The sequence below is a fragment of the Bos mutus genome, chromosome 2 (assembly GCF_027580195.1).
Source record: "Bos mutus isolate GX-2022 chromosome 2, NWIPB_WYAK_1.1, whole genome shotgun sequence".
NCBI classification, from domain to species: Eukaryota; Metazoa; Chordata; class Mammalia; order Artiodactyla; family Bovidae; genus Bos; species Bos mutus.
In genome coordinates, this window is record NC_091618.1 from 104,599,157 (window position 1) to 104,705,213 (window position 106,057).

At 37.8% G+C, this 106,057-nt stretch overlaps 1 protein-coding gene across 2 annotated transcripts; it reads right to left on the bottom strand.

The window, feature by feature from the left end:
* Nucleotides 1–8,912: 8,912 nt before the first annotated feature.
* SLC38A11 (solute carrier family 38 member 11) lies at nucleotides 8,913–64,639 on the bottom strand. Of its 2 annotated transcripts, XM_005896157.3 has the most exons (12): nucleotides 64,426–64,639; nucleotides 63,630–63,747; nucleotides 61,394–61,468; nucleotides 55,080–55,214; nucleotides 53,792–53,857; nucleotides 52,365–52,471; nucleotides 50,148–50,227; nucleotides 29,373–29,443; nucleotides 28,546–28,707; nucleotides 25,552–25,664; nucleotides 18,846–18,977; nucleotides 8,913–9,646 (listed from the first exon to the last, which is right to left on the bottom strand). In XM_005896157.3, exons 1-12 carry the CDS (start codon nucleotides 64,462–64,464, stop codon nucleotides 9,353–9,355), a joined length of 1,392 nt encoding a protein of 463 aa, XP_005896219.2. In that variant the 5' UTR covers nucleotides 64,465–64,639; the 3' UTR covers nucleotides 8,913–9,352. The 2 variants fall into 2 exon arrangements, with proteins under 2 accessions (XP_005896219.2, XP_070236979.1); XM_070380878.1 differs by lacking the exons at nucleotides 61,394–61,468; nucleotides 63,630–63,747; nucleotides 64,426–64,639 and adding an exon at nucleotides 56,488–56,582.
* Nucleotides 64,640–106,057: the final 41,418 nt, after the last annotated feature.

Consider the following 106,057-nt stretch of genomic DNA (forward strand, 5'->3'; position numbering starts at 1 on the left):
ATGACAGATAAAATCATAAACTCAAGACATGTTTCCATGCTAAAAACTTTCTGGTTTATTCATTTGGGCTCTTTACATACAAACTAGAAATCAACAGGAAATCTTGTTTTCCTCATTTGTACCATGCTTCTACCACAGTTACGAAAAAACAAAAAAACAACTGCCATTATGATCCAAAGAAAATATATGGTCAATGTGTTTCAATTTTAGACCATGTTGGAAAAAATCATTTTTTAAATGCATAATTGTTCCAGAAAGAAAAACACAATAGACAGAAATGGACTTCATTGTTATTGCCATAAATCAATGATTTACAGTTGTTTTTCCTCCCTTAATTCCCAGGAATGTGTTATCACACATTCTCATCAGTAACAGAAGCCCTTTATGTGGATGTAATAGACTCTCCAGGAGGTGGTTTCTTATTTAACTAAGATTCCTAGCGGATTCTGGGAAGCCCCTTCCCAAAGAACAGGGCCACCTGCACACTGGTGCTTTTCAAATTTGAAGGTGAACAACCTGGGGCTCTTGTTTTTATGCAGATTCTGGCTCATTAGATTTGGAGTGGGGCCTTGAAATCTGCATTTCCAAAGAGCTCCCGAGGTGATGCCGGTGCTATTGGGCCATGGACTCTACTTTTCGGGTAGGCAGTATAACCACCTCCCAGCTCCTAATTACCAATAGATGCTGCACGTTTGTGAACCCAGTTATGGGTTTGATGCATTTGTCTTTATTTGGTCTGTGCTTGGGTTCTGTTCGGCTTTTAGAAAATTTCCTCTAGTCAAAGCGGGGAATTAAATAATTTATGGATCTATTTGACACAATTATTAAAAAATTATCTTAGTGTTTCCTGCAAATACCTTCCCAGTAAATAGAAAATCAGATATGATGATGAGAATGAGCACTGGTCTCACATGTGGGTCACCAATGGCAGCGATGACTCCTGCACAGATGAAATGGTAGAACAAATGAACTTGTTGAAGGATTCCTCAAGCTCCATGTGAGCTCTTATTCTTCTATGGGACCTAATCCCTAGACACTTGGTACTTGGTGATGCTGCTTTATTTTCTCCAGGTTGTTCTCCCCTCCCTTTCTTAATCTCTCTCCCAAATCAACTTTCATGGCTCAATCCTTCCTTTTTTTGATCACTTACTCTGTGCAAGGCAGTCTAAACACTGAAAAAATATGAATGACTATGGGTTTTAAGCTGTTTAATATTTATTTAGGGAAAAAAAAAGGCATGCAAAAATAAGTGATTAAGGATTTCCATAACAGCTGGGCTTGCTCTAATCTAATTCTGAAAGGCCAGTTTTATCCGGTGTGCAGAGGAAGTAGGCAAACACACAGCTGTTGTTTGGAGAATAGTACACGTGTTGAGGTGAGAAACTACACTGGCTGGAGACACACAGGAGGGGCCTGTGGGAACACAGCTTTAAGCCATGCGGGTTCACTGTGTTGGGAAACCACAGTGGGAGCTGGTCAACCTTCTGCTACCCATTTAAATGGAACTGTTTCTGTTTAATGCCATAAACCCAAATTTAATTTTTTTTCCAAGTTTTAATTTTTTTTGCAAGCAGAAGTCTTCTGGGCCTCTCTTTTTATAGACAGTGAAGCCACCAGAAGTGCAATTCAGAATATAAATGATGGTTTACATGTTTGTCAGGAAATGGAAAAACATGAAGGTGCTGACACAGCTTCCACCTGAGCTCTTCCTAGGAAGAGAATGGAATTTGTGTTGACAAAATACAATGACAAGGTACGGAGTGAAGTGGAATTGGGGTCTTCTAAAGGCTTGGAGGTGCTGGGACCTCACCGAGGAAGTCACAGTGAAAGAGGCGCTGGTTAATCTGAAGGAGATGGAAAATGAGAAGAGGAGGAGCTTAGGAGGTGAAGCCTATGTGACCCTTCCTCCTAAGCACTCTAAAGTTTCAAAAGGTGCAACAACAACACAGAATATACACAATGCATGCAGAGCCAACTCTTTAGAAAAGACCCTGGTGCTGGGGAAGACTGAAGGCAAAAGGAGAAGGGAGCGTCAAAGAATGAGATGGTTGGATAGCATCACCGACTCAGTGGACATGAATTTGAGCCAACTCTGGGAGATAGGACAGGGAAGCCTGGCAAGCTGGAGCCCAAGGGGTTGCAAAGACTCAGACAGGATTTAGCAACTGAACAACAAAAACAAATGATGTGAATAGGTTTTTATGGAAATTGTTGAAGGGACTGTGTTTTGCATCTGGAGTGTCATGGACTTTTACAGGTACGGAGCAAAAGAACATTGGTTTATGGTGTCAGAGAGAAGCGTAAGAATGTAAGCCAGGATAATTTACCAAAATTAAGGAGTAGGCTCCTGAGTGTGGGATGGGGTTTAGGATCAGGTTTAACCAGTTCACTTGGGGGTGAGGAGTCCTCAGCTGGCATTTAGATTATACATTTAAAATCATTTGTTCTGAGAAAAATTTCCACCTGAAGCTAATATTTTAAAATTTCTTAGTCTTGTTTAAAATATCTACTTTGAAAGGTCAGAATGTCTTCTAGCATCTCCCATTAGGTTTGTGCAATCAACTACCCCCTTCTACAAAATCCAGGGGTTTTCTAAGCCCTATTAAAAAAATATTTTTACTGTTAACTCCTTCCCTGTCTATTCTTATAGTTTTTTTAAACAAATTTAAATTTATTATGAAATGCTTTGAAACACAGAGCACATAAAACCCAAGGTCCTATCACTCAACTTCCAGTTCGTCTATGTCTTGCAAACAGAGAAACAATAGTTAAAAGGGTTAAGGTAACTTAGAAAATTCTTTTTAAGACTTTACAAGAATGCAGAGTTGTGTAAGAAATGTCAGAAGTCACCCAAAGGCTGTCATTCTGGGGTACAATAATTTTGCTTTTTCTCTTAGAAGATGTTTTCTCCCAGAACCTAAAGAGCTAACGAACACTACTGAGATGAGAGGGACCTGACTGTAAGAAGCCTGGAGTGGATTTGTTTTTCTGGAACTAGCCCTGTTGTCCTCTGGCAAAACAAAATTAAAAGATAATAAACACACAGCTGCCACTGTGCCTTGGAAATAAAAATTTTCAAAGCCTTTCAAATTTTAAACTGCAAAATCTTTTGTTGCCTCAGGTGTTTTCCTTAAATTGTTGCCTGCATGTTCCTAAACCACCTCTTCTTTTTAGTGTTCTGTCAAGTTACTAAGCTGTCAGATAAGATTAAACAAGGTGGTAATTGTATGCTTTAAAGTTTTGACTGTTTGTTTCTTTAGGAACAATAATAAATGAAAGAATTAAGGTAAGTTTTTCTTGCAAATTATAAATTTTACTTAAATACCTTTGAATTAGGTAAATTCAAGTTATTCAGTGTTTATCCAAGCATCTTGAATGAGTAAGATATATGAGTATATATTGGCAAAAAATACTAAGTATGACATGGTCTTAGGCCCGAGCAGCTTGCAAATAAGAAAGAGGCAAGAAAATTTTTATTTAGCAGTCAAAATGAACAAAAAGATATGTGTTGATTGGTATGCACTTGAAGAATTCTTTAAAGAATATTCTAAACAGTTTCTGTGAAGCTTCTGTGCTTCATGAAGCAAAACAAGAACCTCAATTTAATTTCCTAAACCAACTTGTTAGATGAATGACTGCATCACATTAACTTGCTACTTCACTGAATGACAATCATTATAGTTGGAAAAGCGCAATTAAACTAATAGGTTTGGCTATAAGTACAATCAACCATTTTCCCTTTTTATACTATCAATCTCACTTCTAATACTTAGGTGTTTACTACGTTCAAGACACCATGTTATGGACTATGAAGAATAAAAGACTGTAAAACACACTGTCCTCAACTTTTGGTCTGGTTGGCTGGACATGGTTTCTTCATATAACTTCAAGACATACATACAACTTCATACAAGTGCAAGACAAAGAACTCCAAAGGAGGTAGAATTACCTTGCAGCAGAGCTGTCGGGGATGGCACGGGGAGAAGACTGGAGGACTAACAGAATGTGCTGAGGATGGGAAGGAGGGCTTGGATATTTCAGATGAGAAAACGGCAAGAATTCAAGAGCAATGGCAATAGCAGCAGAAAGCAATTTTGATATAAAGCAATGCTTTAGTTCATCCAGAAAAAAAGGTTCCTTCCTGCTGTCATGGAAGATGAGGCCAGAATGACAGGTTGAGGCCATACTATAAAAGCTTTGAATACAAGCTTCAGAGTTTGTACCTTATCCTGTAAGCAGAAGAGTTTATCATGGAAAGCTTTTGAACAAGCATTTGGTGTTATTAAAGCATTCATTTATAAAGTGAAATGATTTGGAGTGATGCACAAATAATCTTGAAGGGAGGGGAGCCTGGAAGCAGAATGCTCAGGTAAGAGGCTGTGGTATTAGTCTGGGTGTGAGTTGGTAAGAACCATATCAGGTAGGTGTTAGGAATGAAGGACAGGCTAAATCTCTACGTGCCTTTTTAAAAAAACGAAACATTTAGCATAGCACTATAAAGGAACAATATAGTAAAAAATTCCAAAATTAAATTTATTGATAATCTTCATTTTCAATGAGCAGACTTTAGTGGAATGATCTTTTAAAGATAGTTGCATGCATTCTTTATCTGCATGATGTTATTATGAGTACAACCCAGTTTTACTCATGTTCCAAATAAGATTTTTTTTCCAAGTAAGACATTTGGTTTAGTCCTAGGAAAACTTGGTGTATTTTTGAGGAAACCGTATATTTTCTTCCTTCTCATAATAAGAATTATGGAGCTCACACAATTTTCCCTGAATGCCTGTAGGTTCCAAACCAGGCTTTCTGCTTAGCACAGCAGCTGTGTTGTCTTTAGACCGTAATCTGTTTCCTTCTTTGTTCGCTGTCCTCCTCTCCCTTGTCATTACTCTTCACTAATCTTCCTGTCTGGGTTTCTCCTCTCCCCTCCTTGAGTTTCTTCAAATGAGTTTTCAAAGAGACAAAGGAAAAGTACAGTTACTCTGCCAAGAGCTCTCTCTCCTGTCTCCACTCTCCGTTCCTTCTGAACTCCAGCCTGGCATTTCTACACGCTGCTTGTTTTCTGCTCAGCCTCTGAAACAATGGCCCCATCTTTTGTCCAATCTCCATCCTTATTCAAATATGGTTGTTGAATCAACAGCAGTCAGATCACCTGGGAACTTTGAACAAATGCAAATTCTCGGGCCTCATCCCAGAACCAGAAACTCTGTTGGTGGGGCCCAGCAACCTGTATTTTAACAAGCCCTCCCATGATTCTGGGCCTCCCCTAGTGGCTAAGATTGTAAAGAATCTGCCTGCAATGCAGGAGACCTGGGTTGCATCCCTGGAATGGGAAGAGCCCCTAGGGAAAGGAATGGCTTACCCACTCCAGTATTCCTGCCTGGAGAATTCCATGGACAGAGGAGCCAGGTGGACTACAGTCCATAAGGTTGCAAAGAATCAGACGTGACTGAGCAACTAACACTTTCACTTTCTTTTCAATGATTCTGACCCGTGTTGACGTTTGTGAACCACGGCTCTAGAGGATGACGGTACTGTTTTCTTTCTCTCCCAGTCTTATGTTCTCCTGCTCATGGTACCTCTCATTCACTCTGCATGTCTACTCTGTTATCTGGGCAAATCCTTTCTACACTTTTTAGAATAATTACAAATTCTTCAAGGAGCTTATGTGATTCAGTTCAGTTCAGTCACTCAGTCGTGTCTGACTCTTTGTGACCCCATGAACCACAGCACGCCAGGCCTCCCTGTCCATCACCAACTCCCAGAGTCTACCCAAACCCATGTCCATTGAGTCGGTGATACCATCCAACCATCTCATCCTCTGTCGTCCCCTTCTCCTCCTGCCCTCAATCTTTCCCAGCATCAGGGTCTTTTCAAATGAGTCAGCTCTTCACATCAGGTGGTCAAAGTATTGGAGTTTCAGCTTCAACATCAGTCCTTCTAATGAACACCCAGGACTGATCTCCTTTAGGCTTATTTGATTGGTGCAGCTAATTATTACCTCCATCAATGTCACTTAAGCATTTATGGGTCCCTCATCTCATGGTCACCTGCTGATCCATGCTTGAGAATAACTGCCAACACCTGGCCCTGTCACTGGCCAGCTCTACTAAAAAACAGACGAGCACTGCTTCCCTGAGAAGATCACAGCAGATAAACCAGAAGGAAGCCTGCTCCTTTCCAATAAATTAATCTTTCATTAAGGTGATGTGTGCTGCACAGTATGACTCCAGAGGAGGACTAGTTGAGATTTTCCTGGTTGGATAACCTGGATTTCAGAGTCCTTTTAGGAAAGACAAGAGACAACAATTATTGCTTGATACCACTGTAGCCGGTCAGAGGCAAAGCAATCTCCCTGTTTTGATATTGGAAGTTAGCGTTGAGATTAGAGATCCTATTATAAGTGACAGGTACAAGGACCCAATTAGTAAGTTTTACAGATGCCATCCAATCTATATCCTTTAAAGGAAATGTAGTGCTCTGTGTTTGCCTTAGCGTGTAATGATACTATTCCCTCTCCTCCTTTTTTAAATTAAGAAGAACTTTGTAAGGTCAAATAAGCCACGGTGCAAAACTGGGTTAAATATTCAAGTTGTTTTGTTAGGGGTAAAATGTAGCTTGGAATAAGTTTCAGTGGAAACATCATGAATTTAAGGCAGAACATAGAAGGGGTGGTTCTCAAAGTTCTGAACGTTGGCAAAATATTAGTAAGTATTCTTGTGAAATAGATGTGTTTCTAACACTTATTCGACCATAATTTGAAAGATGTTGGTAAACTTTGTAGCTAATAACTGGGTCCAGGGTAGTCTTTTTTTACAGTTGATTTAGAAAACACAAAACCAGAACAAATATTTGTTAGGCATTAATGCAGGACTCAGTTCCTATCTGGAACTTTTCACGAACTTGAGCCAAGGTTAATGTATCTGAAGCAATAGCAAAAGTACAAGATAATAGAAGGTTAAGCACTAAATTACGTTATCCTTGACGTACTTTTCTTTGTACACCCTTGGAAACCTCGTCTCCTATGACTTTATCTAATAACTATGTAGGTCAGTGTTTCTCAGTCCTGAGTAATGTAGGGATGAACTGCTGCAAAATTTTCTCACATTCTCTCAGTTAGGAATGAAAGCATTTTGATTAGTATTTCACCAAAACACATATCAATATAAAAATGGATATAAATCACCTACCTTTATGATTCTTAACCAACTACAAAAACCAACTGTATAAATGAAATGCAGAAAAGCTATATAGCCAAAAGAATTTGTATTAATTTAGTGGCATGGATGATGTTTTGTTGAAGTGAATGCTACCACTCAAAGCCTGAGCATGGCCCTGCTGGCTAAGGGGCAGTTTTTTTTTTGCTTTCAATAGGCCTTTCTTATTATAAGTCACATGACAACTCAGCTTTCACCACTTCTGTATTCAAACTGCTGTGAAATATTCATTATATACTTCTTATGGTTTTTTTTTTTTTTGGCTGTGATTTGTTCAAACACATCAGGTATGTATTAACTCTGTCATATTTTCTCACTATTTGACAGTAATTAATATAATACTATAGACGGTCAACTTGATAACTTGACTGAAACACAAATGAAAAGGTGAGAAATGAAATCATGGGTGATACATGACTTAAGCTAGCCATCCAAATGGGCCCAAATTTTCTTGTTTTTTTAAAAGATTGTCATGGGTATTAAAACATGAAATATTCATTGAGATATAAAAAAATTCTTATTAAAAACTGAGGCCAGTTGTGATGAACACAGGATCCCCACCGCCCCCCACCCACCCACAAGGAAGCATTGGTGACCCAGCCATCAGCCAACCGCCTCCAGCTCTCAGTTCCTTTAGGGTCTGCTCAGCCGCAAAGAGCTGCCCACGTGCAAGGACTATTGGAGGCAGGGGTGTTCAGACTTGGCTACTTCATTTGAATTGAGACGACTCTGAAGGGCCATATATGCCCCATACTCCTTGCAGACCTGGCTGAGGTTCTGCCAGCCTGCACTACAGGCCCTTTTAGCCCACCAGCCTGCACTACAGGCCCTTTTAGCCCACCAGCCTGCACTACAGGCCCTTTTAGCCCACCAGCCTGCACTACAGGCCCTTTTAGCCCACCAGCCTGCACTACAGGCCCTTTTAGCCCACCAGCCTGCACTACAGGCCCTTTTAGCCCACCAGCCTGCACTACAGGCCCTTTTAGCCCACCTGATCTTGCTTCCCCTCTCTTCCATTAGTCATGTGCGTTAGTCACTCACTCACGTCGGACTCTCTGGGACCCCTATGGACTGTAGCCCCCCAGACTCCTCTGTCCATGGGATTCTCCAGGCAGGAATACTGAAGTGGGTTGGCATTTCCTTCTCCAGGGAATCTTTCTACTCAGGGATAGAATCCGAGTCTCCTGCATCTCAGGCAAATTCTTTACTGTCTGAGCCACCATGAAAGAGAATAAATACCTGACATGGCACACTCCATCTTTCTGTCTCCTTCTGGAGAATCTAGTCAACAAGAGCATCCAAGAGTCTCTCCAAGGACCCCCAGAGTAATGAGAATACCTCTTGTGTAGCCCTGATTCTTCTCTTGAGGTTCTAGTCTGAAAATTCAGCTTCCACCTGCTCTTCACATTCAACAGCTCCAAAGCTGACGCAGAACTGATCCCTTGAGCTTGTGCCTTAGAAGAACTTGTGGTTTTCCCCCATTTTACACTTTATTTAATGGCACTACCATTATATTCTCACAGGATCAAAACTTTCGAGGTAATTTTGATTCCTCACAGACCTTGCTCTGTACGCCCAGTCTATGAGTTATGCTTCCTAACATGGGCAGGACTTTACTCATTACTCCAGGGAGTCACTTCCCTCTCAACAAGGCACGCGACTGAAATGACAATGGAGAGCTTCACTTGGTCTTGGGATATCTAGCCTCTTTAATCGTCTTGAGTTTTCCTTAAACTTCAAAAAAACAAAAAGCCCTCTACGTTTTTCTTAAAGGACACACAGAAAATTTAAACCCACAATCATCTACTCATTTTAGAGCACAATATATTGGTTTAAAAAGAGAAAAGTTCTTTGAGAGGATGGCAGCAAATGTCAAAGACCTTACTTTTCCTTCTGCCTTTAAGATTTGTGCAGTACAGTCATTAAAACATTTATATTTTCCCTGGTTTAAGATAGAATACATTCAACTTTCTTTTCCTTTTTATCTTTTACATTGGACTAAAGAGTAAAGAAACCAAATCTTGATAAATGCCAAAGTAATAATTTTATAATATGGAGATTAAAACATGTGTGAATGTTATTATGCAATTTAGAAGTCTATAAAAATGAATTTTTTTTTTAAAGGAGGCAAATCACTGAAAGATACTGACGTTTAAAATTGAAAGTTGTGTTGTCAGTTGAAAATGAGAAATTGAAATGTTTGTGAGGGAGAAATTGTCCGGGGAGCAATAGAACATTTCCTGCCCGTGGCTGCAGTCTTGAGGGCTGGTGACTGCCATGACGAATCCAACAGCCATCACCACAGCACCAATGGGAAGCATGACGCAGGACATAATCTTATCTGAGTGTGTCCTGGGTTCTTCAGACAGCTTCAGATAACATGCCGATGGAATGATAAAAATTAAGGGAGCTGCACAGAGCACGCCCTGCATATTGAAAACAAGAAATAAGATAATGTTACTGAGTGGAGCCTTTCTGGGACAGTTTGGAAAAAAAACACCTAAAAAATCTATCTATCATCATGCATGTGACAAGTATGACAGCTTCAGTTAAATCAAACAGAGGAAAGAAAAATAATTCCAAGAAAGACTTTCCTTTTCTGACAGTATATTTACAGATGAGAAAAGTAAAAGAATATAATAGTATATCAAGCTAAAGAAATAATAATCAAAAAATAATAAAAAAATAAAGCAGATGGTATGGCTGATTCCTGGCAAACTCTTCAAAGTTCGCTTATTTTCAGTCACATCATATTTCCTTATACTCTTCATCTCAAATTGCTGTGTACCTACTTTGCCTTTTAAAACTGAGAGGTCTGTTTGTCAACTGTGTACAAAACAGGAATATTCGGAGGTATACATAGGGCATGCGTCTTATCTCTTCTCTTTTCTTGACCTTGTAAGAAAGTAGGTGCCTATCTATATGAGAAAGGAAAACTGTACCCCTCAGGGTACTTAGCATGAAATAGCATTTCTAAATCCTCTTTCAAGTAAAACTACTCACATTAATTACCCTAGAAAATTGACAGCAGAACTAAATAGCTATGACTCATCCTCCCTCTCCCACATTAGTTTATGGATAAGTCCAACCTGAGGGGGAATGTCAGATTGAAAATTACAGGGAGTATTGCTATCTAATATAAATAGACCACAAGTTACTGACTTCAAAGGAAAGAGACTTTCCATTTGAGGAGGCTAAATCTGTAAGGAATTCTGCAAATGAAATAATGTTAAAATTAAATGTATTTTAGATAATATATTTTTGATTATATTAAACATTATTTATATATCAAATAAAAGAAGCATATGATTAAAATATATTAAATATAATCATATGATAAATGGTACTTTCTTAAGTCATAAAACACAAGCTGTTTTTTTTAAATAGGCACTCAGTAAATATGGTAAGGTTAAGAATGAAAAAGAAGCATTCCACAAAATATATATTTTCCAAACTTGAAAAGTTATTATGGAAATTTGTAAAATATACAGAAAAGTAGAAAGAATCATATAACAAAACCCTATACACCTATCACCTACAGTTTGAAAACTTTTTCACATTATTTTGGTAAAGTAACCCCAGGGGAAAATCATAGAAAACTGATTTTGAAATTGGGTGATGTAAAAGAACAGATTATACCTTAAAATATTTTTAAAAGAAAGATTTTTTCAGTATCACCATTTACTGAATTTACTTTGCTTTATACTAAGTACTACTCTCCTACCAAAAATATACAACATCATATGATTTCAAAAATACAAGTTTTTAACAAAAAACAGCAAGTCAGGAGAAATATCAATTAAGAGGAGCACATGAAGTCAGACTGGCCAGGCAGCAGCTAAAAATTTGGGGAAAAATAGGAGGAACCATACTTCATGGAAAATATTTCTATAGTCACAGACATAAGCATGGGAAAATACTAAGAAGTGTCATCTTCTTATTTGAAATATATGAACAATATAACTTTGCTATTCATAGTACCTGAATACAGATGAATACCTACAAAAGTACACGGCATATAAAGGATTAATTTTCATATGGCTACAAAGTCGGACACGACTGAAGTGACTTAGCAACAGAAGCAGCAGCAGAGTTAAATGAATTATGTATTTCTTAGGCTCCATTATGACATTTGAAACTGATGTTTTTTGAATTATAAAAAATACTTAATCTATGCTTATAATAATTATCCTTTGATTTCAATGAAATAATTTTTGAAAATAAAAAATACAAACACAGGAGGAGTCCCCTAGCGGCTCAGTAGTAGAGAGTCTGCCTGCAAGTGCAAGAGACCCAGGTTCAATCCCTGGCTTGGATAGATCCCTTGAAGAAGGGAATGGCTACCCACTCCAGTATTCTTGCCTGGAGAATCCCATGGACAGAGAGGCACCTGGCAGGCTATAGTTTATGGAGTCACAAAAGAGTCGGACACAACTTAGTGACTAAACAACACGTTTGTGAGTGCATGCATGTGTGAGTACGTGCATGTGTGTGTGTCTGTGTTAAAGAGTGATAAAAGGCCGTTCATAGGAACACATGAAGCAACTTCATCAGGAACTGTGGAGTGTGAAAGTGCTATCCGGATGGAAACTGCAACCAGCTGCTGCTCAGAAGCTGACATCAGTCAGCATTTTGGGACTCTTCCAAACCTAACTTGCTGGGCAGCGCAAAGCAATGGGTGTTCTGTTTATGTCATAATTCTTAAAGGTTGAGAAAGTAGCAATTAGTGGGAAAAGTTTATAGCTGATGTTTGTACTGGAAGAAGTCCAGTTGAGTATCTTGTCTAGATAGCAGTTCCTTCCCTAATATTTGAAAGCTCCGTCTTGGTAGAGATTGTTGCTAGGACCCAAGATTATCAGTAAAATGATAAAAACATCTGCTCTATTCCCTACAAGTTGTGTGTATGTGTGTGCTCAGTTGCTCAGTCGTGTCTGATTCCTCGTGACCCCATGGACTGTAGACCGCCAAGCTCCTCTGTCCATGGGATTTTCTAGGCAAGAATACTGGACTGGGTAGCCATTTCCCTCCTCCAGGGGATCTTCCCTACCCAGGGATCAAACCTACATCTTCTGTGTCTCCTGTATTGGCAGAAGGATTCTTTACCACTGAGCCACCTGGGAAGTCCATTCCCTATAAATTAGTCCAACTAATTTCATCTATCTAATATAGCCTTGTCAGAGGATACACCACTGGCTTAGTAATAATTTTCAAAATTTCCTGACAGCACATAAATGCCATAACTGTTTATCAAGAGACAAGAAAGTATATAGCCTATTTATAAAAGGGGAAAGCACTATCCTTTGATAAAAAACACTACTGATACCAGGGCATTTTGCAGTTTGCAGGCGGGAAATAACAGAAGGTGTTGAATATTTTTACTGGCAGTACAGATGGGAAAAGTATTTGAATTGTCCTACCTGAACAGAAACCTCTCATCTGATGCAAGAGGCTGAAAACTAAAGAAAAGAGTGCTTAAACATCCTTAAAATTTCTATTTTGTAATCAATCTGGACTCGTGAAATGTGTTCCTATACCTTAAAGAGAAACTCTAGCTCAGAGGTCTTTGGTGGCTTGCACTACGGCTCGCCTACTCTGTGTGCTCTTGCTGGGTAACAGGTTTGCTTTCTTCCCTCCGCTGTATGCCGCACACCGTGCTTGTTGGGCTGGTTAGCCTGGCCACAGGCACCAGCTGCTTCATCTTTTCTCTTTGTTCTGCTGCAAGTGGAAACCCAAAGGACCCAATTACTGCAGATGCCTCCTTTCTCTAACAGCGACACTAGCGCCAAGATGCTGGATTGTTATTAACAAGAAGGGAACTTACTTTGTTTCTAAAATGAATCCTTTAAAATTGAGGGTGCATTTGCCTTGGAAAATAAGTCATTTTGTTCTACTGCCATGAAAACAATAAAATAAAAAGGAAGATAAGTTCTAAATGGGGTTTTGCTTTTTTATTAAATAACTAATATAAGTCTGAATAATTTTATTCTATATTATTTTAGTTAAACTGAATAATATCATTTCCTTAACTTTGCAAATTGAAGGTCTGATTCTATTATATCATCACCTGTGAAGATCTTTACTCTACTTAATGATGATTCAGAAGTCATAATAGGAAAAGAATTTCTAAGGTACTACCTTATTAACTAAGGTAAAGGCTATTAGCTAAACAGTATCAGCTTAGATGAAAAACTTTTAATTTCATTTTTTTGTATTTAACCCTTTTTTAAAGTCTATCTACGTATATTCTGAATTACTGTTAACCTCACTTACAGGTAAACTCAATGCATAGATTTTTAACTTAAAAAATGGAAGGAGACATGAATACATTTATTTTGCATGATTTAAAGCCTTATACTTAGGAAATTTCTGACTAGCATAATGATTAAAAACATGGGCAACAGGGTTTGAAAGCTTGTGTTCACTCTCTACCACTTAAAACTAGTGTGAGCTATTTAAGTGTCTATTGACAGATGGATGAATAAAGAAGGTGTGGTATATGTACACACACACACATATGCACTCGAGTACTACTCAGTCAAAACAGAATGAAACTCTGCCATCTCCAGCAATGTGGATGGACCAAGAGAACATCATGATTAGTGAAGTAAGTCAGACAGACAAATACTGTATCATCACTTATAAGTAGAATCTAAAAAATAAAACAAACAAGTGAATATAACAAAAAAGAAACAAACTCACGGATATAGAGAACAAACTAGTGGCTACAGTGGAGAGGGAGTAAGGTAGGAGGGACAGGATAAGGGAAGGAGATTAAGAGATACGAACTACTATGTATAAGATAGATGGGCTACAAGGATGTATTATATAGCATAGGCAAATATAGCCATTGCTTCATATTAGTAATAACTTTAAATGGAGTATAATCTATAAAAATATTGAATCACTAAGTTGTACACCTGAAAGTAATATAATGTTATAAATCAACTCTGCATGAGTGGGTGCTAAGTCGCTTCAGTCATGTCCAACTCTTTGAGACTCCATGGACTGTAACCCTCCAGGTTCCTCTGTCCATGGGATTCTCCACACAAGAATACTGGAGTGGGTTTCCATGCCCTCCTCCAGGGGATCTTCCCGACCCAGGAATCGGACTCATGCCTCTTCTGTCTCCTGCACTGGCAGGTGGGCTCTTTACTCCTAAGGCCACCTGAGAAGCCCACAGAGATCAACTATACTTCAATTAAAAAAACCCATTGTGACCTGTTAATGGCGCCAATCGCTCTGTGTCTCTATATCTTCATATGTGAAATTTATATAGATTAAGGATGATAATATATGCAAAACACTTGACTCAGAGTAAATGCTCCCTACGTGTCAGCTCACACTGTTGTTTGGAGGGGAAACATCACATGCTTTAGTTGCTTCTAAAGGGCTGTGTGACCTGCTGCTTGATCTGATGTTAAAAACATAACAAATACCCACACAAAACAGAGTTGAACAAAGACCTGACTGTGACATTGCACTTACAAAAAGACTTTCACTGATTAAAAAAATACACACTCAGATGGTCTGGAAGTGAATGAACATCTCAGATTTCTTAAAACTAGTGTAATTGGAGTTCTTAGATCATGACAATTGGGCACTCTTCTTAAATGTCTATATAGTCAGGTTTTTCTTTTTTTTTTTTTTAATCTAAGGATCTAGAATCATGTTTTAAAATTTTAAAATAGTCCTCAAATTCAGCTCAGATCTTGACTTCATAACAGATTTTCATGAAATATCATTATTTTATTACAACACCAGAATTTTGTCTTAACCACAAAAAAATTTCAACTTAGGCACAACTGGGAATATTTAATGTGATTGTGCTCAGTTGCTCAGTCATTTCTAACTCTTTGCAACCCCATGGACTGTAGCCCACCCTTATGCGCTTATAATTTTGTTAAGTAAAGTGTCAGGGAGATTTGGAATTAACAGAAAGTAATGGTCAAATATACATAAATATATCATTTCTGAAAAATAAGCAATATGGGTATGCTTGGTTAACTTAAAGGGAACAAAAACTGTTAGGCTATCAAAATAGTGAGTAGTAAGGCAGTTGATAAACATATGTTCTCTCATATCACAATCCTACAGTATTCAAACAAACATGCGCCCTCAAATGAGACATTTCACAAAACAAGAAATAACAGAGTTGGGAATTGTGCTGGTCATCTCCTCAGTATAATTAAAGGATTACTATTACTGTCAGCCCCAACAATTTTTTCTAAGACTTAATTGCTTGATGCCACAACTAGAGAATGGGCTTCCCAGGTGGCTCAGTGGTAAAGAATCCACCTGCCAATGCAAGAGATGAAGGAGATGTGGGCTCAGTCCCTGGGTTGGGAAGATCCCCTGGAGTAGGAAATGGCAACCCAATCCAGTATTCTTCACTGGGAAATCCCATGGACAGAGGAGCCTGGTGGGCTATAGCCTGTAGGTCACAAAGAGTCAGACAGGACTGATCATGCCTACTAAAGAATGCCATCTGTGTCCAGGAACATTTGTAGACAGAAGTCCTTCACTGTGCTCCCAATGGACAGTGGCCCATGCAGTAATTTGAAAACTGTGTTCTTAGCACTCTGCTATATGTACTGTGGGGGATGGAGAAGGCAATTAAGCTCCATTCTTGTCTCTAAAGAACTTGTACTTTGATAGCAAAGGCAAGCTTTGGACAGTCCAGACCATACATGATATAAGGTAGTACTTAAATCAAGTTACATTTAGGTTGCAGTCATCCATTTACATAGATCGAGGTTGGAACGTGAAATGACTTTCAGTGAACCTACTAGCCTTTAGCCTATGCAAAATGAGGAAGTAGGTAAAAGTTACCTCGGATAATTTTCCATGTTTCCTATGAACTTTCTTTCCATTGCTGGTGGAACAGATGTTTCCCTAGTCATACGAAGGTTGGGGGAGTTGCCTACTCTCTACTTTCCACATGATCTGATACAGGAAAACTCCCAACAGTGTGTTCCTGACTGAATCTTCTACTACCTTTGTCTGGGATTTCAAATCCAAATGGCACCTGGAAGGAATAATACCTTCACCTCCCCTTTAACTCTCAATGGAGTGAGTAAAAGATAACTTGATATTCTATCTATAAAAGCCCACCCTCCCTGTGGGACATGATTGATCAATGCTAAGTGGTGTGGTTTTGAGTAGAAATTCCAGAAGGATTGTAGAAGGGGAAGAGGAAAGGCTCTAAAGCAGTATAATCACTTCTATTCATGTTTCACCAAATGATCTCATTATCCTATTTCCACAAAGTAGAATCAAGGAGTCACTTTTTTGGGGTCACTTTTAAAAATTCAAATACAGTTGACATATGATATTATGTGAGTTTTAGGTGCACTAAATGGTGATTTGACATTTACATACATTATGAAATGATCATCAGAACAACCCTAGTAACAATCTGTCCCCATACAAATTATTACAATATTATAGATATTCCTTATGCTGTGTATTACATACACGTGACTTATTTATCATATATCTGGAAATTTGTATCTCAGTTTCCTTGATCAATTTTACCCCTGCCCCTCCTCTCTGGCAACTACTCATTTGGTCTCTGTATCTATGAGTCTGTTTCCATTTTGTTCTGTTTAATCTTTTTTTAGATTCCATACGTTGATATAAGTAGGATAATACAGTATTTGTCTTTCTCTGTGTGACTTATTTCACTTTAGCATAATATCCTCAATATCCAACCATGATGCTGCAAATGGAAAGATTTTATTTTTTATGCCCGAGTAGTATTTTATTGTATATACATACCACATATTATTTATTCATCTCTTGATGGACACTTAGGTTGCTTCAATATCTTGGCTGTTGAAATCATGTTGTCAAGAACTTCACAGTACATACACATTTTCAAATTAGTGTTTTTGTTTTCTTTGGATAAATACCCAGAAGAGGAATTGCTGGGTCCCAAGAAGTCATTCTTGATGTGCCCATCTATCCCCCTGACCTCACAATTGAATTGGTTACCAAATTCTGTCAATCTTTTCTAAAAAGTGTCTTTTAGGAGTACACCCACATCCTTTTCTCTTCTTCACTGCCTCTATAGTAGCTGAACTTTTAAATTTCCCTGTGCGATTGTAAGCTCCACAAAAGCACAGATCCTTTCTGATTTCCTCCCATCCTGTATGTCTGCTTCTGTGGCATAGTGTATCACTGACCCTTGAATACCGTGGGAGTGAGGGGGTTACTGAGCCGCTGGAAGCTCATATATAACACATATGATTCTGCATACTCTGTTTCTCCATGTCTGCAGGTTCAACCAACTGAGGTTCACGTAGTGCATATTTATTGAAAAGTATCTGTGTAAAAGTAGACTCCGTATTTCAAATCCAAGTTGTTCAAAGCTCAATTGTAATTATTTAATATATATCTGATCAACAAATAAACATATTAAAGCTGCACTAGACTTTAAATCTTTGTAAGATTTGGAGAGAAATGAAAGAAAAAAATAATTACAGGAAAGAGTAAACATAAACCAAAGGATAAAAGAAAGAATTAATATGGATTACTCATAGGTCTAAAACAAGATCGACTAGAGCTGTGGGTAGATTTTGGGAAGTTAATGGTAAATAACTTTCCACAGATAGCTTGGGGTCAGATGATAAAGGCAACAGATTTTGTGCTTGTTGAGAGAAAAGTAGAGTTTTTAAGCAGGACGGTGATAAATTGGAAGCAGAACTTAAATATGTGCTAGTTGAAACAAAACCCCAATATTAATTCAAATGTGATATGATGAAGACATCGATTTGGAAATCAGCAGTAGAGATTACAAAGGAAATGAGAGAGAGAGAGAAATACTTAATAAGGTAAGTGAATGGGTAAGTGGATATAACTTCCTTCATTACATATTATAATGAGTCTCTCTAGACCTGTCTTTTTTAGGACTTCCCTGGTGGCTCAGACAGTAAAGTGTCTGCCTATAATGTGGGAGACCTGGGCTCAATCCCTGGGTTGGGAAGATTCCCTGGAGAAGGAAATGGCAACCCACTCGAGTACTCTTGCCTGGAAAATCCTATGGATGGAGAATCTTGGTAGGCTACAGTCCATGGGCTTGCAAAGAGTCAGAAACGACTGAGTGACTTCACTTCACTTCACTTCAGACATGTCTTTACTCTGCAAAGGAATTTCCCCTAGATTTGTTTAATTTATACTTATTTTCAATTATATCTATGCACTATAGAAAATAAAATATGGAAAAACTACTTAAACCAGTATTTCAGTTCCAGCACTACTGACATTTTGGATTGCATAATTCTCTGTGTAAGGGCTACCCTGCACATGATGAGATGTTTAGCCACATTCCTGTCCTCTACCCACTAGATACCACCAGCGTCAGCCTACCCAGTTGTGGCAACTCAAAACGTCTATAGACACTGCTAAGTGTCCACTGGGGGTGGGGACAGAAGGGCATTTCCCCCATTGAAGAACCACTGCTCTAAAAATATAAACCACATAATATCATCTATGCAAATATTTACTATAACAAGCACATTTTCATTCCAGTTCAGAAAATGACACCTTTATTAAGGAAAAATATATCTCATGTTAAATGCAAACATAACTTTAAAAGAGATTTTTAGAATCTTCAAATGTACTTACATTGAGCTCTAAAACTATTCCAAGGCAATCAATCAGCAGTGACACAAGTGTGGCCACGGTAATGATAACCACAGTTATGATAATGTGGCAAACTGATGAAAGATTCCCACCAAAAAACACATTGGCAATTACCTGCCAAATAGAAACAGATTATTTAGAAAGGGACTCTCAGAGTTGTGCAGGAGTTTTAAAAGAGAATTTTATATTATAGTAGTTGGGACTATATAAAATACAGTAAGGCAATCAATCAAATCTTAAGTCATATGAATGAATGTTGTATCTTTTCCAAACTATTTACACATAGACACACACACATCAATAACAAGTATTCTTTGTTGAACTATTAGACAGGCATTGGCTTACATTCCAGACTCAGAACATGGCATACTACTGAGTGAACAAAAATATTTCTGAAGTGTAGGAGAGACCTTGAGAAGTTACCTTATTCTTTTTCCCTGAGTCCAATAAGGTTATTATTAACACAAACTACAGATGTTATTTATATTATCTGAAGGACTTCTAAGGAAAGAGTTATCACAATATCTTTTAATAATAATGCATGTTTAATATTCTTTACTAATAGGAAACTAACTTCATATAATCTAAATCCTATCTGGTACAAGCTAAGTCTATTTTATCTTGCCTTTCCTTAACAAAAATGGAGAAGAGTTGATTACCATTTTCCACTGACACTCAGGTTAGGAAATCACTCAACAGTTACCTATTTTGTGTGTGTGCTAAGTCTCTTTAGTCATGTCCAACTCTTTGAGACCCCATGGACTGTAGCCCACCATGCTCCTCTGTCCATGGGATTCTCCAGACAAGAAAGCTGGAGTGGGTTCTCATGCCCTCCTCCAGAGGATATTCCTGACCTGAGGATCAAACCTGTGTCTCTTACATCTCCTGCATTGGCATGCAAGTTCTTTACTGCTAGCACCATCTGGTAAGCCCAGTTACCTATTTAATACCTACTTAATATGTCCTACACTGTATTATGTTAAGAGAAAATGTCTAGGAGATGATTCCTATTCTTAGGAATTAACATCCTGATTAGAGAGATTCAAACAATCCAATAAAACAAACAGTTATTAATTTTTGACAAGATAGAAAAGATCAAAGACAATTTAGAACTAGACAGTGCCACCCAAGACGGGCGGGTCATGGTGGAGAGGTCTGACGGAATGTGGTCCACTGGAGAAGGGAATGGCAAACCACTTCAGTATTCTTGCCTTGAGAACCCCATGAACAGGATGAAAAGGCAAAAAGATAGGACACTGAAAGATGAACTCCCCAGGTCGGTAGGTGCCCAATATGTTAATGGAGATTAGTGCAGAAATAACTCCAGAAAGAATGAAGGGTTGGAGCCAATGCAAAAACAACACCCAGTTGTGGATGTGACTGGTGACAGAAGCAAGGTCCGATGCTGTAAAGAGCAATATTGCATAGGAACCTGGAATGTCAGGTCCATGAATCAAGGCAAATTGGAAGTGGTCAAACAGGAGATGGCAAGAGTGAATGTCAACATTCTAGGAATCAGCGAACTAAGATGGACTGGAATGGGTGAATTTAACTCAGATGACCATTATATGTACTACTGTGGGCAGGAATCCCTTAGAAGAAGTAGAGTAGCCATCATAGTCAACAGAAGAGTCTGAAATGCAGTACTTGGATGCAATCTCAAAAACGACAGAATGATCTTTGTTTTTAAGGCAAACCATTCAATATCATGGTAATCCAAGTCTATGCCCTGACCAGTAATGCTAAAGAAGCTGAAGTTGAACAGTTCTGTGAAGACTTACAAGACCTTTTAGAAGGTCTTGTACCTTCTAAATACCCAAGAAGATGTCCTTTTCATTATAGGGGACTGGAATGCAAAAGTAGGAAAACAGGAAATACCTGGAGTAACAGGCAAATTTGGCCTTAGAGTACAGAATGAAGTAGGGCAAAGGCTAATAGAGTTTTGCCAAGAGAACGCACTGGTCATAGCAAACACCCTCTTCCAACAACATAAGAGAAGACTCTACACATGGACATCACCAGATGGTCAACACTGAAATCAGATTGATTATATTCTTTGCAGCCATATATGGAGAAGCTCTATACAGTCAGCAAAAACAAGACCAGGAGCTGACTGTGGCTCAGATCATGAACTCCTTATTGCCAAATTCAGACTTAAATTGAAGAAAGTGGGGAAAACCACTAGACCATTCAGGTATGACTTAAATCAAATCCCTTATGATTATACAGTGGAAGTGAGAAATAGATTTAAGGGACTAGATCTGATAGACAGAGTGCCTGATGAACTATGGACCAAGGTTTGTGACATTGTACAGGAGACAGGGATCAAGACCATCCCCAAGAAAAAGAAATGCAAAAAAGCAAAATGGCTGTCTGAGGAGGCCTTACAAATAGCTGTGAAAAGAAGACAAGTGAGAAGCAAAGGAGAAAAGGAAAGATATACCCATTTGAATGCTGAGTTCCACAGAATAACAAGGAGAAATAAAAAAGCCTTCCTCAGTGATCAATGCAAAGAAATAGAGGAAAACAATAGAATAGGAAAGGCGAGTGATCTCTTCAAGAAAATTAGAGATACCAAGGGAACATTTCATGCAGAGATGGGCTCAATAAAGGACAGAAATGGTATGGACCTAACAGAAGCAGAAGATATTAAGAACAGGTGGCAAAAAAACATAGAAGAACTATACAAAAAAGATCTTCACTACCCAGATAAACAGGATGGTGTGAAAACCCACCTAGAGTCAGACATCTGGAATGTGAAATCAAGTGGGCCTGAGGAAGCATCACTACAAACAAAGCTAGTGGAGGTGATGGAATTCCAGTTGAGCTATTTCAAATCCTAAAAGGTGATGCTATGAAAATGCTGCACTCAATATGTCAGCAAATCTGGAAAACTCAGCAGTGGCCACAGGACTGGAAAAGGTCAGTTTTCATTCCAATTCCAAAGAAAGCCAATGCCAAAGAATGCTCAAACTACCGCACAATTGCACTCATCTCACACGCTAGTAAAATAATGTTCAAAATTCTCCAAGCCAGGCTTCAGCAGTATGTAAACCGTGAACTTCCAGATGTTCAAGTTGGTTTTAGAAAAGGCAGAGGAACCAGAGATCAAATTGCCAATATCCGCTGGCTCATCGAAAAAGCAAGAGAGTTCCAGAAAAACATCTATTTCTGCTTTATTGACTATGCTAAAGCCTTTGACTGTGTGGATCACAATAAACTGTGGAAAATTCTGAAAGAGATGGGAATACCAGACCACCTGACCTGCCTCTTGAGAAACCTGTATGCAGGTCAGGAAGCAACAGTTAGAACTGGACATGGAACAACAGACTGGTTCAAAATAGCAAAAGGAGTACGTCAAGGCTGTATATTGCCACCCTGCTTATTTAACTTCTATGCAGAGTACATCATGAGAAACACTGGGCTGCAAGAAGCACAAGCTTCACACAAGATTGCCGGGAGAAATACCAATAACCTCAGATATGCAGATGACACCACCCTTATGGCAGAAAGTGAAGAGAAAATAAAGAGCCTTTTGGTGAAAGTGAAAACGGAGAGTGAAAATGTTGGCTTAACATTTAGAAAACTAAGATCATGGCATCTGGGCCCATCACTTCATGGGAAATAGATGGGGAAACAGTGGAAACAGTGGCTGACTTTATTTTTTGGGGCTCCAAAATCACTGCAGATGGTGACTGCAGCCATGAATTAAAAGACGCTTACTCCTTGGAAAGAAAGTTATGACCAACTTAGACAGCATATTAAAAAGCAGAGACATTACTTTGTCAACAAAGGTCTGTCTAGTCAAAGCTATGGTTTTATCTGTAGTCATACATGGATGTGAGAGTTGGACTATAAGGAAAGCTGAGCGCAGAAGAATTGATGCTTTTGAACTGTGGTGGAGAAGACTCTTGAGTCCCTTGGACTGCAAGGAGATCCAACCAGTCCATCCTAAAGGAGATCAGTCCTGGGTGTTCATTGGAACGACTGATGTTGAAGCTGAAACTCTAATATTTTGGCCTCCTGATGCAAAGAGCTGACTCATTTGAAAAGATCCTGATGTTGGGAAAGATTGAAGGCAGGAGGAGAAGGGGATGACAGAGGATGAGGTGGTTGGATGGCATCACCGACTCAATGGACATGAGTTTGGGTAAACTGCAGGAGTTGGTGATGGACAGGGAGGCCTGACGTGCTGCGGTTCATGGGGTCGCAAAGAGTTGGACACGAATGAGCGAATAACTGAACTGAACTTAGCTATCTAGTTCTGTGTCCATGAGATTAACTGGCTTTATTGTATTCCTGAAATGTCCTTGTCTTACTTTGTCTTGAGGAAGAGCTTGAAACACAGATGGGATTTATAGCAGAATTATAGACCAAGACAATGTCAAAAAGAGCAAAGAGAACAGGAAAGATACATATGGGGGACAAGGAGGAGACAGTAAATAGGGTGTTAACTGTGCAAAAGAACCATGAGAAAAGAGCTGGAAATGGTAGGACAGGATCAGATGCTGGGGACCTTAAGGAAGTCAATTCCCCAAGCTATTATAAGTAACATTTCTAGTTAAGTAACAGTGCCCCATTGAGTGGATACTGTCATAACTCTGCTAATAATTAAATGGGGATATTAATCACTGGGCTTCCCTGATAGCTCAGTTGGTAAAGAATCTGCCCGCAATGCAGGAGACCCTGGTTTCATTCCTAGGTCAGGACGATCCGTTGGAGAAGGGATAGGCTACCTACTTCAGTATTCTTGGACTTCCCTTGTGGCTCAGCTGGTAAAGAATCTGCCTGCAGTGTGGGAGACCTGGGTTCAATCTCTGGGTTGGGAAGATCTCCTGAAGAAGGGAAAGGCTACCCACTCCAGTATTCTGGCCTGGAGAATTCCACGGACTCTGTAGTCCATGGGGTCACACAGAGCTGGACACGACTGAGTGACTTTCACTTTCACTAATCACTTTTACTCATTTTGGTTTTTGGTAATTGGTAATGTCCTTCCAAATATTTTCTCATTTCGAGTGCATTCTTAATGAGGAAGTTTACTCAGTGGGGCAAACTAGTGTAGATATTTATTAGGGGGTAGACTGGTATTGTGGCACCCTTGGACATGGCCAGCTACTTTACCTGTGAGTAGAAATCACTTTGATTATATTATTGCCAATCATATATTTGTGTGTGTGCGCACGTGTGTGTGTGTGTGTGTGTGTGCAGAAAGGAGAGAAAGAAAAAGGAAGTGAATGGGTGAGGAATATACAAAGTTCCTCTGCCTACTATTTGCTACCACGGCAGAGATCTTGATTTAGTTCTGTCTTCCTGTCATGGCAGCTAGAAAGGAAACACAAGTCTCAAGTACTGAAGACACAAGCTGTGCAGGTGGAGTGACTCAGAAGTCCACGAGCAGCTCACCAGAAACCACATGAGAATAAGCCATCTGTCACTGCTGATCAAGAGATCAGATGTGAACCTAAAGTATTGGGTAGAAACTAAAATAAAACCATTTCCTGCATCCAACAATAGTTAGCTCTTTGATTTAAATTTATTCAAGTTCAATCTACTGTTCCCTGTATTCAAGGAGGTGAGCTGGCCTGTGGGTTATATATTTGTAAGTGAGGACAAATGCTAACTGTAAGGGACATACGTAGCACTGACCGTGTCTTCATTCCTTTCCCGTGTGCTGTTCCTTACCCAGAATCAGCATAAGGCAAGCACTGGTCTGCCTCTAGAAGCCTGCCCATTAGTTAGTGTATTTGAAGCTTTGCAGGCATTTCACTTCACACATTAGATCCATTGACAGTGTTCTGTGTAAACAGTCTCTAGGAATAGATCCTAAGACTAAGCCTTTTCAGTGTGATTCCTGAAAGAACCTCTATGAAACAGGATCATGTTTTTCTGCTAAATGATACAGTGGATTCTTAGCTTACTGTATAAGGGATTCCTGACAAAGCCACATTATCCAACTTTCTGCAAAAGGATTTAGTTCTCTTTTACCTAATCTTCCTCTATGAATCCAGATAGATGATATAATATAACTTGGAGATGACTTTATAAGTGAAATATATCAATATACAGGTATAGATAAAAATTCATAATAAACATATTTATAAATATGCATAAATAAATGTTTATTTATATTTATATAAAATAAATATTTATAAACTTAGTAAATATATAAATAAAATTATCTCTAAAACTAATGATTTAAAATACATTTTAAGTTTTCATGTAAGACAAAATATTTTAGTCTTTTAAAAGATAATACAATTGATCATATCTGTCCTATGGTGCCTTTTATACATGTTGACTTATAAAACATTTTAGCCAAAAGACAATTTTGTAAAACATGTTTTAAACCTTACTGCTTAATTTGTTTGTAAGAATGAGTAAAAGAAAATCTTGGTTTGACTCTATTAAAGGCTGACATTCATTTTGGAATGCAGTTGTATAAATATTTATACTTATGCTAATATAAACTAAACCACCAAACATGATTTTCAAAACCAACTTTTGAAAAAACAACTCGTAAACATTTGAATATGAATTATCTTTAAACTGGGTAAAAGAGAAAATTTCATGAATTATGTTTCTTGTCATGCACTTGGGAATTTGCAGAATCAAATGATTTATAAATTGTACTAAATTAATGTAGTAGAGAAATGACCTAGTTAAAAGTGTCGAAAGAGACTGTGCTTACCTCTCTAGTCACAAAGCATTCAATGGGGTATGTCAAAATGACAGTGACTCCATAGCAAAACCTTCCAAATGTTACCAAGTCATCATTTCTGCAATAATTTTCAAACAAGTCTCCTAGAGAACAATATAAAATAGATTTACTTAATAGATACTGGATATTTGAGATAAATATGTAATAAATGAGATATTGTATATTTATTATATGAGTAAAGGTACATAAACATCATTTAATTTAATTAATACAACAGACAGCTAAGTCTAAATATAAATTTTGCATTCAAAAGCTACATAATTACTGCTGGGTATTAAAACTAGCACATGCTCCACTTGAAAGCAAATTTATCACTAATGGTTTTTCTCTTACTCTCATTGTTTGTTTTTAGAAGATTAGCCTTAAATTTGTATCAACATCTGAAAAATACTTTTATCCATTGTCTTCTTATACCAGAATCAACTCCCTAAATTCTTGTGCACTGGTTTTATAAACTTGCTTCTGGTCTTTGTTTCTAGTAAGTAAGTGACTTCATTATTAAAAAAAAAAAAAAAAAGTCTGTTAAAATAAACAAATTTCCTTTTGAAATGTTATTCTTAGATCAAGGACAATCCTGAAAGGAACAGTAGACTAGTACATGTAAGGAGCTGAATTTCCTGTATATCACTCTATGGAGTTTAATCACAAACTCAGGGCTACAGCAAGGAATTCCAAACATACACTATCTTTCATGGTATCTGATGAACCCAAGTATAAATGCACTGATTGAAAATGGTGAAAATATGGTTAGTTCCCAGGCAAAGTATTATATTTAATTAGTTCCAAACTAAATGATGGACCATATATACCTTGAACCAATTCTTATTTAGAGACTATTTTCTTAGACACATGTGAAGAAATACAGGATCTAGTGAGAGCACAGATCATGTCAACAAAAAGTTTCCCAATATAGAAACAAATATTTGGGGCTGTTTATTTCCTAAATAAAATACTTACATTTTAAAATGTTGGTCACAGTTTTCAATTAAACTGAATAGAAAATTAGATAAAAGTCACACACTGCCACACTGTTTATATATAAAAAAAATTAATAATAATCCTCTGTATACTTATTTTTTCATTAAAAGACTAAATGACTTGCTTCTTCCCAAGACTTATTTAAGTGACTCTTTTCCCCTCCTTCCTTTTAACTGGAGTAAACGTACATTATTTTCTAGTGTCCCTTTTGGGCAGAAGGAGATTAAATCACAAAGCAAGGGTCACAGTAGTGGTTGGTTCAAGGTTGACAGAAAAGATTCTAACACTCTAGGAAAAAGGACTCAAACTCCCTGTTCTCTAACTTCCACTAAAATACGGGCCCTGCATCTTTTCAAAAGTCACTGGAAAATTCAAGAACAATGGAGAGTTGTCACTGCCTCACAAGCTGGAGTTTGTGAAATGAAAGAGAAAAGAAGCCTGCAGTGTGCACAAACAAGACTGGGTTTGCCTAAGCCAAAATGGCCTAAAGAAACAACGTCAGCTTATTCAAGCTTGACTGTAAGTGTGTTTTAGGGAATTATAGCTAGAAAAGGAAAAAAAAAATCAAAATCAACCTGTCAGCTTTGTTATGTAAAGACTTAATTATACCTGAACAATTATTACTGATAAAAACCACCAGGAAGGTGTGACTAAGAGAAAGGGTTTCTGTCTTAGAGAAAAGGCATTTTGAAGCCAAGATTCTGTGGAGATTGGAGCCTAAAGGCCATTTGTCTTTCAAACTGTGCAGCTTTAGTGACATATGGCAATGTTTTGAAACAATTTTTATCAAGACTTTCAAGGTCGCTTCATTATTATACTCTAATGGCACACACAGGTATTATATTTTTGATAGCATTGTGATTATGGTATTAATCACTGTTTTTTTTTAAGTCATCTTTCTTTGTTTCTTGAGAACTCTCTCCTTATAATCATAGTCACCTGTAACCTAAATTTAGAACAAGGCACCATTCACCCAAGGATACCTCAATGTCATCTGAAAAGTGAGCCAAGAAGAACTAGAGGTTAAGAGACAGCTATTAGTGGGTCATATGTGACCAAAACAGGGTAGACAGCAAGCCGGAATGAGGAGAAAATGGGACTGAAAGTCAGGAGCCGTGTTTCCACTTTGTCACCAGCCAGCTTGGGCAAGTTACTCTGCTTCTTTGTGTTCTAGGCAGGGGGTAAAACTAGTTATTCCACTTACCTTCCTAGGGTTGTCTGAAGGTCAAATGCAATAATAGACCTGCAGAAGCCATGGAATGCATGAATCACGGCATTTAGCAGGCTGTCAGACTACCCTAACTAGCACACATAGATGAGGCAATGCAAGAGGCAAGGACATAGAAGAGATGACCACTCAGCTGTTGGATGGAGAAGAAAGAAGTGAATTCAGTGTCCTGGGGTGAGAGTGGAGGTGGGGAGGAAATGGGCTGGTTTTGTAGGAAAGGTGATATTTTGCATTTAAAGCAAAAGTAGAACAACTAAGTAGAAATGTCCTTGGTTGTTGGATGAACAGAAGAAAAGGAGAGGAGATAGGATTTGAAAGCAAAGTGGAAGCACTCAGAGGAAAAAAAAAATACATGAGGGAGTGAATGATGATATGGCTGGGCTCTTTTCTCTACGGGGAGTCCTCAGAACTGTTGAGTAATTCAGAGAGGTCCATGAGAATCAGAACCAAGAAGACTGTTAGCCTTGATGAGAGGATACTGTTGTCTTTGAAGGTGAAACTGCAGTGGACTAGTAGAGAGGAAAGCCAGAATTCATGTGCTTTGAAGTGAAACCATCAAAGGAGGGAGAACGGACTACAGAAAAAGTTTAGCAGTTTAAAAAGGAGAAGATGAGGAAAATTAGGAAAGGGAGGAAGGTAGAGGAGAGAATGTGTTCTACTTTGAAGTAGGGCATTGGGTATAATAATACTTAAAATGAGAAGTGATAGCACCACTCCATATGAACCAAAACATGTTAAGATAGAATTTCTCTTTTTACCTTGGGTGTAGCCAGTAAATGTCAAGTATCCACACGTAGCAAAGAGAATACTGATAAATACAGAAATCAAGGTAGACACATGGATGATGTGAGACCACTTAGCTACTGTAGGTTCTTCCAAAGAACCATAAACTAAGAAGCAGTTATGGTGGCAAATAAATGCTGCAATACAAGGGGGGGAAAAAAGCATTATTAAAGCAAATCACATAGTTGTCCTTTTCCCTTGGAAAATTCAGAGACATATGCTACTTTGAAATACTAATGAATTGAAGTTCAAATATACTAATTTACTAGAGATGCCAGAAATAATCTTTCTAACAGCTGTAGGAATGAGAAATTTCATTTGTATTAGGCTTATGTGATCTTTTCATGTCACTCTTGATATAAACCAGGCCTATCCAACTTTCTCTCCCACTTCCTACTGGCCTTTCCAATCTTAAAGGAAATCTAAACAACACCATATTTTCAGCCCAGGGCTTCCTTTCCCATCTGGGATATAACAGAGTCACTCTAGACTCCTGGCCAATTCACAATACTTTGTGTGCAAGGAATAAGTCTGTTAACACTTGCTAGATTTTCAAGTTAAGAAACAAGACTTTAATGAGTTTTCTGCATGAGGAAAAGACTTGTTAAAATTGAAGCAAATTTTAGTGATGAGTGAGAATGGTTTGTGCCTAATTTTATGCTGGCACAAACTGGATCATACGCTGCTAATAGGAAGTCTAAAACAGGACATCTGCTTTCCAGACACAAATACGAGGCAAAGCACTTTTTCATGGTACAGAAGACCCCACATTGAGAAAGGACCTTGGAAACCATGTACTCACCAAATGACATCACACCAACAGCCTGAACGGCGTTGGGCTTTGCAAATATCCAAGCATCTTCTGTTTTTGGTCTAGAAGAGAATCGGTTAATTTAAAGAATGATTAAACAAACACAGGCATAAGCATACAAGAAAACAAGAAATGATGTCATGCTATAAGCTGAACATCTTTAAGTCAGAAATTTATAAGGAGTCCTCATTCATCTTTTTAAATTGTAAATAAATTCCCCAGGAATATTGATGTAATCTGTTAACCTTGCTCCTTGAAAATGTATGTCAAATATACTTGGAAAGAATCTAGTTTCACATATTTAAAATAGATTACTTAATACTGTCACTTTATTTGCTTGTCAATTTAATAAAATATTTGTTATGTATATTTGAGATACTCAATGAGGAAGATATTAATAAAGCAAAATTCTTCCTCAATTAATCAATGCAGCCCTTCATTTCCTTCTAACCCATTCTTCCAGGCTCATCCTACCCAAAGGAAATTCACAGCTGGCACTACACTTTATCGAGAAAGGTGGACTGAACTAATATTAATTGAAAAGGTCTTTAACGATGTTCCAGGAACTATCCTATGCTATCTCAATCCTCACAGTAACACTGATGTGTTCTTATCACCATTTAAAGCATTAGGAAGGTCAAGCTCTGGATGGTGACACATCTGGTCAAGCTTCCACAGTCAGTAAAGAAGCTGAGCTTTGTCTCTTTGGTCTGTCCATCTCTTCCTTACTGAGCTGTCAGTCACCTCCAATTCCCACCTGTGTATACACTTCTCAAAGAGGGTTTAGAAATATATGCACTTGAAACTGCCTGAATAACCCTCTTTCCCGGTGTCATTAAAGTATCTGCCAATCTGTCTATAGTCACAGATTGGTCTCCCTGAAGAACAGTCAAGAACACAGGCTCCGGTCTGTGTTGATCTTCTGGCCCTATCTACTTATTAGTGACCTTAGACAAAGTACTTAACCTTTCTGTGGTTCAGTTTTTTTTTTTCAAATTTAGTTACTAATTTATTTATTTGCCTGTGTCAGCGCTTAGTCGCAGCACGTGGAATCTTCCGTTGCGGTGGGGGCTCTTTGCGGGGGTACCTGAGCTCAGTAGTTGTGGTGCTTGGGCTCAGCCACTCTGCAGCATGTGGGATCTTAGCTCCTCAACCAGGGATCGAACCCACATCCTCTGCATTGCAAGGTGGATTCTTAACCACTGGACCACCAGGGAAGTCCCTGTGCTTCAGTTTTGATATATATAAAATGCGGATAACATTAATAATGCCTAATTCACTGAGTTATTACATTAAATGAGAAAAATATGTAAAATCTGGGAGAGAACCTAGCATATGGTAAGTATTCCATAAATGGTTAATAGTATTATCAGCTTATGTCTCAACATTGTTATTATTATACAGTGTCATTTAATAGAAGGTAGCAAAGGTCCAAAAGTATGGCCAGCTTCCCTGAAAAGGAAAGCCTTGAGTGAGACCCCAAAATGCATAAAGATGGAAGAGGAGGAGAGGAAAGAAGGGTCCTTGAAAGTAGAAAGGCACCAGGTGTAAAACCATCTATTTCATAAGTTTGTGATTCATTCTCAACGTAGACACAAAAAAATGTCTCATTTGTTTGGTCAGAGTTAGTGCGATTCATGCATTATGTCACTGCTTTGCATATTTGAAATGAGCAGTTACAAACTCCAAAGAACTAAGTGGCATACAAGGGAGGCCTCCTGCTGTTACAAGGCTTGCTGACTCTCAGAGATTTTTGAGTGGGAGCTGCTGCCACCTGCTGCCTCCACTGCTCTTATTGCAGTGACCATCACCCACAGCAGCACACCTGTCAAATTCCCACGTTAATGTGGAAAAATATAAACTTGGCCCAGAGTCCTTAAATTTTTTTTTTTTTTTTTTTAGAAAAGGCAGCATTAATAATTGTAGAAGCTTGAAAATTTTTAACTTTCTAATATTTTAAATGATCTACTTCTGTTAGGGTTTTTGCATGTTAGTAACATTAATTTTTCCTTTCAGTACAGATTGTGGTGGTACCCTATTTTTTGACTCTTATATGAGTAATAAAAAAGCACGAGTTTTATGTTTCTTCATTCAAGTTTAAAATGCTTTTCCTAGTCCATATGGTTCCTTGAAATTCCTAGATAAGATGGAGAAATAGTAACTACAATAATTTTGGATTCTCTGTGTTCATCTTAACGATGTTGATTTCATAAGAGGAAAAATACCAAAAATACGTTACATATAGGGAAAAACATGCCCAAATCTAGAAAGAGAAGGAGACACTGAATATGGTTTTCCAGTCTTTTATAAATCAGCCTGGGATTGAGTTCCAGAAAAATGTGTGTGTGAGTTGCTCAGTCATGTCTGACTCTTTGTGACCCCATGGACTGTAGCCCAGCAGGCTTCTCTGTCCATAGGATTCTCCAGGCAAGAAGACTGGAGTGGATTGCCATCCCCTTCTCAAGAGGATCTTCCCAACCGAGGTATCGAACCCTGGTCTCCTGCACTGCAGGCAGATTCTTTACTGTTTGAGCCACAGGAAGTCCAGAAAAATGGTTCCACAAAAAAAAAAAAAGAGAAAGTTTCTTGATATATTTTGTGATATCTTGATACCCAGTGTGGATAAGTATGTAAAGCATAGATGGCTCTGATTTTAGAAGCTTAAAATGGAAGACGAAATATTATCAAATGCAATCAAGCAATGTATAAGAGAAAGAATCATGTCTAAGAGTAGTTTTTCCAATAAGTGCAAGACTAGTAGTAGTGCAATAGAAAAATCTATTAGTATAATTCATCACATTAACAGATTAATGGAGAATAAAAAGCTTATCATTGACCATTTCAAAACATGTAGAAAAGCCCACAATCTAGTATTTATTCCGACAGTATATTTAGCAAGCTATTATTAAAGCAGAACTTTCTTGACCTAATAAAGAATGTATACCAAAACCCATAGCAAATGACATATTTAAAAGTGAAAAGTTAAAAAAAAAAATGAAAAGTTAGAAATATTACAATTAAAGGCAGGCACTAGATGATGTTCACTATCACTGCTTCCAGAATATACTACTGGATTTCCTAGCTTATGTAATAAAATAACACATAGTGATAAGATACGTAATCACTGGAAAGTGATAAATTATTTGGACATAATATAATTATGCAAACAGAATATTTAGGGGAATCTACTGACAAGCAATTGGAATTAATAAAAACATTCAGCAATTTTACTGGACACAAGCTCAATACACAAAAATCATTAGGATTGATGTACACAAAAACTAGTTAAAATGTTTTTTTAAATGGCAATGATAAAGAAAACTAAAAAATATGCATAATATTAATAGTATGATATAATTTTATTGAAAGACAAACAAATGGAGAGATATACCATATTTATGAAGGAAGACTCAACTGACATCATGTCATGTCAATTCTCTCCAAACTAATATTTAATTTCAAAGAATAAAACATAATATTGATGGAACAGAAATTGTTTTAAATCTATAAAAGCAAAAACCATAAAGATAAAAATTGATAAACCTGGTTAAATTAATAGAAGGTAAATATAAAATGTGTCAGAGAAGGCAATGGCACCCCACTCCAGTACTCTTGCCTGGAAAATCACATGGGCGGAGGAGCCTGGTAGGCTGCAGTCCATGGGGTCGTTAAGAGTCAGACACGACTGAGCGACTTCACTTTCACGTTTCACTTTCATGCATTGGAGAAGGAAATGGCACCCCACTCCAGTACTCTTGGCTGGAAAATCCCATGGATGGAGGAGCCTGATAGACTGCAGTCCATGGGGTCGCTAAGAGTCGGACATGACTGAGCAACTTGACTTTCATGTTTCACTTTCATGCATTGGAGAAGGAAATGGCAACCCACTCCAGTGTTCTTGCCTGGAGAATCCCAGGGACGGGGGAGCCTGGTGGGCTGCCATCTATGGGGTCACACAGAGTCGGACACGACTGAAGCGACTTAGCAGCAGCAGCAGCAGCAGCATACATAGGAGAGACTCAGGGGAAATTGCCCAAATGGCCAAAAACCTTACCTTAAATACCATCTTTAGTTAAAGATAAAAGAGGCTGCTGGGGGCAGTGGTTTGGGACTTCAAAAGTGAGGAAGGCAATTCACATGGAGATGGAAAAGTAAATGTTTGGTAAACAAATGTTTGCTGGGCCTCGAGGAGACAGGGCCCACGTAGTGGACTCTGAACTCTGGCCCTGCCCCGTTTCTCCTGCACACCTAGTGCATACTCTTTGCTGGTATCTGGCGATAGCTCTATTTCAGGAATGTCCCTCTATCTAATTCTCTTAAGCAGTGAGGAAGAAGGTCAAAGGTGCTTCCTGAGTCTTTCAGGTCTTGATTGTTTTCAGTTTGAAATAATCCGCTGGCCAAAGAAACGTATTTTGGGGTGGCAAATTTTGCTCCCTTACAATTGCTTTCTATGCTGATGGAAATGTTCTACATCTGTGCTGTCCAACATGATGACCCCTAGACACATGTGGCTGCTGAATATTTAAAATTATGGCTAGGGCAAATTAATTTTTAATTTTATTTAATTTTATCTAAATAGTCACACGTAAAGGAAGATAAATTAGGAGATTGGGATTAACATATACGCTTCTATATATGAAATAGTAAACAATAAGGACCCACTGTATAGCACAGAGAAGTCTACTCTGTATCTTATAATAACCTACCATGGAAAAGAGTCTTAAGGAGGATACACACACACACACATATATATACACAGACATTTATATGTAAAACTGAATCACTTTGCTGTACACCTGTACCTAACACATCACTGTAAATTAATTATATTTCAATAAAAAATTGTAAAATAAAAAAAATAGTCACGTGGCCGTTTGCTACTGTGTTGGACAACAGAGATCTAAATGGAGTTCTATAGGTATTTTCTGTTGCAAAAAACATAATTACCTTCTAATGGTCTAAAACAGTTAAAGAAATTACTTCAAGAAGGGTCATTTTTCCTGTAGTGTAGCTTACATCATAAGTTTCAGCCACTTGAGCTTTCTGAGAGGCAAGTAGAAGAATGGAACAATAAACAAGAATATCTTGTGAACTTATAAAGAACCATGGCTACTAAAAAATTTGAAAAAAAGAACAAAAAAGCAAAAAAAATACTGAGAACTAAATCAAAATTGTCATGAATAGAAATAGAGGGAAAACACAGTACATAGTAGTCATATTGAAATATTATTATGAATCAAGTGAAGACAATCTGGTTTTACAAAGTGATTAGATTATAGGATGAGCACTTCTCTTTTTTTAATTTTAAAGAATAACTCACAATAAGTTACCTGTGAAGTAGAAATGGTTTTCAAATGATTTTTCAAAATCAAATTAACATTAATTAACATACAACTCTTCAGGAGTATTTCTTTTGCACAAAGAGAGGCTAATTTTGTTCTGAAGAAACCTCCAAATAGAACTGCTCTCTAGTTTCTTTTCGGTTTAGATTCTTCTGTTGGTGCCGTAAAGGTTCATTTCCTTGAGAGCTGAAACCAACCACATTTATTGGTGTGTTTCTAGAGTCTGCAATGGAAGCCAACAGCTTTGAAATTAGTCCACTGACATCAGCAGTGTCTTTTCAGCAAGTGTCAGTGTTACCTAATGATGAATCAACCGGCTTTTAATCCCCATTTGGCTCCTGCCTGCTTCTTTCATTTAATGTGATTCCTGCTGACTATAGATAAAACTGTGGTTAATATTACGAATAAGGGACAAGTAGAACAATAGTGAACTTAATTCCCATTGTGAAAGAACTTTGTCTTGACTAAGAAAAAACATAATTACAGCAAGCTGAAATGGAAAAAAAAAAAAAATAATGAGCTTTGGGGTCAGACAGACTTGGATTTAAATTTTACCTTTATGATATACTAGCAGGCTGACTCTCAGCAGATTACTTACTGACACTGGTCTCAGTTTTCTCTGCTGTAGAACAGAGACAGTATTAATTCTATTTACATATCTGACTTCTCCAGTGGTCCAGTGGTTAAGAATCCATCTTCCAACGCAGGGGACTTGGGTTTAATCCCTGGTTGGGGACCTAAGATTTCATGCCACAGGGCAACTAGGCCCATGCACCACAACTAAGACCTCATGCAGCACACTAAGTAAGTGTTTTTTAAAAGGGCTATGAGAAAATGAATAGAAGTGTAGTATATAGTGGACAAGCACTGTTAGATGGGGCTCCTTCCGCTCTTTTTCCCTTTGTTCATGTTCTTGCCACTAAAGTAATAATACATGTCTTAGTCTGGGTGTAAGGACCTGCAAGTACATGAAATGTAATGTTTGCCATGGTATTCATACTCTTGCAGAAAATGAAGGGACTGTGAGAAAGGTAAGTGATTCTTATTTTAAATAAGTGAATGATTAATCTTGATAACAGATGATATTTCTGTAACTGGTTTTGATAATGATGAAAAAGATGAAAGGTTCATTTATGCTTTGGATATTCACAGTAAATATTCGGTATTCTCTCCCACCCACCATACCCCAAACAATTTTCTGCACAACCCGGTCTGCCAAATTAGTGCAACTTCCAGCTGCAGAAAGCCACTCAAGTTCAGGGTACTCAGAGTTGCTCACCTCATGCCAGGGTTTATACCTTAGCTCCAGTGTCAGTTTCCCAAGCTAAGTTGAGGAGCTGCTCTGTAGTGATATAAATTTTGCTACAGTGGTATGCAGACTACCACCAGTGGAAGATAATTAAACATTTGAATAAAAGAGGGCACTCATTGAACCTTAAGATATTTTACATCTAAAATAGACAGAGAGGCAAATTGCCTGACTATTTAATCACCACTTGGATAACATCTTAGACTAATCACTTGAGAGGAAAAAAAGTATAACATTAACTTAAAAATTTTTAAGATTCTATCTATCTATCTATATATGCACACATAAATTGAGGGTTATTCTTATTTTTTTGTTATATAATTTTCTGATTATAGAAAGCATTTTATTCTGTCCATGTCCCCAAAGTAAAAGGTTTTTCTTTTGTATTTCACCATGGGGAAACACTATGAAAGAATATTTATGGATTTCATCATCAGCATCATTAAACATATAAATAAGTACAGGGACATTAAAGTTCATTTCTTGAACTCTTAACACTACCTTTTCATAGAGAGATAGAAGCTATCTTATCTTGCTACATTAGGAAACTGAAAGTTTCACTTTCAGGAATTATTTGGAGGTCCTATGGGCTTCCCTAGTGGCTCAGACAGTAAAGCATTCGTCTGCAATGCAGGAGACCCGGGTTTGATCCCTGGGTTGGGTAGATCCCCTGGAGAAGGAAATGGCAGCCCACTCCAGTATTCTTGCCTGGAAAATCCCATGGACCACAGAGCCTGGTAGGCTACAGTCCATGGGGTCGCAAAGAGTCGGACATGACTGAAGGACTTCACTTTCACTTTCATGTTTTATTTCAATAAGGTGATATGGCCTTGCACATATTATAAAATCTTCAGGTGTGTGTATGTGTGTGTGTGTTGAACAGTCTTTGGAAGCAATGGAAAATTAATCTTTACCAAATTGAAGATGCAGTAACTTCACTGAATGCACAAATAACAGGCAGAGGTAACTGATTCCCAGTTTTGTGGGGGGTTGGGGGGGCTAAAGAAATATTTAGCAAAGTAATATAAAATCTTATTTTAGTCCTTTTTTTACACAGAAATCTCTTCCCAAAACTTTCAATTAAGTGCTAATACAGGTAGTTTTTCTTTTTCCCCCAACCTCTCTGCTGTTTTTCATGGCACAGTGCAAGCCTCACAAACAATGGAATAGCTTTCCTAAAGAGGAAAAGGTATTTTAAATAAAATGCTTGGATTTGTACTTAAATCTGCAGGCAAATTAATAATCAAGTGTTAAACTTGGACATCCAGTTAAACTCAGTGGATGGGACACATGAACCTAACTTCTTGTCTCAGCCTCACAAGAATGATACTAAAGGGATTTAAATGGAAGACAAATGCCCAGGGGAGGGGGTGGTAGAAGAAGAGACATCACTAAGAGAAGGTATTTTGAAAAAAGGGAAGTGGATGCTTACAACGTCACTTATAACTGCTGAGAATGGAAGAAGGTACAGCAACATAGAGGGAGCTAATGATGTGAGAGAGCTGATTCTCTTTGCTAAAGCCCTGTGTGTGCAGGACTCAGACACACCAGGAAGCGACTCAGGATGTTCTAGCAAAAGGACAAAACGAAGAAAAAAGAAAGATTTGAGAAACTGAATGTAGGGTGTCTAACACAAAATAGAGGTGAAAGGAAGCCCTAGCAAGACAGTGGGACAGCAAACTGAGAAATTACTCTATCTAGTAAAGAAAGAGGACAGAGGTTCTGAAAGGGGGTCTCTAGTGAAAATAACAAGACTGGCAGACGATCTTATACGTTTGAGCATTTGAAAAGGAATAACAAAATTAAGCAAAATCAAAAGCTAGACGAGGAAAAAACATCTTTAAAAGACATCTCACAAAAGACTCATTACCTCCAAAATATACAAAGAACACATAAAACTCAACAATAAGATCACAAACAACCCAATTTAAAAATGGCCAAAGATCCCTTAATCCTCTAACAGACACCTCATCAAAGAAGATATCTTGAGAGCAAACAGGTGTATGCAAAGATGCTCCAAATCATATGTCACCAGGGAAATGACAATTAAAACAACACTGAGATACCACCGTACCTCTTACAAGAAAAAAAAAAAAAAGTACATCTATTAGTCTGGCCAGAATCTAGAACACTGACAACTCCAAATGTTGGAGAGAATATGGAGCAATAGGAACTCTCATTCATTGTCAGTGGAAATGCAAACTGGTACAGCTACTTTGGGAGACAGTTTGATGATATCTAACAAAACTAAACACATTCTTATCATAGGATCCAGCAATCACATCGCTTAGTATTTACCCAAAGAATTTGAAAACATATTCCACACACAAACCTGCCACACCAATACAATACAGCTTTATTCCTAATTGCCAAACATGGAAACAACCAAGATAGTCCTTCAGTAGGTTGATGGACAAACTCTGGTATATCCAGATGATAGAATATTACTCAGTACGAGAAAGAGATGAGCTATCAAGCCATGAATAAACATGAACAAACCTTACATACATATTACTTGAACAAGAAGCCATTTTGAAAAGGCTACTTAGTCTATGACTTCAACTGTAGTTGAAAAGTCAACTGGAAAAGGCAAAACAATAGAGACAGTAAAAAGATCAGCAGTTTCCAGTGGTTAGGGTGGAGGAAAGGGGTGAATAGAGGAAACACACAGGAATTTGAGGGAAGTGAAATACACTGCATGTTTATATAATGATGACTGCATGTCATCATACATTAGTCCAGACCTACAGATGTGCAATACCAAGAGTGAACTCTAATGTAAACTACAGATTTGGGGTAATGATGATGTACTAACCTAGATTCATCAGTTGTAACCCATGTACCATCCTATTAGAGGATGTTGATAATGGTCGAAGCTATGCATGTGTGAGAGTAGAGGGTTTGTGAGAAATCTCTGTACCTTCCTCTTAACTTTGTTGTAACCTAAAACTGCTTAAAAAAAAAAAAAAAAATTTTTAAAGCTAAACTGAACACCCAATGAAACATGATTCAAAACAGAACCAAAAGCAAGTCTTGATTCTAGAAAAAAAAATACAAATCAGTTCAGTTCAGTCGCTCAGCTGTGTCCGACTCTTTGCGACCCCATGAACAACAGCACACCAGGCCTCCCTGTCCATCACTAACTCCTGGAGTTCACCCAAAATCATGTCCATCAAGTCTGTGATGCCATCCAGCCATCTCATCCTCTGTCATCCCCTTCTCCTCCTGCCCCCAATCCCTCCCAGCATCAGGGTCTTTTCCAATGAGTCAACTCTTCGCATGAGGTGGCCAAAGTACTGGAGTTTCAGCTTTAGCATCAGTCCTTTCAATGAACACGCAGGACTGATCTCCTATAGAATGGACTGGTTGGATCTCCTTGCAGTCCAAGGGACTCAAGAGTCTTCTCCAATACCACAGCTCAAAAGTATCAATTCTTCAGCACTCAGCTTTCTTCACAGTCCAACTCTCACATCCATATATGACCACTGGAAAAACCATAGCCTTGACTAGATGGACCTTTGTTGGCAAAGTAATGTCTCTGCTTTTGAATATGCTATCTAGGTTGGTCATAACTTTCCTTCCAAGGAGTAAGCGTTTTTTAATTTCATGGCTCAATGATTTTGGAGCCCCCCAAAATAAAGTCAGCCACTGTTTCCACTGTTTCCCCATCTATTTCCCATGAAGTGATGGGACCAGATGCCATGATCTTTGTTTTCTGAATGTTGAGCTTTAAGCCAACTTTTTCACTCTCCTCTTTCAACAGAAGGCTTTTTAGTTCCTCTTCATTTTCTGCCATAAGGGTGGTGTCATCTGCATATCTGAGGTTACTGATATTTCTCCCAGCAATCTTGATTCCAGCTTGTGCTTCTTGCAGCCCAGCATTTCTCATGATGTACTCTGCATATAAGTTAAATAAGCAGGGTGACAGTATACAGACTTGATGTACTCTTTTTCCTATTTGGAACCAATCTGTTGTTCCATGTCCAGTTCTAACTGTTGCTTCCTGACCTGCATGTAGGTTTCTCAAGAGGCAGGTCAGGTGGTCTGGTATTCCCATCTCTTTCAGAATTTTCCACAGTTTCCTGTGATCCACGCAGTCTCCTGTGATCCACACAGTCAAAGACTTTGGCATAGTCAATAAAGCAGAAGTAGATGTTTTTCTGGAACTCTCCTGCTTTTTCGATGATCCAGCAAATGTTGGCAATCTGATCTCTGGTTCCTCTGCCTTTTCTAAAACCAGCTTGAACATCTGGAAGTTCACGGTTCATGTATTGCTGAAGCCTGGCTTGGAGAATTTTGAGCATTACTTTACTAGCGTGTGAGATGAGTGCAATTGTGCGGTAGTTAGAGCATTCTTTGGCATTGCCTTTCTTTGGGATTGGAATGAAAACTGAGCTTTTCCAGTCCTGTGGCCACCTTTGAGTTTTCCAAATTTGCTGGCATATTGAGTGCAGCACTTTCACAACATCATCTTTCAGGATTTGAAATAGCTCCATTGGAATTCCATCACCTCCACTAGCTTTGTTCGTAGTGATGCTTTCTAAGGCCCACTTAACTTCACATTCCAGGATGTATGGCTCTAGGTCAGTGATCACACCATCGTGATTATCTGGGGCGTGAAGATTTTTTTTGTACAGTCCTTCTGTGTATCCTTGCCACCTCTTCTTAATATCTTCTGCTTCTGTTAGGTCCATACCATTTCTGTCCTTTATCGAGCCCATCTTTGCATGAAATATTCCCTTGGTATCTCTAATTTTCTTGAAGAGATCTCTCGCCTTTCCTATTCTGTTGTTTTCCTCTATTTCTTTGCATTGATCGCTGAGGAAGGCTTTCTTATCTCTCCTTGCTATTCTTTGTAACTCTGCATTTATATGCTTAAATCTTTCCTTTTCTCCTTTGCTTTTTGCTTGTCTTCTTTTCACAGCTATTTGTAAGGCCTCCTCAGACAGCCATTTTGCTTTTCTGCATTTCTTTTCCATGGGGATAGTCTTGATCCCTGTCTCCTGTACAATGTCACGAACCTCTGTCCATAGTTCATCTTACAAAGCTTCAAATACATGATGGCAACATAATGAAGGCTTATTATAAGGTTCAGATGGTTTAAGGAGCAGTGCTTCTAGTGTTGTAACATATTTTAATACTAATGGAAATGGAGACTCGCTTGTAGCAGTTTGTAAATACTTTTACAAGAATGACTGTTTCTCTTAGTCTGAAAAATCCAGACAGATGTTATAAAATTTTCAGAAACCTTTTCTTTCTGTTTGCCATGTGGGGTGGTTTGGGGGTGGGGGGGGTAAATTCATTTTGCAAAATTATCTCAGTTTGGATTCTTGGATTCAAGCTTTGCACCCTATTTTAAAAGACATACTTGTCCTTATCTTTATAGCAGCTGAGGAATAATAATGTAAAGCAGTAGAGAGCAAGCCCTACCAAATGCATCTCTAGTCTTCAAAGGCTGGAGAAAACAAGCTGCAGAGGGACTGCTTCAGATCACCAGAACATCAGACCTCCAGTCAGGAGGGTGGGACATCACATGTTGTACCTGCAAAAACCCTTTTCAGCTAAACGCAGGCACCTTCCAAATCATACAATCTCAGCAGAGCCTGCGTTTTTAAGAGAGCCTTACATATTAACCTCTTCAACCAGGCACATCCGGGAGTTAAGTGCTCTGGCTGGCACACAAACAGAGGCTCCATGTTTCCTGTCACACCACGAGCTATTAGTGACATAAACAGTTCTGCCCACTTCCCCAGCTCTGCATCAGCTGACAGCACTTTGCCATTTCCTCGCTTCCAAGCTTACTTTTCTTCTGAGTCAGTCCTACAGACAACTGCAGTCTGTGTGAACACATATGCTATTCAGGAACATTCTTCCTGGGTATCACCTGAAACCTCAAAACTTATTCTTTTGTTTTTAAATGCAAGTGCTCAAGATTTCCATTAAAATAAATGTAATTTCAGATGTGTGAGCTCCAGAGTATGACACCTGACCTTTGAACAACGCAAAGCTTGGGGGCACTGACCCTCCGAACAGTCAAAAATCCAGGTATAACTTATAGGTAGTTGATCCTCCCTATCTGAGTTCTGTATTCTTGGATTCAACCAATTGTGATCCTGTAGTAGTATTTCCTACTGAGAGAACTTTGTATATAAATGGACTCAAGCAATTCAAACCTATGTTGTTCAAGGGTCAACTGTGTTTCCCTCTGGGGTTCTACCTGGGGTTCTACATGGGTCATACCTCTCTTCACCTTATTGTTATGTGCTGTCTCTATACAATCTTGTCTCTATACAATCTCCCTAAACTCCAGACTTGCATTTCCAAAACTTCTTCTTCCTTCCTCTCCACCTCAACGGTTACTCAAAATTGATATTAAAAAACAAACAAAAAACTTCTGTGTTTTTCCAGACTTGTTTCCTTTTTTATCCTGGTTAACAACTTAAAAGAAGCTGGGGTTTTTCTTCCATGTTCCCATCGGCACCTGCTCTTAATTCTGTCAGTCTATTGAGGTTATCTTTTACATGTTTATCCACCCCACCGCACCACCAAAGTTATAAGAGGCTTGCAGAAAGGGACTGGGCAATACTGATCTTCACATCCCCAGCACCTAGAAAAGTGACTGACCCAGCAAGCACTTAGTAAGTGGTTACTGACTGAACAGACTCTTCCATTTTCTTCTTTTGCTAGTGAGTTCTGGACCATCTGCCATTCCCGTTGTCCAAATTGAAAACCTTGGCAATACCCTCCTCTTTTTCCTCCTCTTTTCTATCAGCCTTGCCTCTTATCCTGTTCCAGATGCCTTTTGCCTGAATGCCTTTGCTATAGATAGCCTCCTCTCAGGTCTTTATACCCGCATCTATCCTCACTTCTGCTGCCAGAGAAGTTCAGCATGGAGTCTTGCTCTGGTTACTGCCCTGCTGAAGAACTTTAACTGACCCATCATTAAAGAACAAATCCTACCTTCTCAGCACTACATGTAAAGCTTTCCTTCCATGTTGGTCGCTATGATCATTTCTTTGTACACTCTAGCCAGACTTTCAGAATCACCAAATACAGAAGCTGTACAGTGGCTGGGGATGGGAGAACAGAGGTCAGTAGATTGAGAAAGTACCATACTTGGTAGTTTTTCAAAAGAGATGATATGGAGACATGACCATTGTTAAACCTATGATAAAATACAGGAAAAACATAAAATAAAGATAGAGTTTTTGAGAAAATTCTCAAGAGGGGCAACTTTATTTCATTTGATTGCTCCCCTAACCAATGGCAGTGTCCTTCCAATGTATCTCCTAATGTTAGAACTTTAGGTCACAAACCTAGAGGAGTGGGAGATGGGGGGAGGTTCCTGAGGGAGTGACCATATGTGTACCTATGGATGATTCATGTTGCTGTATGGCACAAACCAACACAACACTTTAAAGCAATTATGCTCCAATTAAAAATAAATAAATTAAAAAAAAAATTTAGGTGACTATATACACCTCTGGGCTGCACTCACTTCTGCCAGCATTAGCTTCCTACCCCCCCTCCTCTCCTTTTTTGACCCAAATAATTGTTTTAAAGGCAGATGATCACATATTGCCTTATCTTGACATATTTCCTGCCTGCTCAGGTTGGGCTAAGGGCACTTCTTCCTGTTTCCATTGCACTGTGTAATAATTCTATTAAATATTATATTAAGATTAAATGTCTGTTCTCCCCATCCACAAACTATAAATATCTGGGGTCAGGGACAGTGCTTTCTCATCTTTGTAGCCTCAATACCTAGAAGAGTGACTGGTATCAGTTACGATATTTAATAAATGTTTATTAAGTGAAAGAACAGGCTATTCTTTTTTTGCTCTCTGGTTGTTGATCTATACCAGAGACCAGTCTGGGTCCTAACTGGAAATAACACAGGGGGCAAGCTTCACTAAGTCAGCCATTTATACAAAACAATTGATAGTGGATAGAATGAGTTCATAATATTGACCAGCCTAGACTGCTCCTCCAGCTCCACTGTGACAGGGACTAGCCTCATCTTCTCTGAGAATATATAGCCTTGCAGCTGTCTTTTTTCTATTTTCATGCAAACTCAAGTCAAATGATGGTTCTGTTTGTTGCTTCATGTTGGCATTTGGTCTGAGAACACTTAACACTAGTGCTCCAGAACTTGGAGTCAAATGGTATTTTAACAAATGAGTGAGCACATTTGACTACTACGCAAGTAGCCTTAGGAAAATTTTCTTGGCCAGAAAGTGTTTTCATATGAAATTTTTATTGTCCCAAGATCATTTTTATTATCCCATCACTTCCCTCTTCTCCAAGGATCACTTTATATTATGAGTTCCAATTTTTCAAGATCTCCTGGGGATCTCTGGCTCCATCTTTTGGCTTGATCTATAACATGTTCAATATCTCCTATGGTAAAAAGATATTTTTTAGACATCTTAATAACTTAAGCCGCTGGTTTGTCAGCAGATTTTCATACATTGATGTTTTTAAAAGACAAAAGGTTTTGTTTTTTGACAAATTAACTTATATCTTAATTTTCTCCAAGTTAGCTTCCACTTATATCGTTTGATTGAAACTCCTACCACTTAAAGTGAACATCTATAGTTTGCACTACGCAAAGGCTACTCTTTCTTAAGAAAATGATTTATGTATTTATCTGGCTGCCTTGAGTCTCACTGCAGCATGTGGGATCTTTCACTGTGGCGTGGACTCTAGTTATGGTGCTTGAGCCTAGTTGCTCTGCAGCATGTGGGATCTTAACTCCCCAGCCAGGGATCCAGCCCACAGATTTTTAACCACTGGACCACCAGAGAAGTCCCCAGACTAGTCTTTTCCTGGCATCACTGCCTTTATTTCCTTTGGGGTACCTTTTCCTCGACCCATAGCCTACGTGCTTTAGTTGAGCTGATCCTATCCTTAGTTTCAAGGGTAGGTACGTAACATAAACATAAGCAACTCAATACAGGGCATGATCATCATGGGTTCTTATTAGAACCAATTCACACTAATACTTGAAGTGAGGTTTGAGGTTAAAAAAAAAAAAGAGAAAGCTCCTTTTCTTTTTATGGGATAGGACTTGAATAGATGTAGGCTAAGACTGCCATTGCTGTCTTGTCACAAGGAGGGGAAATTCTTCAGAAACTAGAGCCAAAGTCGGAAACAAAGCCTAAAGACGAAAAAAGAAAAACTATGATTCTATTGATTGAGCTCCTAAACACAACAAAATATAACAATAGAAACAGCGTTGAACTTTATAGCTGTGTGAGGGGATAAATTCTCTTTTGCTTCAACCAGTTCTATGGTTTTTCATTTGCAATAAAAAAGGCAATAATTTATGCATCATCAAAAAAATATCAGTGGTATTTGCCAGAACAAATAATTTCCTTTTCAAATATGCACTACTCTTCTGTCTTTACGATTTTTTTCTGATCCTTCTTTAATCCCCCCTGTAATTTCTGTTTATATGCAGCTTTAATTGTGGAATTTCAGGGTTAGAATGAATAAGGGGTTCACAAAACTAAAGTATATTGAGATCCTCGGAAAAGACATATTTTATATACATAAATACCTATTAAAAGTGTAGATACATTTTTAGGAAATTATTTTGGAACACTGCACTATTGATTAAACTATTGTAAAAGAGATGTTTTATGAGGAGAAAATAGATATAAATTTGGTCTGCATACTATTACTTCCATCCTGAATGTAAAGAATTGAATATTAGCGAGGCACAGAATGAAGGTTTTCACAGTGATAATGCTTCTGATTGTAGTTTGGAAAAAAAAAATGGGAAAACTGTGTTATTGCATTTTGATACTAGCACACTTTCTGGAAAGCAATTAAATTGCCTTGGCACTTCAGTTTTTAGAAAGCAAAAGGTTAGAAAATACAATAAAACTGAACATTATTTCCAGAAAGAACCGAAAGCTGTTGGACTGTGAGATATTTGAAATCATATCAAAAAGCAGAATTTATGGCCCTATGAATTATGAGAAAGGAAATTGAATTGTGTGTTTTATTTTTAAAACACGACCACTAAAAAGGTGTTTCCATAGTAACAAGGTCAATAGCACTAGCCACTGCAGACCTTCCTCTTTTTCTGATAGCAGGTTTAAAGATCTTTTTCAAATACCACTTTAAAAGCCCTATGAAAAAGTACAGCATTTCTGATCATTCATCTGAACAAAAATGAGGAAAAACACACATAGAGTATTGAATTTCTCATGTTTTATGGATTTAAGGCATTCTAGGCTGTCACATTTTCAGAAAGAAGCCTGCCTGACTAGCTACTATGCCAGCCCCTGAACACAGGGTTTGATTAGCCTGACTGTAAATCTGGACAAACAGAAGTTGTTTGCAGTAGTATTTAAACAGAAATAAAAGGCAGCACAGTATTAAAAACACACTTCTTTAACATCTAAATATTGGAATAGTTAAGTAAATAATCCCTGTTATTAGGAAAATATCAAAGACTCAGATAAAATATGATATTAGCATTAGAGGAAGGTTAAAATATACAGGTCACATATTGTTTACCACAGAAATAAATAGCTCTTTGGCTGTAAAAAAATCAATTCATTTAGTGCCACCAGGAAGTGGCTTCTCCTTCCTTTTTCCTTTCTATCAAGATACAATGCATATATGACAGTTATTTCATCATCTTATTTCTCCCACTGAACTGTGAGTCCCTCAGAGCAGAGAGATTTTCTATTTGTGTTCACAACAGTATCTCACACATTGTGTATGTATAAGAAAATGAAAAAAAAAAAGTGAAGGATGAATCATGAAAAATAATGACACAACAATCACTAAAATAAATAACATAAAATCTCTGGTCTATTTTTAGAAAATAGTGTCAGTTAAAATGTGTAGTTATGATTTTCATCTCTTCAACTTAAGAAGCTCTAGATCTTCATTCACAGACTCACAATCATTAAGGAATAAACCCAATTGCGTGGCCCCTACATCAATTTCTTCAGGATCTCTGCAAGTGGGGGTCTGGCATCAGCATTTTTTAAAGCTACTCAAGTAATTCTAATATGAAGCAGAGTTGAACATCATTGTTTTAAAATGTTCTGCTAGGGCTCAACTAATGACATTTATTTACTTCCACCTTTTAGCTACTTGTTTTTTACCCCTTTACTATTGCCCTGTAGTACCCTATTTATCAAATCTAGAACACCTTTTATTATAACTTGATTTATTCTCTAGAATTCCTTTTCATGATAAAAGCTTCAATTAAAATAGCTGTCTTATACATTTAACATTTTAACCAAAAATTATTATTGTATTCTGTTCGATATTGCTATTAGCCTTTTATGGCTCTGAACTCCACCTTTGAAAACCAGAGCCCTGTATAGTACCAATATAATAACAGTTATGGGTTTCCCCCGTGGGCCCAACTGTTACCCCAGTTGGTAACAAGTCCGCCTGCAATGCAGGAAACGGCCTGCAAAGCGTTAAGATGTGGGTTTGATTCCTGGGCTGGGAAGATCCCCTGGAGGAGGAAATGACAGCCCACTCCAATATCCTTGCCTGGGAAATCCCACGGACAGAGGCGCTTGGCAGGCTACAATGCATGGGGTTGCAAAAGACTTGGACACAACTTAGTGACTAAACAGCTGCAACCACAAATGGTAGATGCTAAGTATATCTAGTAGAATTTAATATGTGCTTCTGTGCTTTTATGCTTACATTTCCAAGGCCTGTGATTCCTTTTGTACTCTTATCTATCTGGAAAATTCAGATTCCTCTTTCAAAACTCCCGTATCATATTTTTCTTTCTCTAGGAAGCCTTCCTTAATTTGGACTATTAAGGACTCTGCAGCACTGCCACTGCCCCTCATTCATGCTTCCATTTTTCACTCCTAATACTGCACTGTCATTTCTTCTTTTTAAAGTAAATCCCTTCTCCATAGTTGATCATGAACAACATGCAGTAGGCACAGCCCAGCAAAACAGAAGCAATAGGCACTCAACAAGTGCTTACTAGATGAAAGAATATATGGCCACATTGAAGTGAACCAGCTACATTTCAAAAACACTATTGCTATGGACTGAATTGTGTCCCCCACAAAATCGTATGCTGAAGCCCTAACCTCCAGTGTGATGGTGTCTGAAGATGAGGGGCTTAGGGAGATAATTAGGTTTAGAATTAGTGTCTTTATAAAAGGAGACACCAGAGAGCTTGCTATCTCTCTCATGGTCTGCCACTGGGAACACAGCAGGATGGCAGGCGTCTGCAAGTCAGGAAGAACCCAACAAGCTGCCAGTTTCCAGAAATAGGGGGAAATAAATATCTGCTATTCCAGTTACCCAGTCTATAGTGTTTTGTTCTAGTAGCCCAAAGTGACTAATACAACTACGACCTGGGACTAAGTTATTTGCTGCTGCTGCTGCTAAGTCGCTTCAGTCGTGTCCGACTCTGTGTGACCCCATAGACGGCAGCCCACCAGGCTCCCCCGTCCCTGGGATTCTCCAGGCAAGAACACTGGAGTGGGTTGCCATTTCCTTCTCCAATGCATGAAAGTGAAAAGTGAAGGTGAAGTTGCTCAGTCGTCTCCAACTCTTTGTGACCCCATGGAGTGCAGCCTACCAGGCTCCTCCATCCATGGGATTTCCCAGGCAAGAGTACTGGAGTGGGTTGCCATTGCCTTCTCCTAAGTTATTTGAAGAGAAGATTAATATAAATATTATGGATATTTGTACTCATCCTTTTTATTGAAGTCCTTAAAAAAGAAATGCTTTTTGAAAAGACCATATGAAATAAAGTTAGTTCAGATATTTCACACTTTTTTCAAATAAATTTAAGGCATAATTTTTGGTATTTTCCTGGTAAATTAAGAAGCCTGACATAAGCATATATAGTGGAAAATGAAGTGATTTTGCAGAACAATGATCAGTAGGAAAAAAATGTTACTTTGGGGATGGTGTTATCAATTACAGCTATTCACCAGGTTTTTTTCTTAATAGATAACATTAATGGAAGACCCAGCATGTTCCTTGTACTGTGTTAGACATTATGTCTTAAATTAATTTTGTCTTATTTAGGATAAAGAAAATATTTAAGGTATCACAGCAACTCCATAATGTATTATTTACTAATTTATTCAACAAATATTTATTGTGCATTGTGGGAACAGCGTCGGATACGACTAAGCAACTTCACTTTCACTTTTCACTTTCATGCATGGGAGAAGGAAATGGCAACCCACTCCAGTGTTCTTGCCTGGAGAATCCCAGGGACCGGGGAGCCTGGTGGGCTGCCGTCTATGGGGTCGCACAGAGTCGGACACGACTGAAGAGACTTAGCAGCAGCAGCAGCAGCAGTAGGAACCCAATTTTGTGTTTAAAGCCAATTTAAGCTAGTTTCATTCTAGCATTCTCTTGGGACTACAGACATAAATTATCCAGTTCTCATCTGATAAATCTATTCTATAATCAAAGCAAAAAACTGTGTGGTTTAGATCAGTAGACCCTATACTTCAAATTTTACTGATAAGTAACATTTTTAAAATTTGAAGACCCAATGCCAAGTTGCCAACATTTTATTTGGCCAAATAATATAAAAAAACAAATATTACTACCAAGTATCACTATCAGTTCACAAATGATAAAGCATTTTAATACAAGAAAATAACATAATCTGAGCAGAGAAAAAAGAGATTTTCAAGGTGATTGTATTTTATTTAATAGAGCAAACATTCACTATATTCTTTATCATTCTCATTTTAGCCTAGACTGTTGAATATTTTGTTAAGAACATATTTAACTCTGGGATAGACACAGAAATTTCTACCCTCTATCATCTTCCCTCCTTCTGCTTTCTACCACTGCACTAAATTGTTCCTATTTCTCACTATTCAAAATCCCTTCCTTATTTTAATTTTTTGAGCAGATTATTAAAATGATAAGTAAACATGGTTTAATCTCATCAGCCATGCAGGGTCCAAGGGAAAATGTAGGTCTACTTTAATGTAATCATACTTGCATTTCATCAAATAGTTAAATGATGCTTCTGGTACTATCATAATTTTGTATTTCTGCATTTATAGTATATCATCTGAAAGCCTAAATGATGGGTATAAGTCAAATATCAACCAGTAAAGCAAGGAAACTTACATGTGTGGGCCCAGTGAAACTACCCTTGCCACTACAATTCCAAGAATCAGAGTTGTTAAAACTGTAGAAATAAGAGAGATCTGCAAAAGAAAATGTAAAGATATAGCATCAGTTTAGAAGAGACAATGTAATTGAAAATATTAGGTGATTTACTTTTTACTTGACTAAATTTATGTAGCTTTTAGGATATACTTCTTTAGTAGTTCATTCTTACCAATTGTTGTTAATAATCTCAGGCATGTACATTTTTATCAGATCATACTCTTAGTTTTTTTCCCACAAATAGAACAAGTACCAAATATGATTATTTCATAAAGTGAAGTTATGTTTTCACTTTTTGTCAGGTTTTTAGTGTTGACTTGTGCTTTTCTTCTATCTATAATTGCTTATTGCTACTGTCTATCTTACCCTGGCCCTTCCTACACAACATCCCCGCACACCTACCCACTCATACACATTTTGGGATGCCTCTGCTTCTTCCCTTCTGCTTTCCAGCTCTATTAGTCCATTTTTCCTATGCAGTTTCACCCTTTGGTCTGTCCCAGTGGCTCAGTGGTAAAGAACCACTTGCAATGCAGGAGACTCAGGACACATGGGTTCAACTCACAGCAGTATTCTTGTCGGGAAAATCCCATGGACAGAGGAGCCTGGCGGGCTACAGTTTGTGGGGTTGCAAAGAGTCGGACATGACTGAGTAGCAGCAGCTGCGCTTCCAGAGTCTTCTTTGCTACTTTCTCTCTCTTCTGTTACTATTTCAACAGGTTAAAATATAAACTGGCCTGTGTGTGTTATGTTCACTCATTACATTAAATTTGTGTTTCTATTCAATTTTTTATAATGAATAAAGACATTTTAGAATTTTTTATCTGATAAGAAAAATATAAAATTGCTTTTATTTCATTTGTCATTAATCTTATTTCTTGGGTTGTTAGTTTTAAACTAGAGCAGGTTTTATTACGAGTCCTCTGATCCACCGAGATATTAAGAAAAAAATCCCAAGGTCACACAGCAAGAAAGTGGCCGAAGGGGAATTCAGATACACAGCCTGACTCCAGATGAGTGTTCCTAACTACTCTGCTTTGCATTGGGATACTTCAGTATGACATTTGTAAGGCACATTTCAGGACAAAATGTTCAAATGTTATCAATATGATAGAATATTAGCTTTCTTCTCATAAATGCCTTGCCTTTTGCTCTCAGAAGAAAACATTTATGTCTATACTGAACATGAGAAATGGGAAATAGTTCATATATTTCAGATAATTCACCCAAAAAGTCCCTTTTAATACAATTTTATTTATTTCTGGATCCCTGTAATGTAAAGAAGACAGCATGGGCAGAAAACTGGAATATCATCCCCACTCTCAGCTCTGCCTGGAAGGAGGGACTTCACCACTGCGTATACATAACAACATCACAGTGAAAAGTAAAATTAATCAACTGTTGGATTTTTCAAAATAGATTGAAAAAATATGACTCGCTCTCTAAAAAATTTTTTTTCCTCAGAATGCTTGGCATAATGTAGATGCAACACCAATAACATTTTGGGTAAAATACAAACATTTTATGAGAGTGAGGGAGAAAAATACAGCCAGATAAAGGCTAATGTATAGAGATAAGCATATGTGGTGAGTTGAATACTTATTTGATTGGTTTTATTACAAATAAATCACCATTTTTCTTTAGCAATAAGAATCATAAATATTGGCCAGATTCTTAATCAATCAATATACTGATATTTAAATTCACTGGATAAAAATGGGCAGAACAGACATTGTAATTAAAAAAAAATTAAGCCATTTACAAAGCCAATTTACAACAAAAAAATTAACTGTTTCATTCTTACTTCATTAAAGTTAATTTATTTTTAAATTGTCTAAACTATCTACAAAAAATGATAGATTTTTTTTTCAGTAAATAGAGTTGGTTTAATACAGTTCTTAATATTTTCTAAAATTAAAGTGTTCTGTCTGATATCAGAATATCTGCCTTAAAAAAGGAAAAAGAAAGGGACCTATTCATTTCATACTCATCAAGTATTTAACTATCAGTTCTCCCAAATAAGATAAACTATCAAACAAAGTTTACTCTAATACAAGTGTAAGTAACTAAAGATAAATACTGTAATTAAGAATTTGGTCATACAGGCAGTAATTTTACAAAGTTAATGCAGGTAACGTAGTGCATCTCTTTGCGTATTTAAAATGTAGAAATTACCTTCCCAAGCTTCGCTATATCGCGATACAAGGACAAAGGCAGAGTAAAGACAACCGTGGAAAGCACAATAATCAAATGGCGACCAATAAGCAAGTTTTCAGGATCAACTGAAATACAACAATTATTATATAGTGTTTATAGATATGAATATACCAGTGACCCAAGTAGTCAAATATTTATTTATAAAAATGGCAATTACTATAAGGGCTTCCCTGGTGGCTCAGACGGTAAAGCGTCTGCCTGCAATGCAGGAGACTAGGGTTCGATTCCTGGGTTGGGAAGATCCCCTGAAGAAGGAAATGGCAATCCACTCCAGCACTCTTGCCTGGAAAGTCCCATGGACAGAGGAGCCTGATAGGCTACAGTCTTGAATAAGTTTCATAGAACTATGAAACTTATTCATGGTTCTATGAAATAATAACATCAAGGATTAACTTATAAATCAAATAGTGTTATAGTATTTTGCATTTACATTATTTTAGTAGCCTCCAAATCAGGTTTCCTGCTTCTACCTTCCTTTGTCTAGAGTATATTTCCTACTGGAGATTATGTGGCTTAGAAGAGGAACTTTCAAAACAAAAAGACTCACAATCTCTAAATTACTCAAATAGCCATGATATGGTGAAAGGATGAACGGGGAGTGGAGCTGTGGCAAACTTTGAAAAGGTCTGCTAAAGTGTACACAGAGGCTTTTTCATAATCAAGCCAAACAGGAAACAATCCAAATGCCCCTCAACTGAATGACAGATAAACTGTTTATATCTATATAACAGAAAACTGCTCAGCAAATAATAAAAAAAAAGGAGTACATCACTAACAAACCCCCAGACACATTTAATATCCTAAGTGAAAGAGGCCAGACCCCTAAAGGCTAGCTACTACAAGATGCCTTTTCTTTGGCATTCTGGGAAAAGGAAAAGCAGGACGAGAAGTCTAATCAGTATTCCCAACCGTTGGAGATGAGGGAAAGTTTGACAACAAAGGGGAATGAGGAAAATTTGGGGAGATAATGGAATTGTTCTGTATGTTGATTATGGCTGTGGTTGTATGACTGGATAATTTGTCAAAACTTACAGAAGTATACATGAAAAATGGTTAGTTTTATTACATTAAATTATACTGTAATACAAATAATGGGGACAAAGGTTAGCCTGCTTATTTAAAAAATGGTGTAGCATAAATAGTACATGAAAAAATGATACACAGAGAATTGATGATATGTAGCATTTATGTAGCATAAATAATAATATTTAAATAGCTAAATTAGAGCTAAATTATACATAAAAGTGGATTAATACTTTAGAATCAGATTGGATCATAGATATCACTGGATATCTGAAGTCATCCAATTCCTCCCCTTGCAAATATTTACTTTCAAATTATTATGATTATATAAATAACTATACAAAATAAATATATTGACGTACCTCCAGGGATTCTTTGGAAAACTTTGCTCAAAGTATCTCCAGTTATTATGTTGTAACTTATCATAGCTAAAAACATAATTAAAATAACAGTCACCAATAAGTCATCATATATTTCACCTTGAATATTTTGAAAGTAAACAGTTATCACTTCTCTAATAGTGGCATAAGCTTACTTTCAAATATTTACTTTGACTGCAAATACCTAAGACTTTAAAAATAACTAGACAGCAGATTTGTGGGAGAATATCAATTTATATTACAAAGACGTTCACTTTGATTCTTTTCAGAACATCTTTAAATAATAGTGAGTTTTGGTAGGCATTTAAAATGAGATTTGTTATGGCATTGAAACATGTATATTATCATATGTGAAATGAATTGCCAGTCCGGGTTTGATGCATGATACAGGATGCTTGGGGCTGGCGCACTGGGATGACCCAGAGGGATGGGATGGGGAGGGAGATAGGAGGGGGGTTCAGGATGGGGAACACATGTACACCAGTGGCGGATTCATGTCAATGTATGGCAAAACTAGTACAATATTGTAAAGTAAATAGCCTCCAATTAAAATAAATAAATTTATATTAAAAACATGTGTTTTGTTGTGTTATTAAAGTTCAGTGCCAAACACTCTTTAGGAACACATGTATTACTCAAAGTGAGGAAAAATAATAGAAAATTGTGAAGACTTCAAAAGCAATATTTGGGGGAAATATATTCTTAGCCTTCTGTAGAGACATAAGGAACTTGTGGTTTGAATAACAGCTTCTGTGTTATTAATTTTTAAAATGAAATCAATTCAGCCATTGGTGAATGTTAACACATTACTTATTTTAGAAGTATTGGGTGCAAACTTATCTTGGACATGACTTCCACAAATCCTTAGCTTTTCAAAAAAATTTCAGCTTAGAAGAAATCTATTATTTCTCTCATTTACTTTTATTCCCAGATCATTCTACAGGATTGGTCAAAAATGTTTGTTTGGGTTTTTCTATAATAGCTTATGGAAAAATCAAAATGAATTTTTTGGTCAACCTAATATTCTTCACCAAACTAGGGAATTACAAGCATTAATCCAGTGAAAAGCAATCTTACTTTATTTTAATGAAATACTTAGAAAACAGACCAAAAGGAACAGAAAACAATGGAAAAATAGCTAAACACTCAGTGTGGAAAATACAACTATTAGTATTCTTTAATGACTAACAACTATTAAAATTATTTTATTCAGAAATGGTTGTGTATTTATGAAAGTAATTATAATATTCATGTTCATATTCATCCTTACCAATGAAAGGATACAAAAATTGTAGAACAGAGAGTAAGAGATATCCTGGAAAGCCAAAAGTTCTATTGACCAAAGACTGGTAAGTGTCTGTTCCAGAAAGGGCAGCTCCTTTTATCAATAAAATGAGGGAAAAATCTGTGGCAAAAATAACCATTAAACAAATGTCAGATTAGATTTAACATAAAGGTTTTTAAAAATATATTTTGACTTAAAGAAAAATACAGGCTTCAAAGAAGAGTTCAGTGCTAAAGTAAATTACCATGGCAAGGCTTACTTTATTTTCTTAAAACATTATCTTTCATGAAACTGTACTGCTTCCAGTTATATATTTTTAAATCAAGATGCAAACAGACTTAACATATCCATGCAATGAACTAGACAGAAGAGGGTATGCAGACTAAAGTTAAAGCTTCAGTTTCCTATTTCACTTTCCTAACACAACCAATGCAACAACTATTAACAGGATGTGGCTCAAATGTTCAAGCAACAGAAGTTAGATTATCCAATATTTCACAGGCATTCAACATGTGAAGACTGAGAATAAAATGTGCTGTGAAACATTCAGAAAAAAAATAGATTGAGGACAATCAGATAATTTGTTTTATAACAGAGTACAATATCTTTATTTTATCGTTATTATGGTTAACAGGCTACTCTAAGAATTTTTTTGAAATTTACTGTTTAGAGATTTAAGTTCCAATTTTAGAGTTGACATTGAAGATACAAATATATAGAAAAATGTATAATGAAAAGTTAGTCTCTCTCTCATTTAACTCAATGCTTTTTGAATACCTAGAGAATAATACTGCAACTCTACTGGATATACAACTGTGCAGAAGGTATGATTCTTACTTTTTAGTGTAAGAAAATTACATTAAGAAAAAAGAAAAACAAATTCTTACTTTTTAGTCTTGCTCATGTTTCTATTACAAGTTTTTTTTTTTTTTTTTGGTCTTTTAAGTTATTCGGAAATGTATTAGAGTACAAAGAAGAAAATACAAATCGGTGCAATATCATTTCCACCTTGATTCTATCACGTCTTTGAAATTTCTTTTAACAAATTCATCAATGAGCTCCAAGTTGATAAATCCAGTCGAAACCTCTTACATATTAATTGTATTTGCCTTTTCAGTAGCATTTTCCTTTCTGACACCAGTTTCTCTTGGATTTCCTCCTACCTTTGGAGCCATTTATACTTAGTTTTTTCACCAGTTTCTTTAACTCTTCCAAATCCTGGATTCTGGGATTTTTTTTTCCCCTCACTCTTCCAGATGTCTTACTGTGATCTTATTCACGGCCATGGCTTCAATTTTCACACAGATGTCAGTAACTCCTGAATTTGCATCTCCAGTCAGGACTTTCCCAAAACTCCAGATTTCTGTATCTAGCTGTCTAGTAAATATTTTACCTTGAAGATCTTGTAGGCATCTTGATTTAGGTGTCCAAATTCTAATTTATATATTTGTTCTGGAGCCTGTTTCTGCATTCATATTTCTCCAAACTGTGAATAGTATCAAGAGAAACTTGAGAGTCACACTATATTTCTCATTATCCACCAGCTTCTATTTTCCTTTGTCCACTAAATCCATTAACTACTGCATCATAAATTATCCAACTGTATCTCCTCACGTCTAATCTCTAACCTGCTTTAAGGGCTTACCCCTCTATTACTTCTTGCCTGGATTACTGCAAAAACTCCTAATAGTTCTCTCATTCACCATCCTCTCCTTACCAGTACTTTCCAGACATTTTCTCTCTTACCAGATGAATATGACCATAGCATAAATTTGACCATGTCTTCTGCTTAAAATCCTCCAGGAAAATCCTCTAATGATTTTGAATAAAAATCAACTCTTTTCATAATTTTTCTCAGAAAAACTGTTTATTAGCTGTGGGATCTTGAATGAAAGTCTGAATCTCATTTGAAAAGTAAGGCAATACCCTAACCTTGAAGAGTCTATGAGGATGATGTGATGATGTTTAAATGCCTACCACAATGCCTGGCATGCTACAGATGCTAAAGGAATGAAAACTTTTGCTATTTTTTAGTTATTTTCTATAGGCTGCATGTGATGTTAGAAAAAGCATTGCATTTGGAATCTGATGAGAATGACAGTAATGATGACAACCACAAAAACACTAGCAAATACTTAACAACACTTTCTGTGGGTAAGCCTTTTCCTAAATGCTTTATATTTATTGACATGTTTAACCATCACTAAAACCCTACGTAGGTGCTATTACAATCCTGCATTTGACAAATGAGAAAAGTGAGGCACAGAAGCTTAAGCAAACTGCTAAATGTCACAGAGCTCATACGGAAGAGGCAGGACTCAGACCCTGGTAGTCTAGCCCCAGAATCCATATATGCATTTAACTAAAATCTCAACTCTGTTGCCAGTAACTGCTGCTGCTGCTGAGTCGCTTCAGTCGTGTCCGACTCTGTGTGACCCCATAGACAGCAGCCCACCAGGCTCCCCTGTCCCTGGGATTCTCCAGCAAGAACACTGGAGTGGGTTGCCATTTCCTTCTCCAATGCATGAAAGTGAAAAGTGAAAGTGAAGTCGCTCAGTCATGTCTGACCCTCAGTGACCCCATGGACTGCAGCCTTCCAGGCTCCTCTGTCCATGGGATTTTCCAGGCAAGAGTACTGGAGTGGGGTGTCATTGCCTTCTCCGGCAGTAAATGCTGACCTTAGGCAAATCATTTTAACCTGCCAAAGTCTCAGTTTCCACCTTCATAAAAAGTAAAACATGCATACCTACTTCATGGAGTCAGAAAGATTAACTATAGTGGCTGCATCAGGCCAGTCATCAGGAAATGGTAATGATTATCATTACAAGGGAGCCTTCACAAACGCCTCTGCAAGCCTCTCTAACTTTGTATGTTCCCTCTTACCAACATCAACCCTATAATTTAGCCAGATAGAATGACTTACACGTTCTCTTTTGCATTTCCACATTTCCATCAGCTTAGAGCATCCTTCTATTTTCTTTGCTCACTCACATTTTTTCATAAACAGTCAGTGAAGGGGTCTTTTCCTCCCCAAAACATGCCGGCTCCTTTGAGGCTAGGTTTAATGCCAGAATCCTTATTGTCACGCACATATTTATATTATGGTATTTTTTATGAAGGTCACAACTATGTGTTTTTTTTTCTGCCTAACATACTACATTGTGAGCTTCACGTGGCAAGAAAAATGTTCTTTATTGCTATAATGGCAGCAGTGTTAGTAAAACTCTATTGAATGAATCAACGATCAGCAAAGCAAGATTGCTAGATGTCTACATATCTGATAGAAATTTAATATAAGTGACCTAATAAATAAATTTTAAAATATTCTACAAGCACAAATGACATAGTAATTTATCCTATATCCTTTGTTTAACAGTAGGAAAAGCTTCACATAAGAGTTGAGTAGTGTCCTGAAGGATAAACAGGCTTTTACCGGGTAGAGAAGAAAAAATAATGTCAAGCAGGGGGACTATCCATAGGCAGTCAGTGTGAAGGCATAGTCTATATGTGGGTAATGGAATCATACAGAATGGCTAAAATCCAAGTGCCACACAAGGCAGTGACGGTGACATGGTGAAAGAGACGTCAGATTAGTAGGGGTTGAGACTAGAAGTGCAAACTGTGCTGAACCACGAAAGAATTTGAATGGTTTTTTTTTTCCTGTGGTCATAACAAAGTCTTGGAACATTTTGACTTGGGAAATAACAGATCAGGCTGAGGTTTTATAAAGATAACTCTTGCAGTAATATGAAGGAGAGACCAGAAAGTTAAAGATATAGGCTAAAGGCAGGAAAATTAAACAGCAAGTTACTGGCCAAGGAAGAGAATCAGTGAGGACTGGTAATAGGAGGTAACCAATTTCACAGCTGCTGTGAAGTTTTGATGAAGAACTGTGTGGTTGCAATGAGACTGCTAAATTTTACCAAAGTTCAAAATGTATTGCTTAAAAGTAACAATTTGCTAAGAATTTAGTCAATAATAGATGCTTTCATTTACATGTAAAATACAGGCTATAAATAAATCTCTCAAAAGTTTTAGGAATCTCAAATATCAATCATTATAACATTTCCTTTCATTATAACATTTTGATCTTGCTTTAAATATATTATATGCAAATCACAGATAAACCATGAATGAATCTATGTTATTCAACAGGTGAATTTTCTTTTACATCACTACATAGGCTTAGACAATAAAAATTATTTTACTCTAATCAACAAATATGAGAACCTTAAAGCAAATTAAAAATCATTTGCTGTAAATATTTACCATTCTTTCTTTTTCCCCAACATTTCACAAACATGAAAACAGAACTTAGAAACACCATTTGTTGAACTGAACATATCTCATTAAAAAGACAAAGGCCTTAAAAAGACAAAAGAATAATTGTAGAGACAAACAATTATATAATTACAGTGTCAATTTAAAGAATAACTCAATATTATAACCCTATTTGTAGATTTTGCTCTTAGAATCCTAATTAAGAAACTTTAAAAAAGAATCATAGTCTACAATTTTTTGTTTTGTTTCTGCATGGTCATCCTTTATTTATCAAAACTATACAAGGATTTTCATCATGCAACTAAATTAATAAGAATAACTAATTTCCACTGATTAGTAATTTTGTAATATATGACTTGGGAAAGGTCTGCTTCTAGACACTGCTGTAGGTTTATATACAGCATCAGTTGATCTGTGTATGCATAATGTGACTTTGCTTTAAGAAACTATTCATTCTCTTCAAGTGTTGGTTGAGATTTTAGGTGATGTATATTTAATTTTTTTTCTACCTTCTGGTTTATGATGTGTGCAAATGTTCACAGTGCACTTAAATAAGCCATGGTTATTATGCCTGGGAGGAAATTAATTATTTGTTTGTACTGATTGACTGGGAAACAGGAAATTAAAAACAACATGGGTAAATCCTTGAATGGGATTTTTTTAGTGTGCTAAATGTTCTCTTGAATAACATAAAAATTAAACACCAGCAACTCTGAATAAGCACCAAGTTACAGATTTCCTATTACTTAAGCTACAAATTAAGTGCTGTAGAAGCTAAAAGCAGCTTAGGTTTGGGGGGTTGGGGGTAATGAGAAGACAGCAGGGAGGAAGGGAGTGTAGGCTCTGAGGCAATCTTCACTTTATTTCTCAGGAAAGATGGCTGAGTTACAGGCTGGTTTTGGAAGACTGAGATTTTATAGGGGATGGCATCTTAGAGTCTCCATAAGTAGAGTTAACACAGAGACTCTTGGGCATGGGATTTAAGGGAGCTTCTCAGGAGATGGAGAGTGAAAAGATAAGCCAGGGGCATAGCTCAGAAGGACAAAGTCTTGGTGGAGACCGGAGGCAGCCCAGCCCGGCAGAGGTCGCACTCTGCAGCTCCAACTGCACCACACGTGGGTCCCTCCTGGAGGCAAGGAGGCCAGCTTTGGGGTTTCTAGCAGTCATGTGGGGAAATGATGGCTGGGATTCATAGCCTCACAGGAAGGTGACACTCTTGAGGCCCGGGTTGCCACTCCACTGAAGGGGACCACTGAGGTGTTTTGCATCACCTGGTAAAAGGCAGCTAGGTGATCACACATAGCAGCCCACAGCAGCCACCAGTGCAGAGCTGGGGAGGATTGTCTGTGTCACAGAGATCCTAAGGCAGAGGAAAGCCTTTGTGTTTGTCATGAGGGGTACTGGGGGGACGACAGGGCAGGGGTGCAAACACAGTAAGATAAGATGACTAGTCGTAAAGTCTGTACTTAGATGGGGAAGTGGCCAAACATAGGTTTATTACATGAAAAGTGGGAAGCAGGACAAAAGGGATACAGAAGTGCCTTACTGCTGCCTTTGAAGACTGGCAGGGGTGGGGGTGGTGGTGTGGGGACCCCCACTGGCTGAGAACCTGGGCTCTTGGTGCCACCTGCATGAACAGAGCTTGAAAAGGTTGTCCATGTCAGCACCTGTCCATGTTTTTTGTGGGAAAGGAATTCCTAACATCTATATTTTCAGAGTACAGTCTCAGCCTTAATCAGTCTTTAAAATGACTCCTCCACCTACCACTATTGGCAGAAAGTGAAAATGGCACATGAAAAGGATTTAGGCCTGGTAATATACAACACTCTTCTAATCTGTTCAGAGGATTAGCAAGAAAAGTAAATCTCCTCAGTCATAAATGTCTAAATTCTCTAGGATTCTTTGATGTACTTTTTAGTTAGGAAATTCAGTTACGGGGGATGTGTATGTGTGTTTGTGTAAAACAATCATTGCATAATTTAAGTTGCAGGAATAAGCAGTTATATAGTATTTTTTACCTGTAACATATGAAACCCAGAATAAAAGCAATATTCCCAGAGGAAAGCCAGCTTGCTTCATTGAATAAGGCAATCCTGGAAAAAAAAATGTGCCACCCATCACATGAATAAAACATACAAATAGGTTTTTTCCCCAATTACTGTATATAATCAGTTAAGAATATTAACATATTTATATGAGATAGTTGTAAACAGTGCATATGAATACTAAAATTAAATGTTAGCATATTAATATTTACTACAGAATAAAATGTTGTAAATTAAGGACATGTCAACAGAGTGAGTTTATGAGGTAGAAGAATATGATAAGAAAGCATCACATGATAAACAGATGCCAATTCACACAAATAATGTTCATTTTGGGGTTTTACCAGAATCTGCCTGAAATGCGGGAAACCTGGTTTCAGTTCCTGGGTTAGGAAGATCCCCTGGAGAAGGGAAAGGCTACCCACTTCTGTATTCTGGCCTGGAGAATTCCATGGACTATACAGTCCATGGGGTCGCAAAGAATCAGACATGACTGAGCGACTCTCACTTTCAGGGTGCGGGGACAGATGACTTAGAATATGTGGAGAGTAATGACTCAGAGCTCTCCTTACAGGCTGGCTGGGAAAACAGAGACAATGATGAGTATAGAAGGTTTGGGGGACTTCTCCAACAGTCCAGTGGTTAAGACTTCACCTTTCAATGCAGAGGGTATGGGTTTGATCCCTGGTCAGGGAGCTAAGATTCCACATACTTCCCAGCCAAAACACCAAAACATAAAACAAAAGCAACATTGTAACAAATCAATAAAAACTTTAAAAATGGTCCACACCAAAAAAAAAAAAAAATCTTAGAAAATAAAGAATAGAAAGGTTATGAGATTCGAGGAAAGACTAACTCTGGGGTCAAGATGGGCAACTCTGTAGGAAAAGGAGAGAAAAATAAGTAGGTAAAGGTATTTTTTATAAAGCTGAAGTGAGTATATAACATTATTTATTATAAACTTTTTTGGGGGGAAATGGGGAATTTTAGATTATGTACAATGAAACATTTAAAATAAAATGTACATAAACTATTTCCATCCAGAATACTTTATTCCCTGAAAACCTTCCCCTTTAAAAAATCTGCTGAGCCTAATTAAGAGGTACTTTTCAAGGTTGCTGACATGGATCAGCTTCAAGTATTCATATTAGGAATTAACTCTGGGATTCTGCCTACACCTCCACAGCACATGGAGGCAGAATTTCAAACAAATCTTTGCCCCTACTTGCTATTACTTTGTGTCAGTTCCTACATTTTATCTACCATATGAAAAAAATTGTCTATATATGGAAAATAAAATCAAGAAACACATCAATTTGAGAAAGTTAAGAGAAGTAACTCAATCCAGATGACTGTGACTAAGATGTCAAAACATTACAGAGAAAAAGTAAGTCTCAAGGAGCATCTGCAGGATTTTGATTTGTCTCAGTTTTACCTTAAATTGGATGTTTTCAAATAACAAAAAGAATAAGAAGCACTGAAAAAAAAAAAAAAGCTGCCTTTATTATTATAATGTAATACACTTAATTTTGCCAGAAATTTACCCCTGGCTTCAGACTGGGAAAATATGAGCTGTTCATTTCTTTGAATTCGGATTACTTGACTCCTTTGTTTTAAAAATCCATTTAAAAACAATTTCTATTTATTGATTACAGTTAAAATTAATATATCACAATAAGTTTGGACTTTAAATTTTAATACTTTTTGAATGGGTAAGGAAATATTACATGGATTTGATTTTTCACAAGATTGCTACATTTCACATTAAAGTTTTGTATCTGCAATATATTCAAATATCTGGAGGTTTTACACCTCCAAAAGGTTATAGAAAGATGATTCAAGTAACAGTAGACATTCCAGAAACAGGGAAAAAAGTAAACTTGGTAACATTATCAACTGATATACAGCCCATGAAAAAATTTTTTAGTTATCTTCCATCTGCAGCTTCACCTTAATCTACCACACACGGAGGATACTCTCAAATGTAGAAACAGTGTGTGAATTGCCACCCCATCTTTAGTATAAAAGACTGATGGTGTGCACACTGGAAAACAGGAAGGCTTTTACGAAAAAAAAAATTACCAATTTTATAATTTAAATTTTTTTCCTTTAAAAATAATCTATGAATACTAGCAACATAATAAATGTCTTAAATTTGGCCTTTTCATTGAAAAATTAAAAAAACAAAACAAAACAAAAAAACACTTACCTATTATACCAGACCCTATAATTGAGTTGACAACATTAAAAACGGCAGCAGACTGACGACAAGTTTTCCCTTTGTGCTTATGTTCAGAAACCAGGGTTTCTCTGTCATCTCGATGGCTCTATTTCAGTATATAAAAATGCGATTGAATAAAGACTTAGATCAAAAATTTTGAACATTTTAAAATAAATACGCAATGTAGGAGACTAACACGATATTAGTAATAATAACAAGTGATGTCAATAACGGTAAGAAGATGAAGATAATAATAAAAAGTAACAATAATATCTAGTAATGCAGAGCTTCTGAACACACTCCATCCTAAAATGTGCTGATTACAGCTGTGCCAAGTTCGTGGACTGCTGCATGAACTCCTAGAGTACAGGATCTCCCAGGGAGCAAATGTGATTTTTGTGTGTGTGTGTGAAACGAAAGGGGTTATATTGAAAAGTGCCTGACCAAAAAAAAAAAAAGATCAAGGCAAATTTTTTTCTCCTGGAGAACCTTGTTCAGTCGCTGTCGTGTCTGACTCTGCCATCCCATGGACAGCAGCACGCCAGGCTTCCCTGCCCTCCACTATCTCCCAATTTGCTCAAACTTAACGTCCATTGAGTAGGTGATGTTATCTAATCATCTCATCCTCTTCCGCTCCCTTCTATTCCTGCCCTCAATCTTTGTGCTAAATCAAGACCCCAGGTGAAGGCAGCTGAACTCCTGCAGGTAAAGGCAGCTGAACTCCTGCAGGTGAAGGAAACTTGAACGGTCCTGCCTTCAGAACCTGTCCCATCTCCAGTTTTACCTGCGGCGGGATGACGGGCCTCCGCCCGGGGTAGCCCATGGCTGCACCCGGGTCTTCCGCGGGTGGAAGGTTCGCGGGCGCGGGTCCTCGACTCCTCCGCGACCTCCGAGCCCGGCGTCAGGGCGCCGGGAGAGAGCCGGGTTGAGGCTCTGCGGAAGCAATTCGCCCCACCTCCCCGCGGGCTGCCGGCCCAACTCACTTGGCCGCTGCAGGCGAGGCGCTTTCCCCTCCGGGTTTGCCCAGACAAACGCACCTTCCTGCTGAGGCGGAGATGCTACAGGGTGTTTGTTTCTGAAAGAGGGTGGCCCTCTCTCCCCGTATTTCGCCCCTCCCTCTTCTTTTTTTTAACCCTCCCACTCAACCTCCAGTTACAAAGTACAGTTTATTGTGCCCACGCTGACCTGCCCAGATGGCACAAAGAGTTAAGATGGCCTCATTCTAGTCCATTCCCAAATTAGCTGCCCCTTGGCTGGAATCTGATACCCAGGTAAGAAGGCACTTACGGAGCCTCTTTTCTATTGCCACCTTCTCCTGCTCCCTCTACTTCTTTTAGGTCAGAGATAAGCCATGAAAAGCTAAGAGTTTTAAATGGAAAATACACAAAAAACTTTTCTAAAGTTTTAGCAAACTTGTTTACTAAGAATGCTTTTGTCAGATGTCGCTGGGTAACTTTTCAGAATAGATGACTTAAGTAAAGGAAGATGGAAGGATAGTGGAGTCAGTTACTGAACCATAAAAGGGGGTAAGGAGGAGTGTCAGGGGATGGGAAAGAAAAGGCACTTGGAGTATCTGAGCCACAAAGAATCTTAAATGACCCTCTGTTCACCCCTGTTACCCTAAGATGAGGAAACAGGCCCAGAGAATATTCAATCACAAAGAGAATAGCTAGAGAACAGTTTCAGGGACTGTAAGAATGGTAATATAACATCTACTTATCAAATAATTAAAGAGGTTCTTTTTCATAAATATTTATGTAAAACTATGAAACATTTTAAAAACGTAGAAAAACCTAAAGAGAATTATAAACTTCATATATTCTCCACTGTCAAAGTAACAAGAGTTAGTATTTTGTCATATTTTTTCACATTGCAAAAATAAGCATTTAATGCCACAATAGACATCCCTTTGCTCTTCCCCATTCCTTTCGCTTCATTGCTAGACTCAACTAATTCATGAAGCTTGTGTGCATCTTTTGTAGCCATGCTTTATATTTTAATTCATTCATTTGCAGCCGTAAACACTATATGAAGTGAAGTGAAGGTCACTCAGTTGTGTCTGACTCTTTGCGACACCATGGTCTATATAGTCCATGGAATTCTCCTGGCCAGAATACTGTAGTGGTTAGCCTTTCCCTTCTCCAGGCGATCTTCCCAACCCAGGAATTGAACCCAAGTCTCTCGCATTTCGGGCAGATTCTTTACCAGCTGAGCCACCAGGGAAGCCCAAACAACATATAACGATATGCATATTTTCAAGATTTATAAAGATGGTCCCAAACTGCACTGTTTTCCTGTTAGCATTATTGTTTGTCTACCCAGTATACTGTTTCCAATATTATTATGTTATATGTAGATACAGCATATTCATTTTATCTATCTCACTAGTTCAGTTCGGAGAAGGCAATGGCACCCCACTCCAGTACTCTTGCCTGGAAAATCCTATGGACGGAGGAGCCTGGTGAGCTGTAGTCCATGGGGTTGCTAAGAGTCAGACACGACTGAACGAGTTCACTTTCAGTTTTCACTTTCATGCATTGGAGAAGGAAATGGCAACCACTCCAGTGTTCTTGCCTGGAGAATCCCAGGGACGGGGGAGCCTGGTGAGCTGCTGTTTATGGGGTCGCACAGAGTCGGACACGACTGAAGTGACTTAGCAGCAGCAGTTCAGTTAGCCATCCTCCTGTGCTGAGTACTTATTCACGCACTTGTGTCCGTCTCTTTGTGGCCCTATGGCCTGTGGCCCACCAGGCTCCTCTGTCTGTAGGGATTCTCCAGGCAAAAATACTGGAGTGGGTTGCTATGCCCCCCCTCCAGGGGTCATCCCAACCCAAGGATCGAACCCAGGTCTTCCACATTGCAGGTGGATTCATTATCATCTTGTCACCAGGGAAGCCCTTAAGATTATTTCTAATTTTGCACTCTTGTGGAGCATATTAAATGACCATTTTTCTAGAAGTAGAGTTATTAGGAATTAGTTCTTGCATATATTTAACTTCACTAAATATTTCCAAACTGCTCTAGAAACTGATAGCCCCAATTACACTTCCACCAGCAGAGATGGAATTCCTGTTCTGCATTGTTAACATCAGGACTTAGTTTCTTTTTAAATTTTTGATGTTCTTGTGAGTTTTAAAATGGTATGTAATTATTGTATAGATTTGTATTAACAATATATAGTGATGTGGATCTTTGTATAATGTTTTATGAATATAATTAAATATTTTGGTTGTCCTCTGTTAATCTCATTTTTTAATTCTTTGCCCGTTTGATTTTGGTTGTTAGTCTTTTTCTTATTGTGAGAGTTATTTATATATCTGGGATGCCAACAGTATTTTGCATGTATCTTCTCCCAGTTTTTTTCTTTTAAAATTGTGGGGGTTTTTTTAATGCAACATTTTCAGTTTTGAGATATTCAGAATTAGTAACCCTAATTTGGGTGTAAACACGTTAAAAGAAAGAAAATTACAGCCTTTTCACTAAAAAATATATGTTCAAAATCCTGAATAAAGTATTAGTAAATTGAATCCAACACTCTATGACAAAGTTAACAATATCCTGACCATATTGAGTATTCTCCAAGTACAATGAGTGAATGAGAGTTCCTGTAAGTACTTGGAATTGTCTGTATTCTACATTTTGGCCATTCTAATAGGACACAGATTAGCATATATGATTGAATACATCGTTGCTATTAGTATTTTGAACAAACTGTCATCTGTTAGATCCATTAAGAATAAAAAATAAAAGTATTCACTTCTGCAGTGCTCCTCTCTTATTTCTGCAGATCCAAGTTTCCGACATATCTTTTTTCTTCTCCCTAAAAAACTAATTTTTAAAAGCTTCTCCAGGCAGGTCTGCTCGAGAATCCCTCCATTTTTGTTTGTCTGAGAATCTTTATTTTTCCTTCACTTTTGAAGGATATTTTTACAGGGTGCCGAATTCTAGGTTAGGTTTTCTTCTCTCAGCACTTTAAAGGTTTCGCTTCACTTTCTTCTTGACTGCATTGTCTCTGAGGAGAAGTTGGGTATATTCTTACTTTTTTCCTCTATAGGCCAGGTGTTTTTCCCCCCTTCCATTTTTTTTCAGAATTTTTTTCTTTATCTTTGATTTTCTGTAGTTTGAAAATTATATTTGTTACGTGCAGTAGTTTTTTGCATTCATCCTCTTTGGTGTTCTCTGAGCTTCCTGTTTCTGTGATTTGGTGTCTGATATTAACTTTGGGGAAATTTTCAGTCATTGTTTTTACAAACATTTCTTCTATTCCTCTTCTTCTCCTTCTGTTATTACTATTGTGCATATGTTACACCTGTTATAGTTGTCCCACTTTTTTGGAGTATTCTATTCTGGGATGAAGTATTTTTTCAGTCTTTTTAAAATTTTATTATTTTTTTTAATTTTGGAGGTTTTTCTTTAGATATTCTCAAACTCAGAGACTCTTCAGCCACATCTGATCTACAAATAAGCCCATCAAGGCATTCTTCATTTCTGTTACATTTTATTTTGGTTCTGTCTTAGAATTCCCGTCTGTCTGCTTGGCTATCTGTACTTGCACGTTGTCTACTTTATCCATTGGAATAGTTAGCATCTTAATTGTGGTTTTAAAATTCCTGATCTGATAATTCCAACATTCCTCCCATATTGGAATCTGGTTCTAATACTTGCTCTGTTTCTTCAGACTATTTTTTACTCATTAGTATGTTTTACAGTTGTTTTTGATAGCTGGACATGATGTACTGGGTAAAAGGAACTCTTGTAAATAGACATTTAGTAACGTGATAGTGAAGATGGGGGAGGTGAAGCATTCTGTGCTCCTATGAGTAGGTCTCAGTCTTTTAGTAAGCCTATACCTCTGGATTGGGAACTCCACATGCACTTCTTAGTACTTCCCTCTCCTTAGGGGAAAGTTGGTGGTTATAGTAGGCTGGAAATAGGTATTTTCTTCCCTCAGGTCAGTTAAGCTCTATTAAAACCCTAGCACTTTAGGCTCTGGTTAAACAGTTTATCTTGACAGCAGACCTTGCAAAGAAGATGCTTGGAGTGTTTAATGCTCTGGAGTGATTCTTTCTCCCTCCTCCTGCAAGAAGCAAGAGGAGATTTTTCTCCAGTATTTATTATGAGAACTTGGTTGAGCTTCTGGAGGTAAAATTCACAAAAGTGTGGGGGCCCCTGATGATTGGGGTCCTTTGGAATTTTTATCTCTTAGATGCTAATCCTTCAGAAATGCATCAGTTATAGCTCAGATTTCCCTTCCTGGCACTGGTTCCCATGGACTTTTGTGATTCCCTGTATATTGGTCTGTCTCATTTCAGGGACAGTGGTTTGCTCTGTGACATCACTTCTCTGAAGGTTCTCAGAAAAATTGTTGATTTTTCAATTTGGTTATTTTTTTCTTTTTAAGATGAAGTGGCATATTCCAGCTTCTCATATGCTGGACTGGAAACTGAAATTTCTTTATACTATTTTAATGATATTTCCTACAACCTCTTTTTATTCATTTCAAAAATATTATTTGTTTAATTTAAAAAATACTATATTATCAGTGAAAAAACCTGAAGAAGAAAGAATAGAACAAAATCACTTGAAATCCCTCCATGCAGAGGTAAACGCAGTTAGTGTTTTAGGACCCTACAGTTTACTCAGATTAGACAGTGTTTGATGTAGAGGAAAAGTGCATATTCACATGCATGTAGACAGTTTTTTGAGTCTCTCTTAGCCCCAGATAAAGGCCGTGGGTGTCAGACTTTCAGGAATGTAGAAAGCCTAAATTTGAGTTTTTTATCAGATTGTACAATTATGTAAATAGTATACTATGCTCATGTAGAATTGTTACTTTTCTTTATTATTTGGTTACAGTCCAGACTTCTTGTTATTGTTCAGTTGCTCATTTGTATACAACTCTTTGCAACCCCATGCACTGCAGCACTGACCTCTAAGAGCACCTAGTTCTCTTAGAAATAATCAGAGAATGCTTTATCTTGGCAGAAATCTGAACTTACAAAGCTCTTCCTGATGGCTAACCTGATTTCTTTCTGGCATTAAGGTTCAGGTTTTGTTGTGACTAAAGACAATAATTTTCAACCCTCATCTCTAGGAAGTTACATTTTCCTCAATTTTGGAAAGGAGTCTAGAAGACAAGTAATTTTTTTAAAAAATAAAAATGGATGCTTTTTTTTTTTTTAATAAAAGTGATTTCCACAGTATTAGATTGTTAATTCTACTAGCATTGGTAGAGACTTAATGTGCAGTCTAAAACAAGATAAACTTTTCTTCTTGCCTTTTAACTTTCCAGAGATGGGGGTACTCAGTCTTTAGAGGTCTGGAAGGACTGCTCAGATACTTTTGGCTAAGTAAACAGAATATGTGTTCTTTTTAAAATAGGATTTATCATCTTCCAAAATAATTCTTACAATTTTATTCTGTGATCACCATATTACTCATTATTGAGGAATATTCTTGTGGTACCTTGTTATTATGACTTCATAATTAGTGTGTTTTGATGCTTTCTAACATAATTCTTGCTGAGGCTAAGTCACTTCAGTCGTGTCCGACTCTGTGCGACCCCACAGATGGCAGCCCACCAGGCTCCACTGTCCCTGGGATTCTCCAGGCAAGAACACTGGAGTGGGTTGCCATTTCCTTCTCCAATGCATGAAAGTGAAAAGTGAAAGGGAAGTTGCTCAGTCGTGTCTGACTTTTAGCGACCCCATGGACTGCAGCCCACCAGGCTCCTCCGTCCATGGGATTTTCCAGGCAAGAGTACTGGAGTGGGGTGCCATTGCCTTCTCCCACTTTGCTATACTAACTAAAGAATAAACAAGAATCCATGCTTTTTAAGTCTTCCATCCCTCCTTAGCTTGAACACCATTAGATAAAAAATCTACAGAGTGCTATGGGGCACTGCCTTCTCCCCCATGATGTGGGCCAGAAATACTTTTTCTCACCAAGAATGGCATATAGAGTGAAAATCAGGAAGTGGGAACAAAGGGACCAAAAAGAACTGTATGACAGAGGCAGGATTGCCCATAGTATATGGAGCTGGCCAAATATGGAACTTTTCCCAAATCTCTCAATCTGATTTCCGCCCCTTCTCTCTGATCTCAGGTAATTTTGTTTATTCCTAAACTACAATACCTAGTTCTTTACTTTGTGCTGTTGGTAATTGTGGACCTAACTATGAGAATGATAAACTCCTTGAGAGAAAGGATCACATTTATTTTGTTCTGCTGATGATATTGTTTTTCCTTCACTGAACCTAGCACAGTGATTTGTACAATTACTGCTTCTTATTAAAAATGTACCAAATGGAAGAAACAGTCTCGAGAGGAATCAGCTTGTGAAAAGCCTTGCTCTTAAGTGAGAATAAGTTTAATGTGGCCAGAAATAAGGGCCATCAGGAGAATATTTCAATAATGAGATTATGATGCTCATTTGCCTCGAGGGCCTCTGTGAAACTGAAAAAGGCCTGGCTCATCTCCATTTATTAATGCAACCAGGATATCAGAAAATATAAATAAATTATGAGACAGGGTGACACAAAGTTGTGATGTGGTCTTAAATATTTCTGTTTAACAAATTAATGCTTTTCCTTTAACTCCAAAATACAGTGCATTATCATTCTGTGATTCATACAATAATTAGGCTCGTGTGTGCTCTGTCATGCCCGACTCTTTTTGACCCCAGGGACTGCAGCCCGCAGGGCTCCTCTGTCCATGGGATTTTCCAGGCAAGAATACTGGGGTGGTTTGCCATTTCCTTCTCAAAGGGATCTTCCCAACCCAGGGATCAAACCCACATCTCCTGCATCTCCTGCATTGGCAGGTGGATTCTTTACCACTGAGCCACCTGGGAAGTAGGTTATATTAAAATACATTCATTCTTCATGCATGAAAGTGAAGTGGTGTTTTAAACTTTATTGACTGACATAATTTAACCACTTTGTGTATCTCTGTTGCTGTGGATACAATTTCATTTAGAACTGATGTCTAAATCTGAGAATTTTAAAAAACTGAAAACACAAGCCAAATGACCCTTTCAGCCATCTGTGACAAGTGCTGTCTTACAAAGGTTCACTAGAAATGTTTTAAATAGATGCAAAGCATATCCATAATACTAGCAGTTGAAAGTAAAAATTATCCACTTATGTTTCAAAAGAATTATACACTCATCCTCCATAATGAGGAGAAATAATGCACAAGTCTCCAATGCATAAGCCCTCTCTGTCACGTAAATGTAAGCCCACAGGTGTTGACCAGATAAACATGATAAGACCCACTGGATATTCTCAAAATATTAATTTCGTGATCATTATTAGTTACAACTAAAGTTTTTGAGTATAGTACTTGCTAGATACAGAAAATTAGATAAAGCAACTCTGTACCTTGAAGTCAGCCTTCACCAAAGAATAAATAACTTGATTAAGTGGTATAAATGAGGCACCAAGTGAATGAAATAGACATTTTCTACAAGGCTGTACACTGTCACCCTGTTTATTTAACTTCTATGCAGAGTACATCATGAGAAACGCTGGGCTGGAAGAAGCACAGCTGGAATCAAGATTGCTGGGAGAAATATCAATCACCTCAGATATGCAGATGACACCACCCTTATGGCAGAAAGTGAAGAGGAACTAAAAAGCCTTTTGATAAAAGTGAAAGTGGAGAGTGAAAAAGTTGGCTTAAAGCTCAACATTCAGAAAATGAAGATCATGGCATCCGGTCCCATCACTTCATGGGAAATAGATGGGGAAACAGTGGAAACAGTGTCAGACTTTATTTTTTGGGCTCCAAAATCACTGCAGATGGTGACTGCAGCCATGAAATTAAAAGACACTTACTCCTTGGAAGAAAAGTTATGACCAACATAGATAGCATATTCAAAAGCAGAGACATTACTTTGCCAACAAAGGTCCGTCTAGTCAAGGCTATGGTTTTTCCAGTGGTCATGTATGGATGTGAGAGTTGGACTGTGAAGAAGGTTGAGCACTGAAGAATTGATGCTTTGGAACTGTGGTGTTGGAGAAGACTCTTGAGAGTCCCTTGGACTGCAAGGAGATCCAACCAGTCCATTCTGAAGGAGATCAGTCCTGGGATTTCTTTGGAAGGAATGATGCTAAAGCTGAAATTCTAGTACTTTATTTAGCCACCTCATGCGAAGAGTTGACTCATTGGAAAAGACTCTGATGCTGAGAGGGATTGGGGGCAGGAGAAGGGGACGACAGAGGATGAGATAGCTGGATGGCATCACTGACTTGATGGACGTGAGTCTGAGTGAACTCTGGGAGTTGGTGATGGACAGGGAGGCCTGGCGTGCTGTGATTCATGGGGTCTCAAAGAGTTGGACACGACTGAGTGACTGAACTGACTGAAAGGATTAAATCATCATAAGTGGCTGGGGTAGGTGGTCAGGGACATTTGTTGGAAAACTGGAAACTGGTAAAATTTTAGTCTAGCAAAGATAAAATTTAACTCATAAATATCCTAATCTTGGATCTGAAAACCAACTACATAGGTCCATGAAGAGGGATATGTGAGTTATCTGAAACTCATATTAAAATAAGTTTTTAGTGCTGTTGGTTAACAATAAATTTAAAATCATTCAACAATGTCATTGAAAATAATCTTAACCAATAGTACTTGGGATATATTACACAGAACAAGGAAAGTGATAGTCCAGGCCACCCTGTGTTGGTCATACCACACATGGACAGATGTCTTCAGCTCTGAAAGTCACAATATGGGGAACTGAAAAATATGCTGCCACATTTTCAGAAGAGAGTAATCAGAATGATGAATAGTTCCACGAAACTTTAGATAGCTGGAGAATGTAAGATTCAGGGGAATAAAAGTTTACTCAGTATAAGAAATGGCTTTATAACCGAATTACCAAGAAATATACTGGGCTAACTTAAGTGGTAAATTTCTACAGGAAATATTTAAACATGGGCATGACCACTAGGCAGAGATGTATGATGGCGTGCTATGGGGGATGATGAAGGATAGAAAGGATGCTGGATGTTCTTTGCTTCCAAGTCACAGAAACTTACTTGAACTTCTTTAGGAATGATGAGAGGTGGTTATTAGAAGAATTTACACAGTGGATTGAGGACTAGAAAACTTGGCTGTGTTCCAAATAGCCCCAGATGTTTGCTTTCTGTTTATTATGGCCATCATGATCTTTATTTCATGGAATTTTGGCTTTTTTCTGTGGATCTATCCATTCCTCTCTTGCAGCTGACCAGTTAGTCACTCAATTTTCCTGGCATATTTCCAGGTTCAGCTAAATATTTTCACCTCCGTCGAGCATAGCCTTTTGAACCATAACTCCTCCTGGCAAATTGCCAGCCCAGAGATGCGTTCTCTTTGGTTTAGTTTCCAATCCCTTATCCAGTCAATGGCCAGACCATTGGACCAGCTATTATGGCTTTCTTGCCAAGCACTGGGGAATAGGGCTGAGGAAAACAGTTTGAGCTAAAGTTGGACCTGGGCCATGGCCTGAGCCATGATCAATATACATGGAAACACCACATAGTTTTCAGTTTCCTTTGGAACTTGTAATTTCCCAATTCTGTGATGCAAGATAGAATTGGAGTTGGACATTTACAATTAAAAATAAGATAAGGCTAGGTTATTATAAAGAATAAGGTGGAAACATGTATTATTGGAATAAATAGCATAAGAAAGTAAAAAGGGGTATTTGGAACTAGATAAAAGCAGATTTTCATTTGTTTTATTATTATTTTTCATTACTTTTCAGTTTGATCTTTGGGCTTCCCTGGTGGGTCAGCTGGTAAAGAATCTGCCTGCAACGTGGGATACCTGGGTTTGATCCCTGGGTTGGGAAGGTCCCCTGGAGAAGGGAAAGGCTGCCCACTCCAGTATTCTGGCCTGGAGAATTCCATGGACTGAATAGTCCACAGAGTCGCAAAGAGTTGGACATGACTGAGCAGCTTTCTCTCACAATATTGATCTTTACTAAATATTTTCCTCCTGTTAACGGTGGAGTTACCGTGTATATACTGCTAAACAAAAAGTAGAGAAGGTATGCACTTTCTTAAGATATAAAATATATTTTTAAAACATGAAGCAATGTGAGTATTTCATAAAGTTAAAAATCACATATTATATCATTACTGGCTGATTTCTCTATATTGAAAGCCATATGGGGAAATGAAGTGAAAGCAAGAAGAAACAAAACATTTTTTTAAATTGATCTTTTTTTTTTTTTTTTAAGGCACTTGTTTTTAATTTCAGTTCATTTTGCTTTAATTTTCCTTTCCTCAGCTGTGTTTTTTTTCTCACAACTATTCCAACCTATCTCCTTAATTATTGTTCTTTAGTCACTAATAATCCCTAAGTCATGTCTAACTCTTTCGTGACTCCATGGACTGTAGCCCACCAGGCTTCTCTGTACATGGGATTCTCCAGGTGAGGATACTGGAGTGGGTTGCCCTTCCCTTCTCCAGGGCATCTTCCTGACCCAGGGATCGAACTCACGTCTCCTGCATTGGCAGGCGGATATGAGACTCTTCAGAGGTTTTCTAGAAAAATGTCAGTGTAAGCAAAGTAATCTCTTACTGCATAGCCAGGCAGGAACTCAGGCCAGTTATAACAAAGTTTTAAAACGGTATGGGCAGGAGTGATAAGAATCTCTGTATGTTTGTTATAAATACTACAACCTTCTTCAACTTAAGGACCCACATTTCCCTAAGGGCCAGAAAAAGAGCAACACAGAAGGCGGTCGTTCTCACGACCTTGCTTTGTGGGGACCTGACCCAGATGTTGTGAGAAATACAGGACAGCAGAGTCCTTAGTGAATTTTTGTATGTGTGATGCTGCCCTGGGCTTGAGTGTCCCCACTACAAAGGTAGAAAAAAGAAAGTAATTGAATAATGTGAAACATGCTGCAACCAAAATGTGAATTATCTAAAAGGAAGAACCCATGGACTTGATGATTGAAAATGTGAAATAGAAGCATCAACCAGAGTAAGAAGACCATAAAAAAGGCTGCGTGTATGTTTTGAAATTTAATGTAAAAATCAGAGAATGTTTTTTGGTATGGAGTGTGTCCTGCTAGAAAACCTCTAAATTTTCTCCATTAATCAGTTCTAGGGAAAAATAAGAGCAATCTGATAAGTTTAATGTACCCCTTTCTCTCCTCCCCCTCACAAATTAAATGGGGAAACTGAAAATAAATCATGTATACTTTTGCTTTATTTCCCTTTTGGGGAATTGCCATAACTGCATCTTTATCTTACTTTTAATGATCAAGGTCTAGCTCCAACCCTACTTTGCACTAATTGGGGAATTACAAGTTCCGGAGGAAACTGAGAACTATGTGGTGTTTCCATTTATGCTGATCATGGTGCAGGCCATAGCTCAGGCTCACCTTTAGCTCAAACTGTTTTCCCCAGTTCTTGGCAGGGGAGCCAAAGTAGCTGGTCATGGACTTGTTGAAGGATTGGAACCTAACCCAGTGGTTATCAGGCACCGTAACTCTTCCCTGACTCAGCTAGAGGGAAAACTACATTTGTTTGTTTGTTCATTTTTCCATACCCTAGTTAGAAGATCTATTTCCCTTTTAGAAATCCCTTTTGAAATAATTTTTGATTTTAAGTATTATGTGACTTTGCGTACTTGTTTTATTATGTCTCATATACTTCCCACATATTTATGGGTAAGGATAAGATTAAAAATAATATTAAAAAATGAAATGTAAAACACAACAAACTCTGAAATTATTGTCATGCCATATTCCGTTTGTGATAAGTTTCTGTGTTGATTCATATGATCTCTAGCCACTTTTCTGGTAAGCCACCAACTGACATCTTTTTGTGTATGACAAGTCGCCAACTGACATCTTTTTGTGTCTGCTGATAAGATTTGAGAGAGGCAACCTCTTCACTGATTCCAGTTATAATAAAAATATTCACAGTCAAACATGGTGTTTGGTTGTTAAATTATTCATAATTCAATGATCTAGTCCTCAGGGTAGGAGGCATAGGACCAGGGATCAATATTACGGGGACTTCAGATCATCTAGACTTCTGTTAGTCAATTTGGCTACACAGCATCTCTAAAGAGTTGTATTTGGGGTCTAGAGGATGGTACAAACATTTTTAAACTTTTCTCGTGTTACCAGCCAGCCCAATAGAGTCTCCGTCAGGAATCTGGGAATTCCACCCATCCTTTCCCCCACCACCTCCTTTTTTTGTTTTCAATTTCTTCTCTCTACCAATTCTCTCAATCCATTCGTCCTTCCCCTCTCTTCTCAGAGGATAGACTCCAGTCTGGATATAGTAATGTCGAGTCTTGACTATCTCTGGGCAGAACTTCGATCCTTCTTTACATTTTGTACACAGAGGAACAAAAAAAGGCTAACTCTGTTAACACTGTCAGCTGTTACTTGCAGCCTAAATCATGCACACCATTTCCATAAGGTCTTATTAAGTTTCTCTCTTTACCATTTTAATTTTTAATAGTTACATACATTTCAAAGAGAGGAACAGCAGCATCTGCATTTTAGCAAAATGACACTATTCTCTGTTATAACTGATGGAAGCTTCAAGATTTTCTAGGCAATCTGATTGGAGCCAGAGAAGAGGAGTTTGGGGGCAGGGGATGGTTGGTGGTTACCTTGTTTGTTTTGAAATCACCTTGGCATAGCAAACACTAATTAAAATACAGCTCTATTTTTATTTCTTGTTTTCCCCCTTAAAATTTATTCAGTAGGAAAATGTTCCCTCATTACCAAATGGTATTTGCAACAGCTCCCATGATGATTATAGGTAATAGACTCTTATGGTCTTGATTCAGTAGTTGAAGTTTTCCAGGAAAATGGGTGGGCACTGGAGGTCTAGGAGGCAGAGGGAAGACTTGGCTGCTTCTTCTTTGACCCCTTTATTCTCTTCATTTTGCCAAACAGATTTTGGTATCTCTGGCATTTGAGAGTCTAAAAAATGTTTCTCTTTCAAGTTCATGACTGGTGTCCTTTAAACAGGCTTCTGCTCTTTAGACTTAAATGATAAAAGCTTTCTCTTTCTCTTGTAGGTTGATTTCATGGGTTCTGAAAATTCCTCTTATATTACTAATGGTCTCTCTATTGAAATTCCTGTAACTTTACCCCAAGGATTGTTTATTCCCTCAGAAGATCCTGGCAATCTGGCAGTCCATATTTTAAGTGTATGCTCTGAGTTTTGAAAAAGACATACATCCTTGTAACCATTTTGCCAATCAGGATATAGAATATTCCCATCACTCCAGTGAATTTCCTTGTGCATTTTTAGTCAATCCTCTTCCACTCCTGAACTCAGGCAACCCCAGTCTGTTTTCTGTCACTATAGGTTAGATTTTCCATGATAAAATTTCATGCAAATAAAATCATATTGTACATATTTATTTGTGTCTGGCTTCACCAACTTAGGATAATGACTTTGAGATTCATTCATGTCAATGAGTATATCATCAGTTCATTCCTTTTTACTGCTCAATAGTATTCTACTAATTGATACAACATAATTTGTTTATCAGTTTACTTGTATATTTGTGTCCAGTTTTCAGCTGTTATGAATAAAGCTACTGTAAACACTCATGTACAAGTCTTTGTATGGGCAGCTGTTTTCTCTTGGTGAACACTTAGTAGTATTTTGGGGTAACATGATAAGTGTGTGTTTAGCTTCATAACTGATGCACAGTTTTCTCTCCCATTAGCAGTGTATGAATGTTCCAGTTGCTCTACATCCTTCCCAATTCTCGATATAGGCAGCTTTAAAATATTAGACAATCTACTAGATATATATATAGTGATACCTCATTTTGTTTTTGATTTGCATTTTACTGATGGCTAATGAATTGAACATCATATATCTTATTTTGTGAAGTAGATGTAGGAGACACAGGTTAAATCCCTGGATCAGGAAGATTCCCTGGAGAAGGGAGTGAAAACTCACTCCAGTATTCTTGCCTGGAGAATCCCATGGACAGAGGAGCCTAGTGGGCTACAGTCCATTGGGTCGCACAGAGTCGGACATGACTGAAAGGATTTTGCACAAGCACATCATTTAAAATAGTTTGCTCAGACACAGTATCCACAATTCAAAAGACCCTCAATAAATTTTTGTTGAGCTTATAACAACTGAATACAGAAAATGTCACTCATTTAATGAATTGTGTCAAGTTTAAATAATTTTCTGGTATTTATGAGTCACTGAGCAAGTTATCAAAGGAGAAGGCTAAAACTAATTCTCAAGAAGTTAAAAGAAATTGTACATTCTCTTCTGCCTATCAAATATCATCTTCAGGCAATTTGATCACGGCCACATAGCTGTATCAGAACAAAGATTAAAAACCACATTTTCTTCATTCTCAATTTAGTGATAGTTATAGTGAAGTTGCTCAGTCGTGTCCAACTCTTTGCAACCCCATGGACTGTAGACTGCCAGGCTCCTCTGAACATAGGATTTTCCAGGCAAGGATACTGGAGTGGGTTGCCATTTCCTTCTCCAGGGGGTCTTCCTGACCCAGGGATCGAAACCAGGTCTCCTGCTTTGCAGGCAGTCTCTTTACCATCTGAACCACCAGGGAAGCCTGTAACTAACTGATAGGCTGGGACAATCCGTTGCAAAACCCAGGGCATCAGTCTGTTTCATTGCTTTGTTATCATTAAGTAGCCAGTGAGAAATAATCTGATAAAAAGTCCCTGGTTTTACACATAGAAGTTCAGACAAAAAGTTGCCTGAAGCAAGATTCTATTTAGGCAAAGAAATACAGGAAATAGAGCATTATAATAAGACTCAGATGTCAAGAACAGGAAACTCCTGTAAGCATCATTGATTTGGCCATTTTAACGAAATTGTTTTCCCTGAAGCCCTCTCCTTTGTAGTATTCTTTAACAGAAAAAGTGTACTTAGCCCTTAAGGCATATTTTAATCATTATTCCTCTCTAACATGACACATTACATCGACAGCTCATTTTAAGTCTGAATTTTCCTTATTCTGAAGTACTTGCTTTGTGTATGCTGTTTTTTTCCACTGAATTATAGTGTACAAGGAGAAGTGGGCTCTCAAATCACCAGACAGAATATGTGAGCATCAGCTTAATTTGTAGTCAATATTCATTATTGCTCTAAGATTCCTTCCTTTGGTAGTTTAATCACAGCTCTTAACAACTGCCTTGAAAATTTAGAGATAAAAATAATGTCTAATTTTGGTATTCTTAGAATCTGTCTGTAGACTAAGCTAGATGGGTTTACTTGAGAGTTTTTCCCCATGTTAAATACTATGGAATCTACTTTAAATCCTTTTTGAAAAAAAGTGGAGGTATAAATAACATCCACATATGGTATTTTATTCTTTAAGCAAAAGGATTGACAAGAGTTTGATTTTTCTTTTAGGCCTGGTTGGCCTGAAGTAAACTTGAACATATATGAAAGAAATTCAGCATAGTTGAGTAATTTGTCTACAATCACACAGTTAATGGTGGCAACTCCTGGAATAAAGTTCAGCTAATGTATTCTTTAGCCATGTGTTGTCCATTAGCTTCTAGTCCTTGGATTCCCTAAGATTAAATTTTAATAGTTTATCTTCATTTAATTGGCAAAGGGACTAATGTTACTACAAAATAGAACTTTTCCTTTTCCTTTCAAAAGGCTATATTTGTGTGTTTTCCTAGTAACTCTTTCTTATTCCAGTTGCTCAGAACCAATAAAGATAAATAAAGTGGACCATTTTAAAAAATCTTTATTGAATTTACTACAGTATTGCTTTTCTTATTTTAATGTTTTGGTATTTTGGCCCCGAGGAATGTGGGAGGTATTTTGCTCCCAGACCAGGGCTCAAACTCGTATCCCTTGCATTGGGAAGCAAAGTCTCAGCCTTCCACCAGGGAAGTTCTAAAGATAAATGAAGAATGATCTATATAATGTTAGTATAATTCTATAAAGAACAACCTAGATAGCATATTGAAAAGCAGAGACATTACTTTGCCAACAAAGGTCCATCTAGTCAAAGCTATGGTTTTTCCAGTGGTCATGTATGGATGTGAGAGTTGGACTATGAAGAAAGCTGAGGACCAAAGAATTGATGCTTTTGAACTGTGGTGTTGGAGAAGACTCTTGAGAGTCCCTTAGACTGTAAGGAGATCCAACCAGTCCATCCTAAAGGAGATCAGCCCTGGGTGTTCTTTGGAAGGAATGATGCTGAAGCTGAAACTCCAGTACTTTGGCCACCTCATGCGAAGAGTTGACTCATTGGAAAAGACTCTGATGCTGGGAGAGATTGGGGGCAGGAGGAAAAGGGGAGGACAGAGGATGAGATGGCTGGATGGCATCACTGACTCGATGGACGTGAGTCTGGGTGAACTCCGGGAGTTGGTGATGGACAGGGAGGCCTGGCGTGCTGCGATTCATGAGGTCGCAAACAGTCAGACATGACTGAGCGACTGCACTGAACTGATAAAGAACTGTAGAAATATCTTGCTTACAGAAAGACAGTTATACAAATATACAGCTTATAATGTTAATGAACAATGAACTCAGGAGTTCATCTAAACCGGAAGTTTTGGGTTAAACATTTAAGCAATACATGCAGCAGCCATTCCCTTGCTATATAAGGTGCCAAATGACTGAAGCACACATCTTTCACAAGTATATTCTATAATCTGATTAATTTATCTGTCAGGATAGGCTAGTTAATTCTCTGGTAGAAAAAATAGAAATCCATAAACCTCAGTGCTTACATAACAAGTGTGTATTTCTTGCTCGTCCCAGTGTTCATGCTTGCTCATACTACCCTTCACGGGTAGGCAGGAAATCTTTACCTATGGTGATCATTCAGAAACTAATTTTATAGGGCAGCTACTACCTAGAAAATTCCTCATCTGCTGTGCTGAAGAAAAGAGAAAATGATGGTGGATTTCTCATTAAGGTTAAATACTCTGGCCCAGAGTGAGCCAGAGTACCACTATCTTCAGCTGGAATTAGTCCACCTGACCCCACCCACCCCTAGGGCCTTGGAAGTACAGTCCTACCCTATGCATGTAAGAGAGGAAGAACAATTTCTCTGCCTTTGTAATTTCCTTTATGTTTTTATGTTAACAGAGTCCAGCTTATTCCATTCACAGATTGTTCTTAACTTGGATTTGCCTGACTATTTCTTCATGATTATATTTAGACAGAATATTTTGGGCAAGCATACTAGATAGATGATGATATATCTTTCTAATACAGACTGTAAAATGTTTAAATTCTGATATTGCCTTTCTTCTAAAAAATGATATCTTTTGGCCAGCACTCAAGTAAAGTAGGAACATCACTTTTTAAATTGAATTTATCCTGTTTTATGCATTTTGAATTTCCTCTCCTGATTTTTCTTAGTTTATTTACTTATTTGCAGGGTAACACAATTAATTGTAGTTTTATTAATAAGAAAAGAAAGGGAAAACCTTGATGTAGCTGAAATTGCCTTAAGTTACTCATCTTTGGGCTTCCCAAGTGGCTCAATGGTAAAGAATCCGCCTGCCAATGCAGGAAATGCAAGAGGCTTGAGTATGATCCCTGGGTCAAGAAGATCCCCTGGAGAAGGAAATGGCAGCCCACTTAATTCTTGCCTGGTAAATCCCACGCAGAGGGGACTGGTGGGCTACAGTGCGTGAGGTCACAGAGTCAGATACTACTGAGCACCACTCCACTTACTTTGAGGTCTGATATTAATTTTTTTCAGCTTAAATCCATTACGTATATTCTCCTGATCTAAATCCACTAACATCAGTTGTTGAAAACAAACTTATTTAATGTATCAACTAGTTAACAATTTCATTTTATTTCAGTAACCTAGAAAAAAAATCCTAAATTAAAAAAAATTTAATATTTTAAAATTGTTTACAGAAGGGCAAACCTACCATTACATCTATCCCTGATGTGACTACTCGTAACAATTTTGAACAGAACTTTACTTTCCATAGTTCAGTTGAAACAGATTAGTTCCTCCCCCTCCCCTACTTTCTCCTTCTCCTTCTTCTTTCTTACGTGTTTGATGTGTTTGATCTCCTTTCCTTTCAGCCCTAAATAAGTAGTCAGTGGTAGGTGACTGATGACTGGTCTGAGGATCAGAAATTCTCTTCCAATGCCTAGGATGCTTTCTAAAAAAAAAAAAAAAATCCCCCAATAATTGTAATTTCAAGGAAAACCCTTTTTATTTAGCCATCTTCTCATCTTTCCAGTTCTCTTCACTTCAAATTAAATGGTATTTTCTTTTTCCCTAAATACTGAACTGTAGTTTCTTTGACTTCTGTCGGGTATTAGTATGTTGATTCAATGCATGTTTTTATGAATAAAGAAGGAAACAAGTTTAATATTTTAGATAGTGCTGGAGTTTCACTCATTTGACCTAACTTGGATTCCCAGCAAAATGAGTTCTTAAATATGTTTATTACTGTTTGGCTAAAGGCAGGAAATGGGTTTTCAATTTGCATTCTCTCCCGTGTCTACCTTCCTTGGTCTCTCCCCTCCTCTCCTCTCTCTATTCTTTCCTTCCTCTCTGCTTACCTCCCGCTTCCTTCCTTATTTCCAGCGTTAGCTTTAAAGAGGAACAGTAACAGAAGAACTCAGAAGATCTCTAGCAGACTTGTCTCTTTTGTTTCCAAACCACTACTAACAGCAGAATTACTCATAGCTCCCCCACCACCCACCATGCTATTTAAATATCCCTCTTGGGACATATTTTTCTCTACATTTTCTGTTCTACTCCATGGTCATGGCTGTGGGGGAAACACTCAAGGCAACGCCTCACACACATGACCACATAAATGTTTATTATTTTTTTATTTGTAAATCTCTGTCCTATGCAATCTATACAGTTTTTCATTGCTGACATCCTTGTTTATCACTGGTTTCAGGTAAAAGGCCGATTTGGTAGTTCAGAGAAGATCATATCCTCGCCCTTGTTTTGAATGATAGAGAGCTTAAACCATCACAGGCCAATGAGAATGTGTGCTTTCTTTAAAACATATAAGAGATGTGGCTTTGGCAGTCTCTTTTGTTTATCTTGCACAGGAACCCATATTGGAAAATATTTAAAGCCACCTTAAATCGGCCGATGGGCTATGGTTTCTCTTTTAATTTATATTAGCTTGGTAAATATTTTCTTGAGTGTTTTCTGTGCACTGGGTGCTGAATCAGATACTAGGGATGAATAGGAAATTGGCCCAGCTACCAAGCTCTTCACCATGTGGCTTCAGTAAAACAGAAGACAGTTTCATAGTAAATAGTAGATCCTAATAAAAGCACACTGTGTGCTGGAATTTAAAAGCTTGCATATGAGTAAATGATTTAATCTCCCTGGATCCCATTTCCTTTCTGTAAAATGAAGGGGTTGAATTAAATGATATTTTACACTATCTAACGTTACAAAATCATTTTACCAGAGTTGTGCTGGGCCTGATTGCCATCAGTGCTGTTCGCTCCTCTCCCTTCTGCTCCGGGGGTGCAAGTGATCCCCTGCAGGTGACTTTTCCAGGCTCCAGTGCTAGCTGACTTCTGGTAGGATTAAGTCAAGAGGAGGCAGGCTCATGGTGAAAGACTGGAGGGCAGGGTAACAAGTAGGTTTGGATGCGAAAGAAATCAAGACCACCCCTTGCTCCTCTCAGCTTTGCATGGCTTCTCTAGTTGCTTTTATCCCCTTTGTGGCCCTAGCCCCTACTGTGTCCAGACCCACCCCAGTTTCCGCAGGGTCATCCTGGCCTCTTGGTTCTGAGAGAGTCATTTCCTAGGCAGGTTGATAAGGAGTCTAGGGGTCCCCAAGGAGAGAGGGGTCTGATCCCCATGAGTCACACTTTCCCCATCACTTTCTAAGTCTAGACCATCAGCAAAACAATCAGCCAAGGCTAGGTTGTGGCATTTGTCATTTCTGTGATGGACGTTTGTATCCATTCTGTGGACATTTCCACGGTGAGCAGCTTCAAGTTTCCAATGTAAAGTTCTGAGAGAGTCAGTTCCTAGGCAGGTTGATAAGGAGTCTAGGGGTCCCCAAGGAAAGAGGGGTCTGGAATTCTCAAGGAGGAAGAAAGGACAAACTTTTTTTCTTTCTCCACATTCCTTAGGATTATATAACAATAATATATCCTGCCTAAGGACAGTCTTTGAATTAAACCTTCTGTTATCTTAAAATGTTAATTATGGGAGTAGACCTGGTCTTTACAAGGATGTATCTTGCCTGAGGACAGTGTTATCTTAAAATGTAAATTATGGGAGTAGGTCTGATGAGGTCTTTACAACCTCCAGACATTCTTTGGATTATATAACCTCATTGTTAACATTAGCAAGCGGGTACTCTTTCTGCCCCCTTCTGATGCCTATGTCAGAAGCTTTCTCTATCTCCTTTATACTTTAATAAAACTTTATTACACAAAAGCTCTGAGTGATCAAGCCTCGTCTCTGGCCCCGGATTGAATTCTTCTCCTCAGGGGGCCAAGAATCCCGGTGTCTTTGCGTGATTCAACAACAAAACCTTTCAGTTCCAGGTATTGCTCATTTTACCATCATTCCTACAGTATAAGAACGATAAGGGAGGGAGGAGGGAGGAGGCTTCAGGATGGGGAACACATGTATACCTGTGGCGGATTCATTTTGATATTTGGCAAAACTAATACAATTTGTAAAGTTTAAAAATAAAATAAAATTAAAAAAAAAAAAAAACTAACTTTCAAATAACAACAACAACAAAAAAGAATGATAAACCTTCCTGCTGTTGCCCATCGCCAGGGTTAATTACAGTGGCTGTTTAACTCTTAGCCTCACCATTCCCCATGAACCTGTGTAGTTCCCATTCCTTCTACTGTGAACACTGGAAATGGTTTCTGTTTTTCTGGTTAAACTGTGACTAATCCACAATGTTTACTTTCTATTTACTTTATAGCAGTGAAAGTGCTCTTAACAATTGAGGAAGAAAAATATAAACATAGATATATTCACTGAGCTGACCCAAACTAGATCTTACAGTGAATACTGGCATCAAAAGAAATATTTGTTTTATGTCCCTTTTGGTTAATTATTGAAGGAAATACAGGATCTACTTTTTTATTGAAGTCGCCAGCTTGAGTTTTTTGAACATTAATGCCCATGTAAATCAAGTTGGCGGAAATCTTTAAAGAAGTACTACATTAGATTGTGTGGTTCTTGAGTCTTAGGACATAAAAATGACTTTATTATACCCTCTACATCTACAGAACGTATCACTTTTCCATCAAGAATATCAATGAAAAATAAAATTATAGTGATAAATGTATTACCAACCTAAAGTTTTGGTAAAAAGAAAGAGATATAAGAAATTGTTTTACAGATTTGGCCAAAGCACTGTGCTTTTCCTGCATGTCTTTTATCGCCACTGTCTTTAGGTTGCTAAGATACTTTCTTTATTTTTGGCAGTCTCACCAGGAAAGGACAAGAATACAAACTGAGGTGATTTCATTTTTAAATGATAATGTAGTTATCTCTTGTGGAGGTTTTTAAAAATTTGATTTATTCACCCAAAAAGAAAGAGATAAGATATAAATTCACTCTATTTCTCTCCCCCCATCAAACGTTGGTTATAAAGAAGGAGAGACAGTCATGGTGTTTGGGTGACAAGGAAGTGATAGTATCATTGCTGATACGTTGAGAATCTCCAAGAGAGGAATCAAGTGGATACCTGTCAGAAAGTCAGTGTGTTCAATTCCTGTTGCAGGTGACTTAGAGCACACGCTTGATAGCTTAGAACAGCATAGTTTTATTCCTTCACAATTCTGGAGGCCAGAAGTCTGACATCAGTATCACTGGACTGAAGCCAAGGTATCAGCAGGGCCACGTTCCCTCTGGAAGTCAAAGAGGAGAATTTGTTCATCTTGTCTAGCTCTAGTGGCTGCTGGCATTCCTTGGCTTCTGGCCTCACTGCTCAATGTCTGCCCCTAGGGTCCTATTGCTTTCTTCTCTTCTGGAGTAAAATTTCCTCCTAATTCCCTCTTATAAAAACATTTGTGATTGCATTTAAGGTCCACCTGGATAATCCAAGATAATCTTTATATCGCAAGATCTTTTCTCGTATCTGCATAGAAACTTTTGCCACATAAGGTAACATTCACAACTTCAGGAGTCATGATTGGAACATATTTTGAGAACTTTATTCAGTCTAGTATAGCCAGATAAAGTGTGTAAAGAGATTTTTGTGAGTTTTGTTTACATGTGGTCTGTAAGAGACTTATGCCGCTGCTGCTGCTGCTAAGTCGCTTCAGTCATGTCCGACTCTGTGCGACCCCATGGATAGCAACAAAATACTCCTGTCTTCAGGATTAAGATCTTTTAAGGACTGAAGAATATTCTTAACATCCTGAGTTTCATGATGGATGTGAAAAGAATATATTCTATAGGGTGGATGAGTAAAAATGCTGCCTTATTAAAACCAATAAAGTCAATTTTAATATTCTGTGAATGTTGTGGAAAAGTGTGCATTCTCTGTATAAAGTCCAGCTTAATTATGCCTATTACTGTATTTTATAATTCTTCTTGAAATTGTTTCATTTCCTTGATCCACTTGTTAAAAGCTATGTTAAATTTTAAGTAAATGGCTTCTTAATAGTTTATATTTTATGTATTTCTGTGCTATCTGGATAGTTAATGATTAGTATATTTTTATTGTACATTATAACTTTCATTGTTGTTCAGTCACATCTGATTCTTCATGACTCCATGGACTGTAGCATGCCAGATTACCCTGTTCTTCACTATCTCCTGGAGTTTGCTCAAGTTCATGTCCATTGAATTGGTGATGCTACCTAACCAGCTCATCTTCTGTCGCCCTCTTCCCCTTGGCCTTCAGTCTTTTCCCAAACCAGCATCTTTTCCAATGAGTCAGCTGTTCACATCAGGTGCCAGAGTATTGGAGCTTCAGCTTCAGCATCAGTCCTTCCAGTGAATATTCAGAGTTTATTTCCTTTAGGATTGACTGATTTGATCTCCTTTCTGTCCAAGAGACTCTCAAGAATCTTCTCCAGCACCACGGTTTGAAAGCATCAATTCTTTGGTGCTCAGCCTTCTTTATGGTCCAACTCTCACATCCATATATGACTATTGGAAAACCATAGCTTTGACTATAGGGACATTTGTCAGCAAAGTGATGTCTCTGCCTTTTAATATACTGTCTAGGTTGTCATACCTCTCTTTCTGAAGGGTAAGCATCTTTTAATTTCATAGCTGCAGTCACCATCTGCAGTGATTTTGGAGCCCCCCAAAATAAAGTCTGTCACTGTTTCCAGTTTTTCTTCTTCTATTTTCCATGAAGTGATGGGACCACATGCCATGATCTTCATTTTTTGAGTGTTGATTTTTAAGCCAGCTTTTTCACTCTCCTTTTCACCCTCATCAAGAGGCTCTTTAGTTCCTCTTCACTTTCTGTCATTTCGAGTGGTATCATCTGTATATCTGAGGTTGTTGATATTTCTCCTGGCAATCTTGATCCCAGCTTGTCCAGCTTGTGATTCATCCAGCCCCCCATTTTGCAAGATATACTCTGCATATAAGTTAAATAAGCAGGGTAACCATATAAAGCCTTGTCATACACCTTTCCCAATTTTGAACCAGTTAGTTATTCCATGTCTGGTTCTAACTGTTGCTTGTTGATCTGCATACAGGTTTCTCAGAAGACAAGTAAGGTGGTCTGGTACTCCCATCTCATTAAGAATTTTCCACAATTTGTTGTGGTCCACATAGTCAAAGGCTTTAGTGTAGTCACTGAAGCAATTGTAGATGTTTTTCTGGAATTCCTTTGCTTTTTCTATGATCCAATAGATGTTGGCAATTTTATTTCTGGTTTCTCTGCCTTTTCTAAACCCAGCTTGTACATTTGGAAATTCTTGGTTCACTTATTGCTGAAGCCTGACTTGAAGGATTTTGAGCATAACCTTGCTAGCATGTGAAATGAGCCCAATTGTGTGATAGTTTGAACATTCTTTGGTGATTTTGGAGCCCCCCAAAATAAAGTCTGTCACTGTTTCCAGTTTTTCTTCTTCTATTTTCCATGAAGTGATGGGACCACATGCCATGATCTTCATTTTTTGAGTGTTGATTTTTAAGCCAGCTTTTTCACTCTAACTGACCTGTTCCAGTCCTGTGGCCACTGCTGATTTTTCTAAATTTGTTGACATATTATTGAGTGCAGCACTTTAACAGCATCATCTTTTAGGATTTGAAGTAGCTCAGCTGGAATTCCATCACTAGCTTTTTTCATAGTAAGGCCCACTTCTCACTCCAGGATATCTGGCTCTAGGTGGGTGACCATGCCATTGTAGTTATCTGGGTCTAAGACCTTTTTTTGTGTGTAGTTCTGCTGTGTATTCTTGCCACCTCTTCTTAATCTCTTCTGCTTCTGCCAGGTCCTTATCATTGCTGTCCTTATCATGTCCATCCTTGCATTAAATGTTCCCTTGATATCTCTAGTTTCTTGAAGACATCTCTAGTCTTTCCCATTCTATTGCTTTCCTTTTTTTCTTTGCATGGTTCACTTAAGAAGGCCTTTTAATCTCTTCTTGCTAGTCTCTGGAACTTTGCATTCTGCTGAGTATATCTTTTCCTTTCTCTGTTGCCTTTCATATCTCTCAGCTATTTTTAAAGCTTCCTTAGACAACCACTTTGCTTTCCTGTATTTCTTTCTCTTTGGAATGGTTTTGGTCACTGCCTCCTCTACAATGTTATGAACCTCTATCCATAGTTTTTCAGGCAGTCTGTGTGCCAGATATGATCCCTTGAATCTATTTATCACCTCCACTGTATAATCATAAGGGATTTGATTTAGGTCATACTTAACTGCCTAGTGGTTTTCCCTACTTTCTGCAGTTTTGTGATAAGGAGTTCATGATCTGAGTCACAGTCAGCTCCAGGTCTTGTTTTTGCTGATGGTATAGAGCTTTTCCATCTTCAACTGAAAAGAACATAGTCAATCTGATTTAGTATTGACCATCTGGTGATGTTCATGTGTAGAGTCATCTCTTGTGTTGTTGGAAGGGGGTGTTTGCTATGATCAATGTGCTCTCTTGACAAAACTGTTAGTCTTTTCCCTGCTTCATTTTGAACTCCAAGGCCAAACTTGCCTGTTACTCCATGTGTCTGTTGACTTCCTACTTTTGCATTCCAGTCCCCTATGATGAAAAGGACTTTTTTTTTTGGTGTTAGTTCTAGAAGGTCTTGTAAGTCTTCATAGAACTGTTCAACTTCAGCTTCTTCACCATTACTGGCTGGCGTATAAACTTGGATTACTGTGATATTGAATGATATGCCTTAGAAACGACCAGAGATCATTTTGTTGTTTTTGAGATTGCACCCAAGTACTGTATTTCAGAGTCTTTTGTTGACTATGAGAGCTACTCCATTTCTTCTAAGGGATTCTTGCTCACAGTAGTAGTCTTAATGGTCATCGGAATTAAACTTGCCCATTCCTATCCCATTTTAGTTCACTGATTCCTAAGATATTGATGTTTACTCTTGCCATCTCCTGCTTGACCATGTCCAATTTACCTTGATTCATAGACCTAACATTCCAGGTTCCTATGCAATATTGTTCTTTATAGCATTGGACTTTACTTTCACCACCAGACACATCCACAACTGAGCATCATTTGCACTTTGGCCCAGCTACTTCATTCTCCTGGATCTATTAGTAATTGCCCTCTGCTCTTCTCCAGTAGCGTATTAGACACCTTCTGACCTGGGTGCTCATCTTCTGGTATCATATCTTTTTGCCTTCTCATAATCTTCATGGGATTCTTGCAGCTAGAATACTGAAGTGGTTTGCCATTCCCTCCTCCAGTGGATCAGTTTTGTCAGAACTCTTCACTATGACCTGCCCATCTTGAGTGGCCCTGCATAGTATGACTCATAGCTTCATTGAGTTACATAAGCCCCTTTGCCATGACAGGGCTGTGATCCATAAGGGGTCCTCCTACTATAAAGGAATTAATTTGCTGTTTTTTTCATTTCTATTGGCTTTCTAAATTTGACTCACACATTTTTGCCCTTATGAGACTATACTGTTAATAATCCCAGATTTTGCTCTTTAGATATATTTAGTGACTCCAGTCTTTGTAACTGGAGAAGGCAATGGCAACCCACTCCAGTACTGTTGCCTGGAAAATCCCGTGGATGGAGGAGCCTGGTGGGCTGCAGTCCATGGGGTCGAAAAGAGTTGGACACGACTGAGCGACTTCACTTTCACTTTTCACTTTCCTGCATTGGAGAAGGAAATGGCAACCCACTCCTGTGTTCTTGCCTGGAGAATCCCAGGGACAGAGAAGCCTGGTGGGCTGCCGTCTATGAGGTCGCACAGAGTCGGACACGACTGAAGTGACTTAGCAGCAGCAGCAGTCTTTGTAATATAATAATTATAATGAATAGGAATATATTGCTGATAATATAAATTATAATTTTAAAGTGTTTTTATGTTTCATCGAGGCATCTGTATAGTAGAGTGTCTTAAAAGCATGGGTCTGGACTCAGATTACTCTGTGGTGCTTTGTACAACTGGGAACACCTTTTACTCAAAACTGGCTGTGATCATATCTGCTGCTAAGGGGGTTAATGAGACTGAAGTTCACTAGACAAAAGACAGATGGCTACTCAGTGAGGTGAGTAAATACAAACACCAGGTGGGCAAATTATCACCAGCTTGGGTTATTTAAAACTCTGTTGCTTGTCTTTGTATCTGAAGGCTCGGTAAGTCATTCTTCAATCTGTACCATTTGGAATTAACTATAATCCATGACTGGAAATATTATATTTGAAATCAGAACCTGGGTGTACTCAGTGTGAATAGGGGTGTTTGAGAGGATGCAATGTTTTCTCATAAAATATGAAAAAGCATATATGGGATATGAGAAAAAACATATAAAATATGAGAAAACATTGCAATAGGAAGGAAAAATACACATTTGTCCTAGGATAGTGATACATTACCAGAATCATTTTCCCTCATTGTGGTAAAATATATGTAACATAAAATTTACCATCTTTACCACTTCAAAGTTTGTAGTTCAGTGGTATTAAGCACTTTCATATTGTAGTGAAAACATCAACACCATCCATCTCCAGCGAAGTTTTCATTTTACAAAATGGAAACTCTTACCCTTTAAACAATATCACTCAATTTGCTCTCTGCCAGCCCCTGGCAGCCACCACTCTTTCTGTCTCTGAGTTTGACTACTCCAGGTTAGTCATATAAATAGAGTCATATAGTAGCTGTGTTTTTTGTGACTGGCTTATTTCTCTGGGCACAGTGTCCTAACGTTTCGTCCATGTTGCAGCATGTCATAATTCTCACACTTTTTAAGGCTGAATAATATTCTACTGTATGTATAGATCACATTTTTTTATTCATTCATCCATAGATGGACATTTGAATTGTTTCTTTTATCTGTTGTGAATAATGCTGCAATGATAGAGACATTTTAAAATGTGGATTTAGAGCATTTTTTTTCTGATGGAAACATGTTGATGATAAATGGATCATCATAAGAGCATAAATTGTCAATGTTTGTAAATGAGCCAGAACCAGAAGTCCTAGTCTGAAAGCATAAGTTGTAGGAGCTCATGGGATTAAATAATAACCCATTTTGGTCAAAATGTCACCTACTAAGAAGATTTTATGGTGTAGGAACACCAATTGTTTAGCTATAAAATGTTTGGTCATCATGACTTTGAAGATTAAAACTTTGGTATGATCACCCACAGACTTTTGGGATTCCTGGAGCTAGTTCTTTGTCCAGAAGCCCACTTCATCTTATACATGTCCTGAGCATGAAATTATTCAAGTCCCAAGTGAACACTTGCAGGTCTGAAAAGGAAAAATAGAAGCAACTACTGGGAGTGATGAAAGACATTTATGGCCCAAGCAAAGACTTCCGAAATTAAGTACACAATGAGCCAATGCAATAACTTTAAGGGAAATGATGGTGACTGTTAAAGGCTGTTTTAAGAGGGGGCCCATTGCTGCTAACTTTGGCTGAATTCAAGATTGCATTGAGACCAGGGTACACTGAAGTTCTCTGGTAGGGTCAGTCATGTAATTTTTGCTTCTGGGTTTCAGGACTGTTGATGACTTAGACCCCAAATTAAGGCTGGATCTGTGGTTGACTATGATTTGCATTTTTTTCTCTCTAATCGTATTAAATGACTAAGTTTCCCTTCAAGTTATACCAACAAGGCTTTGCTCAGATCTTAATTATTAGGTGTAAACTCTTGTATATTCCTGCTTTATCATAGTGTTAGTTCAGTATTATGTGGGTGAATTCAGGGAAGACGTAAGCAGAGTCTGCAACTGTCCTGGCCAATGGAAAAAGGATAGTCCTACTAAAATGTCTTAGACTTTTACCCTGAACACAGATGAAAACGGCTGTCAGTATCCTAAAGGAGTACAGAGGTGCACTGTTATTAACATCTCTTAGAGCTCAGGGCACTATATGTGCTCATTTTCTTAAGCAATTCTGGGAGTGAAAACTGTCATTTTGGAGAATTGTGTCTTTAACTTCCATTAATGATACAAATGGAGAAAATGTAGTTGGGAACAGTGTTGAATTTTTAGAGGTCCAAAGATATCTTTATGGAGAGTGCATTTGCTCTATTAAATCTCCATCAGGTAAACTCATATTTCAGAGGAGTGGTAAGAGAAAATTTCTGCAAGTTTTTAAGCCTGGGAGGATGAGAGGGAGAGATACAAAATGGGGCCCTATGAACTAGGGTTGTAACTGAGAGGAGAAGTGAGAACCAAAGGAAATCTCTTAGTGAGTGGAAAAGGTAGGAACTGAAAGGGAAATATCCTAAAGAAATGCAGATCAGCCAGAATAAAACTGCCCAAAAAAATTAGTTTCAAGGAAAAGGAAGACATTAGTGGGGTCAGATATTGATTAAAATTGAGAGATGAAGATGGAGAAAAGGGTACTGGACTCAAGAATTTGGTTATTAGTAACAGAAGGCAATGGCACCCCACTCCAGTACTCTTACCTGGAAAATCCCATGTACAGAGGAGCCTGGTAGGCTGCAGTCCATGGGGTTGCTAAAAGTCGGACACGACTGAGCAACTTCACTTTTACTTTTCACTTTCCTGCATTGGAGAAGGAAATGGCAACCCATTCCAGTGTTCTTGCCTGGAGAATCCCAGGGACGGTAGAGCTTGGTGGGCTGCCGACTATGGGGTCGCACAGAGTCGGACACAACTGAAGCGCTTAGCAGCAATAGCAGCAACAGTCTTCATGAGCAAATTTCAAAAGAGTTGTAGGAATGGAAACCAGGGGTTAAAGGAACTATGGAAATTGAGGAAAGACATGAAGAGTCAGTATCTTTGCAAATATAGAATTGAATGAGTAACCTGGGCCAGTCCAGCTTTTTATCAGAGAAAGTCCACTTCCTACAGCTTATGTTCTAACAGTAAGAATGGGAGACTCTTTTAAAGGGGAAGTTTCAATCTTTATTACTTTTCTCACAACAGAAATTGTGATCCAGTGGTGATATCCAATCATGATTATCTTACCTCAAGGTAATACTCATTAGGACTCTGAGGAGCACATTTTTCTGTCTGATGAAAACGTGAGAAAGCAAGCAGTCATGATGTCTAATCTTAGAAGGGTTTTGTGTCTTCTGTGAAGACACTCAAGGACCTGTAGTAACTTGCTTAAGACTGACTCTGGTGCATCTATGAGACAGACTGTACATGGTGCCACTGGATAATCTTTGACTATAGTGAGATTTCCTGAGACATTATTTTAATACTGGGATTAACAACTGCTTATAGAAATTCACAGAATAAATAATTTATAGAGGGATAAATAAAAGTGAAATGTAATTTTAAATTATATTTTGCAGCTTATTACTTATGATGTGCATGTAATTAATAAATAGCACTTGGCTCTGTGGCATACAGGAGATACCTTCCTAATTTGCTGTGTGTGTGTTAGTCACTCAGTCGTGTCCAACTCCTTGTGACCCCATGGACAGTAGTCTGCCAGGCTCCTCTGTCCATGGAATGTTCCAGGCAAGAATACTGGAGTGGATTGCCATTCTCTTCTCCAGGGGATCTTCCTGACCCAGAGATTGAATCCGTGTCTGCTGCATCTCCTGAATTGGCAGGCTGGTTCTTTAGCATTTTAGCCACCAGGGAAGCACCCACCCCACCCTGCCATAACCTATGCTCCTGTTTCCATCTAAAAGCTCAAAGTTCTGTCTTTTATTTTGAGGACTTTCTGTTCTAGAATGGTTTAGCAGCTTACAATCCATCACATTGTAACTAGCTTTATCTACCAATCTCCTTCAGATGGATTTCTTTATTTCAAGCTCCTCCAGTCAGATTTCTCTGTCTCAAAATCCTATTTGCTCATCAAATAGGAGAGGTACCTTCTTCTCTGCATATGGAATCCTTGGGTTTTACTGAGCTGAGATTTAATACAGGAGAAATAGGAAAGCTAGTTTGCCACTCAGAGGGAGGGTGGTGTGTTCAGTTTGCAGATAGGAAGGTTTAAATGGCCTGTAGGCAACTGTGGAGGGATTGGAATTGAGACTTAGGTGGAGATTACTGTGAAGGGATTGGAATTGAGGCTTAGGTGGAGATTACTGTGAGGGATTGGAATTGAGACTTAGGTGGAGATTACTGTGGAGGGATTGGAATTGAAACTTAGGTGGAGATTACTGTGGAGGGATTGGAATTGAGACTTAGGTGGTAGATTACTGTGGAGGGATTGGAATTGAGGTTTAGATGAGAGGTTAGGTTTGGGAAGTCAATTGTGTAGTCATAGTAGGAAATGATCATTGGCTTTAGAAGTCAGGATCAGTAGCCCAAGGGAACATATATGAACTGATATTGGAACTGAAGACTGAATCTGGTAGCAAAAGTAAGGAAGAAGAGTTATTGAAGGAAACATGGAAGCCAGATAGAAAAGCTGGACACGCCTGTCACATACCTCTCACAGTAGGCCTTGTAACTTCAAATTTAGATTTGTGAAGTGATTTCTGAGTGAGATCATGCCACTGTATTTTGTATGTATTCACACTTAATTTAGTAATAGTAGACACTTAAAACACACCAAATTGTTTGGAATATTAAAAAAGGAAGTGGCTTGGACTTCTACTGACCAATGGTTGTATTGGAAGGAAAATCAGGAGGCTCTTCTGGGAATGGGTAATCAAAGATATCAGAGGTGTCAGATGTTGAAGAGACATCAAAGAGAGTGAAGACGGAGAAAGGATCATGGTATTCACCAAGAACACTGGAGTGCCTTAAGTGAGGGGTCCAAGTATTGTGGTGAAAGGAGGTCAAAGAATTAGTAGCTGGTAAGAAAATGGTAATAGTCTCAAACACGTTTCATAAGAGAGTGAAATTAGAATTTTACAGTGTGTGTGTGAATGTGTGTTGCTTGTTTTGTATATGGTGTGTGTGGGGGGGCCACTTTCCCTTAGTGTGTTCGTTTTGCCTCTTATGTCCTATCTCTGCCAACACTTCCTATTCTTTAGGAAAATGGAATCCCAGCTGGAAGGCAAGCCTGTCATTCAGTTGTCACAGTGTCTGAGCACAGCATAACACAGGTTTTTTATTCACACTGTGGTGCTGAAAGTCAGAGGTAGATTCTAAAAATTACCCTGGCGTCTACTGTATTAAGTTATCTATAAAAGAGCTTTTCAGAAAATGGGAGTGGTTTCAAACAACCCACTGTGGAGAGGACAAGTGGGGTCTTGTGTGGAGAATCCTGGAGCCAAATGTAAATACCTGCTGTCTATTCTTTCCCAGCTGCCTCTTTTGAGGGCAAGCAGGGGCTATTTAAACAGTGAACTGGGCAGGATTTTATTTATTAATATTATTGGATTAATATTAACAGGATTAATATTATTGTTGTTTACTTGCTGTCATGTCTGACTCTTTGCGACCCCATAGACTATGTCCCTCTAGGCTCCTCTGTCCACTGGGATTTCCCAGGCAAGAATATTGCAATGGATCAACATTTCCTTCATCAGGGGATCTTCCTGACCCACAGCTACATGTTGTTATATCACAACCATCAATATCAATGACTGCTCACATATCATCACCTGAGCCAGAACCAGGAACTTGGGGATTGACTTGCTGCGGTGGTCAGGTAAGAAGTACAGGAGCCATTGTTTATGACACGTCTACAAAGCTCCCAGGAAGCGCTTATTTGACGTGTACATTTAATTCTACAGTCCACTGAAGAGCAGTCCATGAGGGTAGAAGGAACCTGCTCTAATCTTCTCAAGTTTTCTTCTCCTCTGCTTTTGTGCTCAAGCACCTGCATAATCCTTGTAGATCCTACAGAAGGAATAGGCAGAGCCAGTGTCCATTCCTGGTGTCAACAGACAGAGTGCAAGTAGCTTAATTTGGATTTGTTTTTACCTTTCTGATTTTTAAAAAATACCTGTGCTGTGTAACCTCTGAGCCAATGCAGTGAGCCTTGGAGGCATTGGTATTTGCACCATGAATAGTATTTTTTTCTCCTCATAAACATGGGTGATTGTTCTACTCTTGATGATATATCCATCTGTCTGTCTCTATTCAATTCTCATTCATTCATTCATTTGAACATTTATTAGGCCCACCCCAAGTGCCATGCCCATCCAAGGGAACACAAAAAGACTGGGAATATTCCTTGCCAACAGGACACAAGACCTGTACAAATGTTGAATCAAATCTGACTGGAATTTAGATCAGGGAAAGAACACATAGAGCTGGGAACAAGAAGAGACAGGTTCTGATAAATTTTCTATTGAACAGTTAGTCTAAATAGGTCTCTATATGGTAAGGATTGGACCAGAAATTAAGATAAGTTAGATTTTAAGTCAAATTTTGAACTCCTTACAGGAAAAATGTGCATATATGCAGGGTCATGGTAATTAGAGTGCTGGGTCCTATTTTAAAACACTTTAATCCTGTCTGATGTAGAATTTCATTTCTTGAAGGGTTTACTTGTATCATATCAAGGTGCTCTGGTCCTTTAAGTTGCTGCTGCTGCTGCTGCTAAGTCACTTCAGTCGTGTCCGACCCTGTGTGACCCCATAGACGGCAGCCCACCCTTTTAAAATCTGGATACTGCTCTGTGCCTAGGCCTTGGCCCCTGTTGAATAATGAGTGCAGAACAATGAAAGTTTTCATCAGTTTTGTACATTGACCACTAGAGGGTAGCATTTTACTTCTTTTAAGATTTGCTCCTACAAAATACTGAGCTGTATCTGGAGGGCTTTGTGGTGTGGAAGATCTTCAGATATTTGCAGTGAAACCCACCACTCCCTGACGGATGTGTAAAAAGCAGAAGAAACAATTCTATGTGACTCTTAGGCAGAAAACCAAATCATTTGACCAAGTTGTTAGTCTTTATGGTTGAGAAGTTATCATGACAATTAAAATCGAAATTCATAATTTTACAGAGCCTCATCAGGATGATTTGTTTTCAAAGTACATTTGTCATGTATTTTTTCCTGGTTTATATTATCAACCTCTGTGAAACTTACAGTGCTTTCAAAATATTTCATTTCTTATTAAAGTGCCCCATCATACCATAGTTGAACACATACACAGCCTTTTGCTAAGAAGATGGAATAGCATACAGGATCCAGTGGTTAGATTCAATAAGTAAATGTATACTGAGCATCAGTGGAGTACCAATTAGGCATTGTGATTTATTTAAAAAAAAAAGTCAGTCTTATAAATAAAAAGCAGAACACTTGCCTTGGCAAGAGCCAAGTGCCTTTTGCAAGGCTGGCTTCTTCTTAATCCTAATGGATGAAATGTCATTTTCCAGACAGGCCATTCCTGACCAGCTAATCTACATAATGAACCCCTTCCCTCATTACTCTGTTTTACAGCACCCTGTTCATATTTGTAATTGTGTACTCACCTCTTTGTTTACTTGATCGATGTCTGTGTTACTCACAGATAATGAACCCCATGAGGTCAGCAATCAGATCTATTCTGGAGCATGTCCAGCATCTAGGGGAGATCCTGGGAAATGGGATGCATTCAGTAAATATTTGTGGAGTGGATGTTTACATTTCTTGTTCTATGCACGAAAACCTTGTTAGGTGAATCAGTTAAATTCTGTTAGTATTATTTATGTCAAATAACATTATGAAGCCATATCCATTAGCAGCTGTTCTTAGTGACAACCAAAATGTTTGTCAAAAATGGTTCTTTAGTAGGAAATTGGATTTAGCCTGGTATGGGATTTTCAAATAAAATATTCTAATCCTTTTAAAGATGTAATGTGTCAGCATATTTAAGATTTATCAGGTCTGAGGTCCAAGAGGGAGGGTACATATGCATACATACAGCTGATCCACTTACTTGTACAGCAAAAACTAACATGACATTGTAAAACAATTATATTCCAATTAAAAACAATTAAGTAGGTCTGATATTTCTGTTTCTGACAAATGTTCCCACCTGGACTGCTGGCATCTATTTTGCCTGGGCTGGTGTCTGAGGGCTGACTGATCAAGGCTGTGTTATACCTACTGATAAATATTTTGAATATCACCTTTGTCTTTTATCTTTTGACAGCACAGATAACTTTACTTTTCTAGAGGAGTATTGATATTTAAATTAACTTATTGGAATTTTAACATAGTATACACTAGAGAAAATGTGTGTGTATGTGTCATGTAGAAATCACACAGGCAGGTCAAAAGATAAGCAATTAGAAGTATTATGCAATGGGCTCATAAAAGAGTTTGCTGTCGAGTTAGCTGAAACTTAACTTCAGAATTTGAGTTTTTAAAAATATTTATTTATTTGGGTGCGCCAGGTCTTAGCTGCTGCATGCAAGATCTTTACTTGTGGTATGTGGGATCTAGTTCCCTGGACCACTAAGGAAGTCCCTGGTTTTATATTCTGAGTTGGGGGAGTGCAGATCTGAGAGTCAACACTCTCATTTTGAGCCACAACTGCATAACTTCTGGCTCCTCAACATTGGGCTTTACTTACCCATTTGTAAAATGAGGTAAATGGACAAGATATCTTTGAAGTCTATTCTGGCCATAAATTTTTATGATTCTTTAGCATGTGTTCTTTTAGCAAGTAGAAGACTTTCAAGATAAATAAAGGGGAAACAATAGTATCCCCCTATTCCAGTGTCTCCAATCTTACCCACTTCTCAAGGTAATACAATGAATATAGCTGTATATTCTTCCAGCATTGTTCTTGGCACCCATAAATATATATAAATATATGTAAGTTTCTTTATCCAAAAAAAAGGGTAGATAAACACTTCACTTAGATGTGTTTCCTAACTATAGACATATAAATATCTTCAGTGTTAATTTTTTGTCACAATGCTGCTGCTGCTGCTGCTGCTAAGTCGCTTCAGTCGTGTCCGACTCTGAGCGACCCCATAGATGGCAGCCCACCAGGTTCCCCCGTCCCTGGGATTTTCCAGGCAAGAGTACCGGAGTGGGGTGCCATTGCCTTCTCTGTTTGTCACAATAAATAATACTTTAAGTCATTATAGAAATATGACTGCCTACTGAAGTTTTATTTTTTCTATAGGATACATTTACAATCCTACATTTTTTGGTAGGGTACATATGAAATCCTGCATTTTTCTGTAGGATTTGAGGGTCAAAAGTATGTGAAGTTTTCGTTTTAACAGAAAATTCTTGATTTCTTTCTAAAATGTTGGTGATAACTTCGACTCCCAGCACTGATGTAAAAGACTGTTGATTTACCTGCATCCTTGCCGATACTGGGGTTACCTTTTTAAAAAAATTGAGTCTGAAGACTGAAAAATGATGCCATTTTTGTTGAGTTTGAATTTTTAAAAATTTTATTGATGTTATAATTATTATTTTTTTAATTTACAATATTGGTTTTGCCATACATCAACATGCATCTGCCACGGGTGTACCCGTGTCCCCCATCCTGAACCCCCGTCCTACCTCCCTCCCCATACTATCCCTCTGGGTCATCCCAGTGCACCAGACCCAAGCTTCCTTATCCTGCATCGAACCTGGGCTGGCGATTTGTTTCTTATATGATATTATACATGTTTTAATGCCATTCTCCCAAATCATTCCACCCTCTCTCTCCCACAGAGTCCAAAAGACTGTTCCATACATCTGTGTCTCTTTTGCTGTCTCGCATACAGGGTTGTTGTTACCATCTTTCTAAATTCCATATATATGCATTAGTATACTGTATTGGTGTTTTTCTTTCTGGCTTACTTCACTCTGTATAATAGGCTCCAGTTTCATCCACCTCATTAGAACTGATTCAAATGTATTATTTTTAATGGCTGAGTAGTACTCCATTGTGTATATATACCATGGCTTTCTTATCCATTCATCTGCTGATGGACATCTAGGTTGCTTCCATGTCCTGGCTATTGTACACAGTGCTGTGATGAACATTGGAGTACACGTGTCTCTTTCAATTCTGGTTTCCTCAGTGTGTATGCCCAGCAGTGGGATTGCTGGGTCATAAGGCAGTTCTATTTCCAGTTTTTTAAGGAATCTCCACACTGTTCTCCATAGTGGCTGTACTAGTTTGCATTCCCACCAACAGTGTAAGAGGGTTCCCTTTTCTCCACACCCTCTCCAACATTTATTGCTTATAGACTTTTGGATCACAGCCATTCTGACTGGCGTGAAATGGTACCCCATTGTGATTTTGATTTGCATTTCTTTGATAATGAGTGATGTTGAGCATCTTTTCATGTGTTTGTTAGCCATCTGTATGTCTTCTTTGGAGAAATGTCTAGTTCTTTGGCCCATTTTTTGATTGGGTCATTTATTTTTCTGGAATTGAGCTGCAGGAGTTGCTTGTATATTTTTGAGATTAGTTGTTTGTCAGTTGCTTCATTTGCTATTATTTTCTCCCATTCTGAAGGCTGTCTTTTCACCTTGCTTATAGTTTCTTTTGTTGTGCAGAAGCTTTTAATTTTAATTAGATCCCATTTGTTTATTTTTGCTTTTATTTCCAATATTCTGGGAGGTGGGTCGTAGAGGATCCTGCTGTGATATATGTCAGAGAGTGTTTTGCCTATGTTCTCCTCTAGGAGTTTTATAGTTTCTGGTCTTATGTTTAGATCTTTAATCCATTTTGAGTTTATTTTTGTGTATGGTGTTAGAAAGTGTTCTAGTTTCATTCTTTTACAAGTGGTTGACCAGTTTTCCCAGTACCACTTGTTAAAGAGATTGTCTTTTCTCCATTGTATATTCTTGCCTCCTTTGTCAAAGATAAGGTGTCCATAGGTGCATGGGTTTATCTCTGGGCTTTCTATTTTGTTCCATTGATCTATATTTCTGTCTTTGTGCCAGTACCATACTGTCTTGATGACTGTGGCTTTGTAGTAGAGCCTGAAGTCAGGCAGGTTGATTCCTCCAGTTCCATTCTTCTTTCTCAAGACTGCTTTGGCTATTTGAGGTTTTTTGTATTTGCATACAAATTGTGAAATTATTTGTTCTAGCTCTATGAAAAATACCGTTGGTAGCTTGATAGGGATTGCATTAAATCTATAGATTGCTTTGGGTAGTATACTCATTTTCACTATATTGATTCTTCCGATCCATGAACATGGTATATTTTTCTATCTATTAGTGTCCTCTTTGATTTCTTTCATCAATGTTTTATAGTTTTCTATATATAGGTCTTTAGTTTCTTTAGGTAGATATATTCCTAAGTATTTTATTCTTTTCGTTGCAATGGTGAATGGAATTGTTTCCTTAATTTCTCTTTCTATTTTCTCATTATTAGTGTGGGAGACTTCTCATTATTAGTGGGAGACTTCAATACCCCATTCACACATATGGATAGATCAACTAAACAGAAAATTAACAAAGAAACACAAACTTTAAATGAAACAGTAGATCAGTTAGACCTAATTGGTATCTATAGGATATTTCACCTCAAAACAATGAATTTCACCTTTTTCTCAAGTGCACATGGAGCCTTCTCCAGGATAGATCATATCCTGGGCCATAAATCTAGCCTTGGTAAATTCAAAAAAATTGAAATCATTCCAAGCATCTTTTCTGACCACAATGCAGTAAGATTAGATCTCAATTACAGGAGAAAAAATATTAAAAATTCCAACATATGGAGGCTGAACAACACACTGCTGAATAACCAACAAATCACAGAAAAAAATCAAAAGAGAAATCAAAATATGCATAGAAACGAATGAAAATGAAAACACAACAACCCAAAACCTATAAAAGCACTGTAAAAGCAATGCTATTCAAATTATGAACAATAGTTTTATTTCTCATAGAAATTCTACTCTATCATCATATCAATCTTTTAACATATTGTTGCATTGACTTGTTATTACTTCATTTATAATTTTGCACCCAAATTTGTTAGAGACATTGATCTACCCACTTAAGAACTATATTACCAGGATTTAAAAATTTTGGTCATCATATTTTCATAAAATAAATAGGAAGAACTTTCTTTTTCTGTACTATGGAATAGTTTATATAGAAAGCAGATTATCTGCTTTTATCTGCTTATTATATGATCTTTTAAGATTTTAAAATGTGATTTATTTGAATCAAATTGTTTTAACATGCTAAAAAGAATATAGACGGATGCTACATTTGCTAGAATTTTTTTCAAATTTTACTTCTGTCTCAAGAAGCATATAGGGGAGAATAAAAAGGAGCTTGCTTATTTATTCCAAGGAAGCTCTAAGCATCAGACAATTCTCACAAAGCAATTTTGTGGGGAAAATGAATAATAATAACCCAAAGGAAGTAAATTCATACCACCATAATTCTCTTTACTGAAAAAAAAAATAATCTTTAAAATGGGGAGCTAAGGAAATTAAGCCTACAGGGAAAGTTTTAGGTTGTTTAATTATGAGGATAAACCCAAGCATATGTTATTATAAGCACAAAGTTGTAGATACTAATACTTCCTTTGGGATAAGAGTAGACAGTGAAAATGATTTCTAGCTAGGTCCATTCCACAGAGATGGATAAAAAGTTATTTATTTATGAAATATCCAAATCACTGACTATACAGAATGACCCACTCATAACTGGCCCATTTTCTAAGACCATGTGTGTGTCTGTATAAATGTACATTTTGTTTCCCTTTCCTTATTTACCCAGTTTGATTCCAGTAGCACTTCTTTTGCCTGTCGTTTAGTTGAAAACTAAAAGTCCCAGGACTCATATCCAGGAAATGCTGTTTCATTTAGTTTTTCCTTTGCGTTGACCAATGAAAACTTCTGGATTCCACTGAAATTTTTACATGATGAATAATTATTTTGCATAATCGGGAGCAAAGTGTATTCTGGTACCAATTTTTTTTTCCCTGAATAGTCTCTGTCATTGTGTAAGAATGAGGCAATTATAATAACGAATGTTTGAATTGATCCACCTCTTTAATATTATGAAGCAAAAAACTTTGTAAAGATGTTATCATACTCCAACAAGCCAAAGTCTGAACAGTCAGCATAAGGAAAATGGAGACATTTCATAACAGGCCTCATAATTAATTTCTCTGAAGCAGTATATACTGAAGGAATGTACATGTATATGCTTTTGGGAAAAATCATATACAAGGGATGTGAGCAAGGGATGAATAAAGAGTTCGTGCATGTCAACTACTCAGGGAGAAAAGATTGTGTATCCTATATTGTTTGGATATGTAATAAAACTAATTATGTAGAATTATGGAGACCAGCAAAATCCCTGAACACTCCCTGTGTACCAGTTTTTGCATTTTTGAAACTGGAAATATTGGCAATAAATTTTTTATTCAGAAAGATTACATGAACGTGTATTTGTTGTAGATCATGACTGTAGAAAGAGAAAAGAACAGATGCAGACTTGGGAGGCTTAAGATGAGTGTGGAAGTGATGGGTGAGTCTCAGAGAAGAATAGAAATTTTAAAAGATTAAGAGGTCAAAGGAAGGGAATATGTAATTATGGAAAATTAATTTAAAAAGTATTAGTTTGTAAGACATATCTTTTTCTGTCTTCTGAGGGGCATTTAAAAAAAACAGATAGTTCTAAAGTTGTTTATTTCTCTTACTATTCAGTTTTAGGTGTAATCACATTTTATTGCTCTATGTGTCTGTAGATAAGTTTTCTGTTGTGTTTGACAGTGAACCACGATGTTGCTGAGATCAACTAAATTTTCTTAATTTTAACTTTATCTTGAAGGTGAAACATCTTAAGAGTGGTATTGATATATTTGTATTACACAGATGGGTTCACTTTCCTATTTCTATGGTTTTTTATATCATATTAACCACACTGACAACACTCTAGATCAGTGATTGGCTTTTTCAACATTTGACTAAGATACTTCCACATTTCTATATTTCTATCATGATATTTATAACACTTCAAGTCAGTTTGGTAAGACATTAGATGAACTATATAAATCAGCTTCCTTAATTGCACACTAATAAGCTTAGCTTCTTTTGAAGGTTTTTGTTTTGAACAGGACTGTGGAGGTGCTTATGTTTAAAAAAAAAAAAGCCTCTACAAATAGGGAAAGATTGAGGCTTGCTAATATGGAACCCAGATCTAGTTGCTTAAAAAAGAAAAGTATGTAGGAAGAGCCTATAATTTTCATTACTATCTTTGGGCTTGGAGAAATGCCCAGGTTAGTGACAAAGGGAATTTGGGGGAAGACTCTAAATCTACCACATTGTAAGAGAGAAAATGGAAAATCTGATGGATAGCTTCATTTAAAACATAAGCCATGCAAAATCTTTGAGAGTTAAAGTAGTAATAGCAGGATCTCCATTGATTGTTTTTTCAAATTGAAATATATTAATACTATGATTTAAGAACTTAAATTCTTTTAAAAATAAGCAGCAATGCAGTTGAAAGCCATTAACTGCAGTCAAACTGATTATGAATTTGCTTCTTGGGCTGGTTCTCACATGTTTCCAGCAATCCCATCTTGAAACCTTATTGTCTTCTCTGATTTTTATCATTTCTTTTAAGCACCATTTCTCTTGCATCCATTCCTTCCTTTTTCAGGTTCTGTTTTATGATGACTAAGGCATTGCTTCTCATACTGTAATGTACACATAAATTCCCTGAGGATTTTATTAAAATTCAGATTCTGACTCTCTAGGTCTGGGGTGGGGCTGGGGAGTTGCATTTTAATGAATTCCCAGTGATGCCTGTGCTTGTGGGTCCTACTTTGAGAAGCAGGACTCTCCAGGATATTACAAAGGCCTCCTATGCGATGATCATGAGATTGCTCTTTCTGTAGCACTTTCTAAAAAACTCTCTCGTTGTTGGAAAACATTTCATTGCTGGATCTACCAAATCTAGTTTAAAACCAAAATGAAGTCATTTGCCACCCTTCAGAATTCTGCTCCAACTTTCTAACTTTATCCTCCACCACTCCCTTTCGAGAATGTTGGTGAACCCGTTTGCAGGGGAA

Excerpts from the sequence above, each read along its gene's own strand:
- SLC38A11 (XM_005896157.3), bottom strand. The coding sequence starts at position 64,464 with ATGGGCTACCCCGGGCGGAGGCCCGTCATCCCGCCGCAG. Across the intron at positions 29,444-50,147 it reads GTTTCACTGGGCCCACACAT|ACCAAAAACAGAAGATGCTT; the intron begins GTAAGTTTCCTT and ends ATTCTCTTCTAG. Across the intron at positions 28,708-29,372 it reads TGTTGGTGTGATGTCATTTG|CATTTATTTGCCACCATAAC; the intron begins GTGAGTACATGG and ends CTTGTATTGCAG.